Here is a 144,179-nt window from a genome sequence, read left to right as displayed (position 1 = left end):
GTTTTAAGACCTAATGTTATCAAATTCTGTGTAGTATCTGTGCGTTTAAAATGCTCACTATACCCCTGGATAAAATCCTTGAGGGGTGTAGTTTCCAAAATGGGGTCACTTGTCAGGGTTTTCCACTGTTTAGGCACATCAGGCGCTCTCCAAATGCAACATGACACCCGCAGACCATTCCATCAAAGTCTGCGTTCCAAACATCACTCCTTCCTTTTAAAGCCCTGCTGTGTGCCCAAAAAATAGTTTTCCCCTTCATATGGGGTATGTCTGTACTCAGAAGCAATTGCACAACACATTTTGTGGTCCTTTTTCTCCTGTTACCCTTGTGAAAATAAAAAAATTGGGGCTAAAAGTACATTTTTGTGGAAAAAAATTTGCTTTCTTAATTTAACAGCTCTATGTTCTAAACTTCTGTGAAGCACCTGGCGGTTCAAGGTGCTCACCACACATCTAGGTAAGTTCCCTGAGGGGTCTAGTTTCCAAAATTGTGTCACTTGTGGGGGGTTTCCTCTGTTTAGGCACAATTATTAAAGCAAATTTTACATTCAAAAAATCAAATGGCACTCCTTCCCTTCCGAACCCTGCCGTGCGCCCAAACAGTGTTTTTCCCACACATATGGGGTATCGGCGTGCTCAGGAGAAATTGCATAACAAATTTTGTGATCCATTTTCTCTCGTTACACCTGTGAAAATAAAAAAATTGGGTCTGAAGTAAACATTTTGTGACAAAAAGTTAAATGTTCATTTTTTCCTTCCACGTTGTGAAGCACGTGAAGGGTTAATAAACTTCTTGAATGTGGTTTTGATCACCTTGAGGGGTGCAGTTTTTATAATGGTGTCACTTTTTGGGGTATTTTCCGTCATATAGACCCCTCAAAGTCACTTCAAATGTAATGTGGTCCCTAAAAAATTGGCTTTGTAAATTTTGTTGGAAAAATGAGAAATCGCTGGTCAACTTTTAACCCTCATAACTTCCGAACAAAAAAAAATTTTGGTTCCAAAATTGTTCTGATGTAAAGTAGACATGTGGGAAATGTTATTTATTAACTATTTTGTTTGACATTTCTCTGATTTAAGGGCATGAAAATTCAAAGTTTAAAAATTGCAAAATTTTCAAAATTTTCACCAAATTTCCATTTTTTCCACAAGTAAACGCAAGTGATATCGAAGAAATTTTACCATTATCATGAAGTACAATATGTCACGAAAAATCAGTCTCCAAATCAGTGGGATCCGTTGAAGTGTTCCAGAGTTATTACCTCAAAAAGTGACACTGGTCGGAATTTTTAAATTTTGCCTGGTCATTAAGGACATAATTGGCTCCGTCCTTAAGGGGTTAAAGGGAGTCTGTCACCTCCAAAACAGCTATTTCCCTGCAGATATCGAGCTAATCTATTAGTAAACAACGTTTAAACCATGTCTGGCTGTCTCACTATAGCAGCAGTTACATGAAGAAAATTAAGTTATATTTCCACCTGCTCAATTCCAGTCATTGGGGAGCTGGAGTTTGCTGTTACATTCACTGCTGACTACACAGCACATTGATTGACAGCCTGCTCTACACACACACTGTGCACACATGCTGCAGAACAGGCTATCAATCAATGTGCTGAGGAGTGATTACAGCGTGGTCACTGTGTAGTTAGTGGGGACTGTAACCTCACCCTGCACTGTCCCGATGAGTGGAAACAAGCGGCTGCAGGGAGAATTTGACTTCAGTTTCTCCCAGTAGCCACTGCTCCAGTAAGCTATACCTGCAGGTAAATAGCATTTTTGGAAGTGACAGGTTCCCTTTAAGGCAGTTTTTGGACCAGATGTGAACATAGCTATTGGCTTCTATGTGCTTGGACCCTGAACATCGGATACAGATTCTTTCTGCATATTCCGGTAGTAGCAGAGCTACGGGGTATCTTTTTTCCTGCAATGATTAGATGTGAATCAAAACATCTGTTAAAAGCTGGAACCCTATGATTGCACTTGGGTCCAACATAATCTATCTGTACAACATGTATCTGTGATGTGACAGTACGTATGAGGTCTAACCTGGTGCCATGATATAAGTTTCTTGCACGTACATAAGACACATGTGCGGCTGAGCTTTCTTATGAGGCTGTGAAGAATCAGTTTATCACTGTGTGGGAAGCTAGGGGGATATCTATATTTAACCTTACAGTTTGTATTTGCTAAAGTACCGAGAATAGCAGAAGAGATTGCAGTAATTTAACTAGAATTTCCACTGATTATGTGAGACCGCACACAGAATACTAATATATGTGGCAGCGACCTGTTTTATATTATTCATACATAATTGCAGTAATAGAAGAATTGCGGCTGAACGTAAAACCTGATGTGGTAGATAGGTTGGCCATAGGCTACACCGTAATCAGCTTTTATCACAAATCAGCGCGATTTTCAGCCCCATTATGAACTCCATGTGTGACCTTCCTAAAACATTATTAGCCACTAACCACAAGATGATTTCCTATGTTAAAGCAGGTCTGTTACCAGATTTAACAATATAAACTGTATACATTACTCAGTATATATCTTAATCCTGATGAGGCTGGTGTACTTATTTTGACAATCCATGTCAGAATGACTGTATAATCCTTTATCAAAGTTTCACTCATTGTTCACCAACCTAGCCTGATTGACAGCTTCTCAGTGTCCCTCCTCCTTGATGAGACCTCACACAGCTTAGTAAAAGCTGCAGCTGTCACTCAGGCTGGATGGATGGACACTAAATACACTTGAATTCATGAAATGTCTCATTACCGCTGGACTCATAAAATGTTCATCTTAAAATCAGGATTGTAACACCAATCTTATCAGGTCTAAGAGATCTATTTAATAATGTATACTGATTGTATTTGGAAGTCTGGTGATAAATCTGCTTTACTGCCAGTGGTCACTTTCCTATCAATCTGAATATTGTGATTTGCCTAATTGGGACAACCTTCCCTCTAATTAGGAGCAGCTCACAACTTTAATTTAGGGTCATACAGTAATTATGTAACACTGACTTTGTTTGTTGCCTGATATAGTAGCTTTTGAAACTTTACCTTTCTTAAAGAGGACCACTTACTGGTTTGTTTTTAATGTAAACTGAGAGTACTTCCTCAAATTGTTGCTGCTACAATGATTCTGGAAAAGTTTTTCTTTTCTTCTTCTCTATTCCAAAGTTATGTCTCCTAAACATAAACATAACATAAACATGCAAGTTTCCCCTTCAAACAACTGGGCATGTACCACAGAGTTTCTTTGTTGGCGTTTGCTTTTTCTCCTCTGAGGTTGGCTTTTTCTCCTCCTGAGGTTGGCTTTTTCTCTTCTGAGCTTGGCTTTTTCTCTTCTGAGCTTGGCTTTTTCTCTTCTGAGCTTGGCTTTTTCTCCTCCTGAGCTTGGCTTTTTCTCCTCCTGAGCTTGGCTTTATCTCCTCCTGAGCTTGGCTTTTTCTCCTCCTGAGGTTGGCTTTTTCTCCTGAGCTTGGCTTTATCTCCTCCTGAGCTTGGCTTTTTCTCCTCCTGAGGTTGGTTTTTTCTCCTTTGAGCTTGGCTTTTTCTCTTCTGAGGTTGGCTTTTTCTCCTCTGAGGTTGGCTTTTTCTCTTCTGAGCTTGGCTTTTTCTCTTCTGAGCTTGGCTTTTTCTCTTCTGAGCTTGGCTTTTTCTCCTCCTGAGCTTGGCTTTTTCTCCTCCTGAGCTTGGCTTTATCTCCTCCTGAGCTTGGCTTTTTCTCCTCCTGAGGTTGGCTTTTTCTCCTGAGCTTGGCTTTATCTCCTCCTGAGCTTGGCTTTTTCTCCTCCTGAGGTTGGTTTTTTCTCCTTTGAGCTTGGCTTTTTCTCTTCTGAGGTTGGCTTTTTCTCCTCTGAGGTTGGCTTTTTCTCTTCTGAAGTTGGCTTTTTTTCTCTTCTGAGGTTGGCTTTTTCTCTTCCTGAGCTTGGCTTTTTCTCCTCCTGAGGTTGTTTTTTTCTCCTTTGAGCTTGGCTTTTTCTCTTCTGAGGTTGGCTTTTTCTCCTCTGAGGTTGACTTTTTCTCTTCTGAGGTTGGCTTTTTTTCTCTTCTGAGGTTGGCTTTTTCTCCTCTGAGCTTGGCTTTTTCTCCTCTAATGTTGGCTTTTTCTCCTCTGAACTTGGCTTTTTCTCCTCTAATGTTGGCTTTTTCTCCTCTGAACTTAGCTTTTTCTCCTGTGAGATTAGCTTTTTCTCCTCTGAGGTTGGCCAATTCAAACCTGACCGCACCCACAGAGAAGTTCTGTAGTACACACCCAGTTGGTTGAAGGGAAAATTTGCACCATTATTACCGGGAGAGGGCATATCTTTAGAACGGTGGGGCACAGAAGTTGTTTAAAACCTGTTCCAGAATCAGTGGAGCTGTGCGAATTGGAGGAGATACTCAGTTTACTTTTTAAAAAATCCAGTAAAATGAACAAATGTATGAAAAAAAAGACAACTGGGCACCATAACTCTCTCTGTCGATAGGATTTTTTCCTGAGTGGTTTGATATTGTGTGCACTGATTGGACATTAAGCCAGTTTTACTTTTCGAATATTCACTGTCTGAGGACGGACTGCAATGCCCACACCAAATGTGGCACTCCTGCACCAAACCCAACACCTCATAGACATGTGTGAGGCTGCTAAGTTTGGACTAGAGGACCCATGGCCACTGTGAACATTGCGGTCCTTACTTGAACGATGAATGTAGGTTGTTTAAAACCGGCCTTAAGCCCCCATGCACATTAGATGACTGTCAGCAAAACAATGGTTCAGTAGATCATTTGGGCTGCAGCTTTCTCTCCCGACTTAACCATACACAGGAGTGCTCTCTTTACTTAGTCCTCCTGTGTTCTCTATGAGAAAGCCTCTGCCATAATCCTCTGGCAGCGGCTTATCTCACAGAGGACAAAGGGATCAACAGTCTGAAATTGGACATGTCTGATCCTCATCTCTCCCTAAATTAGTCAGGGGCCCTCATACACATTGAAGGGATATGGTGGGACCCAGCTATCAATTAAAGTTAAACATACTAGAAGGGATAATGGGGAAATTACATAATGCAGAATTCTAAGAAAAATGTTCCAAAATTGTTACAGAAATGTATTATAATAGACAGCAGAGACTGATAAAACATCTCTGCTAAGTCTGACATGTGATATTTAAAAATATTTAAAGTGAACCTGTCATCTGATTCGCCTGCCCAAATCGTGGGCAGCACAAATTCAAGCCTGGCTGCACAATTGCAGCCAAGTAAATTTTTGTCTGAAGTGCTCTGGGGTTTCAGAGAAAATATAATTATATTTTCATATATCACTGCAGGTGATTGACAGGTTTCTCCCATAGTGAGAGATCTGTCAATCACCGAGAGTGGCACTGGGAAAAGGATCCTTTTATTAGAATTAGAAGGACATGTCTGCTTTCTTCCAAAAACAGTGCCACTTGTGTCCACAGGTCCGTGCCTGATATCTGGACTGTCAGAAAATGTCTGCAGTGAGCGGAGTCCTAGCACTTCCCATTGATTTCCTTGCGGTGGGCTTTGGGAAAATGGCCGCTGGAGGCGGCTCATGCACAGATATAGATCTCGGGAGCCAAGATCTTGGGAAATGAGATCTCGGGAGCCAAGATCTCAATGTGCGCATGCGCCATCAATCTGCGTATGCGCCAAATCAATGAGAAGTGCTCACCGCCGACATTTTCAGAAAGCCAAGGGCCTGCAGTTTCCTCCCAGCCCGGGGCCCGCAGCATCACCCCACTCCTGACACCGCTGGCTCCTGCAGCAGCGACTCTGACTCCTGAGACCCCGCTCCACTGCAGTTACACCCCCGGTAAGCTGCATTCAGATTATAAGACGCACTCCCATTTTCCTCCCAAATTTGGGAGAAAAAAGTGCATCTTATAATCCGAAAAATACAGTAATTGTAAGGCATTTTTTGTTAGTGATGCTCCTCTGTTATTCCTCCTGGAAATGTATGCATGAAATGATAATCTTTGCCATTCCCATTGTCAGTATGGTCTTTCCTACACAGTTTGACACAGCAGCATTGGTTGGACACTGTAATACTGTAGGGGACTATAATGACAAGGGGAAAGAACAGAAAAAACTGTCAGCATAGACTTTAAAAGAATGCTCCAGAATTATTTTATGGGGAATACTAGCATTTAAAAAAATGGACACTTAAGCCCAGGGGTCATGTCTATTTTACATAGAATCAACAACATAATGTCTCTTAATGGGAATGCGTCATCAGAAAATTACCTATTGTTGGCAATGGATTTTTTTTAATATATATAAAAACGATCTTTATTAACAATACAAAATTAGTGATTTTTCAATTACTGTATCTAACTGTCCACTAGGGTTTTTTTTAACTGTAACTTCCTGTCGTTTCAGTAGCGTCATTATCATCAGAGACAGGATTACAATGAAAGGTCACACCACTGACATAGAATCCTCCAATCACAATAGGCAATGTCACAGGAGACCTGCTCCCCTTCCCTTCACAGTGACCTTTGCACACGCTTATTAGATGCTTGAATACAAAATATAGGGTCAATGTCTTACCATTGTGGCTAATTTACATGTGTCATTTCCTGAAATAAAAGGGAGTTCTGGTATAAAAAAAAGCCCTGTTGATCAGTGTGAAAATTACATGATTTCTACTTTTTATTTCTAAGAAAGATTGTGTTCTTAGAAAAAATTTACCCGTACATTAGCAGCAATGAACACACTTTGACCCTATATTTTGAATTGAAGTGTTTAATGAGCGTGTACACATGTCATTGTGAAAAGGGAGGGGAAGGTGAGCTGTGAAATTGCCTATTGTGATTGGTAGGTCCTGTGTTATCAGCTGTGTATGGAGGTGTTACCTTACCTGTCATTGCAATCCTGCCTGTGACAATAATGAACCTGCTGAAAACTCCTCCTGAAAGGACAAGAAGTATGTAGCATGAAGTATTACTAATTTTGTTTTTTAATAAAAATCATGATATGTATTAAAAAAAACATTTGGCAAGGTTTTTTAAAAAAAAAAAATATATATATATATATATATATATATATATATATATATATATATATATATATACTGTATATGTAACACAAAAATCTGATTTAAAAACAAAAGTCATTTTCGGATGACACGTTCCTGAGAAAATGACTAAATTTCTCACGAGTAGTGTTGAGCATTCCGATACTGAAATATCGGGTATCGGCCGATATTCACGGTATCGGAATTCCGATAATTAATTCCCATACTTTTACAATATCGAATACTGGAATCGAAAGTTCCCATAATGCCTGCGCTCTGCAGTGTCTCTGAAGGATGACAAGCTGGATGGCAGCGCTCAGCTGAGATCCAGCCTGTCATCAGAATGCCATCGCAGCGTGAGAGAATTCTCCTGATTGTTTAAAAGCCGGCGGGCGGTAAAAAGCCGCCGGCTTTTAAACAATCACACGGCCCCATACTGCTTCCCCGCAGCCTCCCACCCCGATCCTCCGCTCCCCTCGCCACCTCCCATCCCGATCGTAAGTTAGGACTGGGCGAGGAGCGCAGCACCAAGGAGCGGGGAGCGAAGGACCCGGGCGGGGAAGCCGGCAGTGAAAAGACTTCACCGCCGGCTTTCCCGTTCTGTGCTGCGCTTTCCCGCCGGTTATTTCAAATGAACAGCTGAGGTATCAGGTGATGCCGATCAGCTGTTCATTTGAAGTCGCCGCGGTGCCCTCAGAGGGTTCATGTGAGTTCATGCTTGACTGCATTGCATGAACTCACATGAACTTTCCCACGGCCGCACAGGTCAGCCTCACCTCCCAGACCATCAGACCGGTCATGATTGGTGTGTGTGGGTGCCTGTGCGATGTGTGCGGGTGTGCGCGGTGTCTGTGCGATGTCTGCGGGTGTGCGCGGTGTGTGTGTGGTGTCTGTGCGATGTCTGCGGGTGTGTGCGTGCAGGCAAACATAGGCCGATGTGACACTACTACTCCCATCGGCCTATGTCTGTCCCCCGTCCACTCATGCCAGCAGGATCAGCTTGATGGGAGCAGTAGTTCCCATCAGCCTGATCCTGCTATTTAAACTGCCCCATATGTTATTTTGGCCCCCATAGGTTTATATTTTTGCCCCTATACGTGTTTTTTTAGGCCCCCATATTTTTTTTTTTTGTTTTTGGTCCCCAATAAATTTTAAATACATGTCATTGGTGGCCAGTGGTTACCAAAAATAAATTAGTTTATACATTACCTGTCCCTGCCGATCGCCACCTAAAATAAAGTAAAAAATAAAAAACTACACCTATACTCACCTAGACACCTAATTCCCCGAAGCCATCGATCTCCTGTAATAAAATGTAAAATAATAAACCGAAAATAAAAGAGGTGGAGGAGTAAAAGGAGGGGGAGACACAGATATAGGCATGTCATGCCCTTCTAAAATCCAAAAAGTGAGAAGCCGACACGGCCAGTCCGCTCCTGCCCGTGCCACCTCCGTGTCGCCGGGTTTGTGCCAGAGCCGCGGTGAACCCTGACGGCCAGCCCCCCTCTCCCAATACTGGTGCCTGTCCGCTGGTGGGTCGAGCGAGCCCCCTTGTGGTGGAGGCAGCTCTAAGCTTTTTAATTTAAATTGTCTCTCTAATTTGAATGAATACACTTTAAATCCATTTACAAGGATCTATTGGAGGGCAAGTCTCATGCCAGCAGCCGCGGTAATTCCAGCTCCAGTAGCGTCCACTAAAGCTGCTGCAGTTAAAAAGCTTTTATAAGGATCGAGCTCGGCTGTCCACCGCAAGGCATCCTACTGCCAGTCCCAGCCCCTATGCCTTGGGGTGCCTCCTGATGCTCTTCACTAAGTATCCCATGGTCCCGAAGCATTTCCTTTGAAATAATTAAGTGTCTAAACTACAGGTGGTGCAGCTTGCTTAACAGCCGGGATAATCCGCTTACTAGCAGACACTGCTACTAGGCACAAAGTATTTCCTGGGCTAGATGCAGTTAAAAATTTGTAATTAGATACTCTCGTTGGATGCTGAGAAAGCATTCCATAGAGTCTCCTGGCACGCCATATATGATTCTCTTAAAAAGCTTGGGGTAGGGGTCTAGGGGACCCTTTTATAGCCAAAATCACGGCCCTGTATCGCAATACGTCACCTAGGCTGAAGATAAATGGAACTGTAGCACCCTGAGGGCTCGGTTGCTAAAGACGTATTGCACCTCACCCAGAGGTGTGATATCTCACTCTCAGGTAAGGATGGAGTGTGGATCAGGACCCGACACCTGCATGCATTACACCACATTGCCGTGGGGCAGGGCGACCAATATGCCCCTGAGATGGGCACGACAGTCCCTGTCCCTGGCTGGAGTGGGGGGAGGGAACACTGAGGAAGGGGAACCCTGTAGTGCAGGAGCAGGGAGGAAGCAGTTCCTGGGTGCATTGAGAAGGGAGTATAAAAGGTGGGCACCATCTTAGTTCAGTGCAGAGAAGTCTGAGCAGAAGTGGCAGGGAGCAGGGGCTCTGCATGAGCTCTGCTCCGGAGGCGGGCCTAGTAACAGAGGCCCAGGCCTGGAAGAGGGAGAAGGAAGGAAGAGGAGCGGAGAAGGCTCCAGGAACGAGGAATGAAGGGATCCCAGGGGTGCGGACGGGCGAGTCGCCACCGCACGCCCGAATCCACCTGCGTGGAGGGGTCAGGCCAAAGGGGGAGACCGGTCCCCGAACTAGTGGAGGCAGGAAACGACCCTCAGCTAGAAACCGGAGGCTCTGACATTTTATGTGGCGCAGCCCCTCGCTACACCCGCTAGGAAGGCACCACATAGGGTCAGGGAAACTGGCGCCAAGTTTACCAAGAGGAGGCCCGAGGCAGCCGGACAGAAGTGTTGGTAAGAAAGGCCAGACAAAGGACACACAAAGGGGGTCCTGTGAAGTGCTCCAAAGTTATCTGGGAGTTGTCTGAGCCCCTCACCTGGTGAGCACAGTACGACGTGGGCAGCCGTTACCTGCAGACGTGGTCTGGATAATAAGAACTGTGAGTAAAGGCCCTGAACTGCATCACTGACTCCGTGTCGTTACTGCTGCTGCCCTGCACCATCACCCCCATCCTCCGCATACACTGCCCTGAGGCTATACTCCTCCCGTGGGGAGTTATGCTACGCTCTGCTGCACCCACAACACCAGCCTCAGTGGTCTGCCCTGTAGCGGCGGTTCACTCTGACCGCAATCCACGGGTGGCGTAGTCGGACATTTAAACATCAAAACCACATAAATAGTTCCGCCACTGGTTTGACCGCCCTGAGCCACGGAACTGGGTCGCCGCCACGAAGACTACAACCACCAGCATCCACCAAAAAGGGTCCGGCTCCGGGTGTCCCAAGGCCCAGGGGGTGCGTCAGAACATTTTCATCACCTTTCACAATCACCAATGGGACAAGGCAGTGATGTCCTCTGTCCCCTCTCTTATACATCCTAGTGACGGAGCACCTGCTCTCATCAATTCGCCATAACCCCAATATTAGGTGGATTGAGGTGGGAGGCACCGAGTACAAGTGCTCTCTATTTGCTGCTGATGTCCTAGTATATATCACTCAATCACATATATCCATCCATGCTGTTATGGCTGAAATAGATCACTTTGTTACATGGTAAAATTTTAAAATCAATGCAGCGAAGTCTGAGGCCCTCGATGTCTCCCTCCCCAAATCCATATAGGATTCCATCCAGTCCAACTTTCCCTTTGCCTGGCCCTCACAGGGTATCAAATACTTAGGAATTCCTATTCATAGAGACCTCTCCCATCTATGTTATCTTAATTTTGGGCCCTTTATTGAACAACTCCATACAGACCACGGTTGGCAAGTTAGAACTGTAAGATTCACTACGTGAACCACTGGTGTTTTGTGGAAAAGCACATGTACACTGCGTTCCAAATTATTATACAAAAAGTGTTTAGGAGTGATAAGGGAAGAATTTGTTTGTTTGTCAGTTAAACTCATTGATGGTGATGTGTGTCAGGGCTCTTTATATCACTGTAAGCAATTGCAGACACCTGTGCTAATTAGTTTGGCAGGTGTGTCCAATGAAAGGCAAGACTACTTAAGAAGGCTCTCTCACATTATTAAGCAGCCTACATTTTCTGCCAAAATGGGAAAGAAAAAGGATGTGTCGGCTGCTGAGAAGCAACAAATTGTGGAGTGTTTAGGTCAAGGCATGACTACAATCAACATTGTGCGATGATCAGGATGAAGTGTCTTGGCAATCAAGAAGTATGTAGCTGATTCACAGTACACACGTGTGCGTGCTGATAAGGGCAAATTGAGGACTCTTTCCTACAGGCAATTACGTCAGGTTGAAAGAGCAGCGGCAAAAAAGCCTTGTCATAGCAGCAGACAAGTTTTTGAAGCTGCTTGTGCCTCCAACGTCCCCCGAACAACAAGATGCAGGGTCCTTCAGAGGTTTGCAGCTGTGCATGCGCCATCCTGTCGACCTCCTCTATCCACTTCACACAAGCAGAAACGGCTCCAGTGGGCCAAACATTACATGAAAACTGATTTCAAAACTGTTTTGTTCACGGATGAGTGCCGTGCAGCGCTCGATGGTCCAGATGGATGGAGTGGAGGATGGCTGGTTGATGGACACCCCACGCAAACACGGCTACAGCGCCAACAAGGAGGAGGTGGAGTAATGTTTTGGGCTGGAATCATGGGGAGAGAGATTGTCGGCCCCTTTAGGATCCCTGAAGGCGCTAAAGATGAACTCCATAATGTATGTGGATTTTCTCAAACAGCACTTCCTGCCATGGTTCAAGAAGAAGAACCGTGTATTTCACAGCAAGATCATTTTTCTGCATGATAATGCACCATCTCATGCTGCACATAAAACATCTGCATCTCTGGCTGATATGGGCATAAAAGGGGACAAACTTATGGTGTGACCCCCATGCTCCCCTGACCTCTACCCCATTCAGAACCTTTGGAGCATCATTAAAAGGAGTGTCTATGATGGCGGGAGGCAGTTCACATCTAAGCAACAGCTCTGGGAGGGTATTCTGTCCTCATGCAAAACAATTGAAGCAGAAACCATCCAAAACCTGACAAATTCAATGGACGAGAGAGTTCAGAAGCTCCTTTCGAACAAGGGGTCCTATGTGAAAATGTAACATCACCTAGAATAAAGTTTTGAGTTGAAAACTGTTTGATTTCAGTTTCTAACAACCTGCTAATGCTTATAATTTCAAAAATGACCATTTTTTTGGTCTTTATTAAAATGAAAAGGTTGATCGAAAAGTTTGGGGGATCTAAGAGTGTGGCAACCCAGTAGTCATGATTACTTCGAATTCTGACAATATGAGGGTCATGCTGCAGGTAGTGCAGCAAGAAGGCACTTATGTGCCTTGCGCATCTCGGAGCCCCAAAATTATTTTCCGGGCTAGATGCAGCTAAAAATTATTTTTAATTTTAAATCTGGTGAAGCTTTAGTATAGATGGCCTAATAGGATCAGTGCTGCACACTGCTACAAAGCCCAAATTATTTTCCAGTCAAGATACAGATAAACATGATTAGTAATTTGAAAGCTTAAAACGGTTGGTAGGGTGATTTTAACCAATCATCAAGCTTTTACTCTCCCCAGGATGACACAGGGGTAGAAAAGTCGTTTCGGATCCATGATTTGTTCATCTTTATGAACGTGAGTCTGTCTACATTATCAGTGGAGAGCCGCGTGCGCTTATCTGTCAGCACACCACCAGCAGCGCTGAACACACGTTCAGACAGAACGCTGGCTGCGGGGCATGACAAGATCTCCAAGGCGTAAGTGGCTAGCTCCGGCCATTTATCCAGATTGGAAGCCCAAAAAGAGCAAGGGTCCAGTGACACAGTCGTGGCTTCAATGTTTACTTGGAGATACTCCTGTACCATCGTCTCTAGGCGTTGACTATGTGTCAGACTTCTTGTCTCCTGTGGCCTTGCAAAGGATGGGCTAAAAAAGTGGTGAAATGATTCCGCAAAATTGATGTTACCAGCAGATACTGTGGTTCTGTCACGGTTTGAGTGCTGAACACTTGACGGTCCCACGGTTGGCAAGTTGGAACTGTGAGATTCACTACGTGCACCACTGGTATTTTGTGGAAAAGCACATGTAAGATTCTGCAACAGTCTCTGCTGATACTCCTGCATGCGTGCATCCCTTTCTATGGCAGGAATAATTTCTGCAAATTTACTTTTGTACCGGGGATCTAACAGTGTGGCAACCCAGTAGTCAGGATTATTTCTAATTCTCACAATTCGAGGGTCATGTTGCAGGTAGTGCAGCAAGAAGGCACTCATGTGTGTTGCGCATCCAGGAGCACCAAGTCCCTGTTGTGTTGGTGGCGAGGTAACAATCATGCTTCCTTCCTCTGTCCTCTCCCCCCAACCTCGCACAACAGAAATGTGATCAAGGTCTCCCTCATCTGATGAGTCTTCCATCAGTTCGTCCTCCACTTCTTCCTGGGCTCCTGCACCTTCCTCACTAGTTTGGCTGCTACCATGCGCCCTGGTAAAACCATCTCCCCCACCCTCACATGCCTGCCGCCTTGGTGCTGCCGACCGTCTGGACCTTGCAGATGTTAGCCCTTCCGCATACAACTCCTCCTCCTCTACTTCCTCCACCTCCTCTTGTGCCACCACCTGACTCCGAATTCTGTTTAACATGTGCTCCAGCATGTAAATCACCGGAATAGTCATGCTGATAATGGCATCGTCAGCACTAAACATCTTCGTCGCCATTTCAAAACTGTGCAGAAGGGTGCATAGGTCCCTGATCTGAGACCACTCCTCCAGCGTGATTTGCCCCACCTCTGAATCTCGTTGGCCCAGGCTATACGTCAGAACGTATTGCACCAGGGCTTGTCGGTGCTGCCACAGTCGCTGCAACATGTGCAGAGTTGAATTCCACCGGGTAGGCACATCGCATTTTAGCCGGTGAAGTGGCAGGCCCAACGACTTCTGTAGAGATGTAAGTCGCTGAGCTGCGGGATGCGAACGGCGGAAGTGAGCACACAGCGACCGTGCCCTCTGCAGAAGGCCATCTAGTCTGGGATAGTGGGCTAAAAATTGCTGGACAACCAGGTTCAACACGTGAGCCATACAAGGCACGTGTGTGACATTGCCCCGGCGAAGGGCCGCACCCAGGTTTGCAGCATTGTCGCACACGGCCTTCCCTGGTTTCAGGTCCAGTGGAGACAACCATTCATGAAATTGGTTCTCCAGAGCTGACCACAACTCCTCAGCTGTGTGACTCACATTTCCCAGACATTTCAATGTAAAAACCGCCTGATGACGTTGAGCCCTACTGCCAGCATAGTAAGGAGGTGTGCAGGATCCCTTCTGCGCAGTTAGAAAGCTTGTGGCATGACCAGACAGGCTTTGGGTGCAGGTGGAAGACCGAGAGGAGGTTGAGGAGGCAGAAGCAGTGGTGGAAAAATGACATAAAGAGGATTGACGCACAACTCGTGGGGACGGCAAGACTTGGACAGCAGCCCCTTGGCCTGCTGTCACCATAGTTACCCAGTGCCCAGTCAGCGACATGTAACGCCCCTGTCCATGCCTACTCGTCCAAGTGTCTGTGGTGAAATGCACCCTGTCACACACAGAGTTTCTCAAAGAAGCGGTGATGTTGTGTGCGACATGCTGGTGGAGCGCAGGCACACCTTTCTTTGAGAAGTAGTGCCGACTGGGCATCTGGTACTGGGGCACTGCGACGGACATAAGGTCTCGAAAATCCTCTGTGTCCACCAGGCGGAAAGGCAGCATTTCTGTAGCCAAGAGCTTGCAGATGGTGAAATTCAACCTCTTAGCTTTCTCATGGCTAGGAGGAAATGGTCTTTTACTTGTCCACATCTGAGGGACCGAGGGCTGGCTATTGTGCTTAGACGGGGTTGATAAGGGTGTCCCCGGCAAACTGCCGGTCTGTGAGGAAGATGCAGGCGGACATGTTAGGTTGCCTTGATCCAAAGGTGGTGCTATCGATGTCGGACAGCGCTCAAGACCAGCTGGTGTTACCACCTCCAAAGAAAATGATGACCTGCCAATCATGCTGGCTGTTGCGGGTAAAGAGGTGGCAGGTCTGCGCCCCAAAACAGGTGTGACTGCTGTCCCCCCAGTCACAGAGGATGAAGAGGCCGCGGATGCACAAGATATGGCAGACGGTGGTTGGCCCGGCCGGCTAGACCGCATTGTAGCACACTGAGCTTCCCACTGCAACTTATGCTTCATGTCCATGTGCCGGTTCATGCATGAAGTACTCAAACTATGTATTTTTTGGCCTCTACTTAGCTTTTGCTGACAAATGTTACAGATAACACGAGTTGGGTCATCTTTATCGATCTGAAAAAATGCCCAGGCTATGCAAGGCTTAGCACCCATGCGACCTGAAGAGCCACCACGACTTGTGGTGAGAGGCAGAGTTGTGTTTGAGGATGCAGTTGTTGACGTGCTTCCAGTACTACATCTCTGTCCAGGAAGGCGCAACCTGACCTCGTCGTCACTAGCATCTTCCTCCACCTCCTCTGCTGACCTCATCTCTTGGCTGACTGTGGGTTGACAGTAAGTGGGATCTCCGACCTCATCATCATCACCCTGTGCGTTATCACACCCGTCGTCCTCAGAGCCAACCTGTTCCTGCCCTGACAAAAAACTAAAGTTGTCGCTCCAATCAGGTATTTGAGTCTTATCATCGTCTTCCTCATTGTCTCCACCAACAGGAGTTACAGTTTGGGAATGAGGGTCTACATTATGGTCAGAACCTTCTGCGTCTGGTCCTGGATCCGACTCATAAAGATTCTGGGCATCAGTGGAGATCATTTCCTCGTCTGGATTCACAGAAGCGCTGGAGTCGACCTCTGATTCCCAGGCTATAGTATGAGTAAACAGCTCTGCAGACTCAACCATCTGTTCTACCTCATACTCAGACGGGCAGCTGGAGATTTGGGAGCTGTGAGGAAGCAAGTGCGATTTGGGTGACACCTTTGAGGACTGGAGTATTTGTGATGTTGAAGTTGATGTGGAGGAGAGCCCACTTAAAGGAGCACTTGATATCCGTTGAAGCACCTGCTGTTTTTGTGCCTCATCTGGAATTTGTAGCGATTGGCGTGGCCGTAAGAAAGGGATCTTATCACATTGTCCGCTAAAAGAAGTAGACATTTTAGTTTGGCTGGAAGATGGTCTTTCTTCTGCACCTACCCCACGGACACAACCTTTTTTCCCCTTCCCAACACGCCTATTCCCCTTTCCACCAGCAGCAGGCCTTTTTCCACTCATTTTGGTGGTTAACTAATTCACAACTCTGGAGTTGTTTGCACAAAAAAACAATGGATGGTAACCGAGCAGAGCTGAGTGGCCAAACTGTGGTATTAGGCCAAAACTATTGGCTGGGTTAGATGCAGAAAAAAATTATTTTTAATTTGCAACCTGATGGAGGTCAGTATAGATGGACTAATAGACCAAGTCCCACACACCGCTAGAAGCCCAAATATTTTTTCAGAGCTAGATGCAGAAAAAAATTATTTTTAATTTGCAACCTGATGGAGGTCAGTATAGATGGACTAATAGACCAAGTCCCACACACCGCTAGAAGCCCAAATATTTTTTCAGAGCTAGATGCAGAAAAAAATTATATTCAATTTGCAACCTGCTGGAGGTCAGTATAGAAGGACTAATAGACCAAGTCCCACACACTGCTAGAAGCCCAAATATTTTTTCAGAGCTAAATGAAGAAAAAAATTATTTTTAATTTGCAACCTGATGGAGGTCAGTATAGATGGACTAATAGACCAAGTCCCACACACCGCTAGAAGCCCAAATATTTTTTCAGAGCTAGATGCAGAAAATTTTTTTATTCAATTTGCAACCTGATGGAGGTCAGTATAGATGGACTAATAGACCAAGTCCCACACACTGCTAGAAGCCCAAATATTTTTTCAGAGCTAGATGCAGAAAAAAAATATTTTTAATTTGCAACCTGATGGAGGTCAGTATAGATGGACTAATAGACCAAGTCCCACACACTGCTAGAAGCCCAAATATTTTTTCAGAGCTAGATGCAGAAAAAAATTATTTTTAATTTGCAACCTGATGGAGGTCAGTATAGATGGACTAATAGAACAAGTCCCACACGCTGCTAGAAGCCCAAATATTTTTTCAGAGATAAATGAAGAAAAAAATTATTTTTAATTTGCAACCTGATGGAGGTCAGTATAGATGGACTAATAGACCAAGTCCCACACACCGCTAGAAGCCCAAATATTTTTTCAGAGCTAGATGCAGAAAAAAATTATTTTTAATTTGCAACCTGATGGAGGTCAGTATAGATGGACTAATAGACCAAGTCCCACACACTGCTAGAAGCCCAAATATTTTTTCAGAGCTAGATGCAGAAAAAATTTTTTTTTAATTTGCAACCTGATGGAGGTCAGTATAGATGGACTAATAGACCAAGTCCCACACACCGCTAGAAGCCCAAATATTTTTTCAGAGCTAGATGCAGAAAAAAATTATTTTTAATTTGCAACCTGATGTAGGTCAGTATAGATGGACTAATAGACCAAGTCCCACACACTGCTAGAAGCCCAAATATTTTTTCAGAGCTAGATGCAGAAAAAAAATATTTTTAATTTGCAACCTGATGGAGGTCAGTATAGATGGACTAATAGACCAAGTCCCACACACCGCTAGAAGCCCAAATATTTTTTCAGAGCTAGATGCAGAAAAAAATTATTTTTAATTTGCAACCTGATGGAGGTCAGTATAGATGGACTAATAGACCAAGTCCCACACACCGCTAGAAGCCCAAATATTTTTTCAGAGCTAGATGCAGAAAAAAATTATATTCAGTTTGCAACCTGATGGAGGTCAGTATAGATGGACTAATAGAATGATGCTATGCCCAAAAGATTTTACTTCACTAGGTGTAGTAAAAAAATTGGTATTCTATACACAGGTGTTATATCTTGCAACACAGATAGGCTACTCCACTGACTAACACACTCTGCAATAGGCCAAAAAGGATTAGCTTTGCTAGATTCAGCCAAATGCTGTGAAAAAAACTTGCACAGCACTGGCACAGACCTGCCTGGCAAAAACTGATAGGAACTCATGTAACCTAGTCCTGAAAAGGACTCCAATTACAATTAGTCTTTACTCCCACAACCTATCTATTTAAGAGCACAGACCTCCCTGATAAAAGTCGTAGGAAATGCTGTAACCTAGTCCTTAAAAGGACTGCAATCACAACTATTCCCTACTCCCAAGCTATCTGTAGATTTCAGAGAAAATTGGCTTGAAATTAACAAGGTATAGCACACACAGCAACAGCGGTGCCGTCTAACATGCAGCTGCAGCAGTGAGAAAATGGTGGCGACGGGGAAAATGGCTTGGTCTTATAGGGCAAGGACATGTGACATACACTGCCAATCACACATGCCCTTGCTTGTGTGAAAAAAAGCACTTCGCTCCGTGTGTGCGCTGCTGATAGGCTGACAGATTGCACCTCCCCACTGTAAATGCGGGAAAGAGAAAAAAAAATGGAGATCTTCATTGTTCCTGCAGAGATCCATCCCCTGCCCCTCCCCCCGCCCCGCTGTACACTCAAACTGCGTATTAACATTAATTTTCATCATTACTGAGAAAAAATCCAGTTATGATTTTGGTGCACGAACAGTTATCGAACATAACCTCGAACAGCCGAATTTTTCTCAAATTGTTCGTGTTCGCCGACCGGCTCGAACACCGCCCAAAACAGCTCGAATTTGAGATTGGCGAACAGTTCGAGTAGAACAACGCTCATCTCTAATCCTTACCCCTCCGTAGTAGTCCACGAGTGTCCCACGAAGATCTCCAGTTTAGAGCAGCCACATAGAATGTGGCCGTAAAGCAGCCCCATCATTGCATAAGCGGGTTCGCCGGAGTTCAGGCAGCGCTGCTCCAGTTAGCTGCTTTACGGCCCCGCTGTACCGTGAGAAATTCCCACGGTACAGCAGTGCCGTAAAGGAGGTCTCCGGAGCTTCGCTGACTGAATGCACTCCGGTGACCTCAGTCAGTGGCTCCCGCTGCCGGGAGCGGACGTGTTCCTGGCAGTGTGATCTTACAGCAGCCATGCACAGCTGTCACCATCTCCAGATGTGACAGCTGTGCATGGGAGATCAGCGCAGGAACGTGGACAGGTAACTATTTTTTTTTTAGTAAACTAAGAATTAAATAAAATGGTGTGTTTTATTTCAAATAAATTATTTTTTTTCTGGGTGTAGTGTGTGTTTTTTATTTTTAACACTTTGTAGGTTAGTAATGGGGGTGTCTTATAGACGCCCATCATTACTAACCTGGGCTTCATGGCAGCTGGCACTGACATCAACCCCAGCCCTATTACCCCCTGCCACCGCACCAGGGCAGCGTGGAAGAGCGAGGCTAAGTGCCAGAATTGGCGCATCCTATGGATGCGTCATTTCTGGGGCGGCTGACGGCTGGTGTTTCTAGCCTGGGAGGGGGCCAATATTCATGGTACCCTTCCTGGGCTATTAATATCAGCCCCTAGCTATCTGCCTAGCCTTTGCTAGCTATTAAAATAGGGGGGACCCCACGTCATTTTTTTTGGGGGGTCTCCCATTTTAATAGCTAGTAAAGGCTAGGTATTCAGCTGGGGGCTGATATTAGTAGCCTGGGAAGCTCCGTGGGTATTACCCCCCTCCCAGGCTTCAAACATCTGCCCCAGCCGTCTGCTTAACCTCCGCTAGAGACTAAAATTAAGGGGGATCCCACGCCAATTTTATTTTTAATAAATCCTTTATTTTAACACTAAATGACACTTGAGGGGTTAATAAAGATGCAGTCCCTAAATTATTATTTATTTTTTAATTAATTTTTCCCAAAAATTTTGACGTGGGCTTTGCCATATTTTTGTATGCCAGCCAGGTACAGCATCCAGGAACGGGCTGCCCCCAACTCCCAGCTGCCTAATTGTACCTGGCCGGACACAACAATATAGGGAAGCCCTTTTTTTAATTATTTCATGACATAATTAAAAAAAAATTGACGTGGGCTTCACTGTGTTTTTGTGTCCAGCCAGGTACAACTAGGCAGCTGGGGGCTGGAATCCGCAGCGCAGGGAGGCCCAAGCTTTCTGGGCCCCCCCCCACTGCAAATTGCAGTCCGCAGCCACCCCGGAAAATGGCGCGTTCATAGAAGCGCCATCTTCTGGCGCTGTACCCAACTCATCCAGGGCCCTGGTGCGGTGGCTCACTGGGTAATAAAGGGGTTAGGGCCAGCTTGGCATTATCAGCTGGCCCTAAGCCCGAAATTCATGGGGTCACGCCAATATTAGACATGATCACCATGAATTTCTAGTAAAGTATTTAAAAAAAACACAACACCCAGAAAAAAATCCTTTAATTGAAATAAACACACAATTCTTTATTGTTCTAAATTAAACCATACTTACCATCACGCCCTTTCCAGCTGAAGCCAACGATCTCCTGCAATAAAAGAAAAATAATAAAGCAACCTCATCCTTACCTTTCCATGGTTCCCACGACAGCTTCAGCTCTGCTACATCGAGATGACAGGCTGGACCGCAACAGAACGCTGCCATCCAGCCTGTCATCCCGCAGACACTGAGAAGCGCAGGCTTGCTTGCGCTCCTCAGTGTCTCGCTGTGACGGCATAAAGATGAGCCGAGGTCATGTCCAATGAACCCGGCTCACCTCATGCACGTCACTGACAGCGTGGGAAAATTCTCCTGCACTCAGCACTTCAGCGTGAGAATTCTCCCACGCTGTCAGTGACATGAATGAGGTGAGGTCATGTCCAATGAACTCAGCTCACCTCATGCACGTCACTGACAGCGTGAGAAAATGCTCCTGCACTCAGCGCTTCAGCGTGAGAATTTTCCCACGCTGTCACTGACGTGCATGAGGTGAGCTCATGTCCAATGAACTCAGCTGACCTCGTGCAAGTCACTGACAGCGTGGGAAAATTCTCCTGCACTCAGCGCTTCAGCGTGAGAATTCTCCCACGCTGTCAGTGACGTGCATGAGGTGAGCCGAGTTCATTAGACATGAACTCGGCTCATCTGGATGCCGTCACAGAGAGACACTGAGGAGCGCAAGCAAGCCTGCGCTTCTCAGTGCGTGCAGCATGGCAAGCTGGATGGCAGCTTTCTACTGCGGTCCAGCCTATCATGTGAATGTAGCAGAGCTGAAGCTGTCGTAGGAACCATGGAAAGGTAAGGATGATGTTGCTTTATTATTTTTCTTTTATTGCAGGAGATCTTTGGCTTCAGCTGGAATGGGCGTGATGGTAAGTATGGTTTAATTTAGAACAATAAAGAATTGTGTCTTTATTTCAATTAAAGGACTTTATTCTGGGTGTTTGTGTTTTTTTTTAACTTTGACTATGGGGTTAGTAATGGGGGTGTCTTATAGACGCCTCTCCATTACTAACCTGGGCTTGATGTCAGCTGGCATTATAAGCTGACATCAACCCCAGCTCTATTACCCCACTGCCACCGCTACAGGGCAGTGGGAAGAGCGAGGCTAAGTGCCAGAATTGGCGCATCCTATGGACATGACCTCACCTCATGCACGGAGACGGTGCATGAAAACACTAATATTTTTTTTAATAAATCCTTTACACTAAATGACAAGTACAGTAAGCAACACTGTCACTGTACTTCATATATATGTGACTGACATGTTTCTATCTATCTAATCTATGTGTGATTCTTTATTCTTTCTGTTCTAAATTGTCGGGTACCGGTGTATGCCGCTGATGAATTGCCGGCTTTTCGCGTAATACATTCTACATTATTCTTAGTTGTTTTACTTCATGTAGAATTAACCTACAAGGAAAGAAAGGGTTTATTTTCATTCCGATATTTGTGTCCCATTGACTTGCATTGGTTTCCGGTATCGGAATCGGCGATATCCGATACTTTTTGGGTATCGGTCCGATCCAATCCGATACGATATTTCCTGATATCGGAAGGTATCGCTCAACACTACTCACGAGAGATTTATTGCATATTTATGGACTATGGCATGAATGTCTATCTCTAGGACTCACGCCTATCTCTAGAATGGATATATACTGTGATGTATTCAGACCTCCCTTAGCAAGAGATGGTGAGAGCTGCGTGGCCGCCTCTCCATTCACTGCAGTCGGGAATAGGGGGATGGAAAACACCCAGCTAAGAATGTAACACTTATGGGAAAGCACAAGACAATTTCCTAATCATTATTGAAATGATGTTCCCTGTAAGGAAAATTTCCTAAAAAAAAACCCTTTAGTCGCCCTATTATGTAATGTTTGCCTTGAACTGTGTTTCGCCATTTCACAGTTATAGCCGCTTCTGGGAAAGCTAAAAAGGCAATAAAATAAACTACAGCAGATATTCCAAAGTAAAATTTAAAGGATTGCTCTAAGGATTTTATTTAAAAGGGTCACCAAGATTTAGAAAAGTGTCTTCGAATTACAAATCCTTCTAAAAAGAGCATCTCTCACCTGCACATTATACTCACATCCCATTGATGTAATGCTACATTTCTCCTGTGGAGGAGCTGCAGGGAAACTAAGCACATATTGCTGTGCTTCCCCCACAAATTTCTGCTAATTGCTAGAGGTCCCAATGGCAGGACACCTTTTCATGAGTTTAATTTTAGGAAGTGCCTTTCACATGAAATGCAAGCTTAATTGGTACCATGAGCAGTAATTGCAGCGAAAGGTGGTCCTACAAAGTACTGACTCAGAGGGGGGTTGAATACAAACGCACGTCACAATTTTCCAATTTATATTTTTTTAAATATTTAGAAAACCATGTGTCATTTCTAGTGATGAGGGAGCATGTTCGCTACTGCTCTATGCTCACCCGAGCATCCCACTGCTTGAGATGCTCGGCGGGAGCTCGGGTCCCCTCCATGCATGTTTGGCGCTCTTTAGCAAGCCAATCAACATGCAGGGATTGCCTGCAACTCACTGTAATGCCGAAGCCATGTTGGTTGTGGCATTACAGTGATTGGCTGGCCGCACAGCGTCCTCAGGTTTATATCAGACCTGGCGCCGCCATGCTCATCACAGTCACTCCGGAATCAGACAGTGTAGGGAGAGCTGCTGCTGAGCTAGGGAGAGATTTGCTTGATTCTAGTTAGTGTATGTGTACAGACTATATTAGAGACACATATCCATCTCACCAAACAGTCCTTGTGTGGACTAATCCATCTGCAGAGATATCAGGCAGGCAGTGTATATAGGCAGGCAGGCAGTGTATATGACAGACTGCATTGCACATAGCACAAGAAGCTTCATGCCCGTTCTGCCTTCTTCTGCTGCTGCTAGATATTTCTAGACAAAGGCCCAGGTCTCATGGGCCAGGAATAATTTTTTTTGGATCTTAATCCTTATTATTTTCTTAAAAAGCAATCCAGAGAACACCGTTTTTCTGCGCCATTTGCTTGTTGGCACTGCCGAATACAGCCAGGTCCTTTCCATATTACAGCGCTAAAAATCTAGCTATTTAAAACTGTGCTTTCTCCGTCACACGGATCACATATATGTTTTCAGCAAATACTGCCATTTCTGGTTCCAGTAAAAATTTGTTTCAGTGTGTCAGTGAAGCAATTGACACTGGTTTGCTGTTCAAAATAGTTACCTACAGGCCAGGTATTTAAAACTGTGTTTTCTCTGTCACACAGATCACATATACGTTTTCAGAAAATACTGCCATTTCTGGCCTCCATTAAAAAAATTTTCAGTGTGTCAGCAAAGTTTTTGACACCGGTTTGCTGTTCAAAACAGTTAACTACAGGCCAGGTATTTAAAGCCGTGTTTTCTCCGTCACATGGATCACATATACGTTTTCAGAAAATATTGCCATTTCTAGCCTCCATTAAAATTTTGTTTCAGTGTGTCAGTGAAGCCAATGACACCAGATTGCTGATCAAAATAGTTACCTACAGGTCAGGTATTTAAAACTGTGGTTTGTCCGTCACACGGATCACATATAAGTTCGCTCCAAAGTCAGTCATTTGTTGTGAGCGTGGAAGATATTGTCCTCCATTTAAAATGGGCAAGGGTCGTGGCAAGGGACGGGCAACTGAACGTGATGGTGATGATGGTGCATGCAGAGGCCGAGGCCATGGGCAAGCTGAAATTGTGCCACAACAAACACCCACATCTTCTCACTCGACCTTCCTGTCCCAATTAATAGAGGACCGCAGAACAACACTATTGAACACAGAGCAGTGTCAAAAGGTTACTGGTTGGATAGCGGAAAATGCTTCCGGTCACTTAGCCACCACCACCCCCACCTTGTCTTCCACACGGTCAAGTCTCAGTAGCTGTAAGTCTGGACCGCATATTCCTCACCCTGAACCTCCTTCCTCCCACCATGCCAAGTGCCCAGAGACAACTGATCCCACACTTGGACACTCCGAAGAGCTGTTCACTTTCCTATTTATAGATTCGGGCCTCTCGCCCTGTCCACTTGAAGCGGGGCAAGAGGAGATCGCATGTAGCGATGCCCAAATATTTGAGCAGCCACAGTCACACAAAGGCGAAGGTGGGAAAGTGTCCCAAGAGGTGGACGATGATGAGACTCAATTGCCAGAAAGTCAGGAGGAGGACCAGAGTGCGGAAGTGGAAGACGAGGTGGTGGATGATATAGTAACTGACCCAACCTAGCAGGAGGACATGCAGAGTGAGGACAGCTTCACACAGAGGGAGGGAGGCAGAGCACCCTAACAGGCAGGAAGAAGCAGTGTGGTGGCCGCAGAAAGAAGGCAGGCAAACGTTCCACGTAACATCAACATGAAGGAAGTTGCCAGTACAACTGTTAGGTCTTCCCAAGTCTGGTTGTTTTTTAAAGACTCTGCCGATAACCCCAAAAAGGCCATTTGCACCACCTGCCAGGCCAGCATCAGCAGGGGTGGTAAAACGACCAGCCTGACCACCACCAACATGATCAGGCACATGGCAGCAAAGCACCTGACTTTGTGGGCTGAACCCCAGGGTCGAGGAACAGTGTCTGAGGGTGGCACCATTGCTTCTTCCGCTGCTGTGTATGCCAATCCCCTGTCCATGGTGCATGCGAAGATGCCTCCTGCCCTGCACCTGTCATTGCACACTCTCAAGTAGCAGCATCAGGAAGCACGTCTACGTCCTTGTCCCAGCGCAGAGTTCAGTTGTCCATACCCCAGTCCTTGGAACGCAAGAGCAAATACGCAGCCAACGCCCCACAGGCCATACTACTAAATTCCCACATTTCACAACTGCTTGTGCTCGAAATGTTGCCTTTTAAGCTCGTGGAGACGGAAGCATTCCGCAACCTGATGGCGGTGGCCGTCCCTCGGTACTCGGTCCCCAGCCACCAATATTTCTCCCGGTGTGTCGTCCCCGCATTACACAAGCACGTGTCCCAAAACGTTAGCCGTGCCCTCAACAACGCAGTTACTGGGAAAGTCCACCTAACCACGGACACGTGGACAAGTGCTTGTGGGCAGGGACGGTACATCTCGTTGATGGCACACTGGGTTAACATAGTGGAAGCCGGGACCCAGTTGGACCTTGGGACGGAACACGTCCTCCCGACGCCGAGGATTGCGGGCCCTAGGTCAATCAGGGTTGCCCCCACGGTCTACAGCTCCTGCACCTCATCCTCTTCAGTCTCCTCCTCCTCTAAAGCCTCCATCTCCGAAATGACCACATCAGTCACAAGTTGGAAGCACTGCAGCACTTCCTCGGCCAAGCGGCAACAGGCTGTGCTGAAACTAATATGCTTAGGTGACAAACCGCACAATGCTAAAGAGTTGTGGACAGCTCTGAAAGAGCAGGCAGATCTGTGGCTCACACCGCTGAACCTACAGCCAGGCATGGTCGTGTGTGACAATGGCCGGAACCTGGTGGCGGCCCTGAGGCGAGCTCACACACGTACAATGCGTGGCCCATGTGCTTAACCTCGTGGTTTAGTGGTTTCTCAAATCCTACCCAGAGCTGCCGGATCTGCTTGTTAAAGTACGCCGCCTGTGTGCCCATTTTAGAAAGTCACCTACAGCTTCCGCCGTCCTTGCTGTGTTTCAGCAGCGTTTGCAGCTTCCGGCTCACAGACTGGTGTGTGATGTCCCCATGCGTTGGAACTCTACACTGCAGATGTTGGGAAGGATTTGTGAGCAGAAGAGGGCAGTTGTTGAGTATCAGCATCAACAAGGCCGTCAGTATTCAGTTCAGACTCCACACATAAGATCTCAGGAGTGGACAGGGATGTCAGACATACGTACCATCCTCCAAAACTTTGAGGACTCCGCCAAGATGGTGAGCGGCGATGACGCCATAATTAGCATCACCATCCCACTTCTCTCTCTTCTAAAACGCTCTCTGCTCACAATCAAAGGAGATGCATTGCAGATGGAGCATGATGAGATGGAGCAAGGAACCATACAGGGTGATTACACGCAGCCCAGCCTCATCTCATCCCAACGTGGATTGGGTGACAATGAGGAAGAGGAGGAGGAGGAAGAACAGGAGCTAGTTTAATGTTCTATAGTCGGTACTACCTGCACAACTGTCATACCTTCTGTTCAGCATCGATGGCCAGAGGACAGAGAGGAGGAGGAGGAGAGCATGGTCAGTCATCCTCTTGGTGAGGACACGGAAGTCTTGCCCATTAGCAGTCTGGCACGTATGCTGAGTTTATGTTACGCTGCCTTTCCCATGACCCTCGCGTTCTCAAAATTTTGGGTGACTGTCATTACTGGTTGGTGACACTTCTAGATTCATGCAACAAGGAGAACTTTATATCTCTTATTCCTGAGGCGGACAGGTCTACAAAAATGGGGCAGTACCAGAAGGTCCTTGTTGAGGAACTATTAAAAAAATTCCCATCTGAAAACGCTGGCGGCAGAGGTCACAGTTCGTTGGACAACCAAGGAGTACAGGCGAGAGAGACACAAATGCAATCCAGCAGAGGCAGGGGAACACTGTTAAAGTTCTGGGACAGTTTTCTCAGACCCTGCATTTACTGCATAGGCCAACACTATGGGAAACCCTCTACTTTCTAATGAGAATTTTTCGTTACTGTGGCCCTGCTCTATGTGTCTTTAAATTCTTAGTGGGGTTTTTCCTAAAATTGGTCAGCCGTTGGATTCACTGCATACCCTATAACTGTATATCAGACTCTCCTTTCTAATGGGAATTTGTCATTACTGTGGCCCTGCTCTATGTGTCTTTAAATTTTTAGTGGGGTTTTTCCTAAAATTGGTCAGCCGTTGGATTCACTGCATACCCTATAACTGAATAGCAGTCTCTCTCCTTTCTAATGGGAATTTGTCGTTACTGTGGCCCTGCTCTACGTGTCTTTAAATTCTTCGTGGGGTTTTTCCTAAAATTGGTCAGCCGTTGGACTCACTGCATACCGTATAACTGTATAGCAGACCCTCTCCTTTCTAATGGGAACATGTCGTACTTGTTACTGTGGCCCTGCTCTATGTGCCTTTAAATTCTTAGTGGGGTTTTTCCTAAAATTGGTCAGCCGTTGGACTCACTGCATACCTTATAACTGTATAGCAGACTCTCTCCTTTCTAATGTGAATTTGTCGTTACTGTTGGCCTGCTCTATGTGTCTTTAAATTCTTAGTGGGGTTTTTCCCAAATTTTGGCAGCCCTTGCAGCCACAGCATGGGCATTACCACTCTAGGAGACCCGCTCCTTTATAATGGGAACATTTTTTTTACTGAGACCCTCCTCTAAGTCTCTTCAAAGGGGTATTGGGTTGCATACAAATTTTTGGCAGCCCTTGCAGTCACTGGATACGCAATAACAGTATAGGAGACGCACTTGTTAATAATGGGAACAACAAAGCATAGCCGGCTGATGGCTCTCTAACAATAGAGAGGGCCGACTGCTGGTCTTTTCAGAATAGTAAGGGCTGTCTGATGACCCTATAAAAATAGGCTTTATGACTTTCAGAATCCCTCCATCATAAATAAAACATGATGTGTCTGATGATGTGTCACAGACCACATTGCCAGATAAGGTTGTAAAATGTTAAAATGACATTTTCCAGTGAATGGATTTGTCTTAAAAATAACGTAAGACAAAACAAAACAATAGGATCTTTCTTTAGTATAAAAAACAGCATCATCAATTTAATCTCAATGTAATCACATTGTTCAGCTCGTGCACCTCCTCCTCCATCTCCAAAATGACCACATCAGTTACAAGCTGACAGCACTGCAGCACCACCTTGGCCAAGCGGCAACAGGCTGTGCTGAAGATAACATGCTTAATGCTTAGGTAACAAACAGCCCAGCGCTGCAGAGTTGTTGAAAGCTGTAACACAGCAGCCTGATCTGTGGTTCTCACTGCTGAACATATAGCCAGGCATGGTCGTGTGTGACAATGGGCGGAACCTGGTGACTGAGAAATGACAGCCGGAGTAGATACAGTTTCCCTCTATGCCAGTCCTTTCACCGAGCTAAAGAATATGGCTGTGGTGAAATACAACGTCTACTGAGAAGCTGTTTCAGATTGAAAAACATTGTGCCCACCAGAGGATTTGATTCTGAGGGCTCACCTTTCTCCGCCGCTCAAGAGCCCCATAGCAGCTGCAAAGTTAGCGCTCTCATGAACTCTCCTGAGGTAGAAGCCAAGGCACATCCAACCCTGCCGAGAAGCAGTCCTGGCTAAGAAAAGTGTGGGGGAAGGTTCCCGGACACTCTATGGCTGCTTTTTTAATGTGGATTGGACGTGCTTATGCACGTTATTTCTGAAACCGCATTGCAAATCAGGCCATTGCCCAAATCTGAAGTCATGAAATTAAATGCGCAAAGAAAGATGTGTGTGTGTCAAAGCACCACCGACAAGTGCGAGTTGATGTTGGACCAGCTGCCATTGCTTCTGCAACAAGCTACATTAGAGGACTTCCTGGGAGAAATTACACCCAGAGTAGATACGGTTTCCCTCTATGCCAGTCCTTTCTCCGAGCTAAATACAACTCAGCAAAAAAAGCTGTGGACTGGCTCTGTACCGTCCCTGGTCACATTCATCTGTCCACGTGTTTGTGGTTAGGCGGTCCTTCCCAGTAAGTGCACTGGGAAGGGCACGGGTAATGTTGTGGGACCCGACGATACCGGGAGAAATAGTGGCGACTGGGGACCAAGTATGGACACCCGGCCGCCGCCGGCATGAGGTTATGAAAAGCTTCCGCCTCCACGAGCCTAAAAGGCCGCATTTCAAGTGAAAGCAGCTTTAGAGGACTTCCTGGGAGAAATGACAGCTGGGTAAATATGGTTTCCCAAGTCCTTTCACCAAGCTAAAGAATATGGCTGTGGTGAAATACAACTCAGCAAAAAGAGCTGTGGACTGGCTCCGTACCGTCCCTGGCCACATTCACCTGTCCACGTGTTTGTGGTTAGGCGGTCCTTGCCTGTAAGTGCACTGGGGAGGGCATGGGTAATGTTGTGGGACCCGTGCTTGGGGAAGGCGGAGACGAAAAATAGTGGCGGCTGGGGACCGAGTATGGATACCCGGTCGCCACCGCTATAACATTGTGGACAGCTTGTGTGGCGCCCCGAGGGTTCGGTTGCCACAGGAGTATTGCACCTTAACCAGAGGTGTGATATTCCACTCCCAGGTAAGGATGGAGTGTGGACCAGGGCTCAGTTAGCTGCATACATACACTTACACACTTCCCATTTCCGGGGGACAGCTCGACGGTGCTCCCATATAATTGCAGGCACAACTGACCATGTCCCTGGCTGGAGTGGGGAGGGGGGAGAGAACCCAGTGATGTAGGAGCAGAAGGGGACGGTTTCTGGAGCATAGGAAGGAGCTCATTGGGTGCAGGTCACCTGAGCTCAGCACAGAGAAGCAGATAAAAGGTGGGGGCCATCTTAGGAGGGAGTTCAGTTCAGAGAGGGAGAACAGAAAGGGAGAGAGAGCTGACAGGCTCGGCCTGAGCTCAGCTCCACGAGACAGGCCTAGAGAGAAGGCCGGGGCCAGAGAGGAGAAGAGAAGAAGGAGAAGGAAGGAAAGAGGAGAGACAGAGGAGTAGAAAGGCTCCAGAAACAAGAAGGCAGAAGGGACCCTAAGAGAGCAGAACGGACAGCAACCATTGCAAGCCAGCGTTATATCGGGTGAAGGGTCAGGCCGTGGAAGAGTACCGGATTCCCAAGTTGGTGGAGGTAAATCATCCCTCAGCCAAGAACCGGAGGTCGTGATCATTTATTGGTGCGACCCCTTGCTACACCCGCTAGGAAGGCACCACATAGCATCAGGGAAACTGGCGCCAAGTTTTATCAGAGAAGGCCCGAGGCAGCTGGACAGAAGCGTGGTCACTGGTGGGGCACGAGAGGCCAGAGAAAGGATAGAAGGGGGTCCTGTGCCATACTCCTGAATTGCCTGGGGGTTGACCGAGCCCCTCACCTGGTGGACGCAGCATGGCTCAGGCAGTCCTTGCCGACGGAAGTGACTTGGATAACAACTGTGAGTAAAAGGCCTGAACTGCACCATTGGACTCTGTGTGATTTATGCTGCGCCTGCACCATCACCCCCAGCATCCTCCTACATTGCCCTGAGGCTACACTCTTCACGTGGGGAGTTATCCTATACCTGTGCTGCACACCAACACCGGCCTCAGCGGTCTGCTTTGTAGCGGCGGTCATCCCTGACCGCAATCCACGGGTGGCGTAGTCGGACATTCATAACTCTACAAATAGACTGCCACAGCATTTGGTCTGACCACCCAGAGCCACGGGATCGGGTTGCCACTACTACACCCATCATCGCCTTGAAGCCCGGTTCCGGGTACCCCACGGCCCAGGGGGCGAGTCACTTGCGTCTCCACGAGCCTAAAATACCACATTTCAAGTGCAAGCAGTTGTCAAAAATTTGGCAGTATAGTATTGCAGCCTGTTGATTGGTGGGTGTCTGGCTGCATACTTGCGCTTGCATTCCAAGGAATGGGGTAGGGACAACTGAATGCTGCACTGTGACAAGGACGTGAACGGTGATTGTTGCAAGTCTGCAACGACAGGTGCATGGCGGGAGGCATCGTCGCATGCGCCAAGGATCACTTATGATGGGCACACTTTTAGGCAGTGACCTGGGAGTCAGAAATGCTTCCAGAGGTCTTCCCCATGCTGTTCCCATGTCTTTTCAGCACTGTTTGCATGTGTCTGATAATGTGTCACACACCACATGGCCAAATAAGGTTGTAAAATGTTAAAATGACATTTCCCAGTGAATGCATTTGTCTTGGTTGAAAGCAATGCAAAAGTGCAAAAACGCATCAAAAACGCTACGTGTGAACATAGCCCAAGGTGTGGAGGAGTATTTTTGTTTTTGGTTATTTATTTTGCCTTATACACAAGTCTTTACCCTGGAAAGGAAGTTCCTTAACATATTTCCCAGGATAATGCATTTTGGTTTCGTTTTTGTATGTTTTATTGTGAGTCAGTAAAAGTGGCGTAATACCTCTGACAATGTTGTTGACAGCAGTGACCTGGGAGTCAGAAATGCTTCCAGGGGTCTTCCTCATGCTGTTCCCATGTCATTTGAGCACTGTTCACATCGATTTGGGCAATTTTTCCCATAGACTTACATTGGGCTCGTTGCTCGGGTCGAGCACCCGAGTATTCCAATTTGCTCGACCCGAGCAACGAGTACCCGAGCATTTTAGTGCTCGCTCATCACTAGTCATTTCCTTTACACTTCAAAAATACTTAGTGTTGGTATATCACATACAATCCTGTTAAATTTGTTGGTGTAATGTGAAAAAATGAGGAAAAGTTCATGGGATATGAATACTTTTTCACGACACTGTAAATTCCCCTAAACATGGTTTTACTAGACCCGTAAAATATAAAAAAAAATAGATAGATCCATTCTCTCCTCATGATTGATTTGATTCTACTAAGGTGTTGACCACTTACTTTATTGTATGGTTTCATCTCCAACACAAAATTCTTGAGATTTCAATCCCTCTTTATTTTCACTCCCTCCTCCTTTAGTTTGCTCTTTGATTACTCTTTATACGTATTAATGGAAATCTGTCAAAAGGGTTTTTACTATTCCATCTGAACGCAGCATGAAGAAGGGAAAGAGACCCTGATTCCAGTGATGTATCACTTACTGGGCTGCTTGCCACAGTTTTATTAAAATCACAGTTTTCTCTGCTGCAGATCTACCAGAGCTCTGAATGCTGAGCTCTGTATAACCCCGCCCACACCACTGATTGGCTGCTTTCTGTATACACTGTGCCTAGGCGGAAAGCTGGTAATCAGTGGTGGGGGAGGGGTTATACAAAGCTCATGATTATGGAGGACTACATGACAGCAAGTTTACTAGTCCTCTAGTGATAATCTCCTGCTGATAAAACACTGATTTTATTAAAACTACAGCAAACAGCCCATTAAGTGGCACATCGCTGGACTCAGGGTCCAGAAACCTGATGACAGATTCTATTTAAAGGCCCCCATGGCATATTAGAATTACAATGGCTTTCGCTTTTGTTTTCCCTAAAGATAAGCCACCACCAGAGGAGTGTGGCAGCGGCTCTCTCATAGAGAACATCGGAGCACTTGGCCGAGATGAGTGTTCCTGTGTATGTTGGAAATGAGAGAGACAATAACTGCTATCTAATATGTATGGGGTTTCAGAGGTCGATTCAACATTGATTTTCAGCTTTTTTTGGGGAGTCCTTCTGTTTTTTTGCTGCTTTTTTTTCTGTCCAATTCATTATCTTTTTTGCATTTTTTACGCTCTTTGCCACCTTTCTCTTTTTTTTCATCAATGTGGGCCTGATTAGTCAATTTCAGATGTTTTTGCCTAAGTCATCATTTGCAACTTTTTAAGAAGTCACTTTTTTTTTTTGCTTAAATATATTCTACAAACCCCTTGCGTATTTTTTTAAAGTTAGTTTTCTTTTTTCTCTCTGTTGAAGACTAACATGGGAAATTTTCAAAGATCGTGGGACTTAAAAAGTCCAAAAAGGCACAAAACAACCAACAGAGCCAAAATAAGCAATCTTTTAATTTGTACAAAATATATCAAACATTGTGAGCCTTTTTGATAAATTTTGCAAAAAATTCTCCAACGCAAAAACCCCCCCCAAAACTTAAAAAAAAAATAAAATAATGAATTGCGGCAGAATACTTTCCATTGCCCCTTCCTATTTTTCTTATGGGTCATGTACATTTTCTATACAGTACCTTGATAAAGTATTCATACCCGTGTATATTTCCACATTTTTTCACTTTATACTCGCAAACTTAAATTTATTTTATTGGGACTGTATGTGATATACCAACACAAAGTAGCAAGTATTTGTAGCGTAGAGGAAATGCTACATGGTTTTCTAAATATTTTAAAAATATAAATCTGAAAATTGAGACGTGCATTTGTATTCAGCTCCTTATAGTTTGACACCCCTAAATAAAATCCTGAGTGACAAATTACCTATCGAAGTCACATAATTAGTAAATTGAGTCCACCTGAGTGTAATTTATTCTCGGTATAACTACAGCTGTTCTGTGAAGGCTTCGGAGGTTTGAGAACATTAAGCATCAAACAGCATCATGAAAACCAAGGAACACACCAGACAAGTTAGGGATAAAGTTGTGGAGAAGCATAAAGCAGGGTTAAGTTATTAAAAAATAGTCCAATGTCTGAACATCTCACAGAGCACTGTCCAATCCAACATCCAAAAATGCTACTTTGTGTTGGTATATCACATAAAATCTCAATAAAATACATTTAAGCTTGAGGGTGTAACATGAAAAAATGTGGAAAAGTTCACAGGGTATGAATACGTTTTCAAGGCACTGTACATAACATCTAAGATTTGGAGCTCCTTGGGCAATTCTTTTGAGCTCATGATTCCCATTTGGTCTGACATGCACTGTGAGCTGTGAGGTCTTATATAGACAGGTGTGTGCCTTTCCAAATCAAGTACTATCAGTTTAATTAAACACAGCTGGACTCCAATGAAGGAGTAGAACCATCTCAAGGAGGATCACAAGGAAATGGACAGCATGTGACTTAAATATGAGTGTCTGAGCAAAGGGTCTGAATACTTATGACCATGTGATATTTTGATTTTTCTTTTTAATAAATTTGCAAAAATTTCTACATTTCTGTTTTTTTTCAGTCAAGATGGGGTGCAGAGTGTACTTTAATGAGAAAAAAAGTGAACTTTTTGAAATTTACCAAATGGCTGCAATGAAACAAAGAGTAAAAAATTTGGTGATAGGAAGTTTCGCGCCCAGAAATTTGCCCCCAGCAGTTCGCCCCCGTCTGTTCACCCCCAGGTACATTTCGCCCCCGCACATTTCGCCCCTTTCATTTTGCCCCCAGGAAGATCCGTCCCGCACATTTCGCCCCCGCACGTTTTGCCCCCAGACGGGGCGAACTGGGGGCGATATGTGCGGGGGTGAGATATGCGGGGGCAAAACATTCTGGGGGCCAAATCCTGGGGACGAAATGTGCGGGGGCGAAATGTACCCGGGGCCAAATTGCTGGGGGTGAACTAGTGGGGGCGAAACATCCAATTCCCAAAAATTTAAAGGGGTCTGAATACTTTCAGTACCCACTGTACATTGTTTATATAACAAATAGAAAATTTTCCAGCCAATTCTTGATTAAAATTTTTCAAAAACCTTTATTCCATATTGCAAAAATTGGCGCTCACAATAAATCCAAGCATGACGTAGTTCATCCAGGATTGAAGACATTTTTCTTAGTCTGAAACTCGTAGGAAGCTACATCATGCTTGCATTTATTGTGAGTGCCAATTTGTACGATATGTAATAAAAAAATTTAAAATATTTTAATCAAGAATTGGCTGGAAAATCTTTTATTTGTTATGTAGTCTTGGTCACAATAAGAAGGAGTGGCATTTCCATCCAGCACCACTACAGCTGCCAGTGGCTGATAGGTGTAGATGTCGGGTGTTGCACCCCCTTTGAACAAATATTACTTACCAATCGAATAATAGATCATCAATATCTAAGTAATAGACAGCTTCTTTTAAACTATTTTTTATAAGTACAGTACAGACTAAAAGTTTGGACACACCTTCTCATTTAAAGATTGTTCTGTATTTTCCTGACTATGAAAATTGTACATTCACACTGAAGGCATCAAAACTATGAATTAACACATGTGGAATTATATACTTAACAAAAAAGTGTGAAACAACTGAAAATATGTCTTATATTCTAGGTTCTTCAAAGTAGCCACCTTTTGCTTTGATGACTGCTTTGCACACTCTTGGCATTCTCTTGATGAGCTTCAAGAGGTAGTCACCGGAAATGGTTTTCACTTCACAGGTGTGCCCTGTCAGGTTTAATAAGTGGGATTTCTTGCCTTATAAATGGGGTTGGGACCATCAGTTGTGTTGTGCAGAAGTCTGGTGGATACACAGCTGATAGTCCTACTGAATAGACTGTTAGAATTTGTATTATGGCAAGAAAAAAGCAGCTAATTAAAGAAAAACGAGTGGCCATCATTACTTTAAGAAATGAAGGTCAGTCAGTGTGAAAAATTGGGAAAACTTTGAAAGTGTCCCTAAGTGCAGTTGCAAAAACCATCAAGCGCTACAAAGAAAGTGGCTCACATGAGGACCGCCCCAAGAAAGGAAGACCAAGAGTCACCTCTGCTTCTGAGGATAAATTTATCCGAGTCACCAGCCTCAGAAATCGCAGGTTAACAGCAGCTCAGATTAGACACCAGGTCAATGCTACACAGAGTTCTAGCAGCAGACACATCTCTTCAACAACTGTTAAGAGGAGACTTTGTGCAGCAGGCCTTCATGGTAAAATAGCTGCTAGGAAACCACTGCTAAGGACAGGCAACAAGCAGAAGAGACTTGTTTGGGCTAAAGAACACAAGGAATGGACATTAGACCAGTGGAAATCTGTGCTTTGGTCTGATGAGTCAAAATTTGAGATCTTTGGTTCCAACCACCGTGTCTTTGTGCGACGCAGAAAAGGTGAACGGATGGACATGCCTGGTTCCCACCGTGAAGCATGGAGGAGGAGGTGTGATGGTGTGGGGGTGCTTTGCTGGTGACACTGATGGGGATTTATTCAAAATTGAAGGCATACTGAACCAGCATGGCTACCACAGCATCTTGCAGCGGCATGCTATTTCATCCGGTTTGCGTTTAGTTGGACCATGATTTATTTTTCAACAGGACAATAACCCCAAACACACCTCCAGGCTGTGTAAGGGCTATTTGACCAAGAAGGAGAGTGATGGGGTGCTACGCCAGATGACCTGGCCTCCAGAGTCACCAGACCTGAACTCAATTGAGATGGTTTGGGGTGAGCTGGACCGCAGAGTGAAGGCAAAAGGGCCAACAATTGCTAAGCATTTCTGGGAACTCCTTCAAGATTGTTGAAAGACCATTTTCGGTGACTACCTCTTGAAGCTCATCAAGAGAATGCCAAGAGTGTGCAAAGCAGTCATCAAAGCAAAAGGTGGCTACTTTGAAGAACCTAGAATATAAGACATATTTTCAGTTGTTTCACACTTTTTTGTTAAGTATATAATTCCACATGTGTTAACTCATAGTTTTGATGCCTTCAGTGTGAATGTACAATTTTCATAGTCATGAAAATACAGAAAAATCTTTAAATGAGAAGGTTTGTCCAAACTTTTGGTCTGTACTGTATGTTTGGGTTTGGTATAATCTCTTTAAATAAAAAAGAAAATCTAAAAAAGGAAAAATAAAAATGTTGCAGGTCGCTCACTTTTAAGTCCTGCCCGGAATTGGCCAGATAAGTAGACAATATGGTTTAGGGTGCATGGTATAATGAATAGGAGAGAGGTGATGAGTAATTAGCATCTGGTCAAGGCATAAATAGAGCCAAAATAAAAAATAAAAAATATACACATAGCTTTTCATGGAGTCAGATGGGAGTACAATGACTCCAATATCAGACAGTGGAGCGTATTGTAGGAATATGGATCATGTGTTTTCTCCGCAGAGAAGCCTTTAACTCTCCAGCTGCAGATTCTAACATGGGAGCCAATGAATGTGAAGCTTTCCGCTTGAATGTGTACAGTTAGACAATAGTTTGAGGACCACTCCCTTCATCTTTAGAATTATCAAGGGATATTCAACAACCAACAATAACAGTTGAACAGGAACTCACTTTAATGTGTTTTCTGGCCTGTTGTGAAAAGTCACAGCCCACTACTTTCTGGATCAGATGCAAATTTAATCCAATAAAATGAAGCATCTGGCTTCTATCAAGAGCTATAAAGAAAAAAAGATTTCAGCGCAGTAGACGTATCGTGCACGTCAAAGTCTAATGAGGCTTCTTTTGCAGTGGCCCTATCTCTAATAAATAGCTTAATAAAAGGAAGAGAAATCTATTGAAAATGAAGTCCAGCGATGGAGTTATTTGGATCTCTTCTTGGAGATATTTTATTGCAAGAGACTAACACTAGAATGATCTATTATCAGGGTTTGCTTGAAACAAAAGTGTTCATGGCAAAATACAGCTAGAAAAGTTCCCAAAAAATAAAAACACAAATTAATATCCCAGAGATAAATCATTAGTGGACAAGCTGATCCTAGTCTTCAGTCCAACCTTGACTCTCCTGATGGCTAAGACCACATCGGTTTTCAGCTAGCCACAAGTTTCAGGTGGACAATCCTCAGTCGTTACTGTCTCAGAGGTCAAAGCCAAAATTCAGCACACACAGCACTCCGACTGTTCACGCTCCTCCTTTTGGTGCTCCATTTCTCCTTCTGACTTCTCAATCCAACAGTGTGGTGTCACCACCTTCCCTGAGTTCCTCCTGAGTCTAGGCAGATGTCCACAACTTCCTCTTGAACTACAGGCCTTAATAAGTATTAATTAATGCCCGTTTATGCCCCTTTAGCAGCAATCACCTCCTACAATTGTTTCCTGTAGCTGCAAATCAGATTTACACGACGTTGAGAAGGAAGTTTTGATCTTTGCTCCCTGTAGATGTGTTTCAAAGAGTCCTTCCATGCACAACTCTCTTCAGATCCTGCCACAGCTTCTTGGTAAGGTCTGGACTCAGATTTGGCCATTGTAAAACACAAATCATTTTTGTTTTTTTAACCATTCTTTAGTTGAATTACTGGTGTGCTTTGTGTCATTGTCTTGTTGTGTCACCCATCATCTCTAGTCTTCTCTATTATCACCTTGAGGTCATGGATATACCTTTGAATCCATTGTACCCTCAATAATTGCGATGTTCTGGGGGCAGCAAAACTAGTCCCAAACGATGACATACCCTTCACATATGTCTTTTCCAGCACCATGCATTCCTGTAACACGACGTATACACGATATTAGCGATGACAGTCTCTTGCCTTAGAGCACCGCACTTCTACTCGCCTCTCTCTTACAGCAATCCAAACAATTCTGATGAAGATCCGGATGTTTGACCGAAACGTCAATATTGCATTGCATATTTTTGGATTGCACTAATAAACTTTTCTTTGATTTTATCTGCATATCTTTGAGTGTCAAGTTTTTTTTTTATAACATTATACATCCATATTGTGAGGTCTTCTGAAGAATTGTTGGCTCAAGGAATGGTTTAGACTATCCAGTCTTTCTTGAGAAGTTGATTGTTGGTTTTTCTCTGCCTTATTTATGTGATGTTTATCGTTGTGTTGCTTTTAATGTTAGAGTAGGGAATTGCAAGACAATGAGGACCTTTAACATGGGTTGCGAGCTTGAGTATTTTGGCCAAAATAATGAGCAATATGTTGTGCATTTTTTTACATCTTCTTTTTTTTTGCGCTTATTTTTTCCTTTTTGTTCACGATACTATCAGGCTTTTTAGTGTTGGCTGGGGGAACTTGGGGTATCTTTCCTTGTGTTGTGCATTTACACAATGCTGTGCAGCCCACCTGGTCTAATACTATGTGCATGACTAATTGACTGTAAGCTGTCATTGTGCACTAGTTGTATCAGTATGACTGGCGCCCTATACAAACCTTATCCATGTGCATTTATAATACTAGGTATTATTATGAATGGTAGGTGTACGGGTGGTTGTTTCATCAGTATTTTGTACTTGTGTTTCCCCCATCTTCATCATTGAAGCTGCTGCATCCTGTTCTGCATTAGTTTTGTGCCTGGTGTTTGTAAATACGGCTGCATTTTTTCTGTGAAGGTTTTTGAATATTATGTCACTGCTTTTCTTGCCTTGACCAGATTTATCATTAACCAGGCTTTGAGTACCTTTATTTAATGGGCGACACCCATGAGGAACCCAAACTTTCAATCTCATCTGTTTACTTGAAACATCTTTTGCCAATTATCTCATGGAGAAGATATAGTATTAACACAGAGGTTCCCTTGCTTATTCTCCATGTACTGTGGATTTGTGCTTAATAAAGGACACAAGGAGTGCAGCTGTTTGTATTCTTAGTTTAGCTAGATTGTGTTTTCCTATTAATAGATAAAAAACAGAAAACATTTTATTAGTAAACAATGCAGAAATATGGCTAATTCCAAAGGGTTCACTTACTTTTTCTTGCAACTGTATAAAAGAAGGAGCAAGGAATTAATATTGCTGTCTCGATATGGAAGTCTTTAGGTTAGGCTACAATTTGTTTTCAATGTTTGTGCAGGTCTTTGTCCTGTTAAAAACCAATATTATACTAGTAGATCAACTGGCTTCCTATGAACTTGTGACTGTAGGCTATCTAATGAGTATTTTCTGTAACAGTCACCAGTACGGAAGAGACAATAGAATGAATGGTTAACAGGGATTTAGGTAAGGCCTCACATCCACACAGCGCACAAACAGCTGGCCGGTTGGCTAACAAACTAATCATCTATGGAAACTGTTAACAGATAACTGGACAGATCTCTCCTTATTCATAAAAGTTCAGTCTGCAACTCATAAACTGTTCCATTGACTGGGCTGGAATGCAGACGTCAGCAGAGCCATGATCTCCTGGCACCTGTATTGTGAACGTTTCATAGAGGAGAGCTTCTTTTTTTCCACTGTCTCGTCAGCACAATGTGTGTATTGAAAACAACTGTACAGTTCCTGAATTTCTCTGCTCAGAATACCTGGGGAAAGCAAACAATAAGGGCATTTCTTACGAAACATCAGAAACTTTTGCATTGCAATTTTCAAGCTTTTTTATCACCTGTTCACTTTTTTAGGGATAAGATTTGTATTCCAAATGTAGACCTATAGAATTACATGAGTGGAAATAATAACTGTTCACTTCTTTCTGCTTCTGTAGTAAACATGGTGCCCTAATTCTCACAAGCAACAGTCATTCCCTCTAGTGGGGACCTTGGGCCTCCGAGAGCACCGGCTTCCATATGCAAATTCTTCTTCTCCACACCTTGTCTCGGTCTTATCCTGCGCCTTAATTAACATTTTGAATAAGTCTTTTTGAGATAACCATTAACGACTACAAAAATATCTAGTTTTACCATGTGATCTACCTTTCTAGATGCAATTGAGTGCTATAGTACAAAATAATCCCAAATAATCTATGACCTCTCCATCCCATTTCAAAATTTAACAAAAGTGCAAAATTTAGGTACCCCAGAGGAAATAATTCCAAGGGTTCACTGCCCTGCTATATAAAACATTGGCATGTTTATCAATTGCATTACATCACGTCCACTTTCCAAGTAAGATTGTCACCTGCTGGACTGTAAGGCCCTGCGGTGGTTGAGAATATCCTGGGCTGCTCTGCTGATAGGGTTAACATGTAATACCAAGTTAAAAGGGTCCAAAAATACACATCCCAGGCATTGACACAGTTTGCCTGTGACGCAGATTCACTTCTCGCTGACAAGCCGTGAGTCAGGGTAGTAGTCAAGGAGTCCGAGGTCAAAAGCCTGGAGGTTACGTCATAAACTGAGGGAAGAGACAAAGGCGTAGTCAGGTAATGGTCCGAGGTTAGAATACCAGGAGGAAAGTGGATCAGAGCAAAGGAAGCAGGCAAAACGGATGGTCAGAATAAGGTCCAAGGTGAGCAAAAAGATCCACAAGCAAAACACAAGGCACAGAGAGACGAACCACACAGAGCTGAATGTATATAAAACCAAACAGAAACTAGGAGTATAAATGGCTTACAAAAGAAGATTGTTTATTAATAGATAAATAAACAGTACAGAAATACATTTTAAATATCATAAATGTAGGAGAAGGGGAAAAAAAGTGCAAAGTGCCTAAACCAAGGTCCCCAAAAGTTCACTGCATCCCATCCCAAATGCTGAGGAAGTTGCGGCCATCAAAATTTCAAGGCACACTCACCACTGCAGTAGTGGCCCAAATTGATGTGGGAAAACCCCACTTGCCAGGTAGGAAACAGTATATATGACGCGCCCCCTGGGCCAGTGCTGTAGTGCGGCGCGCGTGCGCGCGGGGAATACCCGGAGCCGGATCCGATGGGGGTAGTAGTCTTCGTGTGGCGGTGACCCGGTCCGTGCCCAGGGTGGTCAAACTAAGTGGCAGTTATTGGAATGATGGTATTAATGTCCGACTACGCCACCCGTTGAATGAGGCTATGAAGCCGCCGCTGCAGGGCAGTCCGCTGAGGCCGGTGGTACGGATGTGCAGCGTGGATGGTGTAACCCCCAACGGGAGGGGTATGGCCTCAGGGCAGAGGATGAGGTTGATGTTGGGAGTGATGGTGTGGATGTCCCAGCACTAATGGTGCGACAAGGAAGCACGGAGACGCGAGGGTACAGTTCAGGGTCTTTACTGATGGTACAAGGCAAATTCCCCCGGGAGTACTGGCTAGTAGTTGGGGCCTGGTTAGTCTGCGAGTAAGCCGGAGTTCCCCTGGCCAGGTGGAGTTGTAGGCCTTCCCGTTAGTCTGTACCCTTCCTGGCTACCCTGCTTTCAGCGGTTACAAGTAGCCCACGTCCCTGGGTATACCGTGTGGTGCTCACCCGTATGGCTGGTGACCTGGGGCCTCCTGTTAGCCTCCACTCTGGGATGGCGGTGCTGGTCCCTTCGTTGTGACTGAGCCTCCGGGCTTTTATGGCCAGAGGACCTGGAATCCCCTGCCGGATGGATTCTGCTGCTGGGTATATCTTAGTCCCCACAGCCTCGGACTCCTGTGTCCGGTTTTAGTACCTTCTCCCAGGGCGAGCTCTGCACAGCTCCAGCCCCTGGCGCTTCTCCTTGGCTCCTACAGAGCTCCTGATGTCTATCTGTCCCTGTTTCTGCGTGTCCAGACCAGACTCTGTCTCTGTCTGGAACTCCTCTCTCTAACCCTGCTTCAGCCCCAGTTTTTATATAGGGGAAGTTCTTCCCCTCCCAGGACTGGGCAGGAGGTGTGGCATGCTTAGGATTCCTGCCCAGGAGACCTCCCACCTGCTCACAGACGTAATACTGCTATTACTGTGGAAACCAGACCCCTGGGGTGCCACATTCCCCCCTAGTGAAATTTAGTAATCCCGGACTAAACATAACAGGGTATAAACAATAACAATTAAATACATGAGATGGTCACGGCGTGTCCGTAACCGGGAAGCAATAAGGGTGTCCATTTCACCAAAGAACAGGGAGCCGTAACCAGGTAGGGGTCTGTCCTGCCCCGAATCTTTAACAGTCTGTAGTCCATTCCTGGGTTACGCTCCAAACATATTTACAACAGAGTTCCGGTTGCTCACTGTCCATAACCTGTCAGTCCATATAAAGAAATCTGCAACTGAAAAACATAATTAGCAACGGCTACAACAAAACAGGTAACCATAAAATAGTTAAAGCAACTAGCCAACTTAGATTCTCCAACGTACGGGCATCTGGCCTCTGGTAACCCTAGTGGACCTACGGAGCTCACTAACTGGTCCTGCACTACAGGGTGTAGGAGGTGTTATGGGCAGGCTGGGCAGCTTTCTGCGCACTCTTTGGCTCACTAGGGGCACGGCAGGCTCACTACTAGCAGAGGGTTGATCCTCCTGTACTGCTGGTGTGGACTCTTCTGCCTCTTGGGCCGGCTGCTCTTCCAGCTCTACTGGTTCTTCTGTAGGCACTTGCGGGGCTGGCTGGAGAAAGGTGAGGACGGGTACCATGACAGCACCGTTTACTTGTGTCCAAGACCGGGGGAAGTCTCCGAGTACAGTCCTGATCATTTCTTCCCTTTCCTCTGCGGGTCGAGGGTTTTCTTGATCTTCTTCTTCAGGGCTTTGCAGCTGCTCGGGACACTTCTTCAGGTGGTCTCTGGAGACAATGGCTGTGGTTTCTCCTCCATCCTTACTGATCACGCAAATCTTTGGGCTCTCATGGCTTGATGGCAGTACGGTGTACGGGTCCTTCTCCCACTGGTCGTCCAACTTGTGGAGCCGTCTTTTCCTCTTCAAGACCTGCTCTCCAGGTACCAGGGGAACAGCGGGAGCATACTGATTATAAGCCCTCTCTTGCCTTTCTCTAGCTTGAGACAGACTTCGCTCCACGCTCTCCTGCACTTTCCGATACTGCTGCTGCCGCCCTGTATCCCAGTCTGCCTCTGGCGAGGTGTCCTCGGGCGTCAGGACTCCCATATCCAGGTCGATAGGCAGCTTACCAGGTCTCGCTCTCATTAGGTAAGCCGGGGTACAGTTGGTAGAACCTACAGGGATGTGGTTATATAGGTCCACCAGATCAGGCAGCTTCTCAGGCCACATACTTCGTTCTTCCAGGGGCAATGTTTTCAGGAGGTCTATCACCACCTGGTTCATCTTCTCGCAGAGTCCATTAGTTTGTGGGTGATAGGGCGTTGTTCTTATCTTTGTGCAGCCATACAGGTTGCAGAACTCCTGGAAGACTTCCGCTTCGAAGGCTGGCCCTTGGTCTGTCAGCACTTGGTCCGGGTACCCGTGTGGACGGCAGAAGTGCTGCTGGAAGGCTCTAGCTGCTGTTTGAGCCGTTAAGTCCTTGACCGGGACCACCACCAGGAACCGGGAGTAATGATCTACGATTGTGAGGGCGTAGACATACCCAGATCTGCTTGGAGCCAGTTTCACATGGTCCAGGGCTACCAGTTCCAGTGGCTGTCGGGTGATGATGGGCTGCAAGGGAGTCTTCTGGCTGGCACGGTCCTTCCTTCTTAGGTGGCACGGTCCACAGTCTCTGCACCACCTCTCGATGGCTCCTCTCATGCCTACCCAGTAGAACCGTTCACGCAATAAGAACTCCAGCTTCTTCCACCCGAAATGTCCTGCTCCGTTGTGGTACGCCTCCAGAATCATAGCCGCGTCTCGTCTGGGGACCACTACCTGCCAGGTCAACTCATGCGTTCGAGAGTTAACCATTCTCCGGCACAACTTCTCCCTGTAGAGGAACAGCCTACTTTTCTCCTTCCACAGTTGCTTAGTCTCCTCTGGGGCGTCTGGGTCCAGACTGGCATCGGCTTGGGTCAGCATTTCCTTCACCAGGCGGACTGCAGGATCACTGTCTTGCGTCTCCGCCCAGTTGTAGTGGGGCAAGGGATTGAACGTCGCGGAGCGCCTGTCCTTCACACGGTTGGAATACAGGGTAATCCCATGACGGTGGAACGCAGGGAGCTCAACTTCTTCCAGATCTTCTGGATCTTCCCCTACATCCGGTAAGTTCGGCATTCTAGACAGGGCATCCGCGTTGGCATTTGAGCGTCCTGCCCGGTATTTGATGGTGAATTCAAAGTTGGACAGGCGGGCCATCCATCTCTGTTCCAGGGCACCGAGCCTTGCAGTGTCCAGGTGTGTCAACGGGTTGTTATCCGTGTACACAGTGAATTTGGAGGAGGCAAGGTAATGCTTGAAACGTTCGGTCACTGCCCACACTACTGCCAGGAACTCCAGCTTAAATGAGCTATAATTCTCAGGGTTCCTCTCCGTGGGCCGTAGCTTTCGGCTGGCGTAAGCGATTACCCGTTCTTTCCCCTGCTGGATCTGGGACAGTACGGCTCCTAGCCCGATGTTGCTTGCGTCCGTGTGGAGGATAAAGGGCTGGCTGTAGTCTGGATATGCCAGGATTTCATCCCCCGTGAGGGCTATCTTCAGCTGGCAGAAGGACTCCTCTTCCAGCTTTTCCCACCTGAAGGGCGGCTTCTGGTTTTTGGCTTTCCGAGATTGACCTATCAGGAGGTCCTGCATAGGGGCTGCCATTTTGGTGAAACCGGGAATGAATCTTCGGTAGTAGCCTACCAACTCGAGGAACTGCCGCACTTCCTTTATGCTGGAGGGTCTTGGCCAGTCCTTAATCACGGTGATCTTATCAGGGTCAGGAGCCACTCCGTCAGCACTCACCACGTGTCCCAGGTATTGCACCTTTGGTTTCAGGAGGTGACACTTGGAGGGTTTCACCTTTAGGCCGTAGTTTGCCAGAGCTTCGAACACTTCTGCCAGGTGTTTCAGGTGGTCCTCGTAGGTCTTGGAATAGACGATGACATCGTCCAGGTATAACAGGACCGTCTCGAAGTTCCGGTGTCCCAGACAGCATTCCATCAACCGTTGGAAGGTTCCTGGTGCGTTGCAGAGCCCGAACGGCATGCAGTTAAATTCACTGAGACCCATCGGGGTGGTGAATGCGGTCTTCTCCCGGTCCGCCTCTGCTACAGGAACCTGCCAGTACCCGCTAGTGAGATCCAAAGTAGAGAGGAAGTTAGCAGATTTTAATGCAGCTAAGGACTCTTCTATCCTTGGTAACGGGTACGCATCTTTGTGTGTGATACGGTTGACCTTCCTGTAGTCTACACACATTCTCATGGTGTTGTCTTTCTTTTTCACTAAGACTAGTGGAGCTGCCCAGGGGCTACAGCTGTCCCTGATTACCCCAGCCTCCTTCATGTCTCTAAGCATCCCCTTGGCGTGTTGGTAGTGTGCGGGGGGTACGGGTCGGTATCTCTCCTTTATGGGAGGATGGTCTCCCGTTGGGATGTGATGTTCTACCCCCTTTACTCGCCCGAAGTCTAGCGGGTGTTTACTAAACACTCTCTCGTACTCTCGAACCACCCGATAGACTCCCTGTTTTTGGTGTGAGGGAGTGGAGTCAGTACCCAAATGCAGTTGCTGACACCAGTCCTCCATTGGTTTCTTAGAGCCGTTACCTTCCTCTGGTTGAGATGGAGGCAAGGGTTCCACGGCCTGTACAGAATTCTGGTTTATGGTGAACAATTTGGCTAGCGTGGCATACCGGGGCAGGTGTACTTCTCTCTCCCCGATATTTATGATGCGAACGGGCACCCTCCCATGGCGTACATCGACCACCCCCCGTGCTGTCAAAATGGTGGGCCTACTGTCTGAGTAGACGGGTTCTACCATTGCTTGGTAGTCTCTACCTCTTAGACCAATAGCTGCCCGACACCAAATCATCATCTCACTTTTTGGGCGCATGGCAATAGGGAACGGGTCACACATTCTCACGCTACCTATCTCACCACCAGATAGTTCCACCTGTTGCCGTCGCATCAGTGCCCGGATCTCTTTTTGGAGCACTTGCTGCTGGCCGGAGCTGGCGTTCTTGGCAACCTGCTCTAAAATAAGAATCACCTCTGCAAGACAATATTCAATCACATTAGTTCCTAGAGTTATCTTTGGGTGACTCTCGCGCTTGTCAATGTCTACAATGATCAGTCCCTGTGCTGCCAGTTCGACTTTACCGATTTTAATGGTCATCTCTTTAAATCCGATCTGTGGCACGGGCTGACCATTGCTGGCGATGATACTCAAGTCGTCGTCTGGGTAGCGGGTTATATCCGAGTCATTCCAGTACTGCTTGAAGAGCGCGTACGGGATGGTGGTGACCTGTGACCCGGTGTCAAGTAGGGCACTCATAGGAATGCCATCCAGTACTACAGGCAAGACTGGACGTCCTCCCACGTATTTGTCACGCCAGTTCGATGGGCCTGGTGATCTTATTCCTAGGGGTTGGCCCTCTACCCCAGGTTGTGCCAGTTTTAAAGGACAGTACCTTGCCATATGTCCGGGTTGATTGCAGCGGCGGCAGATGGGTTGTCCGTCCTCGTTGTATCGGTCGCTGGGTCTTCCTCTGGCCGGTGGGGTCCTCCTTGGTCGGCGCCATGGGATATCCTCCGGTCCGGATGCCAGCTGGATCTTCTCTGGAGTAGAAACCTGTAAAGACTGCACAGTTCGGGTTAGCGCGGCAACGCTCTTAGTCAGCTCTTGGACCTGATGGTGCAGGTCTGTAGCCGGGTCACTGTTTAAAGCCTGCGCATCAGCTCCCACAGGCCCTGCAGACAAGGGCGCCGTCTCCTGGTGGTAAGTGATAGCAGGGCGCCTGTGGGTCACAGCGCCACCTGGTGCCGGTTCTCGGAGTACCCGGATGGCTCTGTCCTTGAACTGTGCAAAGTCCAGGTCAGGGTCCTGTAAGGCCATTGCCCGCAACTGGGTTCGGTGGGCATTGCACAGTAGACCCTCAATAAATTGTTCAGTCAACAGCTTATCTTCATTTCCCACGCTGTCAGGGTCTGCCTGCTTAATGGCTCTCAGGGCCTCTTGTAGGTTTAGAGCATAGTCTCTTATACTCTCATGTGCCCGTTGTTTGCACCCATAAAATCTTAGTTTTATTTCGGCTGAGGTGCGGGTGTCAAATGTGTCTTTCAGCCGGGTTAGTATGTCTCTGACAGTCCTCTTCCTCCCAGGTGGCCAGGACTTTACCTCCCTTTGGGCTGCCCCGATTAATTGGGCCACCAGGATGCTCACTTTTTGCGCCTCCGTGAGGGGATACACCTGGAAGAGGCTATCCAGCCTTTCTCTGAAGTCATTTAGGGTATGTGACTCCCCTGAGTACTGGGGTAGCCAGGCTGCCCCCGGGATATAGGGCATGGTGAATGGCATGACTGCTGCAGCGGTTGCGCTGGCGGTGGCTGTGGCAGTGGAGCTCCCCTCGGTGTCCGGCATCCTCCTCCCCCCTAGTGGACCGTGGCCTACCTTGCGATGCTCTTCTTCCGTAGGCCGCGGCTCCGCAGTCGATCGTCGGGGTTGAGGACCTGGCGTCTCGCTCCGATGACGTCAGCGTTGCTCTTCCTCCCTTCCAGGACCTTGCGCGGCGTCAGAGCGTGGGGCGGAGCGTGGGGCGGAGCTTCGGATCTCGCGCGCTTTCGGCGTCCACGCCCCTCTTCTTCCTGTGCGGCGTCCCGAAGATGGCGTCCGAAGGCGGGAAGCAGCTGCGGATGGCGGGAAGAAGGCAGAAGATGGCGGGAAACTTCACCACAGGTAAGTATAAAAGTCTCTTTTTTCAGGCACGCAGTACCCGGTGGTTGCGGGCACGTAATCCTGCCGACTACGCCAAAGTTGACTCGCCCCCTGGGCCAGTGCTGTAGTGCGGCGCGCGTGCGCGCGGGGAATACCCGGAGCCGGATCCGATGGGGGTAGTAGTCTTCGTGTGGCGGTGACCCGGTCCGTGCCCAGGGTGGTCAAACTAAGTGGCAGTTATTGGTATGATGGTATTAATGTCCGACTACGCCACCCGTTGAATGCGGCTATGAAGCCGCCGCTGCAGGGCAGTCCGCTGAGGCCGGTGGTACGGATGTGCAGCGTGGATGGTATAACCCCCAACGGGAGGGGTATGGCCTCAGGGCAGAGGATGAGGTTGATGTTGGGAGTGATGGTGTGGATGTCCCAGCACTAATGGTGCGACAAGGAAGCACGGAGACGCGAGGGTACAGTTCAGGGTCTTTACTGATGGTACAAGGCAAATTCCCCCGGGAGTACTGGCTAGTAGTTGGGGCCTGGTTAGTCTGCGAGTAAGCCGGAGTTCCCCTGGCCAGGTGGAGTTGTAGGCCTTCCCGTTAGTCTGTACCCTTCCTGGCTACCCTGCTTTCGGCGGTTACAAGTAGCCCACGTCCCTGGGTATACCGTGTGGTGCTCACCCGTATGGCTGGTGACCTGGGGCCTCCTGTTAGCCTCCGCTCCGGGATGGCGGTGCTGGTCCCTTCGTTGTGACTGAGCCTCCGGGCTTTTATGGCCAGAGGACCTGGAATCCCCTGCCGGATGGATTCTGCTGCTGGGTATATCTTAGTCCCCACAGCCTCGGACTCCTGTGTCCGGTTTTAGTACCTTCTCCCAGGGCGAGCTCTGCACAACTCCAGCCCCTGGCGCTTCTCCTTGGCTCCTACAGAGCTCCTGATGTCTATCTGTCCCTGTTTCTGCGTGTCCAGACCAGACTCCGTCTCTGTCTGGAACTCCTCTCTCTAACCCTGCTTCAGCCCCAGTTTTTATACAGGGGAAGTTCTTCCCCTCCCAGGACTGGGCAGGAGGTGTGGCATGCTTAGGATTCCTGCCCAGGAGACCTCCCACCTGCTCACAGACGTAATACTGCTATTACTGTGGAAACCAGACCCCTGGGGTGCCACATATACTTACCACAAAGTGGATGGGAATGCAGGGAAGGGGGAAGCCTCAGGGTAGCAGGCGCACCTCAAGGCACGTTTCGCTGTCACAGGACAGCTTTCTCAAGAGGAAGAGTGTCTGGCTGAATGTATGTCTGGCAGAGATCTGTGACTGACAGCCCAGCTAAGTACAGTAGCCGGGCAATCACCTGGGACAGGAAACACTTGAAGAAACCCAGAACCTCCCAGTCTCAGATTGGGCGGCAGAGCCATCAATCAAAGAGCCAACAGCTTCAGCACCCCCCTATACCAGACTGGACGACTGAGCTGTCAATCAAAGAACTGACAGCTTCAGCACGCCCCTGTACCAGATTGAATAATTGAGCTGTCAGTAACTGAATCCCAGAAACATTGACAGGAGGAATCGTGACATTGCCACTGTGGATTTATTGCATGAATTGTGTAGCAGATATGTCCCAAGTGCTCATACCTTAAAATGGAAGGTATTTTCATATTGTAATTTCCCCAAAAGGAGTCAATTTTGCATTTAACAAAAGTTAACTCATTTGGTGCCAAATACTTTGCTTGATAATATCTCCACAATGGTGAGGCGAAATTCAAAATTGTGTGTTAAGTTCAACAGGAAAAATTTGGTGAGAGGTCATATTTAACAATAGCGTTGGAAGACAAAAAAAATCATATCTTTTTGACTTAGTGAACAACTTTATACCCAAGTGCCCCTCTGTAAATCCGCCACCGAAATTTTTATCTATAAACAATATATATTTGTAAAGAAATATTCAACTATTTATACTACAAATATATTACAATACTGTGGTGAATAACAGTGCAATAGCAAGACTAAATGATAATAATACAAATCTTTATTTATAAAGTGGTAACATATTTTGCAGCACTTTACATTTCAGAGGGGACAAACAATATTAGACATTACACATAATAACACATAATTTACAATAACCATAACCGGGGGGGGGGGGGATTAAGAGTAGCAAGGGCTCTGGGCAGTTTAGAAGGCGTGCCCCCCCGCCCCCCTCCCACACACACACACACCTGATGTATCACGTGACATGTCACATGATCCCTGTTACGGGTCCGGGAGGTGGAACCTCTGTGCTACGGTGCAAGGAGGGACCCAGAGGGGCGTAACTAAGTATCAACTCGGACCGACCCAGGTCTTACGGCGGCTAACGACTCCGTGACCAGGGAGGGACTGAGCAGAGGGACCAGGTGCTACTCTGGGGATGACCTTGTAAGGGAGCAGGTGACTCCCACGGTACAGATGGCAGGGACTGACCGGAATAGCAGGTAGGCACAGCAGGCAGGCTGGCGAGCATAAGCCTCCAGGTAGGCTATCAGGTAGACACGGCATGTGACGGCAGGAGTCTCTAGGTGGGCTGGCAGGTGGTCACGGCAAGTGACGGCAGGAGTCTCTAGATGGGCAGGCAGGTGGTCACGGCAAGTGACGGCAGGAGCCTCCGGGTAGGCACGGCAGGTAACAAGCGGGTAACAGGCAGGTCACAGGCAAGTGCTCCCAGGTGAGCGGGCTGGCAGGCACGGCAGGTAACAGGCAGGCAACAGGTAAGTGCTCCCAGGTGAGCGGGCTGGCAGGCCCGGCAGGTAACAGGCGGGCAACAGGCAAGTGCTCCCAGGTGAGCGGGCTGGCAGGCACGGCAGGTAACAGGCAGGTAACAGGCAGGTAACGGGCAGGTAATGGGCAGGACTGATAGTCAGGCTAGCAGCAGGACCTGAGGGCTCTAAGCAGAGGTAAGAAACACTGTGCAACAACTTTTGCTCAGGCACCTCCATTTTGGACGAGGTGCCTTATATATGGGAGGTCCTCCGGCAATTGGCCGGGGACTCCTTAGGACGGCGCGCGCGACCCCTTAAAGAGAGAGGGAGCGCGCGCGCGCCCTAAGCACAGTGCCCGGGAAGCTGCGCGCGCCCCAGCAGCAGGAAGAGGAGCGCTGGAGGACGCCGAGCGAGGAGCACGGGGAGCGAGGAGGTGAGAGGGACGGCGTCTCTGCCTGGCAGGGGGCAGAGACGCCGATGCTACAGTACCCCCCCCCCCCCTTTACGCACCCTCTTTTTTAGGCCAGAAAAATTTTTTTCAAGGAGAAGCGGGGCATGAATGTTCTCCCTGGGTTCCCAAGTTCTCTCCTCTGGGCCAAACCCCTTCCAATGCACCAGAAAAAAGGTTTTTACTCTTACCCTCTTGGTGGCCAGAATGTTCTCTACCTCAAAAACGTCCTCAGCGGAAACCAGAGCAGGGGGAGTACCTGGATTGTTGGAAAAATAATTAAACACAACTGGTTGAGGAGAGATACATGGAAGGAGTTGGGAATCCGTAAGGTGGCCGGGAGTTTTAACTTGTAGGCCACTGGGTTGATTTGTTTGAGAACTTCAAATGGACCGATGAACCGAGGACCCAACTTGTAGGAGGGTATTTTGAGTCGGACATGTTTGGAAGAGAGCCAGACTTTATCTCCCGGGCGGAATTGAGGCGGATCCAGGCGTCTCTTGTCAGCATGTTTCTTCATCCGCTCGGAGGACTGAAGAAGTGCGGACCTAGTATTTTCCCAAATGGCGGAGAATTCGCTGACAAGAGCCTCCGCGGCAGGGTTGTACACAGAAGCGGAGATGGGAAACAGAATCCGGGGAAGTTTACCGTAGACCACGAAGAACGGGGATTTAGAAGTAGATTCGCTCTCATGGTTGTTGTAGGAGAACTCGGCCCATGGTAGGAGCTCCACCCAGTCGGTATGGTGAGCGTTAACAAAGTGCCGGAGGTAGCTGGTAAGGATTTGGTTGATACGCTCCACTTGGCCATTGGACTGTGGATGGTAGGCGGAGGAAAAATCCAGGGTGACATCCAGTAGCTTACAGGTAGCTCTCTAGAAACGTGAGGTGAACTGAACCCCTCGATCCGACACAATGTGGAGGGGTAGGCCATGGAGACGGAAGATATGACGGAAGAAATCCTTGGCCAGCTCCGATGCAGACGGGAGACCAGGCAGAGGGATGAAGTGGGCCATCTTAGAGAAGCGGTCGGCGACCACCCAAATGACTGTACAACCGGCAGAAACAGGGAGATCAGTAATAAAGTCCATGGCAATGTGCTGCCACGGGGTAGCAGGTACGGGAAGAGGCAGGAGGCGACCGGCTGGAAGATGTCTGGGAACTTTGTTGCGGGCACAGGACGAACAGGCCGAGACGAAGTCTACCACATCCTTGCGCAGGCTAGGCCACCAGTAATGCCGGGTAATGAGTAGGAAGGTTTTTTTTGTCCAGCATGGCCGGCTAGTTTAGATGAATAACCCCAGTGAAGAACCTTCTCACGATCTGGTACCGCTACAAATGTCTTACTGGGTGGAAGACGAGTCAGATCCAAGGGGGCCACATTCATCACTTTGGAGGGGTCGATGATTGCATAGGCTCCTCCTCTTGATCGGAGGACAGGAAGGATCGGGACAAGGCGTCGGCTTTGACATTCTTGTCCGCTGGGCGGAAGTGTAGGACGAAGTCGAAGCGGACGAAGAACAAAGACCACCGGGCCTGACGCGGATTGAGTCTTTGGGCATTCTGGAGATATGCCAGGTTTTTGTGATCCGTATAGATGATCACCGGGTATAGAGCCCCTTCATGCAGGTAACGCCACTCCTCCAGCGCCAATTTAATGGCTAACAGTTCTCGGTCTCCTTTAGAGTAGTTGCGCTCTGACGAGGAGAAGAGTTTGGAGAAGAAGCCGCAGTTTACCATTCTCCTGGAAGAGGACTTTTGGGTGAGCACTGCTCCTGCTCCGGAGGAGGAAGCATCAACCTCCAGGTAGAACTGTTTGTTGCAGTCCAGACGGTGCAGCACTGGGGCAGAGGAGAAGGCTTGCTTTAAGGAAAGGAAGGCCTCCTCAGCTTCGGGCGACCATTCCTTGGGATTTCCTCCCTTACGGGTGAGCGCAGATATGGGAGCAGTCCGGGAAGAGAAGTGCGAGATGAAGAGACGATAGTAGTTGGCGAAGCCCAGAAATCGCTGAATCGCCTTCAACCCCTCCGGACGGGGCCACTTTAGGACAGCAGAGAGCTTCTCAGGATCCATTCGTAGGCCTGTCTGGGAGATAACATAGCTCAGGAAAGGAAGAGAGGTCTGCTCGAAGAGGCACTTCTCGAATTTTGCATAGAGGTGATTCTGCCTGAGCCTAAGCAGGACCTGATGAACATCCCTCCGGTGTATGGGAAGATCCGGAGAGAAGACCAAGATATCGTCCAGGTACACCACCACACAAGAGTAAAGAAGATCACGGAAGATATCGTTGACCAATTCTTGGAAGACGGCAGGAGCATTGCAGAGACCGAAGGGCATCACACGGTATTCACAGTGACCGTCCCGGGTATTGAATGCCGTCTTCCACTCGTCTCCTTGACGGATTCGGACCAGGTTATACGCCCCACGTAGATCTAGCTTGGTAAAGATCCTAGCTCCCTTAAGACGGTCAAACAACTCGGAGATGAGCGGCAGGGGGTATTTGTTCTTTACCGTGATTGGTTGAGTCCTCTATAGTCAATACAGGGGCGTAATGAACCATCTTTCTTCTTGACGAAGAAGAATCCGGCTCCAGCCGGGGAGGTAGATTTCCGGATGAATCCCCTGGCCAGATTCTCCTCGATGTACTCCGACATGGCCCGGGTTTCGGCCGACGACACCGGGTAAATACGCCCACGGGGTGGAGTGGCGCCGGGTGCCAGGTCGATTGGGCAATCATATGGCCTATGGGGTGGCAGTGTCTCTGCTTCCTTTTTACCGAAGACATCTGCATAGAACCAGTAAGGTGCCGGTAGATCGGGTAAATTAGCCGGGGTAGGTGGAGGATGAGCCGGGCGAACCGGAACCAGGCAGGTCCTATGGCAATCCTGACCCCACCGGAGTACTTCACCGGATTGCCAGTTCAGCACGGGTTCATGTGTCTGGAGCCAGGGTAGACCTAGCAATAGGGAGTGAGAGAGTCCGGACAGCACATGGAAGGAGATCTTCTCAGAGAGCAGCATTCCCACCTGCAGGGTTATGGGTTCAGTGACGAGCAGGATGGTCACCGGAAGGAGTCTTCCATCCACGGAGGCGACTGACAAAGGTTCAGCCAGAGGTTTGGTGGGAATCTGGTATCTCTCTACCAGGGACTGGGAAATGAGGTTTCCAGCAGCTCCAGAATCCAGGTGAGCAATTTCAAAGTGACGGTTCTCTCCCCAGGAGATAGAGACAGACAAAGTCAGGGACGGAGAGGACTTACTTTTGCCTAGGACGACCTCTCCGAGCGGTCCTAGACACTGGAGTTTCCCGGCTTTTCCGGGCAGGAACGGAAGAAGTGCTCCTTACTGCCACAATAGAAACAGCTCCCCTCGGCTCGGCATGACTCTTGGCGAGATTTGACCATCTTGGTCTGGTCGATCTGCATAGGTTCGGGCGAGTGCGCCTGGGGAGTGACTGGTTGAGAGGCAGGTCTCTGGAAAGTAGGAGCAAGGCGAGGAAACTTTCTCTCCCGGGTAGTCTCTTTGGTACGTTCTTGGAACCGGATGTCAATCCTGGTAGCTAGTGACACCAGGTCATCCAGGGTGGTAGGAATGTCCCGACCGGCTAACTCGTCCTTAATCCGACCGGAAAGACCCTCCCAGAAGATGGACACCAGAGCCTCGTTATCCCAGGCAAGCTCAGAAGCGAGGGTATGGAACCATATGGCATATTAGCCCACGGTGAGACTCCCTTGGCGGAGATGTAGCAGAGAGGAGGCTGAAGAGAATTTTCGTCCTGGCTCATCGAAGACTTTCCGGAAAGCAGCGAGGAAAGACGATAGGTCGGACACCAGGGGGTCCCCTCTCTCCCACAGGGGATTTAGCCATGCCAGTGCTTCCCCAGTGAGATGGGACATGATGAATGCCACCTTGGCCTGGTCGGAGATGCACTGGTTTATGAAACCCCGCGCTAGAGCGGGGTCGCCTCCAAAACGAGGAGGTGCAGAAAGCCGGGGCCCTGGGTTGGATGCCGTGGTATTGGTGGGCAGCGGCGGGGACTGACCGGAATAGCAGGTAGGCACAGCAGGCAGGCTGGCGAGCAGAAGCCTCCAGGTAGGCTATCAGGTAGACACGGCAAGTGACGGCAAGAGTCTCTAGGTGGGCTGGCAGGTGGTCACGGCAAGTGACGGCAGGAGCCTGCGGGTAGGCACGGCAGGTAACAAGCGGGTAACAGGCAGGTCACAGGCAAGTGCTCCCAGGTGAGCGGGCTAGCAGGCACGGCAGGTAACAGGCAGGCAACAGGTAAGTGTTCCCAGGTGAGCAGGCTGGCAGGCCATTTTGGACGAGGTGCCTTATATATGGGAGGTCCTCCGGCAATTGGCCGGGGACTCCTTAGGACGGCGCGTGCGGCCCCTTTAAGAGAGAGGGAGCGCGCGCGCACCCTAAGCCCAGTGCCCAGGAAGCTGCGCGCGCCGGCAGCAGCAATAAGAGGAGCGCTGGAGGACGCCGAGCGAGGAGCGCGGGGAGCGAGGAGGTGAGAGGGACGGCGTCTCTGCCTGGCAGGGGGCAGAGACGCCGATGCCACAATCCCCTGTGATAGATCATGTGATAGTTCGCGTGAAATTAATTTGCCACAATATTAATATATTAATTATAATATTTTTTTTACATTAATTGTATGACTTAATATGGAGCACAATTAAGTATGCTGACATCCCCTATATACAGTATGAGACCCTACACACAATATGAGCTGCTACAATCCTCCTATACACAGCAGGAGGCCACATGTAGCCATCTATACACAGCAGGAGGCCGCACATAGCTGTAGCGTCGGCGTCTCTGCCTCCTGCTAGGCAGGGATGCTGTTCCCCTCACCTCTCTGCTCCGTGCCCGGCGGCTTCCTCCCGCTCTGCTTGCAGCGCCCGCTCTCCCCCGGTCACTGTGCTTAGGGCGCGCGCGCGCTCCCCCTCTCTTAAAGGGGCCGCGCGCGTCGCCCTAAGGAGTCCCCGGCCAATGGCCGGAGGATCCCTCCATATATAAGGCACCTCCTCCAAAATGGAGGTGCCCGAGCAATGTTGTTGCACTGTTCACTACTCTGCTTCAGCCCTCAGGTCCCGTTGCCAGTTACCTGCCAGTTACCTGCCAGTTACCTGCCAGTCTCCTGCCAGTTTGCTGCCTGATTCCTGCCTGCCATCCGCTTTCCTGCTTGCTAGCCTGAGGTCCGACGGTCTGCCTTCCGACACCTGTCAGTCTGTCTATGGACCAGCTTGCCCGCTCACCTGGGACCGCTCACCTGCTACCTGCCTGATAGCCTACCTGGAGGCTCCGCCGTCACGTGCTGTGACCACCTGCCAGTCCAGAGACTTTTGCCCGCTCACCTGGGAGCGCTCATCTGCTACCTGCCTGTTAGCCTACCTAGAGGCTCCGCCGTCACGTGCTGTGACCACCTGCCAGTCCAGAGACTCTTGCCCGCTCACCTGGGAGCGCTCATCTGCTACCTGCCTGTTAGCCTACCTGGAGGCTCCGCCGTCACATGCTGTGACCACCTGCTTATCCTGAGACTCTCGCCTGCTCACCTGGGAGCACTCATCTGCCATCTGCCTGCTAGCCTACCTGGAGGCTCAGCCGTCACAGGTCGTACCTGTCCGTTTACCCAGAGACTGTCCCGGTCACTTGCTGTGACCTCCTGCCCGTTTACCCAGAGACTGTCCCGGTCACTTGCCGTGACCTCCTGCCTGTTTACCCAGAGACTGTCCCGGTCACTTGCTGTGACCTCCTGCCCGTTTACCCAGAGACTGTCCCGGTCACTTGCCGTGACCTCCTGCCCGTTTACCCAGAGACTGTCCCGGTCACCTGCTGTGACTGCCTGCCTGTCTTCCCTGGTCGCCACCCGCTTCCTTACAAGGACCGCCCCCTTGTATAAGTTGCTCAGAGGTTCCGCCTCCCAGACCCGTTACAATAGCCATCTATACACAGCAGTGGGCCGCACGTAGCCATCTATACACAGCGGGAGGCCACACGGTGCCATCTATACACAGCGGGCGGCGCACATAGCCATCTATACACAGCAGGAGGCCACGTGCAGCCATCTATACACAGCAGGAGGCCGCATGTAGCCATCTATACACAGCAGGGGGCCGAACGTAGCCATCTATGCACAGCGGGAGGCCGCACGTAGCCATCTATATACAGCGGGAGGCCGTACGTAGCCATCTATACACAGCGGGAGGCTGCACGTAGCCATCTATGCATAGTGGGAGGCCGCACGGTGCCATCTATACACAGCGGGAGGCGGCACGGTGCAATCTATACACTGCGGGAGGCCCAAGTATCATCTATCCACAGCAGGAGGCCGCACGGAGCCATCTATACACAACAGGAGGCTGCACGTAGCCATCTATACATATATACACAGCAGGGGGCCGCACGTAGCCATCTATACACAGCAGGGGGCTGCACGTAGCCATCTATACACAGTGAGAGGCAGCACGGCGCCATCTTTACACAGCGGAAGGCCACACGGTACCATATATACACAGCAGGAGGCCGCATGTAGCAATCTATACCCAGCGGGAGGCCGCACGTAGCCATCTATACACAGCGGGAAGCCGCACGGCGCCCCCCAGATACAGCGGGAGGCCGCACATATCCATCTATACACAGCATGAGGTCGCACGTAGCCATCTATATACAGAGGGAGGCCGCACTTAGCCATCTATACACAGCAGGAGGCCACACTTACTCATCTATGCACAGCAGGGGGCCGCACTTAGCCATCTATACAAAGCAGGGGACCGCACGTAGCCATCTATACAAATCAGGGGGCCGCACGTAGCCATCTATACAAAGCAAGGGGTCGCACATAGCCATCTGTACACAGCAGGGGGCCGCACGTAGCTATTTATACACAGCAGGGGGCCGCAGATAGCCATCTATACACAGCAGGAGGCCGTACGGCGCCCCCCAGATACAGCGGGACGCCGCACAGCGCCCCCAAGAGACAGCGGGAGGCCGCACGCAGTCACGCACACACACAAACATATACAGACATATACATACACGCATAAACACATTTGAAACACAAAAATACATATAAACAGACATCACACAATGATATCTGCCTGCACACACACACACACACTGAATAACACACTCAATCACAAACTCACACACACACTCACTCACACACTCACACACACACTCACCATCCCCGTGTCTCCTAGCTGTGATGCGGCCGGGCCAGCGCACAGGGAAGTTAACAGGTGCAGTGCTGGCCCGGCCGAAGAAGAAGCAGCTGCGGGAGCGGTCCGGCCCCCCCGCCTCTGCTTGCTGGTATGTGACGCATTGGCGCCGCACATATTATAATGAGGGCAATCTGGCCATGGGCCCCCCAGAGCCCCGGGCCCCGGGCGGTGTCCCAGATTGCCCTCATTATAATCCGCCTATGACCATAACACATGATTTAACAATTAAAAAAAGGAGCTTGCAATCTATAAAGAAGTCCTTAGAGGGAGTTTAGATTGTGAGCCCCAATGGGGGACAGTGTTTATTATTTCTATAAAGCGACCAAAATAAATTAAAAAAAAAAAATAAGTAGGGGGGAAAAACAAGGTAAAAAATCCTTTGTCATGTATAGTCTAACCATGTTTGTAATAAATACCTGTATTCATATGAAGCTAATTTAACTGGTCACCATCCAGTATCTGTGTATGTCCAGATATGAAGTGCTACTGAGTACAAGGAGTGTGGATAAACAGATGAAAGAAGGAGCAGATTTTTAAGAAAGGGAGATATGAGAAAAGGTGGATTAGTGAGGTGACAGTCTTGGCTTAAACTATTTATTATTAGGGTACATTTAAAACTGTAGACATTGGTAATTAACGTGATTGAGGTAGCGCAAGTCATTCCAGAGAACTGCTGCAGCACAGAGGATGTTGGCAGAACAGAGAGCACAGGTAGCATGGTAGACAGGAATGAGGGAGGACATGCAGATGGTATAGCAATGTGGAGAGCTTTTTGGGTGAGAGAGATAGGTTTATGTTGTAATTTGTAGCGGATGGGTAACCTGTGCAATGACTGGCAGAAATATGATCCTGGCTGCTGCATGCAGGATAGATTGGAAAGGGGAGAGTTTAGTGAGAGGAAGACCAATTAGTAGAGAGTTTCAGTGTCAACATGACAATAAATCATTGGGATAGTAAGAGGTTTTGTGGCACAGTGGTAAGAAAAAGGCGGATTCTGCAGATGTTTTTGAGGTGCAGGTGATTTGAACATGTGAGAGATTGGATATAGGGGTAAAGGAAGATCTGAGTCAAATGTACCCCTAAGTTAATTGATTGCTAGTGATGAGTTAGTACCGTAATATTCGTAATCAATATACTCGTAACGAGTACTTTGTAATTATTGCGTATTTGTTCTGAATAGCGAGTACAATGTAAGTCAATGGGCATGGCGGAAATGGGCGCTAATACGGCGCACCTTCTCAAGTAAGTACGGCAAGTCACGGTAAGTTTTCAGAAATTTCTGAACAACTAGGTTCAGCACGTGAGCCATGCATGGCACGTGTACCAGCTTGCCGACCTTTAAAGCTGCCACCAGGTTACGCCCATTATCGCAGACGACCAGACCGGGTTAGAGGTGCAGCGGGGAGAGCCACTGATCGGTCTGTTGTTTTAAAGCTTGCCACAGCTCTGCTGCAGTGTGTGCTTTCTGACCTAAACAGATCAGCTTCAGCAGAGCGTGTTGCCGCTTTGCAGATGCGCTGCTGTACAAATCCCAGCTTGGCAGTGATGGGGAGGGTAATTCAGCAGAGGATGAAGAGCAGGAGGAGGGGAGAGAGGAAGTGGAATATGAAGAGGCGGAAACCCTGACAGAAGTTGGGCCCGCTATTCTTGGCGTGGGTAGGATGTGTGATGTTCCCGTTTGCGCCTTTGTCCCACCCTCCACCAGGTTCACCCAGTGTGCCGTGACAGAAATGTATCGTCCCTGTCCACAACAACTTGTCCAGGTGTCTGTTGTTAGGTGGACCTTCCCGGTAACGGCGTTGGTGGGAGCACGGTTCAGATTGTTTAACACGTGCTTGTGTAATGCAGGGACGGCACACCGGTCGGCTGGAAACACTGTATCGTGGGGCAGCCACAGCCAAGAGATCACGGAAAGACTGTGTTCCCACAAGCCTAAATGGCAACATCTCCACAGCTAGCAATTTGGCAATCTGCGAGTTTAGTATTTGAGCCTGTGGGTGCGTGGCTGGGTATTTACGCATTCTTTCCAAGCTCTCAGGCACGGACAATTGGACGCTTTGCTGGGACAAGGAAGTGGATTTGGTTGATGCTTGTTGTGTGTGAGCAACCGCAGCTTGTGTGCAGAAGGCATAAGTGCCTGCTTCCTGAACAGCAGATTCTGAAGGACATAGCCCAGGCGACATGGCATTGGTTTGACCCACAGACGCAGATTTGGTACCCAGGTGTTCCGCCCACCTACTGGGGTGCTTGGCTGCCATGTGGTTTCGCATACGGATGGTGCTTAGGTTGCCTTTGCCCTGGCCTCTGCAGATGCTACATGTATGGCAGATGCTACAGATGAATATATGTTTTTCTCTGAAGGACTTTCAGAAAAAAAATCCACACAGCAGCTGAGCACCCCCTTTCCCTGACTTGACGCACAGCGGGGGTGCTCTTGGGAACAGCTGACCCAGTTCTCACTCTGGGCAAACCACCCCTTGTTGCCTGTGTTGGTGCTACATATCCATCTTCCTCTGTGCTGCTATCATGGCTATGTGTGCCAACAGTCCAGGTCAGGCCAGTGGACTCATCATCGACCACCTTGTCTTCCATCTCATCCTCCTTCCCAGTTGACATTGTAGGCTGACCTGATGGCAACTGTGTCTCATCATCATCAGCCTCCACCTCTGGAGACAGTAAATGACGTTTTGCCAAGTGGCTTTCTTCTGGCCGTAGGTCCTCAAATATTTGAGCATCAACACACGCCACCTCCTCTTGTCCATCTTCAATGCTGCACGGTGATATGCCAAAGCCAACCAAAGGAGACGTACCAAACAGATCCTCGGAGTGGCCAAGCTTGGGGTCATATGTCTCCTGTGACTGATAATGGCAGTAGGAAGGAGAACCTGCTTCAGGATTGGATGTGCCAGCCTTCTGTGTATCCACAGTAGACTGTGTGGTCGTGGAAGATTTGTTGCTGCTTGATAAATGCGTAGAGGCCTTGTCTGCTATCCAAGACAGAATCTGCTCTCGCTTTTCTGGCTTCCACACACGTTTACGTTCCAGACCAGGAAATTTTTCCAGGAACATAGTGGATGCATCAAGCTTCTCCTGACCTGACACAGACTGAGTGCCCTCTTGCGCACCACTGACAACACCACGTCCACGTCCCTTAACAACAGGATTTTTGGCATTTTGGGTTTTGTTGACAGATTTTCAGATGTTGATGGCACAAGCCAAGCAAGCTGTCACAGTCAAAAAAATGGGCTGGTGTGTGTTTTGTAGCAGGCAGTAGGAAATGTTTGGACTACTGCTTTGTGCAGGGCACTCAATGATTTTTTAAGTGGACTAATGTGGACAGCAGAAGCCAGTCTCTGACCCCTAAAGCAGCAGGGAAAATAAACCGCTGCTAAAAAAAAGACAGCACAAAATACTACTCTGTGTGCTGGAAAAATATTGCTTTGCCTCTGACAAGAGCTGTTTTAAGATGGACACTGGAAGAACACTACCTAATACACTCCCTACCTAATACACAATCTCTCCCTCCCTGTACTCTGGCTTTGTTGTGTGTCTCCAGCTCTGAAAAGAGCTATTTTTTGGTGAGATTATGTTGCTAGTGAGCGGCTCCTTTAACCCCATAACGCTCAATGACGGACACTGCACGGCATGAGCGGGTGTACGTTAATGCTCATTGCCGTGCAGTGTCCGTCATAGCTTTGAACTGGCACAGCGTGTAAACACGATGTGCCAGTTCAGTGCCGACAGCTGTGTGTGACAGCTGAGCGGCACGAGAAGGGGTGCAGGGACCCATGCCGTCGGTCCCTGCACCCAGATCGTTGCGATCGGTCAGTCAATCTGACTGACCGATCACAGCATGATGGAGCAGGAGACGCTGAAATTTCAGCATCTGCTGTTCTATCAGTGCCGGAGCTCAGCACTGCCAGTGGCTGAGCTGCGGCACTAAACAGCCAGGAGCGGTGTCAGCGCCGCCCCTGGCTGTTAACCCTCTGAATACTGTGATCGAGCGCGATCGCAGTGTTCAGGAGGCAGGCAGAGGGCTGGGAGTTCCCTCTGCCTTCAGGTCGGCGCCCCCGTGATATCATTGTGGGGGCCGACCGTTGCCATGGTGACCAGGGGTCGTCATGACGACCCCCAGGTCACCAAGCTACGGAAAGCTCCTGAGACCAATGCACAGCATGGTCTCAGGAGCTTTCAATATAGGTATAATGTATTCATTATATCTATGAAAAAAGTGAAAAAAGTGAAAGTCCCATAGTGGGACTAAGTAAAAAAGTTTACAAAAAAAAAAAAAATTGTAAAAATGTAAAAAAAATAAAAATAAACAAAAGAGTACACATATTGCCGCGTCCGGAACGACCCAATATATAAACGTGTCACACTAATTAACCCTTTCAGTGAACAGCGTAAAAAAAACAACATTAGAAACTATAACTTTTCATCATACCGCTGGAAAAAAGTGGAATAAAACGCGATCAAAAAGACGGATGAAAATAAAAATGGTACCACTGAAAACGTCATCTTGTCCCGCGAAAATCATGCTGCCATACAGCTCCATCATCCGAAAACTTAAAAAGTTACAGCGCTCAGAATAAAGCGATGCAAAGATAATTATTTTTTCTAAAAAAGTTTTATTTTTATGTAAAAGTGCAAAAACATTAAAAAAAAACATAAATGTGGTACCGCTGTAAACGTACTGACCCGAAGAATAAAGCTGCCTTATCAATTTTACCACACAAATAACAGCAACAAAAAAAATCCTGAATTGTTGTTTTTTGTTTATTCTGCCTCCCAAAAATCTGAATAGAAAGCTATCAAAAAATGTAATTTGCCCAAAAGTGGTACCAATAAAAACGTCAACTCATCCCGCAAAAAAAAAGCCACCATATGACTCTGTCGGCCGAAATATGGAAAAATTAGGGCTCTCTAAATATGGAGATGCAAACATTAGTTTTTGCAAAAAAAAAACCTTTTAGTGAGTGACAGCTGTCAATCATAAAAACCGGATATAAATCTGGTATCGCTGTAATCGCACCGACCCGAAGAATAAAGTCATCTAATCACTTTTATACTGCACGAGGAACGACGTAAAAAATATATAAAACCAATTCTTCACCTGCTGCTGATTTGTGTGTTCTGCCTCCCAAAGATCACAGTAAGGCTTGGCGCACATTTATCCTGCGCTCTGCGCTGAGCGCTTACACCGGGGTTTCCGTGTAAATCTTTGAAATACGTGATTCAGACGGAAACTCCTGACGGAAGATTCCCTGTAATGAGGCAGATGGAGGCACTGTGGAAGGCGTCTGACCTATGATCCGCGGTGTCCATCTTTTTAGGCGTAAATAAAAGCGCGGTCAGCCACAGTTTTGTGCACCTCTGAAAAGAAGGATAACGCTGAACAGAGGCCAGACGGAGTCCAGAGTAACTCTGCTGCCTCATCTCATTATAGTGAATGGATCCCTCCAGGGTTTCATCTGAATCACGTCATTTGGAGATTTAGATGGAAACCCCAAAGTAAGTGCTCAGCGTAGAGCGCCGTAATGCACCCAAACAGTGGTTTTCTGCCACATATAGGGTATCGGCGTGCTCAGGAGAAATTTCACAACAACTTTTGGGGTCCATTTTCTTCTGTTACACTTGTGAAAATAAAAACATTTGGTCTAAAATTAAGATTTTGTGAAAAAAAGTTAAATGTTAATTTTTTTCTTCCTCATTGCTTCAGTTCCTGTGAAGCACCTGAAGGGTTAATAAACTTCTTGAATGTGGTTTTGAGTTCCTTGAGGGGTGCAGTTTTTAGAATGGTGTCACTTTTGGGTATTTTCTGTCATATAGACACCTCAAAGTGACTTCAAATGTGACGTGGTCCCTAAAAAAAAATGGTTTTGTAAATTTTGTTGGAAAAATTAGAAATCGCTGGTCAACTTTTAATCCTTATAGGTCCCTAAGAAAAAAAAATTTTGGTTACGAAATTGTGCTGATGTAAAGTAGACATGTGGGAAATGTCATTTATTAACTATTTTGTGTGACATATCTCTCTGATTTAAGGGCATAACAATTCAAAGTTTGAAAATTGCAAAATTTCAAAAATTTTCGACAAATTTCTGTTTATTTTACAAATAAACGCAAGTGATATCGAAGAAATTTTACCACAATCATGAAGTACAATATGTCACGAAAAAACATTCTCAGAATCAGGGGGATCCGTTGAAGCGTTCCCGAGGTATTACCGCACAAAGTGACAGTGGTCAGAATTGAAAAAATTGGCCTGGTCATTACGTGCAAATTAGCTCGGTCCTTAAGGGGTTAAACACTTACCTAGTATACACTACAGGTAGCCCTTAAAAGGGCTTTTGTTTTATCAAGAGGCCTAAACACTCCCTAGCAGCTCAGAGATCTCTCCCTAGGCTATTACAACTCAGGCTCCGGACGCAATGTGCACAAAATGGCGCCGGCAGGGTTTAAACCTATGACCCTGGGCCGCCAGCCATTCACAGTAATGCCACAACCAAGATGTCTGCGGCATTACTGTGATTGGTTAAGAATCCCAGCATGTTTAGTGGCTGCAAAGAAGGCGCCAAAACTGCAGGGCGAGACATCCGAATATAGCGAGGCGAGTACGCAAATACTTGCAGAATAATGGATAACCCGAATACCGTACTATCCGTGCGAATAGCGAATAGTAACGAATACACTCGCTCATCACTATTGATTTCTCATCCATTTGGCATCAGTTCTTATAAATCAGTAATGAATAAAATTTACAAGACCAAAAATAGTTTACTATGTTAATGTATCCAAAAAAATCAGATGCTATACTGTTGATTCGATTTATTTTTACGACCATAGTCCCCTCCTAAATAGAGAATAGAATAGTGCATGCTGCGTTTTTTTTTCATGTGGACATGTGGCCCATGTAAAAAAAATGGTGATCTGAACAGCCCAATAACATTGGTCTGACTGCTGTCATTCTTTTCCCACTGACAGCACTCAGACCGAAAAAATGTAGCCTGACTGGAAGAGAAGATGAAGAGGAGCCAGCCAATTATACCACCATGCCATGACTAATAATACCAGTATACAGTAACTGGATAAAAATACAATACAATGATCAAATGATACTATATATTGACTGAATACTACCACCGGACGGTGATTGCATACCACCAAAGCGTGAACAATGGATACCAACGGTAGTCCCTCAATAGTTACACCACTTCCACACTTAATATCCTATTTATTCCTATTTTTTGTTATTATTTCAAACAAGGCAATAAAATATTTTGTTTTATAAATGTAACCATCTCTAAAGTATGAAGCAAACTATTATTCAGAAATCTTTCAATGCAACATAAAGATCTTTGTTCTGAGCTGGCAAAGCTTCCCCTTATAGTATCTGCTAACAAAACTAATTAATCTACTGGTACTTCATTACCTTATACAGTAATATGAATATATTCATGTATGTGTTATAAAATATCTAGCTGCAAGCACTTTAGGGCTATAATTAAAAAGTAGCTACATTTTTGACAATTATTTTTTATATTTTTTGGGGCCTGAGGGGGTCCTCATCCTGAGATAGCCATCAATCACTCAAAAGACCGCTGAGAAGTGTGCAGTTCAGGAGTGCACGCACAGAGCCGTGTACGGATTCAGTAGAAAGCCATAGACTATTCTATAAAATTCTTAAATGCACTCTCTGTTTAATTCTGTCCTCTTTGGAGCAAGCAATGTTATTAAATGATGTGTATGGTAAAGTACTTTGCTTCCAGTAGTTGATTCGGGGGTCCGTAGTCAGACTTTAAAATCAAAATCAAATCAATACTTGGTGTGATCGCCCATTGCCTTCAAAACAGCATCAATTCTTCTAGGTACACTTGCACAAAGTTTTGGAAAGGAGATTGTTCCAAAAATAAAGGCAGATGTCGATCCATCATGCAATAACATCAGGGAGGCGTCTGATTGGCTTCAAATTTATTCTTCAGAAGGAAAATGATCTAAAGAATACAACCAATGTCATTAAGAACTATCTTCAGTGTAAAGAAGAATGAAGACTCTCGGAAGTGAATTATATGGCCCCCACCGAGCCCTGAGCTCAACAAGATCTGTGTTTAGTTCTCCAAGATGTTTGGAACAACCTTCCTGCCGAGTTCCTTCAAAAACTATATGCAAGTATGACTAGAAGAATTGATGTTAGCCAGGCTAACCATCTAGAACTAAATGTTAAGAAAACCAGGGAGTTGGTGATGAGCTATGGAAGGTGCAAGAAGGTATGCCTACCTGTTACCATTGACGGTCAGGATGTGGAGATGGTGGACAGTTTCAAATATTTGGGGGTTTACCTGGATTTCAAGCTAGACTGGAAGTGCCACATGGAGAAGGTCTACAAGAAGGGGATGAGTAGATTGTACTTCCTAAGGAAGTTAAGGTCTTTTAATGTGTGTGGCAAAATGCTTGAGGTGTTCTACCAATCCATTGTGGCTAGTGCCACCTTTGCGGCAATAATTTGCTGGGGTAACAGTGTGCGTGTTGCTGACGCCAACAAGCTCAACAAACTTATAAAGAAGGCTAGCGCGACGGTGGGTCTACAGCTTGGGACTTTTGAAGAGGTGGTAGAGGATAGGATTAAGAAGAAGTGCAGAGCTATAATGGGCAACAACACACACCCGCTTTATGAACTGTTTGCGAAACAGAAGAGCACATTCAGCAATCGCCTAATACAACTAAGGTGTAAAAAGGAAAAATACAGGAGATCGTTTGTTCCAACAGCTATGGGGGTGTTTAACAAATGTCTGAAAAGCAATGTCTAAAGCATTCCAAATGTTATGTTATTATATGTGTCATGTTCGAGATCTGTGTTCTGCTGCTGTGATACCGCAATTTCCTCCGGGATAAAAATAAAGTATATCTTATCTTATCTTATCTTATCTTATCTTATGTTGATTTGAAGAAAAAGAGTGGTCACCAAATATTGATGTCTTTTAGATTTCTCTTTTGTTCATTCAGTTTGCTAATTGATAATTAATAGTGATGATTGAGTATGTTTCATTAACCCTTTCCAGCGAGCATGCTCGGGTGCTCGCCGAGTATTTCGACGTGCTTGGGATTTCTTTTATTGTCGCCACAGCTGCAAGTGTCACGGCTGTTAGCTCATCAGTCGATCTCTGCATGCGTCACAGCTGTCTAACAGAAGTGACACTTGCAGCTGCGGCGACAATAAAAGAAATCCCAAGCATGCTGAAATACTCGGCCAGCACCCGAGCGTGCTCGCTGGAAAGGGTTAATGAAACATACTCGATCATCACTAATAATGAGCTATCAACACTTATATTTTTGAAAACATTCCTACTTTACAGCATTTCTTTCACACCTGCTTAAAGGTTTTGCACAGTTCTATACCTTTCTTGTGCTTCACATATGATAATTATAATTTTGCCCATCATGGAAAATTATGAAACTTTGTAAATCACTTAATTAGGGGATTTCACTTCCTTCCTGTAAAAAAATTGGATGTTAATGGATTCCTATCTAATACAGTGAGTCATATTACATGAGAAGGGGCATAACTATAGGGGTGCAGATGTTACGGTTGCATCTCCAGTTTCCTTTGTGAGGCCCAGTGGTAACAGAACCTAATGTGAGTGTTTGCCATATCAGATTAGTACTATGTTGGAGCTATTTAAGAAAAGTTCAAATAAGCCTGTACAGTCATGGCCAAAAGTATTGAGAATGAGACAAATAGTAATTTTTCCAAAGTTTACTGTTTCATGTTTTGTAATGGCAATTTGCATATACTCCTGAATGTCAAAGAGTGATCAGCTTAACAGCAATTACTGTACTTGCAAAGTGAATATTTGCCCAGAAAATGAACTTTAACCCCCAAAACACATTTCAACATCATTGCAGTCCTGCCTTAAAAGGAGCAGCTAACATCGTTTTAGTGATTGATCCATTAACACAGGTGTGGGTGTTGATGAGGACAGGGCTGGCGATCAATCAGTCATGATTAAGTAAGAATGACATCACTGGACACTTTAAAAGGAGGCTGGTTCTTGGTATCATTGTTTCTCTTCAGTTAACCATGGTTATCTCTAAAGAAACACGTGCAGCCATCATGGCACTGCACAAAAATGGCCTAACAGGGAAGAGTATCGCAGCTACAAAGATTGCACCTCAGTCAACAATCTATCGCATCATCAAGAACTTCAAGGAGAGAGCTTCCATTGTTGTCAAAAAGGCTCCAGGGCGCCCAAGAAAGACCAGCAAGCGCCAGGACCATATCTTAAAACTGTTTCAGCTGCGGGATCGGACTACCAGCAGTGCCGAGCTTGCTCAGGAATGGCAGCAGGCTGGTGTGAGTGATTCTGCACGCACTGTGAGGCGGAGACTCTTTGAGCAAGGGCTGGTTTCAAGGAGGGCAGCAAAGAAGCCACTTCTCTCCAGAAAAAACATCAGGGACCGACTGATATTCTGCAAAAGGTACAGGGAGTGGACTGCTGAGGACTGGGGCAAAGTCATTTTCTCTGATGAATCCCCTTTTCGATTGTTTGGGACATCTGGAAAACAGCTTATTTGGAGAAGAAGAGGTGAGCGCTACCACCAGTCTTGTCTCATGCCAACTGTAAAGCATCCTGAAACCATTCATGTGTGGGGTTGCTTCTCAGCCAAGGGAATCGGCTCACTCACAGTCTTGCCTAAAAACACAGCCATGAATAAAGAATGGTACCAGAATGTCCTCCAAGAGCAACTTCTCCCAACCGTTCAAGAGCAGTTTGGCGCCCAACAATGCCTTTTCCAGCATGATGGAGCACCTTGCCATAAAGCAAAGGTGATAACTAAATGGCTCATGGAACAAAACATAGAGATTTTGGGTCCATGGCCTGGAAACTCCCCAGATCTTAATCCCATTGAGAACTTGTGGTCAATCATCAAGAGATGGGTGGACAAACAAAAACCAACTAATTCTGGCAAAATGCAAGCATTGATTATGCAAGAATGGACTGCTATCAGTCAGGATTTGGTCCAAAAGTTGATTGAGAGCATGCCAGGGAGAATTACAGAGGTCTTGAAGAAGAAGGGGCAACACTGCAAATATTGACTTGCTGCATTAACTCATTCTAACTGTCAATATAACCTATTGGTACTCATAATATGATTGCAATTATATTTCTGTATGTGATATAAACATCAGACAAGCACTAATAAAAACCAGAGGCCAGCAGATCATGTGAAAATATAATTTTGGTGTCATTCTCAAAACTTTTGGCCATGACTGTACTGAGGCACATTGACTCCGATTTATCAAGACCGGCATTTTTCACACTGGTCTTGATGAGGGGCCTGATTCAGTTAGAGTAACATGCCTCTTAAAGAATCAGGCGCGTATGAAAAGTGGCGTATGCCTTCCGTGCACCACACCAGAAATCTTACTCTAGTCAAAGACTGGAGTAATATTTCTTGCTTAAGAAAGCACCACCACTTGTCATGAATTAGATGTGCTGTGACGTCACACCATCCCTTCTGACCCTGTCCCGCCCCATATCCACCCATTTTGGCAGAGTTGGGCAAAACCGGCGTGAAAACTTTAAAATTCGCAAAAATGTTGCAACTTTTCAAGTTGTTTTACACCAGTTTTCTGGTGTAAACACTTTGATGATTCGAGGCCTATGAGTCCAAGCTGCTCCATGTGACCTATCTTTACACTCTCTGTAAGAGCTGTAAAATTCTCAATTTTTTTTTTTTTTTACAAAACTTTTGCCCCCTTTCCACTCCAGTTCTGCCGTTTTGACAGAACTGGTCAGAACTGGAGTAAAAACTAAAAGTTACAAGCATTTTGTGACTTTTCAAACTATTCTACACCAGTCTTCTGGTGTAAATACTTTGATGAATCGGAGCTTATGAATCATACAACCTACATGTACACACTCTGTAAAAGCTACGGGTACAATGTAATGATTGTGTACAATGTGGAGCATTTTTTCAGCTCTTGATTTTGCAGTGCAAAAATTGTAGCGTTTTAAATTACCATCAAATTGAATGAGATTTCTAAAATCTCATGCACACACTGCTTATTTTTTTCTTGCAGATTTGAATCTTCAAAGGATGTTAATTCTTTGTGTTTTTGCAGCGTTTTTCTACCATTGAAATGAATAATAAAAGAAAACTCAAATAAATCTGCATTTAAACACACACACACACACACAACACTGCAAAATTGCACTTCCATTTTTACTATTCTGGATTCCTGATTTCTACATATTTTAATTCCCTCAGTCTTATAATGGAAAGTTCGGAACTTCAAGCCTCCCTTATTACTGTAGGGACATTCTTCTTTACCACGTTTTGTGCTATTTGGCAGTCACAGTCATTATTTCCAATGCAGCCGAGAATGCCGGGGTCTTCCTAGGAAAATCGCACCATCACTCAATTATTGCGACAACGCCAATTCTCCGGACAACAGCTTTTATTAATATGAGTATAACGAATTACACGACTCACATGTCTGAAATTATATATCCAAAAGTGAGCCCAAGGGAAGCAAAGAAGAGCTGCCAAATAGGAAGGAGACCTGGTACTTGACTGGCGTGAACAATTGTAGTGAAATTATATCATCAAATCGTCTTCTGAATCAGGGACTAGACTAATAATAAGAAAAAACTAAGAATTTCCACATCTTGTGAGTAATAGTCTCTGACTTGTCTTATTGAATTTCTTCATATAAGAGTAACCAGCAAAAAATTACATTGAAAATAAGTATTCTAGCTTAACCCCTAAAGGACATGATTTTTTTTTATCATTGTCACATTCCAAGAGGAATAAAAAAAATGTCATCGATCATAAACATCAGAGGTTTTTTTTTTGTTTATTTTTGGATCTAGTTTTATTGTTTAACCCCTTCCCAATCAGTGACATATATCCATCATGGAGTATATTCTGACTCCATAATTAGGCTTCAACTATGGGGCTCTTGAGACACTGTTTTCTTGGCAGTCTTTATGTACCAGTACTCACATGAAGACGTTTCATCAGATAGCTTGACTCGACTGCAGAAGCATGCATGAAGATTCCAGAACAAAGGTTTATTTCCAAGCTGAATTCTTGTATTTATGCACAACTATAGTAGGTAAAAAAAGACTATTCTGAACAAAAGATGCAAGACATGAGCTTCTTAACATGGCTGATATACACTATCTGGTGAAGGAAAAGGGAGGGATTACTGACATCAGAGCAGAGGAGACAGACAGGGAGAGAGGGAGAAAAAACCTTATTACATAGCAGTGTAACAGAAACAATACAATCAGGGGTGGATTAAGAGTAGCCAGTGTCCTGGGCAGTTTAGAAGGCGTGGGTCTTCCATCCCCCAACGTGACATGTCACTTGACCCACCTTGATAGATCATGTGATTAACACACAGGTGCTGTGGTGCACATCTGTAGATGCAGAACAAGAGAGATAGCGGTGCGCTATATGCGCGTTGCAATTTTTTTCCCTTATGTACAGCACTATACAGAACATAGCTCTCTATATAATAGAGCAGGCAGGGGCGTAACAATCACGGTCACAAAGGTCGAAACCAGGCCCATGCGGGTGGAGGGTCCATCAATGCCAGCGCATATTTCAGCTGGATGTGTGTCCTAAGCAGCACATTCAGCTGAAGTGTATTGCGCACAGGCCGGCCAGGTCCCTGCACTGCAATATACACGGCCGGCCAATCAGAACCCGGCAGCTGACGTCAGGGTCCCCATGACTGGGAGTACAAGGCAGTGACTTCATGCACTGCCCGTTGCTTGCATGCTGAAGTTAGCTGCCAGCTTCAGAAGTGGACACCATGGGGAGAGAGTGGAAGGACTGTGAGTAGAATCGTTTATTTTTTTTCTATGCGTTAAAGAACAGCAGCAGAGCGGCAGACATATACACCAGGATGATAGGAGACATATACTGCATATAAATATATGTGAACATATACTATATACCTGGATGGGTCCAGATGGGGGACATATATACAAGGATAGGCCCAGATGGGGTACATATATACCGGGATGGGCCCAAATGGGAGACATATATACCAGGATGGGCCCAGATGGGAGACATATATACCAGGATGGGCCCAGATGGGAGACATATATATACCAGGATGGGCCCAAATGGGGGACATATATACAAGGATGGGCCCAAATGGGGGACAAATATACAAGGATGGGCCCAGATGGGGTTCAAGTATACCAGGATGGGCCCAAATGGGAGACGTATATACCAGGATGGGCCCAAATGGGAGACGTATATACCAGGATGGGCCCAGATGGGAGACGTATATACCTCAACCATGAATCTGCAAAAACACTAGTGCACGCCCTCATCATCTCCCGCCTTGACTACTGCAACCTCCTGCTCTGTGGCCTTCCCTCTAACACTCTCGCACCCCTCCAATCTATCCTAAACTCTGCTGCTCGACTAATCAACCTGTCCCCCCGCTATTCCCCGGCCTCTCCTCTCTGTCAATCTCTTCACTGGCTCCCCATTGCTCAGAGACTCCAGTTCAAAACCCTAACCATGACATACAAAGCCATTCACAACCTGTCTCCTCCATATATCTCTGACCTAGTCTCCCGTTACATACCCGCATGCAACCTCCGATACTCACAAGATCTCCTTCTCTACTCCCCTCTTATCTCCTCCTCCCACAATCGCATGCAAGATTTCTCCCGTGCTTCCCCCTACTCTGGAACTCTCTACCCCAACGTATCAGACTCTCGCCTACCATGGAAACCTTCAAAAGGAACCTGAAGACTCACCTCTTCCGACAAGCCTACAACCTGCAGTAACCACCGCTCCACCATACCGCGCCACGACCAGCCCTACCCTCACCTACTGTATCCTCACCCATCCCTTGTAGATTGTGAGCCCTCGCGGGCAGGGTCCTCACTCCTCCTGTACCAGTCGCTGTCACATTGGGTTCAAGATTATTGTAATTGTTCTTGTATTATAGCCCTTTTTTCACATGTAAAGCGCCATGGAATATATGGCGCTATAATAATAAATAATAATAATAATAATACCAAGATGGGCCCAGATGGGGGACGTATATACCAGGATGGGCCCAGATGGGAGACATATATATACCAGGATGGGCCCAAATGGGGAACATATATACAAGGATGGGCCTAGATGGGGTACATATATACCAGAATGGGCCCAAATGGGAGACGTATATACCAGGATGGGCCCAGATGGGAGACATATATATACCGGGATGGGCCCAAATGGGGGACATATATACAAGGATGGGCCTAGATGGGGTGCATATATATCAGGATGGGCCCAAATGGGAGACATATATACCAGGATGGGCCCAAATGGGAGACTTATATACCAGGATGAGCCCAGATGGGGGACGTATATACTAGGATAAGCCCAGATGGGGGATATATACCAAAATGAGTCCAGATGAGAGATACAGTATATACCAGGATGGGCCCAGATGACAGATATATATTCCAGGATGGGCCCAGATGGGGGACATATATATACCAGAATGGGAGACATGTTTACCAGGATGGGCATATACCAAAACCCCCATATAGCTCCCTATATACAGTGTGAGCCCTCACATAGCCCCCTATATACAGTATGAAGACTCACATAGCCTCCAATATACAGTATGAGCCCTCACGTAGCTCTTTATATATAGTGTGAGCCCCATATAGCTTCCTATATACAGTATAAGCCCCCAATTAGCCTCCTATGTACAGTATGAGCCCCCACACAGCCCCCTATATACAGTATGAGCCCCCAAATAGCCTCCTATATACAGTATGAGCCTCACATAACTCCCTATATACAGTATGAACCTCACATAGCCCCCAAAATACAGTATGAGCCTTTACATAGCCCACTATACACATGCACACATCCCATATACATATTTAAAAGAAGACAACACATACTCACCTTGTTCCCGTTCCCCTGGGGCGCTGCTTCGGTCTCTTGTGGCCAGCGCATACATGGTGGCGCAATTATGTCATTGCGCTTGCATGTCACAGAAGCGGCGACAGGAGCTCCCATGGAGCTGCACTGCCATTCTGTACTCCAGCAAAGCTCCCTGCCTGAGGATGGTGGTGCACAAAACATTATAATGGTGGTAGAAAACCTATAAATGGGCTATGTGTAAAGGCGCTCCTGACAAACATAAGATCCTACATCAAACATGGAGCATCATAGGCAGAATCAAAAACAAAATCAGTTTATTAAATGGCATTACAATGCACAAACCGTACCTTAAAATTATCTATGATTAAACAAAAATTACACCGACACACTTGACTTGCTTGGAAAATTAATTGGCCACGGCCTTTATTAAAATCATTTAATACAGGTACCAACTTTAATCAATAACGTAATAATTATAAACAACCGCAGCTTAGCCAAAGCTCAAGCCCGTTTATATTACCTATAACTTATTGTCCATTCGGTTCCCCGAATGACTAACCCCACCCGGCCATCTTGCCTGGATCAAGCAGGCAAGCATGGCCCCACCTCACCCAGGGCCAACTCCACCATCGCCTGTAGATCTAAATTAAAAATGTTGTTACCCACTTCAGACAAATGGGTCCAATCACTTCTGAAAAGGCCTGGCAAACCTCCCTCCAAGTCAGTGTGCCGAAAAGAAAAACCTCCAATAGATGGCATAAATTTATTCATGCATCTTTTCACTGGCAACCTCTGTCGCAGCTCCAATCCTAAAAGAGTGAGTAGAGAAATATTTATTTCCTAAATTCAATTTTGACAAACATTTACTCAAAATGCTTCTAAATTGGAACAGGCTTGCCAGACTGGTGAAGTAAAAACTTCTCACCTCCCAGGGGACGTAACCTTAAATAACGTTGCACCAAGAAAACCGGACAAATACCTTTACCCGCTAAATATTGTAATTTTAACGACGTACCCTTACCGGTTTGATCAGTTTTGGATTTAGCAATGAGAATTATTACTATCCCCCTCTTAAATGTAATGTGTTGAAAAGCCAAACCTTCAATACCGTCTCTGCCCCTCGGCAATAGCTCACCTATACGCAAAGCTCCAAAAACCAATAGTGCAGCTGCTGTGGAGAATAAAAGGGCTTCATAGTTATCGTAACAGCAAGAGAATGACACTGTACCAAATTTACCAACATTTCTGGAGAAATAGGGCATCTGCCATCCTGAACTACCTTCTCTTTCTTGTAACCCTTTAGTACCTGCTTTATTAAAAAATAATCGTTGCATGCCTTCTGACCCATAACCTTCATAAAAAATGACACACCAGATAATGTTTTTATTACTGTAGAATAAGCGAGCCCTCGGTCAAAAAGCGATAATACAAGATGCAAAACGGACTGCTCTGAACACCTATTAGCATCCATTTTCATTCTCTTACAGAATTTAACCCATGAAATCCAAGCTGACGAATAACGTTTCCATGTAGAACTGGCCATAGATCGCTATAACAGCTCCATTAACATGACCAAATCAATCCCCAGAGATACTCCGGACACTCCACTCCCCTCTCCTGGGTGCATGGGGCGATACAGAAGAAACTCTTGAACTGAAAATGAGAAAGCGAAACAGCCACTGAAGGATCACTATTATCAACCTGTACTGCCTTCAACCAAATATTCCATTTCAAACACAGCAGTACTAGATACCTAAGAATTCTAATAACCAAACCACATTTGCATGACAAATGGTTCACTGCAAGGACTACCCCTTTTTTACTGGATTTAATGATGATATTTCTATTAGCTAGCTGACTGCCCCAAACCACTATAACCACTAAAATAGTAAATAGTTCTAACAACACTTCATTCTTTAACACCCCATTCTTGCGCCAAGCCCAATGCCATTGGCCCGCACACCAATTACCATCCCAAAAAACACCAAAACCTGATTCAGGAGCCGCATTCCTGTACAAACTCAACTCCTCTTCTGCGATAAAGGGCTGATGCCACAAAGCCTGGCCATTAAATGACTCTAAAAACTCCAACCAAACTTGTAGGTCCTCCTTTACTTCCTTTATAACTCTAACATGAAATACAGGATTTCTGATTCTTGCAATATGTGCTGACAGGCATCTACAAAATACTCTGCCCATAGGCATTATTCTAGACGCAAAGGATAAAAGTCCCAGCAACGACTCAACCTCCTTCACTGTCACTTTCCTCCTCTTTATCACTGCTAACAACGCTTCCCTACATTTAACAATTTTAGCTAGTGGCAACCTAAACTCACCTTTACCTGTATCAATCACTATACCTAAATACTCTAAACAATTGGTTGGGTGAACTGTTTTTCCCTCCACTAGAGGAATACCAAACTGCTTGCAAATTAATTGAAAAGTAGACAAAAGCTCAACACACACCAATGAATCGCCAGGACCTATAAACAAAAAATCATCTAAGTAGTGCGCTATACCGCCTTTCATGCACTGCCGTGCTGTCACCCATTCTACAAAAGATGAAAAGGCCTCAAAATAAAAACAGGATACTGAGCACCCCATGGGCAAACATTTATCAACATAAAAGAAACCGTTGAACTGAAAACCTAGCGAATTAAAACCGCTAGGATGTAAAGGCAACAACCTAAAGGCTGATTCTATATCGGCCTTGGCCATTAATGCCCCGACACCAAAACTTCTATCTCAGCAGCCTTATCGAAAGACGTATATGTAACAGTACTTACACTGCTGTCAATGCTATCGTTTAAAGAGGTACCATATGGATAAGACAAATGATGAATCAATCTGAAAGCATTCATCTCTTTCTTTGGAACTACACCCAGAGGAGATAGCCGAAAATTACTAAATGGCTGCTCCTTAAAGGGGCCCGCAACTCTTCCTTCTGCTAATTCCTTTAACAATTTTGCTTCTACCACCTCTGGGTGCAGCTCCACGGATTTCAAATTCTTTACCTATATGCACCCTTTGCCTGAAAAATGTGGAATCATAAACCCATGTGTAAACCCATCAATTATTAACTTGGCCATCTTGCGGTTTGGGTACTGCTCTAACCATGGCCGCATTTTCTCCAGATTTACTGGTGTCACTGCTTTTACCAAAGTATTCTTTTGTGGAAGGTTGCCCACTTGCTTTTTTAAAGCATCTGGACATAGCGTGCGACCCTCCACAAAAGGAGCACTTGTGTCTGTATTTACACGTATTCGGCCACTTACATTGTGCCTCATTAAATGCAAAACATGTACTTTTCCTAAAGGTACTCGTCTGAGCTGGTACATTGCGTTGAACATTATTGGGTTTATTTGGCAGCATTAAATTAAGCTATAAACCTACATCTTTTACTCCCCATTTCAGGGATGGATATACTGCCATCTTCTGGCGAAAGTTTTCGTCATAAAAATACCAGCTTAAGCTACCAAAATGTTTGTAAGCTTCTAACACTATCTCGACATGTTGGAAAAGGGCAGAACACTTGCTGGGAAACTTTTCGCCCATCACACTGGCGTAAATGCAAAAAGCCTGCAATCAGTTATTAAAGGACCAAGGTACCGGCCTACGCCTATCCTCGTCTTTGTCCAGTCTTGCCAAAAATTCCTTGGAGGCTGGTAGCAAAGGCAGGATATCAATGAATTCATTACGCCATATTTTTTCTTTAACTGTCATGGACAAATGATATCCCAGCGACGAGACTGGACATACCAGAATCTCCTTGTAACATTCGTCACCCACCCCTTTGACACCTGATGCCAATGGGATTGCTATGGAATCTTGCTCCCCCCTGCCAGCCCCTGGGCCACTGTCTAGGTGCCTCCAAACCCCGGCTACACCTGAGGCCCCAGAGCACTGGCTAGCTGACATAGAAGCGACAGCAGGGGGTTGCAATATATCACTAAGGGATGACAATACTTGTGATAGCTGTTCTAATGTGTGATGTGCGACAGGTGGGCTATACTCACCACCCTCAGATGCAGGGTCCTGGGTCTGGTCATGTTGGATGAAAACCCCTGCCGTGGACATTCCATTCTCCATACCGGCAGCCTCAGGACCAGCAACGGCTCCCTCCAGCCAGTGGTCAACTGAGGCCAGCCTGGTCCTGCCATCTGGTGATAAATCAGCTGTTCCCCTGCGACTTCTTCTTCCCCCTTGGGACCTCTGCGGGCGCACTGGCGATGGGGAATGCAGCACTCTCCTCCTTTTGCTTCTACCACTACATGCCCGCGCCGCTGGATGACGTCATCTGGGGTTCCGGCGCTTCCACTGTGGCTGGCTCCTCCTGCACTTCCGGACCTCTGCTCAGTCTCACCGCCGCGCTTGGCCCCAGAACATCGCCACTCGCTGTCTCCAGACAGCGGTGAAGGCAGGCAAGGACTCCCTCTTCTCTTAACCGGCTGCGCAGCTGCTCCAAGCCGGCCTCCATGTCATACAGGTACGGCAGCAATTTCTTATGGCAGCGCCGAGGATTGACAAACTCCTCGGTGCTGCCAGTCACTATATACCCCCACCGCTTCTCTTTATTTACAAATAAGTCCCCTATCAGCAGGTGCCGCCAGGGGAAGAAACGCAATCTTCCCCTGCGACACCTCACTACTGGCTGGGATCCGCAGCCAATCAAGTTCATGCTGCTGTGGCGGCAAAACCCAGCTGGAAGAACCTATTCTCGCCAAAAAACCCTATTTAATTTAACCCTTTAGAAGAAGAGCATGTGCATGATAATGCCAAATGCTCCCCTCCTAAAGGTCCGGGTCTGTCATAACATACAGTACATCACATGCATTTAAAATGGTTAAAAAGGAGATAAAAAACAGAAATGGATGTCACACTGCATACTCCAAAGTGCACATATACAGTAACATACATAGCATCTGCCCCAATTGGTCAAATCATATGTTAAATATAGAAGCTGAAATAAATCAATATCCCAAAGATATATGCGTGGGCTCACAGAAAAAAGTACAGGTGTAATATCCCTATCACAGATAAATGAGTCATAAACCCCTAAATATACATGATATTGGAATACAATCAATCAAGTAAATAGGGCTCAAGCGAGAGGAAATCTCTCATATACAGTGCAGCTGGTAATAACACTGTGCGATATGATACATCCAGCATGCAAAATCAAAACTAGTGTTGCATAATTAGTCTCTACAGTAGACAGTATGCAGGTATGTATCAGATCCCACACAGCACATGAAGACAAGCAAAGTCACCCATGCTGGGAAGAATATGTAGAAATGGCAGCATAACAATAACAAAAAATATAATAAAGGGGCAAACCAGTGTGAATGTCTAAGAGGAAACACCCCTGATGTGCGTTTCGCCGTCAGCTTCTTCTGAGGGGTGATCATATGGCCAATATGCAGACCTTATATAGTAGGAGAGGCAGCGGTATGTCAGCGCTTCAGGCATCTGCTCTGCGACCGGAAATCACACGGCCCGGTGTTTTGATTGATTGCATTCCAATATCATGTATATGTAGGGGTTTATGACTCATTTGTCTATGACAGGAATATTATACCTGTACTTTTTTCTGTGAGCCCATGCATATATCTTTGGGATATTGATTTATTTCAACTTCTATATTTAACATATTATTTGACTGATTGGAGCAGATGCTATATATGTATATGTGCACTTTGGGGTATCCAGTGTGACATCCATTTCTGTTTTTACCTCCTCTTTAACCTTTTCAAATGCATGTGAAGTACTGAATGTTATTTAATAAACTGATTTTGGTTTTGATTCTGGCTGTAATGCTCCATATTTGATGTAGGATCTTATATTATTATTATTATTATTATAATTGTGGTAATCTGGCCATGGGCCTCTCAGTAGCCTCGGGCCACAGGCGGTAGCCCAGATTGCCCTCATTATAATCCGCCTACGAATACAGTACAATACCGGGTGTATGGAGCTGGCTCAGGAGCTGAGCCTGCTTCACACAGAGCTGTATTATGCAGCCAGCACCTAATTTTGACAGTGCGTACATTAGAGCTAGCTCTGATCATTGCTGTTCAATCACTTAGATGCCGTTGTCAATCTTAGCACCCTCCTATAGTGGATTGTGAAAGTATTTATACCCCATTAGCTTTTTACCTATTTTTTTATTTTACAACCTGTATTTAATTTAAAAGAAATCCGATTAGTGTGTGATGCATCAGCACAAAATAGTCTAAGTTGATGAAGGGAGAAAAATATAGGCAAAAGTAACATTTATGGGATCAAATAAAAATTGGCATGTGCATATGTATACACCCCTTTTGTTATGAAGCCCCTACATATTTCTGGTGCAAGCAATTACCTTCATAAGTCACATGCTTAGTGACAGGACGTCCACCTGTGTGCAATCTAAGTGTCACATGGTCTATCAGTATATACACTTTACCTTTTCTGAAAGGCCACAACACCATTAAACAAGATGCACCACTAACCAAACAACACCATGAAGACCAAGGATATCTCCAAACAAGTCAGACAAAGTTGATGAGAAGTACAAGTTAGGGTTGGATTATAAAAAAAATATGAAAAAATATCCCAATCTTTGATGATCCCCTGGAGCACCATCAAATCCATTAGCATCAAATGGAAAGAACATGGTACCACAACATGGCACCACTGGGCACTTCTGATGAAGCCCAGTGCTGTGAAACGCACGTCGAGGTGACTGTGTGCCCCTTCATGTGCTCACCCAGCCTTGCTTGCTTGCCTAAACTTGTCATATTGTATGGTTCATATATGAAGTTTATCCTCTTTGTCCATATGTTGGGCTATTCATTTCAGTGGCTAAGGTGTTTGGTGTACACTTTCATAATTTTGCCTACGGTGATCAGTCCATTCATGGGCCCATGCAGATTTTGCTGTTTTGATTTCATTATTTTGTTTCATTTATAATTCTATTTATCTTGCAGCAATCTATTCATAAGCTTAGTAGTTCTAATCTATACCTTTCAGGTGTCAATCCATTTATTCCTCTGGAGCACATCTATTTTTAGCCTCTCTTCTGACTTACCCTTTGTTGTGCAATATTGTATATTATGAATTATTATGTAAAAAACTATTGTATTTTTTTTATTAAATTAGTTCCTCTTTTGCATTTTTTTTATTAACCTCTGTAATTGGCCTCCTTATTCTGGCCATTTAAATATTCCTGAGGTTGTCTTGAAGAAACTCTTGTGGGTTTTATGGTACTGCAGCAAACCTGCCAAGAGAAGGCCACCCATCAAAACTGTCAGCCCGGGCAAGAAGGGCATTAATCAGAGAGTCAACACAGAGACCAATGAACTGCAGTTTTCCCTACCAGAGACTGGAGTACCTGTCCATACAACTGTAGTAGTCAGGAAGAATGTAGCTTCCCTATGGCACTGAAAGAGTTAAAAGAGAATGTTCCTGGTAGTTAAATCTCTCTGGGCTGCAGTTAGGTCCAGTTAAGGGGTTAACTGTGATAATCCAGCCAGTAGAGTAGAGGGGGAACCTAGTGCCATGATCGAACATGGAATGTGAATAAAGCTTTGTTTCTGATATATTTCCTTATGGGCTGTAGTATTGGTAACTAGCCACAAGATACCACTATCCCGGGTGCAGATGTCAGGTTAAGTCTGCCAGTAGTATTGCAGACAATGAAGGGGTTAATTGTGTGTGAGGACAGCCCATAGAGGGTGGGCACGTTAGAAAAATCTCTGCTTAGTTTCCAGAAGCAGGAAGTGATGAGACAGTGTTGTGTAGTGCCTGGGACAGGCTAGACGGGCTTTGTATAACTGGCTGCTAGGGCAGATGTGGGCCCCATACCCCATACAGTAGGATCATCAGAGTGAAGATTCCCTTCACAAGAGTCCACTTAGCCGGCCGGAGAAACTCAACAGAGGTATTGAGGACCCAGGGGCACATTCTGTCTGCAGGCTGCAGAAGAAGCTAGGACTCAAGGCTAGGACATGGGGAGAACTAGGATCCAGATATACTGTCACTGGTGAGGAAGATTCTCTAGGGCTAGAGAATAGAGCAACAGAGATGCTTCACTTAAAGAGGGAACCAGGGCTAAAGTTATTTCCAGTACCTGTGGGAAAGATGACAACCCGTTGGGCCTTATCCATTATATCTGCCTGTAAATATTGTACATATTCCTCTTCCCCAAGTAAAGTCCCAGTTATGGTTAAGAACCTTGTGTCCTCTGAATTTATTGCTGCCCTGGTTCCAGAAGAGAAATGCCTGGAGACAGATGCGACCAGATGGTCTGAAGTAAGTAGAGCACACCACATACGCCGCAGCACATCAGACAGAGGACACACATTGTCTGCAGGGTGTCAGAGCGAGCAGGGGTCACAGCTCACCCACGACTACCTCACTGGGGCACCTTACATTTGGCATAGTTGGCAGGATGTGAGCTCCTCACATGAAAAAAACGGGGAGGTGCCGACTCAGAACACTGAAGAGAGAGTGTTGGGGAACATGCGGCCCAAGATGGCGGCGCGAAGCATGGATTCCAAGATGGCGACAGTGGCGGTAAAGTACAGGAGAAGAACCACCTATCGTGGAAGTGGACAGCGCTGGAGAGCGCGAAAAGGTGTCCAGCCCCTATGAGTTCAGGCCCAAAGAAGAATGGGCCCAGCAGCCAAGATTCGTCCCAGGATGGGAGGTACAGTGAAGAAGAGGGCGCGGCGTAGAGTGAAGTCCAGCCCAGTGAATATCAGCGTGTCAAGAAAAGGGGCATGGCTGAAAGTGGAGCTGCCGAGAGTGAGGCAGGTCTTGTGTCACCAGTAAGCGACAAGCCCCATTTTCTTCTCAACGCATGAGAGGTGAGAAGCTGAGTGGAAAGCCCCGAATGACGATGGCACATGGCGGTCGAGACTCAAGTGTACCCCATGACTGCTGGCCTATGGACATTAACAAGGAAGAAATGGATGCAGAGGAAGAGATGGCCTCTGTTCGGGGAGAGAAATCCCCCGTCGTCGCAGCGGTGACGAAGTCCCGAAAAGCGGTGGACCGAGGCCGTGGAGAGGCCATGCAGACGGCTCCGGTGGTCCGTGAGTACCATATTGACTGCTTGGATGATCAGAGTGTGCCAAAGAAGGCACGAATGGGAATTGACAAGACTGACAAACCGAGCTATTGTGAGTAGGGGTGGACCCCACCCAGTGAAAAGCGGGGCCATGGCAGGCCTCAGGAGCCGGAAGAAATGGCTCCATTTGAGCATTGTAAGCCTCTGAGGGAACAGCGGTGTGATGGGCCAGGTGGTCCAGAAGTTTAGAGTGACCAGCTATGGTCCCACTCAAGTGGGTTGCGGGAGCGCCACTTCAGTGGAAGGACACCCGGGGCCCAGTATGCTCCCCAACCAACCCTGGGGATGGAGAGAACCACCGATCCCCAATGCCTGGGCTGCCTTCATGAAGGAGCAGAGAGAGGCCCGGAAGAAAGAGTGAAGGGGAGATGGCCTAGGGCTAACCAGCCCCATTGCAAAAGTTTTGCAGGGACCCGACTCACACTGTTCAGGTGAGATGACTGTGAAAATGTCTGCTAGGGGCAAACTGCCCTGTTTTTTATTCAAGTTGGGAACTGTTTTGCATAAATAATCAGAGGGACTGTTGTTTCACCTTTGTGGCCAGAAGGTCTGTTTGTTTCTCCTAAAAGGAATCGAAGGGACTGTTCAAGATACTCTTGAGGCCAGGTGCGCCTGTAGTATCCACAGATGGCTGAAGGTTGATTTGCAAAAAAATTTTTTCTACTAGAATTTGCAACACACTGAGGCCAGGGGATGAGTCCTGAGGAGACAATTTGCATATTCTCACTACATTTTGGGATAAGTGAAGAGTCTCCGCGAGCTCAAAGAACACTGGATTTTGGCCGTTGGAGCTGAAAGGAGGACATCGGTGAATTTTGGAGCGTTTTTCACTGCTTTCATAACATATCAACAATAAGAACATGGAAGAGTCCAGGAGCCATTTGGTGAGCTGCATATCCTGCTACATGTTCACAGACTTGCCAGTGGAAAAGCCAAACTTCACATGCCAGAAATGCAAGCTTGTGTCCCTGTTGGAGGAAAAGTTGCGAAATCTAGAAGAGAGGTTAACTACCTTGAAAATCATTAAGGAAGGTGAAGAGTTCTTAGACAGAGCAGAATTATCTCTTCATGATACAGAAAGAGAAGAAATTCGAACTGCACCTGACAAAACAGAGGAATGGAAGCATGTGACCCAGAGAAGCAGGAAGATCGAGAGGCAGTCAGCACCTATACTGCTCAGGAACCAGTACCAGGCTCTCACGCAGGAGAACCATGAAGAAATACAGCAAGATAAGACTTTGCCCACAATGAATAACCTTGTAAGCCCTCAGAATCCTCCTGGATGGAGAAAGAAAAATGTTGTGAAGAAAAAACAGAGAGTGGTGGTCATGGGGGATTCCCTCTTGAAAGGAACAGAGGCCGCTATCTGCAGACCAGACATAACCTCAAGAGAAATGTGCTGTCTTCCTGGAGCAAAAATTAAAGATGTGTCTGACAGGATATCAAGACTCTTCAGACCTACAGATCACTACCCATTCCTGCTAATACATGTGGGGACAAATGACACCGCAAGAAAGGACCTGGAAACCATCTGCAGTGACTTTGAAGACTTAGGCAAGAAAGTGAAAGAATTGGGAGCGCAGGTGGTCTTCTCATCCATCCTCCCAGTGGATGGCCATGGAACAATGAGGTGGAATAAGATTCTACAGGTGAACAACTGGCTACGTCGATGGTGCCGTCAACAAGGATTTGGATTTCTGGATCACGGAATGAATTACCTATACGATGGACTACTTGCTAGAGATGGGGTGCACCTTACGAAGACTGGAAAACATGTATTTGGAAGTCGCCTTGCTACACTCATTAGGAGAGCTTTAAACTAGAACAATGTGGGAAGGGAAGCAAAAGGCCAGAAAAAGCCATACAGCTGACAAATACTATTGAGATCTCTGCTACTGGAAGTGGAAAGGAAGAACAAAGACAAAAAAATTTAAATAATAAAAATATGGGAGGAAGAGAAACCAATCACAAACTAAAATGTTTTTATACAAATGCACAAAGCATGGGCAAAAAACAAGGAGAATTGGAACTACTAACGCAGGAAAAGAAATATGATGTCATTGGAATCACTGAAACTTGGTGGGACGATACACATGATTGGAATACAAGGCTAAAGGGATACAACTTATTTGCAAGAAACAGACTTGATAAATGAGGAGGAGGTGTCGCATTGTATGTTAGAAAAGCATGTATCTGCACAGAGATTGAAGCAGAGACTGGGAGTTCTGTGGAAACTGTTTGGGTAAGAATACAAGGAGTGAACAACGGAAGGACACCATTGTAGGCATTTACTACAGGCCACCTGGGCAAACTGAAGATATGGATGAACTCTTTATGTATCAAATGACCAAGTTCTCCAAAAAATATGACGTAGTGTTCATGGGAGATTTCAACTATCCAGACATTTGTTGGGAATCTCTCTCAAGTAAAGCTAACAGGTCAAGCAAATTCTTATCCTCTCTTGCTGACAACTTTATCTTCCAAAAGGTAGGGGAGAAAACAAGGGGATCTGCTACTTTGGATCTAATCCTTATAAACAGGGAGGAAATGGTTGAGGAGGTAAAAGTGACTGGGACCCTCGGAGGCAGCGATTATGCTATTGTAGAATTTTGTATAACTAGAGGAGCAAGACATGTGAAGACTCAAACTTCAAGGTTAGATTTCAGACAGGCAGATTTTAAGCGACTCAGAAAGAGAATAGGAGGGATCCAATGGCTGGATGTCCTTAAGGACAAAAATGTCCAGGAAGGATGGGAAATTTTTTAAAATGAGATTCTCAAAGCGCAATCGTTAACAATCCCGAAAAGTAGGAAGAATGGGAAGCATTTAAGGAAACCAGGATGGATGAACACAGAACTTAAACACATGCTAAAAAGAAAGAATGAAATGTTTATCAAATGGAAAGAGGGAGGCATATCTAAAGAAGATTATAATGCAGTCTGCAGATCCTGCAGGGCATGTATCAGGTTAGCTAAAGCTGACAATGAATTAAGGATTGCAAGAGATGTCAAAAGCAATAAAAAAGGATTTTGGGGGTATGTCAAAAGTAAAAGAAAAGTCAAAGATGCTATAGGATTTTTACAGGATGAAAATGGTGAAATGGTAAGAAAGGATGTTGAGAAGGCCGAACTTTTTAATTTCTATTTTGCACCTGTTTTCTCTCAGAAAGAAAATGTAACATCAACTGATCTTCACTGTCCTATTAAAGGAATAGAAGAATCCAAGTTATCTGTATACAGAGAGATTGTGAGGGAATATTTAGCTAACATAAATGAGTTCAAGTCTTCAGGTCCAGATGAATTACACACCAGAGTACTGAAGGAGATCGTAGAAGAAATTTTAGAACCACTCTCCATAATCTTTGAAAATTCTTGGAGAGCCGGAGAAGTCCCAGAAGACTGGAGAAGAGCAAATGTTGTTCCTATCTTCAAAAAGGGGAGGAAGGCAGACCCAGGGAACTATAGGCCGGTGAGTCTGACTTCTATACCAGGAAAGATCTTTGAACAAATTATTAAACAACATGTATGTAAGTACCTGGATAAGAATGAAGTGATTAACCAGAGTCAGCATGGGTTTGTAACTAACAAGTCATGTCAGACTAACTTAATTTCCTTCTATGACAGAATCACTGACTGGGTGGATCAGGGAAATGCTGTAGATATAGTATATCTTGACTTCAGGAAAGCATTTGACAAAGTATCTCACACAATCCTTAACGAAAAAATTACCAAGTATGGAATGAACAAGGCAACTGTTAGGTGGATTCATAACTGGCTTAGTGATCGGACTCAAAGAGTGGTTGTAAATGGCTTCACATCCAGTTGGATGAATGTCTCAAGTGGGGTACCACAGGGCTCTGTCCTGGGACCTGTATTGTTCAACATCTTCATCAATGATTTAGATGAAGGAATTGAGGGTAAACTGATTAAATTTGCTGATGACACAAAGCTAGGAGGGATAGCTAATACTAGAGAAGAGAGAGAGAGGATTCAAAAAGACCTAAATAAACTGGTGCAGTGGGCAGTAACTAACAGTATGGTTTTTAACAGGGAAAAATGCAAAGTACTACATCTGGGCAATAAAAATGAAAAAAGCATATACAAAATGGGAGGAATAGAGCTAAGCAACAGTACATGTGAAAAAGACTTAGGTATACTAATAGATCATAGACTGAACATGAGTCAACAGTGTGATGCAGCAGCAAAAAAGGCAAATACAATCTGGGATGTATTAACAGAAGAATACAGTCTAGATCACGTGAAGTCATTATCGGACTTTACTCCTCTTTGGTCAGACCTCATCTGGAATACTGCGTCCAGTTTTGGGCACCACATTTTAAAAAAGACATCGACAAACTGGAGCAAGTTCAGAGAAGAGCGACTAGAAAGGTGACAGGTCTGCAAACCATGTCCTATGAGGAACTGTTGCAGGATTTGGGAATGTTTAGCTTGCAAAAAAGAAGACTGAGAGGAGACTTAATAGCTGTCTACAAATATCTCAAGGGCTGTCACATTGTAGAAGGATCATCTTTATTCTCATTTACACAAAGAAAGACTAGAAGCAATGGGATGAAACTGAATGGGAGGAGACACAGATTAGATATTAGAAAAAACTTTTTGACAGTTAGGGTGATCAATGAGTGGAACAGGCTGCCACGAGAGGTGGTGAGTTCTTCTTCAATGGACGTCTTTAAACAGAGGCTGGACAGACATCTGTCTGAGATGATTTAGTGAATCCTGCTTTGAGCAGGGGATTGGACCAGATGACCCAGGAGGTCCCTTCCAACTCTACCATTCTATGATTCTATGATTCTATGAGGCACACCTTGAGGATTGATGTCCTCTGCCACTAAGAGACTTGCGGCCTAGCAGGAAGAACCGGTGACCCCCACTAGGGCCAGGAAGAAAAGGACTCATGGGGTGCTCCCCATGACTGCGTGTCTCAGAATGCAGCCTTTAAGGAGATGAAGGGTTATTGATGAGTTAACCTGTTTTAATAAAATGGACATGAACACTGTGTTTCCTGGGTCCTTACCAAGAAGGACCGGTATTCTTGAAAAGTTTTGAACCTTGTGACAATGAACTGTCCTGATTGCTATTCCGGGGCCCTTAACCGAGAAGCACCGGCCCCCACACAGGAAGAAATCTTCAGGACCAGTCTTGTACTAAAATGGTTTAGTAATGTGATATGATGTTATAAGTGTTAATATGTGATTGGTTGCCTAGTATGGTCGAGGACTTTAAGAACTTTTAATAGCTCTACTTATCCCCATCCAAAAATATGCAAATGTGTACAAATTCAATCTACCAAAATATAAAATTGTTTAACCCATGAAGTAGATATTGAAAATTAAAAGAAACAATAAAAATGGCAATTTTTCAGTCTCCACACCGTCTACAAAATATACCCCCAAAACGCAAAATGACAATAATGTACTGTATGTGCCCAAAAATTATACCAAAATTACACAGCACTGCATGCAAAAAATAAGCCCTCAAACAGCACCTTCAATAGAAAAATAAAAAAGTTATGGGTCTCGGAAAGTAGAGACACAAACCAATTTGTTTTATTTACAAAGGTCAATTTTTTACAAGCCTTCATAAAGCTATGTCAAAGTAATAATACAAAAGTTGTGTCTCTTGGAAGAAAAAGAGGAAAAAATAAAATTGCAACAATGAAAATGGGTTGTCCTTAGGGGGTTAGTATTACCATTTTGGGTTACATGTAATGTACAGTGGATATAAAAAGTCTACACACCACTGTTAAAATTCCTGGTTTTTGTAATGTAAAAAAAAATCATAAAAAAAGAATAATTTTACCACCTTTAATTTTACTCATAACCTGTACAAATCCACTGAGAAACAAAATTAAATCATTGTGAGGGGAAAAATAACAACACTAAAATGTGGTTGCATAAGTGTGAACACCCTCTTATAATTGGGGATGTGGTTGTGTTCAGAATTAGCTAATCACTTTTACACTCATGGTAAATAGTAGTCACTACACAGCTACCATCATTAACAGTGATTCTAATTAACCCCTTATACATTTTAGCTGTTCTAATAGGATTTTTCTGACATTTTCTTAGCTGCATTTTACAGCAAATGTCATAATCCATAAACAGCTTACAACATAGCAAAGGGAATTCATTGTTGAAAGTTATTAGTCAAAAGAAGAGTACAAAAACAAAATTCCAAAGCATTAGCTTAGCTGTATCATGGCACATTGTGAAGATGTCATCAAGAAGGGTCTTAAATTTGCCATAACATTGACATTACCTAGAATTGGACATCCCTCAAAAATTGATGAAAAGACGAGAAGAAAATTGGTCCGGGAAGCTGCCAAGAGGCCTACAGCAACATTAAAGGAGCTTCAGGAATTTCTGGCAAGTACTGGTTGTATACTGCATGTAATATATCTGGCTGTGGGGTAGGCTGGGAAAACAGAAGCCTTTTCTTACAAAGAAAAAAATCCAAGCTCAGCTATGTTTTGCTAAAACCTACATAAAGTCTGCTAAAAGCATATGGGAAAACATGTTATGGTCTGATGAAACCAAAGTTACATTTTTTGGCCATAATTACAATAGGTATGACTGGCGCAAAGCTAACACAGTGTTTATCATAGAATCATAGAATCATAGAATGGTAGAGTTGGAAGGGACCTCCTGGGTCATCTGGTCCAACCCCCTGCTCAAAGCAGGATTCACTAAATCATCTCAGACTGATGTCTGTCCAGCCTCTGTTTGAAGACGTCCATTGAAGGTGTAGCGTCGGCGTCCCTGCCCTCTGCTAGGCAGGGACGCTGTTCCCCTCACCTCTCCGCTTCGAGCCCGGCGTCCTCCTCCCGCTCTGCTGGCAGCGCGCGCTTCTTCCCGGCCACGGTGCTTAGGGCGCGCGCGCTCCCCCCCTCTTAAAGGGGCCGCGTGCGCCGTCCTAAGGAGTCCCCGGCCAATGGCCGGAGGACTTCACCATATATAAGGCACCACCTCCAAAATGGAGGTGCCCGAGCAATGTTGTTGCACTGTTCACTACTCTGCTTCAGCCCTCAGGTCCCGTTTCCAGTTACCTGCCAGTTTCCTGCCAGTTTGCTGTCTGATTCCTGCCTGTTATCCGTTTACCTGCTTGCTAGCCTGAGGTCCGACGGTCTGCCTTCCGACATCTGTCAGTCTGTCTATGGACCAGCTTGCCCGCTCACCTGGGAGCGCTCACCTGCTACCTGTCTGCTAGCCTACCTGGAGGCTCCGCCGTCACGTGCTGTGACCACCTGCCAGTCCAGAGACTCTTACCCACTCACCTGGGAGCGCTCATCTGCTACCTGCCTGTTAGCCTACCTGGAGGCTCCACCGTCACGTTCTGTGACCACCTGCCAGTCCAGAGACTCTTGCCCGCTCACCTGGGAGCGCTCATCTGCTACCTGCCTGTTAGCCTACCTGGAGGCTCCGCCGTCACGTGCTGTGACCACCTGCCAGTCCAGAGACTCTTGCCTGCTCACCTGGGAGCGCTCATCTGCTATCTGCCTGTTAGCCTACCTGGAGGCTCCGCCGTCACATGCTGTGACCACCTGCTTATCCAGAGACTGTCGCCTGCTCACCTGGGAGCACACATCTGAAATCTGCCTGCTAGCCTACCTGGAGGCTCAGCCGTCACAGGTCGTACCTACCCTTTACCCAGAGACTGCCCCGGTCACTTGCTGTGACCTCCTGCCCGTTTACCCAGAGACTGTCCCGGTCACTTGCCGTGACCTCCTGCCCGTTTACCCAGAGACTGTCCCGGTCACCTGCTGTGACTACCTGCCTGTCTTCCCTGGTCGCCACCCGCTTCCTTACAAGGACCGCCCCCTTGTTAAGTTGCTCAGAGGTTCCGCCTCCCAGACCCGTTACAGTTTGCTCGAGCCGGGCCAAAGTAGCCTTCATCATGTCCCATCTCATGGGGGAGGCACTGGCTTGGCCAAATCCTCTATGGGAGAGAGGAGACCCCCTGGTGTCCGACTTGCCTGCCTTTCTCACGGCTTTCCGGAAAGTCTTCGACGAACCCGGACGGAAGACTTCATCCGCATCGTCTCTGCTACGCCTCCGTCTCACCGTGGGCCAATATGCCATACGGTTCCGTACCCTTGCCTCGGAGCTGGCCTGGGATAACAACGCTCTGGTGTCTGTCTTCTGGGAGGGTCTGTCCGGCCGTATTAAAGATGAACTCGCCGGTCGGGACATTCCTACCACTCTCGATGACTTAATAACTCTTGCCACCCGGATTGACCTACGGTTCCAGGAGCGTGCCAAAGAGGTCACCCGTGAGAGGAGGTTTCCACGTCTAGCTCCTACCTTCCAGAAACCCGTCACTCCCTCCATTTCTCCCCAGGTACACTCTCCTGAGCCTATGCAGGTCGACCAGACCAAGATGGTCAAAACCCGTCAGGACTTACGCCGTGCCGAGGGGAGCTGCTTCTACTGTGGCAGCAAGGAGCACCGGATCCGTACCTGCCCGGAGAGGTCGGGAAACGCCTGTGTCTAGGTTCGCTCAGAGAGGTCGACCTAGACAAGAATAAATCCTCTCCATCTCTGCTGCTGTCAGTCTCAATTATCTGCGGGGAGAAGCGTTTTTTCGAACTAGCCCAACTTGACTCTGGAGCAGCCGGGAATCTTATTTCACAGTCCCTGGTAGAAAAACACCGCATTCCCACCAAACCTCTGGCTGTACCCCTATCTGTCGCTGCCGTGGATGGGGGCCTCTTACCACGTCCCATCCAACTCATCACCGAATCCATTACTCTGCAGGTGAAAATGCTGCATTCTGAGAGCATCTCTTTTCATGTTCTGCCTGGACTCTCTCACGCCCTCTTACTAGGCCTACCTTGGCTCCAGAAACATGCACCCGTGCTTGACTGGAAGACCGGAGAAGTCCTTCGTTGGGGACAGGACTGCCATAAGACTTGTTTGGTTCCCGTTCATCCCGTCCGTCCTTCTCCTACCCCAACTAATCTACCTGGACTTCCGATTCCTTATTGGTCATTTGCTGATGTCTTTAATAAAAAGGAGGCAGAGACATTACCCCCTCATAGACCATACGACTGTCCTATCGACCTGTTACCCGGTACTACGCCTCCCCGTGGGCGTATTTACCCATTGTCCGCTGCTGAGACGCGGTCGATGTCCGAATATATTGAGGAGAATCTGGCCCGGGGATTCATCCGGAAATCTACCTCCCCGGCGGGAGCAGGCTTCTTTTTCGTTAAAAAGGACGGCTCTCTCCGTTCCTGTATAGACTATAGAGGCCTTAACCAGATCACGGTAAAGAATAAGTACCCCCTTCCGCTCATTCCGGAGTTATTTGATCGTCTGAGGGGGGCTAGAATCTTCACCAAACTGGACCTCCGTGGGGCGTACAACCTGGTCCGTATCCATCAGGGGGATGAATGGAAGACTGCATTCAACACCCGGGACGGCCACTATGAATATCTGGTAATGCCCTTTGGTCTCTGTAATGCTCCTGCCGTCTTTCAAGAGTTGGTCAATGACATCTTCCGGGACCTTCTCTACTCCTGTGTAGTGGTGTACCTGGACGACATCTTGGTCTTCTCTCCGGATCTTCAGACTCACCGGAGGGATGTTCGTCAGGTCCTGCTCAGGCTCAGGCAGAATCACCTCTTCGCTAAATATGAGAAGTGCCTCTTTGAGCAGACCTCGCTTCCGTTTTTGGGCTACATTATTTCTCAGACCGGCCTCCGAATGGATCCAGAGAAACTGTCTGCCATTGAGAAATGGCCTCGACCGGAGGGGTTGAAGGCTATTCAGCGGTTCCTGGGCTTCGCCAACTACTACCGCCTCTTCATACCGCACTTCTCTTCCCGGACTGCCCCAATTTCCGCGCTCACCCGTAAGGGCACTAATCCCAGAGAGTGGCCGCCCGAAGCAGAGGAGGCCTTTCTTTCCTTAAAACAGGCCTTCTCTTCCGCCCCGGTGCTGCATCGCCCGGACGGCAACAAGCAGTTCTTCCTGGAAGTTGACGCCTCCTCCTCTGGAGCCGGAGCGGTACTTACCCAAAAATCGTCTTCCGGGAGAATGGTAACTTGTGGCTTCTTCTCCAAACTCTTCTCCTCTTCTGAGCGCAACTATTCCATAGGAGACCGAGAGTTATTGGCCATCAAGCTGGCATTGGAGGAGTGGCGTTACTTACTCGAGGGGGCTCTTCACCCGGTAATAATTTACACTGACCACAAGAACTTGGTTTAACTCCAGCATGCCCAGAGACTTAACCCGCGCCAAGCCCGGTGGTCCTCGTTTGTTGCTCGCTTTGATTTTGTTCTTCATTTTCGCCCGGCTGACAAAAACATCAAAGCAGACGCCTTGTCCCGATCCTTTCTGGTGTCCGATCTCGAGGAAGAACCTAAACATATCATCGATCCCGCCAGAGTAATGCAGGTGGCTCCCGTGAGTCTAAATCGTCTCCCTCCCGGTAAGACGTTCGTTTCTGTACCTGATCGGGAGAAGATCCTACACTGGGGCCATTCGTCTAAACTAGCTGGCCACGCCGGTCAGAAAAAGACCCTCCAGCTTATTACCCGGCACTACTGGTGGCCTACCCTGCACAAGGACGTAATAGACTTTGTTTCTGCCTGTGTGTCCTGCGCCCGCAACAAAGTCCCGAGACACCTGCCAGCCGGTCGCCTCCTTCCGCTTCCTGTGCCTGCTGCCCCCTGGCAGCATATTGCTATGGACTTCATAACTGATCTCCCCATCTCTGCCGGTTGTACGGTCATTTGGGTGGTCGCTGACCGCTTTTCCAAGATGGCTCACTTTATTCCCCTGCCAGGCCTCCCGTCTGCACCCGATCTGGCTAAAGACTTTATCCGCCACATCTTCCATCTTCATGGCCTGCCCCTCCACATCGTGTCGGATCGTGGGGTACAGTTCACCTCACGTTTCTGGAGAGCCACTTGTAAATTGCTAGACGTCACCCTGGACTTCTCCTCCGCTTATCACCCACAGTCTAATGGTCAAGTGGAGCGGATCAATCAGATCCTGACCAGTTACCTCCGGCACTTCGTTAATTCCCACCATTCTGACTGGGTGGATCTCCTGCCATGGGCCAAATTCTCTTACAACAATCACGAGAGCGAATCTTCCTCCAAATCCCCGTTTTTTGTAGTCTTCGGTCAGCATCCTCGGATCCCATTTCCCGTCTCCACCTCGGTGGATAATCCGGCTGCGGAATCTCTTGTTAACAAATTTTCCTCCATGTGGGAGAGTACCCGGTCCGCACTTCTTCAGTCGTCCGAGCGTATGAAAAGACATGCTGACAAAAAACGTCTGGATCCTCCTCAATTCCGTCCAGGGGATAAGGTCTGGCTCTCGTCCAAGTATGTCCGGCTCAAGATTCCTTCCTATAAGTTAGGGCCTCGGTTCATCGGTCCTCTGGAGGTCATCAGTCAGATCAACCCGGTGGCCTATAAATTGAAACTCCCGGCCAACTTGCGGATCCCTAACTCCTTCCATGTATCTCTCCTCAAACCCGTGGCACTTAACTCTTTTTCCAAGTCTACAGGTACGCCTCCTGCTCCGGTTTCCGCTGAAAACGAGTTTGAGGTAGAGAACATTCTGGCCACAAAAAGGGTAAGAGGAAAGACCTTTTTTCTAGTAGATTGGAAGGGGTTTGGTCCTGAAGAGAGAACGTGGGAGCCCCGGGAGAACATCCATGCCCCTCTCATCCTTGCTAAATTTCTGTCTGGCCTAAAAAAGGGGGGGCCTAAAGGAGGGGTACTGTAGCGTCGGCGTCCCTGCCCTCTGCTAGGCAGGGACGCTGTTCCCCTCACCTCTCCGCTCCGAGCCCGGCGTCCTCCTCCCGCTCTGCTGGCAGCGCGCGCTCTTTCCCGGCCATGGTGCTTAGGGCGCGCGCGCGCTCCCCCCCCTCTTAAAGGGGCCGTGCGCGCCGTCCTAAGGAGTCCCCAGCCAATGGCCGGAGGACTTCACCATATATAAGGCACCTCCTCCAAAATGGAGGTGCCCGAGCAATGTTGTTGCACTGTTCACTACTCTGCTTCAGCCCTCAGGTCCCGTTTCCAGTTACCTGCCAGTTTCCTGCCAGTTTGCTGTCTGATTCCTGCCTGTTATCCGCTTACCTGCTTGCTAGCCTGAGGTCCGACGGTCTGCCTTCCGACATCTGTCAGTCTGTCTATGGACCAGCTTGCCCGCTCACCTGGGAGCGCTCACCTGCTACCTGTCTGCTAGCCTACCTGGAGGCTCCGCCGTCACGTGCTGTGACCACCTGCCAGTCCAGAGACTCTTGCCCGCTCACCTGGGAGCGCTCATCTGCTACCTGCCTGTTAGCCTACCTGGAGGCTCCGCCTTCACGTGCTGTGACCACCTGCCAGTCCAGAGACTCTTGCCTGCTCACCTGGGAGTGCTCATCTGCTATCTGCCTGTTAGCCTACCTGGAGGCTCAGCCGTCACATGCTGTGACCACCTGCTTATCCAGAGACTCTCGCCTGCTCACCTGGGAGCACACATCTGCCATCTGCCTGCTAGCCTACCTGGAGGCTCAGCCGTCACAGGTCGTACCTACCCTTTACCCAGAGACTGCCCCGGTCACTTGCTGTGACCTCCTGCCCGTTTACCCAGAGACTGTCCCGGTCACTTGCCGTGACCTCCTGCCCGTTTACCCAGAGACTGTCCCGGTCACCTGCTGTGACTACCTGCCTGTCTTCCCTGGTCGCCACCCGCTTCCTTACAAGGACCGCCCCCTTGTATAAGTTGCTCAGAGGTTCCGCCTCCCAGACCCGTTACAGAAGGGGAACTCATCACCTCTCGTGGCAGCCTGTTCCACTCATTAATCACCCTAACTGTCAAAAAGTTTTTTCTAATATCTAATCTGTATCTCCTCCCATTTACTTTCATCCCATTGCTTCTAGTTTTTCCTTGCGAAAATGAGAATAAAGATGATCCTTCTACAATGTGACAGCCCTTGACATATTTGTAGACAGCTATTAAGTCTCCTCTCAGTCTTCTTTTTTGCAAGCTAAACATTCCCAAATCCTGCAACCGTTCCTCATAGGACATGGTTTGCAGACCATTCACCATTCTGGTCGCTCTTCTCTGAACTTGCTCCAGTTTGTCGATGTCTTTTTTAAAATGTGGTGCCCAAAACTGTACACAGTATTCCAGATGAGGTCTGACCAAAGAGGAGTAAAGACCGATAATGACTTCACGTGATCTAGACTGTATGCTTCTGTTAATACATCCCAGAATTGTATTTGCCTTTTTTGCTGCTGCATCACACTGTTGACTCATGTTCAGTCTATGATCTATTAGTATACCTAAGTCTTTTTCACATGTACTGTTGCTTAGCTCTATTCCTCCCATTCTGTATATGCTTTTTTCATTTTTATTGCCCAGATGTAGTACTTTGCATTTTTCCCTGTTGAAAAACATTCTGTTGGTTGCTGCCCACTGCTCCAGTTTATTTAGGTCTTTTTGAATCCTCTCTCTCTCTTCTCTAGTATTAGCTATCCCTCCTAGCTTTGTGTCACCAGCAAATTTAATCAGTTTACCCTCAATTCCTTCATCTAAATCATTGATGAAGATGTTGAACAATACAGGTCCCAGGACAGAGTCCTGTGGTACCCCACTTGAGACATTCATCCAGCTGGATGTGAAGCCATTTACAACCACCCTTTGAGTCCGATCACTAAGCCAGTTATGAATCCACCTAACAGTTGCCTGGTCCATTGCATACTTGGTGATTTTTTCAATAAGAATGGTGTGAGATACTTTGTCAAATGCTTTGCTGAAGTCAAGATATACTATATCTACAGCATTTCCCTGATCCACCCAGTCAGTGATTCTGTCATAGAAGGAAATTAAGTTAGTCTGACATGACTTGTTAGTTACAAACCCATGCTGACTCTGGTTAATCACTTCATTCTTATCCAGGTACTTACATACATGTTGTTTAATAATTTGTTCAAAGATCTTTCCTGGTATAGAAGTCAGACTCACCGGCCTATAGTTCCCTGGGTCCACCTTCTTCCCCTTTTTGAAGATAGGAACAACATTTGCTCTTCTCCAGTCTTCTGGGACTTCTCCTGTTCTCCAAGAATTTTCAAAGATTATGGAGCGTGGTTCTAAAATTTCTTCTACGATCTCCTTCAGTACTCTGGGGTGTAATTCATCTGGACCTGGAGACTTGAACTCATTTATGTTAGCTAAATATTCCCTCACAATCTTTCTGTTTACAGATAACTTGGATTCTTCTATTCCTTTAAAAGGACAGTGAAGATCAGTTGATGTTACATTTTCTTTCTGAGAGAAAACAGATGCAAAATAGGAATTAAAAAGTTCGGCCTTCTCAACATCCTCTCTTACCATTTCTCCATTTTCATCCTGTAAAAATCCTATAGCATCTTTGACTTTTCTTTTACTTTTGACATACCCCCAAAATCCTTTTTTATTGCTTTTGACATCTCTTGCAAGCCTTAATTCATTGTCAGCTTTAGCTAACCTGATACGTGCCCTACAGGATCTGCAGACTGCATTATAATCTTCTTTAGATATGCCTCCCTCTTTCCATTTAATAAACATTTATTTATTTCTTTTTAGCATGTGTTTAAGTTCTGTGTTCATCCATCCTGGTTTCCTTAAATGCTTCCCATTCTTCCTACTTTTCGGGATTGTTAACGATTGTGCTTTGAGAATCTCATTTTTAAAAATTTCCCATCCTTCCTGGACATTTTTGTCCTTAAGGATATCCAGCCATTGGATCCCTCCTATTCTCTTTCTGAGTCTCTTAAAATCTGCCTTTCTAAAATCTAACCTTGAAGTTTGAGTCTTCACATGTCTTCCTCCTCTAGTTATCCAAAATTCTATAATAGCATGATCGCTGCCTCCTAGGGTCCCAGCCACCTTTACCTCCTCAACCATTTCCTCCCTGTTTATAAGGATTAGATCCAAAGTAGCAGATCCCCTTGTTTTCTCCCCTACCTTTTGGAAGATAAAGTTGTCAGCAAGAGAGGATAAGAATTTGCTTGACCTGTTAGTTTTACTTGAGAGAGATTCCCAACAAATGTCTGGATAGTTGAAATCTCCCATGACCACTACGTCATATTTTTTGGAGAACTTGGTCATTTGATACATAAAGAGTTCATCCATATCTTCAGCTTGCCCAGGTGGCCTGTAGTAAATGCCTACAATGGTGTCCTTTCCGTTGTTCTCTCCTTGTATTCTTACCCAAACAGTTTCCACAGAACTCCCAGTCTCTGAAGCTTCAATCTCTTTGCAGATATATGCTTTTCTAACATACAATGTGACACCTCCTCCTCGTTTATCAATTCTGTTTCTTGCAAATAAGTTGTATCCTTTTAGCCTTTTATTCCAATCATGTGTATCGTCCCACCAAGTTTCAGTGATTCCAATGACATCATATTTCTTTTCCTGCGTTAGTATTTCCAATTCTCCTTGTTTGTTGCCCATGCTTTGTGCATTTGTATAAAAACATTTTAGTTTGTGATTGGTTTCTCTTCCTCCCATATTTTTATTATTTAAATTGTTTTGTCTTTGTTCTTCCTTTCCACTTCCAGTAGCAGAGATCTCAATAGTATTTGTCAGCTGTATGGCTTTTTCTGGCCTTTTGCTTCCCTTCCCACATTGTTCTAGTTTAAAGCTCTTCTGATGAGTGTAGCAAGGCGACTTCCAAATACATGTTTTCCAGTCTTCGTAAGGTGCACCCCATCTCTAGCAAGTAGTCCATCGTATAGGTAATTCATTCCGTGATCCAGAAATCCAAATCCTTGTTGACGGCACCATCGACGTAGCCAGTTGTTCACCTGTAGAATCTTATTCCACCTCATTGTTCCATGGCCATCCACTGGGAGGATGGATGAGAAGACCACCTGCGCTCCCAATACTTTCACTTTCTTGCCTAAGTCTTCAAAGTCACTGCAGATGGTTTCCAGGTCCTTTCTTGCGGTGTCATTTGTCCCCACATGTATTAGCAGGAATGGGTAGTGATCTGTAGGTCTGAAGAGTCTTGATATCCTGTCAGACACATCTTTAATTTTTGCTCCAGGAAGACAGCACATTTCTCTTGAGGTTATGTCTGGTCTGCAGATAGCGGCCTCTGTTCCTCTTAACAGGGAATCCCCCATGACCACCACTCTCCGTTTTTTCTTCACAACATTCTTCTTTCTCCATCCAGGAGGATTCTGAGGGCTTACAAGGTTATTCATTGCTGGCAAAGTCTTATTTTGCTGTATTTCTTCATGGTTCTCCTGTGTGAGAGCCTGGTACTGGTTCCTGAGCAGTATGGGTGCTGACTGCCTCTCGATCCTCCTGCTTCTCTGGGTCACATGCTTCCATTCCTCTGTTTCGTCAGGTGCAGTTCGAATTTCTTCTCTTTCTGAATCATGAAGAGATATTTCTGCTCTGTCTAAGAACTCTTCACCTTCCTTAATGATTTTCAAGGTAGTTAACCTCTCTTCTAGATTTCGCAACTTTTCCTCCAACAGGGACACAAGCTTGCATTTCTGGCATGTGAAGTTTGGCTTTTCCACTGGCAAGTCTGTGAACATGTAGCAGGATATGCAGCTCACCAAATGGCTCCTGGACTCTTCCATGTTCTTACTGTTAATGTTCTGAAAACAGTGAAAAAAGCTTCAATATGCGTGCGCCGGTAGGCGCGCGGTTTACCGATGTCCTCTTTCCAGCTCCAACAGCCAAAATTCAGTGTTCTTTGAGCTCGCGGAGACTCTTCACTTTCCCCAAAATGCAGTGGGAATATGCAAATTATCTCCTCAGGACTCCTCCCCTGGTTTACCGATGTCCTCTTTTCAGCTCCAACAGCCAAAATCCAGTGTTCTTTGAGCTCGCAGAGACTCTTCACTTACCCCAAAATGCAGTGGGAATATGCAAATTATCTCCTCAGGACTCCTCCCCTGGTTTACCGATGTCCTCTTTTCAGCTCCAACAGCCAAAATCCAGTGTTCTTTGAGCTCGCGGAGACTCTTCACTTACCCCAAAATGCACTGGGAATATGCAAATTATCTCCTCAGGACTCCTCCCCTGGTTTAACCTAAAAAAAACACACAAAACCCCTAGTGAAGCATGATGGAAGCAGCTTTGTACTTTGAGACTGTTTTTCAGCAGCTGGACCTGGGACTTTGGTCAAGGTGGAGGGAATTTTAAATAGTTCAAAATATCCATCAATTTTACCACAAAATCTTGAAGCCTCAGCTAAAAAGATGAAGACAGAGATAAATTTCACCTTTCAGCTCGAAAACGACCCTGAGCATACTACCAAATCAACCAAATAATGGCTTTGCCATAAGAAGATCAGAGTTTGGAAATGTCAGAGCCCATACCTGAATCCAATTGAAAATCTGTGCGTGACCTGATGTGGGCGCTGTACACAGGAGATGTCCTCGCAATCTGGCAGATTTGGAGCTACTGCAGGAAGAGTGGGCAAAGATTACGAATTCTAGATGTGCCATACTGACACACTCCTACCAAAAAAACACTGCATGTTGTCATAGACTCATAAATTTAAAGGGCGCTTCAACAAAGTATTAGTTTACTGGTGTGCATATTTATGCAACCACATTATTTTAATTCTTTTATTTTTCTTTCGCCGCCAAAAATGATTTAATTTTGTTTCTCAATCTCAATGGATTGATACAGAAATAATAGGTGACATTAAAGGTGGAAAAAGTTCTGAAATGATTCCTCTTGGCATGATTTTGTAGACTTTTTATAAGCATTGCATAAAAATAACATTGCATACTTAGTAAATATTGTTATTGATTAAAAAAAAAAGCATAAAAGCCATCCCACCAACGTCAAAGTGTACCCAAATTTGGGATGGTCCTCACCTCTAATATTAAATCCTTACCCTGCGTCATAGTGGCGCCCTGTGGGAATAAGGGCTGAGCAGGACAGGGTCCCAACTCAAAGGAAGGGTGGCCACACCCTTTTACCATCAGTATGGTATCCAGTTTTATTATATGCAGACCTATTATTTGAATGGGTGAGTTTGATCCATGACTCAGATCAAGAATGCACGTCTTCCTTTTTTTCTTTTTGCAGACACTCTATCCACAAAAAATTGGTCATGTGAACATCCCCATAGACAATAATGGGTCTGTGAAAAATGGACATCTAGATGAGGATTATGTGAATAATACAGAATTGTGTGGGTCTCGGCAGTCAGACCTTATAGATCAGGTATGATGTCAAAATTGTAGCATCATCTAAGCCTTTTGGTGGAAAAAGAACAGTTTACTGCATTTTTTGGACTATAAGATGCACCTTTTTTCCCCAAAAAATTGGGAGGAAAATGGGGGTGCATCTTATAGTCTGAATGTAGCTTACCAGGGAAGCTGCGGCAGTGGAGCCGGGTCATAAGAGGCAGGGTTGCTGCTGCAGGAAGCCGGTGGCAGCAGGAGTGGGAAGCCAGCGGCGGCAGGAGTGGGGTGATGCTGCGGGCCCTGCGCTGGGAGGAGGGGGTGTAGGAAAATGTCAGCGGTGCGAGGCAGGGTGGAGTCCTCTCTCTGCACATTGATCTCCTGGCGGTGGGCTTCAGAAAAATGGCCGCCGGTGTCGGCGCATGCGCAAATTTAGATCTCGGCTCAATGACGAGCGCCGATGTGTCTTGTAGCTCAAAAAATACAGCATGTTTAAAATTGAACAGTAATGCAATATGGTAGGCATAAGGTGGCAGGATATTGGGTGCTCAATGGGGAGTATCAATCATAAAGTTCAGAAGAAAAACCAAGGCACTCCAGACTCTAATGGAAAGACAATTATTGATATGGTTCATCAGCATATTGGTTTATATGGAGATGTGCTAACTTTTCGGTCCCATTTGGACCTTGGAGGCCAAAAATAAATCGTTGAGGGCGTATGACAATTTTTTCTTAACGTTCTTGATAGTAGTTGTCTTTGTTGTCTGTGCCGGTATTACTACATTCACCATGAGCTGTAATCAAACTTTCTTCAGATCTTGAGTGTCATCAACATATGCTTTGCTATATTTACATGATCCCTCTCTTTTTAATGGATATGTCATCTTACTCCAGGACCAAAAAGTCAAGTAGGAATAATCCTATCAATCTCATAGATAGTAGAGTGTGTAAAAGAGTGCATGGGATTGCAAGCGATTGTAGGGATCTGAATCTGCTTTTGCAAATCAATCTGTAAGCATTGTCAAAGAATGTCGCTCTTAAATGGGCACTCCAGGTATAAACAAGTGGTACAATGCAACCTCTGATAGACACATCTTTCAACTAAGGAGACAACAATGTCTCTGTTATCCAGGGGTTAATAAGCAACAGAAATGAAAATACAAGTGGAAGATGTGATTAAGCAAATGATGCTGTTAAAAGGTTTCTAGGAGTGTCATGATATTTGTTTCAAGAAGGGAGTTCCACCTTTGGAAAACAAATTCCATCCTCGCCTTGTAATCATTAATGATATGTAGAATTTCAATAATCAAATTAATCTCCAGATTACCCATCAAATAGTGTCCGCACTCTGCTCCATGCAGCATGCCACACACTACGGAGCAGTAGGGACTCCATGTATCATGGTGCTGACTTTTACTAGATCTGAAAATGTATATCAGTTAGTGGCTAGTCCAGGACAGGGTGTCATTCTTCAGTATTTTTCAGGCATTTACAGTTTCAATCCAAATTAAACAACCCCCATTACAAGCTGGGGTTTATTAGTGACGCGCCCCTGGGCCTTCTGTGTCGTGCGGCATCGCGTGCACGGGGGCTTACCCGGAGCCGGATCAGATGGGGGTAGTAATCTCGTGGCGGTGACCCGGTCCGTGCCCAGGGAGTCAAACTAAGTGGCGAGTCTATTAGCAGTAGATGTTGGATGACTACGCCACCCGTTGAATGCAGCTTTGGAGCTGCCGCTGCAGGGCAGACCGCTGAGGCCGGTGGAAGGATGGTGCAGCGGGGATGGTATAACCCCCAACGGGAGGGGTATGGCCTCAGGGCAGCCGACGTGGATGATGGGGGTAGTAGGAACCACTCAGAGACGATGCGTGTAGTTCAGGGTCTTTACTGGTGACAAAGATAGACCCTCCCGGAGTACTTGCTAGCGATCGGGGCCTGGTCAGTCCTTGAGCAGATGGGATCTCCCCTGGCCAGGCGGAGTTGTAGGCCTTCCCAGCTAACTGTACTCTTCTGGCTACCTTGCTAGAGGCAGGTAAAAGTAGCCCACGTCCCTGAGTGTACCGTGTGGTGCTCACCCGTATGGCCGGTGACTCGGGGCCTTCTAATGGCTTCCGCTCCACGATGGCGGTGCTGGTCCCACACGTGTGACCGTGCCTTCGGGTTTCTGGGCCAGAGGACCTGCAATCCCCTGCCGGTCGGTTTCTGCTGCTGGGTAAGGATTAGTCCCCACAGCCTCGGACTCCGGGTCCGGTGATAACTTCTTAGTCAGGGCGAGCTCTGCAGCTGCCAGCCCCTGACTCCTTGTAGCACTGCTCCCACAGAGCTCCTGTTGCTTCTTCCTATGCTGCTTCTCTTCTCTACTCTTGTTCTCTCTCTCTCTCTCCCCTAACCCTGCCTCAGCCCCAGGTTTATATAGGGGAAGTTCTTCCCCTCCCAGGACTGGGCAGGAGGTGTGGCATGCATAAGATCCCTGACCAAGAGACCTCCCACCTGCTCTCAGACATAATATTGCTATTATTGTGGAGACCAGACCCCTGGGGTGCCACATTAGCAAATGTTATAAACGTTCTGCTTTTTGCAATACACCATGAAACAAGATGTAATTATCTCAACACAACTAATATAACAAGAGGTTTCTCCAAATTCAGCACAAAATGCCACTTTTACTGACTACTGCAGATTCAGAATTATTATTATTCAATTTTTTTTATTACTTAATAGAGCCCCTCTGGCTGTTATGACCTGCTGCAAACGTTATGAATTGTCCGACACCAGATTCTGGCTGCATTCCTGAGGAATCTTAGCACATTCCTCATGTGCAATAGGCCAATTCTCCAGTTCACTAATATTAGAGTTTCTATGGAGTTCAAGTCAGTGACCCAGAATCTTCCAGGACATCTGAAACAAAGCCTTGGGGGACTTTGAGGTATGCTTAGGATCACTGTCCTGTTAGAAGGTCCAATGATGCCCAAACCTCAGCATCCTTATACACGGTGTGGCATCGGCATTTCTGCCCCCTGCCAGGCAGAGACGCCGTCCCCCCTACCGCCGCGGTCCTGCTCCAGCGTCTTCCGGCCTCCCTGCTGCTGCTGGTTCACGCAGCTTCCCTGGCACTGTGCTTAGGGCGTGCGCACGTGCGCTCCCTCCTTCTTAAAGGGGCCGTGCACGCCGTCCTAAAAAGTCCACGACCAATGGCCGGAGGACTTTCTCTATAAAAGGCACCTCCTCCAATATGGACGTGCCCGTGCAAGGTTGTTGCTCTGTTATACTTACTTTGCTTCAGCCCTCAAGTCCTGTGCAAGTTCCAGCCCGACAGTCTGTCTTCAGTTCAGTTCGCCAGTCTGTCTATGGGCTCTGCCCGCCTGCTTACCTGGAAACACCTGTCTGTTACCTGCCGTGCCCGCCAGCCTGCTTACCTGGAAGCACCTGCCTGTCACATGCCGTGCCCGCCTGCTTACCTGGAAGCACCTGCCTGTTACCTGCCGTGCCCCCTTGCCTGCTTACCTGGAAACACCTGCCTTTACCTGCCGTGCTCGCTTGCCTGCTTACCTGGAAGCACCTGCCTGTTACCTGTTGTGCCCGCCAGCTTGCCTACCCGGAACACCTGTCAGCCTGCCTGCTGTGCTCTTTCTCTGTACTGGTCAGTTCCTGCCTTCAGACCGATGGGAGTCACCTGCTCTCATACAAGGTCGGTCCCAGAGTGGCACCTGGTCCCTCTGCTCGGTCCCTCCCTGGTTCACGGAGTCGACTGAGCCACCGTGCGACCTTGGTCAGGCCGAGTAGATACTTATTCAAGCACCGCAGCACAGAGGTTCCACCACCCGGATCCGTAACAGTTTGCACTGGTCCTGGAACCCGGGGGCTCCCAGGCTCCTTCGCTTTCTGACCTGTACCAGGAGGTTTCTCGTCAGAGATCCCAACAGGAAACTATCCTGACCTACTTGCAGTCTGTCAGCTCCCGCCTGGACATGCTGTCTATCCCACCTGTGTCCGTCTCGGGCCGAGCGGCACCCGCTCCGACGGCGCCTCAGGCTACTAGTGTCATGGCATTCGGCCTTGGTCCCGGCTCTCTGTGCCTCCACGTTTTGGTAGTGACCCCGTCTTATGTCGGGGTTTTCTAAACCAGTGCACGCTGCACTTTGAACTCCTGGCACATCAGTTTCCCTCCGACCGGGCAAAGGTGGCGTTCATCATGTCTCACTTCACCGGGGAAGCATTGGCATGGCTAAATCCTCTATGGGAGAGAAGGGATCCCCTGGTGTCCGATCTTCCGGCTTTCCTCACTGCCTTCTGGAAGGTCTTCGATGAGCCCGGACGAAAGACTTCTACTGCCTCCTCTCTTCTCCGTCTCCACCAAGGGAATCTCACTGTGGGCCAGTATGCAATACAGTTCCATACCCTCGCATCTGAGCTTGCCTGGAACAACAAGGCCCTGGTGTCCACCTTCTGGGAAGGTCTTTCCGGACGGATCAAGGATGAGCTAGCCGGTCGTGACATCCCTTCCACCCTGGACCTTGTGTCACTAGCCACCCGGATTGACATCCGTTTCTTGGAACGAGTTTAGGAGACTACCAGGGAGAGAAGATTTCCTCGTCTCACTCCTGTATTCCAGAAACCTGCCTCCCTACCAGCAATTCCCCGGGCATCCTCGCCTGAACCCATGCAAATTGACCAGACCAAGATGGTCAAGTCTCGCCAAGAGACGCGCCGAGCCGAGGGGAGCTGCTTCTACTGTGGCAGTAAGGAGCATCTGATCCGTTCCTGTCCGGTGAAGCCGGGAAACTCCAGTGTCTAGGACCGCTCTGAGAGGTCGTCCTAGGCAAGAGTAAATCCTCTCTGTCCTTGACTCTATCCGTTTCTATTTCCAGTGGTGAGACCCGCTTCTTTGAGATCGCCCACCTGGATTCTGGAGCCGCTGGGAATCTCATTTCTCAGGCCCTTGTGGAGCGGTATCAGATTCCTACCAAACGTCTGGCCGATCCATTGGCAGTCGCTTCCGTGGATGGGAGACTCCTTCTGGCAACCATCTTGCTCATCACAGAGCCAGTAACCCTTCAGGTAGGAATGCTGCACTCGGAGAGGATCTCCTTTCATGTGCTATCCGGACTCTCTCACTCCCTATTGCTAGGTCTACCCTGGCTACAGAGACATGAACCCGTCCTGAATTGGCGATCTGGTGGGGGCAGGATTGTTGTGAGACCTGCCTGGTTTCGGTTCATCCGGCTAGACCTCCGTCTTCTCCAGCTAATCTACCTGGTCTGCCAGCATCCTACTGGTTTTATGCGGACGTCTTCAACAAGAAGGAAGCTGAGACTCTACCACCTCATAGGCCGTATGATTGCCCAATCGACCTGGTACCCGGTGCTTCTCCTCCCCGCGGGCGTATCTACCCCTTGTCGCTGGCTGAGACCCGGGCCATGTCTGAGTACATTGAGGAGAATCTTGATAGGGGATTCATTCAGATATCTACTTCCCCGGCTGGAGCAGGATTCTTCTTTGTTAAAAAGAAAGACGGCTCACTACGGCCGTGTATTGACTACAGGGGCCTTAACCAGATTACCATCAAGAATAAGTACCCCCTGCCTCTTATCTCGGAGCTGTTCGACCACCTTAAAGGTGTGAGGATCTTCACCAAGCTCGATCTTCGTGGGGAGTACAATTTGGTCTGGATCCGCCAGGGAGACAAGTGGAAGACGGCATTAAAAACCCGGGACGGTCACTATGAATACCGCGTGATGCCCTTTGGTCTCTGTAATGCTCTAGCCGTCTTCCAGGAGCTGGTTAACGACATCTTCCGAGATCTCTTGTATTCTTGCGTAGTGGTGTACCTGGACGATATCTTGGTCTTATCTCCGGATCTGCCCACACACCAGAGGAATGTTCATCAGGTTCTGCTAAGTCTCCGGCAGAATCGTTTCTACGCAAAACTTGAAAATGTCTCTTCGAGCAGACTTCCCTTCCGTTCCTGGGATATATTATCTCCAATACTGGTCTTCGGATGGACCCCGAGAAGGTTTCTGCCGTCTTAAAATGGCCCCGACTGGAGGGGTTGAAGGCGATTCAGCGATTCCTGGGCTTCGCAAATTATTACCGCCTCTTCATCCCTTATTTCTCCTCCCGGACCGCTCCCATCTCCGTGCTCACCCGTAAGGGAGCAAATCCCAAGGAATGGACTTCCGAAGCGGAGGAGGCCTTTGTCTCCCTAAAACAAGCCTTCTCCTCCGCCCCTGTGCTGCCCCGTCCGGATTGCAACAAGCAGTTCTTCCTGGAGGTTGATGTTTCCTCCTCCGGAGCCGGAGCAGTGCTCACCCAGAAATCCCCTTCCGGAAAAATGGTAACCTGCGGCTTCTTCTCCGAGCTCTTCTCCTTATCCGAGTGCAACTACTCCATAGGATATCGTGAGATGCTTGCCATCAAATTGGCGCTGGAGGAGTGGCGCTACCTGCCGGAAGGGACTCTGCACCCGGTAATCGTCTACACAGACCACAAAAACCTGACCTATTTACAAAACGCCCAGAGACTCAATCCACGTCAGGCCCAGTGGTCTCTGTTCTTTGCCCAATTCTGCTTTACTCTACATTACCACCCTGCGGACAAAAACATTAAAGCCGACGCTCTATCCCGCTCATTCCTGCCCTCCGACCAAGAGGAGGAGCCTCTGCATATCATCAACCCCTCCAGACTAAAGACTGTGGCCCCGTTTGACCTGTCTCGTCTTCCACCCGGTACGACTTTTGTAGCTGTTCCGGATCGTAAGAAGGTTCTTCTCTGGGGTCATTCGTCCAAACTAGCCGGCCATGTAGGCCCGAGGAAGACCTTCCTGCTCATTGCCCGGCATTACTGGTGGCCCTCTCTATGCAATGATGTTGCGGATTTCGTCACAGCTTGTTCCTCCTGTGCCCATAAAAAAGTTCCCAGGCATCTTCCTGCCAGCCGTCTCCTGCCTCTACCCATACCTTCCACCCCGTGGCAACACATAGCTATGGACTTTATTACGGATCTCCCTGTTTCTGCCGCTTGTACAGTCATTTGGGTGGTCGCTGACCGTTTTTCTAAAATGGCCCACTTCATCCCTCTGCCTAGTCTCCCGTCCGCATCTGTACTGGCTAAGGACTTCATCCATCACATCTTTTGTCTCCACGGCCTTCCCCTCCACATTGTGTCTGATCGTGGGGTTCAGTTCACTTCGCGCTTAAGGAGAGCTACGTGTAAGCTGCTGGGTGTCACCCTGGATTTCTCCTCTGCTATTCATCCTCAGTCCAATGGTCAAGTGGAACGTATCAACCAGGTCCTTACCAGCTTTCTCTCGCATTTCGTCAATGCTCACCATAACGATTGGGTTGAGCTCCTGCCCTGGGTCGAGTTCTCCTATAACAACCATAAGAATAAGTCTTCTTCCAAATCCCCGTTCTTTGTGGTCTACGGTCAACACCCCCGGATTCCATTTCCCGTCTCCGCTTCTGTGGACAATCCGGCCTCGGAGTCTCTGGTCAGCGAATTTTCTACTATTTGTGAAAACACTAGATCCACACTTCTTCTGTCCTCTGAGCGGATGAAGAAACATGCCGATAAGAGACGTCTGGATCTGCCTCAATTCTGTCCGGGAGACAGGGTCTGGCTCTCCTCCAAACATGTTCGGCTCAAAATACCATCGTATAAGTTGGGTTCGCGGTTTATCGGCCCGTTTGAGGTTCTCAAGCAAATCAATCCCGTGGCTTACAAGCTAAAACTCCCGGCCACCTTACGGATTCCCAACTCCTTCCACGTATCTCTCCTCAAACCAGTTGTTCTTAATTCTTTTTCTGATGATCCAGGTACCACTTCAGCTCCAGTCTCCGCTGAGGACGTCTATGAGGTAGAGAACATTTTGGCCACCAAAAGGGTAAGAGGAAAAGCCTTTTTTCTGGTGGATGGGAAGGGGTTTGGCCCGGAGGAGAGGTCTTGGGAACCCAGGGAGAACATCCATGCCCCTCTTCTTCTTAAAGAATTTCTTGCTCGCCTAAAAAAGAGGGGGCGTAAAGGGGGGGGTACTGTAGCATCGGCGTCTCTGCCCCCTGCCATGCAGAGACGCCGTCCCCCCTACCGCCGTGGTCCTGCTCCGACATCTTCCGGCCTTCCTGCTGCTGCTGCTGGTGCACGCAGCTTCCCTGGCACTGTGCTTAGGTCACGCGCATGCACGCACGCTCCCTTACTCTTAAAGGGGCCGCGCGCCATCCTAAAAAGTCCCCGACCAATGGCCGGAGGACTTTCTCTATAAAAGGCACCTCCTCCAATATGGAGGTGCCCGTGCAAGGTTGTTGCTCTGTTATACTTACTTTGCTTCAGCCCTCAGGTCCTCTGCAAGTCAGTCCTGTCCGCCAGTCTGTTCTTCAGTCCAGTCCGCCAGTCTGACTACTTTCCAGCCCGACAGTCTGCCTTCAGTCCAGTCCGCCAGTCTGTCTATGGGCTCTGCCCGCCTGCTTACCTGGAAGCACCTGCCTGTTACCTGCCGTGCCTACTTGCCTGCTTACCTGGAAGCACCTGCCTGTTACCTGTTGTGCCCGCCAGCTTGCCTACCCGAAGCACCTGTCTGGCTATCAGCCAAATCAGCCTGCCTGTCTACCCGGACCACCCGTCAGCCTGCCTGCTGTGCTCTTCCGCTGTACCGGTCAGTTCCTGCCTTCTGACCCGTGGGAGTCACCTGCTCTCATACAAGGTCGGTCCCAGAGTGGCACCTGGTCCCTCTGCTCGGTCCCTCCCTGGTTCACGGAGTCGACTGAGCCGCCATGCGACCTTGGTCAGGCCGAGTAGATACTTGGTCATGCCCCTCTGGTCCCTCCTTGCACCGCAGCACAGAGGTTCCACCACCCGGATCCGTAACACACGGCATGACGTTTCTCCTAGGATTTCTTGATACACATTGCCACCGAGTCATCGCCATGCTTCACTGTTCACTGTAGGCAGGGTCCTTTATTGTTCATCCTTCAGAGATCCTGCTAGATCCTGTGATAAGCCCAGGTTCTGATTCAAAAATGGGGCCCTGTCCTAGCGCCAAACATACCATTTCAACCAAGTGCAGCTGCCCAGGAGCCAGAAGCTTAGAAGTACTCTAAAACAAGATCAGCTTCCTAATCTCCATTACATTGAATGTAAGGGACTGAGTCAAAGAATTTCATACCTCACAATTATTAGTGTCACATCTCTACCTGGACCTGCTCCAGCGACATCTGCTTCAGTCACCAGGCACCATTATATACACTCTTCAGGCAGTGCTGGTGAAGGAAGAGACATCATGGTAAGTTTCTTTGGTGGCACAGATTCTGTCCAGCCAGGTATTAGTGTGGCTGAGGGGTGTGTGATGTCCAGTAACTCAGTAGGAGTAATCAGCTCCCTGCTTTGGACTATGGGACAGTACCACACCCTACTTAAACTCCTATCAAACTGCTGGGAGTTGCCAGATATTGTGTGTGGATCACCCCCCTGGACTCTAGTTCTGTTACTTGTTGTGTTAACTCTGATCCAGACCCGGCTTGTGAGCCTTATTACGTCAGCCTCTGTGATCCCCTGATCCTGACCTGATGTTGTCTGACCGCATTTTGAATAACTTTATGGCATTCAACTTGGCTATTTTCTTGACTACATTTCGACCTTCTGATTCATCTTCTGGTTCTGTTCCTTCTGTTACTGATCAGACCAGTATGAATAATGCTGCCTTAGGCACGCTCCTCTGGCAAGTAGCCACTCCATGGATGCAACCCAGGGGACCCCATTATAAGTCCTCTGGGACCTGCTAGATGAAGTGTCTAGCGCCAAGTCTGTCAGTACCCTTTTTGAGCTGACAGGCTCTGACAGGCTTAACAACTGGTGGATTGATACAGAGACGTAAAGAGGCGCTCTATGCTGAGCTTTTGGATAAGCAAGGGGCCAATATATTATTTTAGCATGAATTCCTCTTCTATCTGTGTCCAGTGTCCAGATCTGGCCCAGTCACAATATAACCCATAAGGGTCAACATTAACAAACCCATGAAGGCTTCTATCACTTTTCTAGGGGTATTTCACAAGTAATATTAGTTTTGCCAGTAATATAATCTGTGCAAAGCAAGTTTGCAAAACAAAAAAATAGTGGATTTGAGTTTGTTCTGCATAGCTAATGTGCAACGGAGTTTTCCCTGCAGTTCACCTTGAAATGTAACCAAAAGGACATGAACAGAACTTCCGCATTCCAGCTTCCTAACAAACAACATTCAGATGATTTTATTATCCATCCTGCACAAATTGTACAATTACAAAACAAAGTTACATAACCAATGAAAAACACGTACACGGTGGAAATAATATCACTCTGGGATGGATCCACCAGATGTTGCGTTATGTCTATGGAACTGTTCAATGAAAACGTCACGTTATATCAACATGTTATAAATACGGACTCCCTGTGATAATTATGAGAAAATCAAAGAATGAGGTTTGTCACGAAAATAATTTTTTGAGTGAAAAAAATTAATTGGTTTTAGAAAAATATTGAATTTGATTTACTAATGTTGCACTTGCTGTAGTTTAGCAGCCCAAACTTTTTAGTTTCTTAGGCTGCCAAAATAATATTTGTGAAGCCAACCTTGAGAAAGTCCCAATGCGGAGCTAAAATGTCAGACGTGGTGGTCCAGGTGACATTACTTTGCTTGCTTTTGGAACTCTTTAGTAGTGTTGAGCCACCCCCGTAGTGTTCGGGTTCGGTTCGGTTCGTTGAACACCGGGATGTTCGAGGAACTGTTCGTCGAACTGTTCGTCGAACACCTTAGAACACCGTCGAACACCGTTAAAACCAATGGCAGGCAAACAAAAACACATAGAAACACATAGAAAACACCTGCAAAGGTGTCCAAAAGCTGACAAACTGCTCAGAAGACACTCTCTTTAAAAAAGCCAGCCGGCAAATTCAGCAGCGGCATACACCGGTACCCGACAATTTAGACAAGAAGGAATAGAGCATCACACATAGATTAGATAGATAGAAACATGTCAGTCACACATATAAAAAGCACAGTGACAGTGTTGGTTACTGCACTTGTCATTTAGTGTAAAGGATTTATTAAAAAAAATATTAGTGTTTTCATGCACCGTCTCTTTAAAAAAGCCGGCCGGCAATTCAGCATCTGTACCCGACAATTTAGAACAGAAAGAATAGAGCTTCACACATAGATTAGATAGATAGAAACATGTCAGTCACATATATAATAAGTACAGTGATAGTGTTGCTTACTGTACTTGTCATTTAGTGTAAAGGATTTATTTAAAAAAATAATAGTGTTTTCATGCACTGTCTCTTTAAAAAAGCCGGCCGGCAATTCAGCAGCGGTACCCGACAATTTAGAACAGAAAGATAGAGCATCACACATAGATTAGATAGATAGAAACATGTCAGTCACATATATATGAAGTACAGTGATAGTGTTGGTTACTGTACTTGTCATTTAGTATTAAAATAAAGGATTTATTATTAAAAAAATTGGCGTGGGGTTCCCCTTAATTTTAGGCTCTAGCGGAGGTTAAGCAGACAGCTGGGGCAGATGTTTGAAGCCTGGGAAGGGGGTAATACCCACGGAGCTTCCCAGGCTACTAATATCAGCCCCCAGCTGAATACATAGCCTTTACTAGCTATTAAAATGGGGGACCCCCCAAAAAAAATGACGTGGGGTCCCCCCTAATTTAATAGCTAGCAAAGGCTAGGCAGACAGCTGGGGGCTGATATTAATAGCCCAGGAAGGGAGCCATGAATATTGGCCCCCTCCCAGGCTAGAAACACCAGCCGTCAGCCGCCCCAGAAATGGCGCATTCATAGGATGCGCCAATTCTGGCACTTAGCCTCGCTCTTCCACGCTGCCCTGGTGCGGTGGCAGGGGGTAATAGGGTTGGGGTTGATGTCAGCTTATAATGCCAGCTGACATCAAGCCCAGGTTAGTAATGGAGAGGCGTCTATAAGACACCCCCATTACTAACCCCATAGTCAAAGTTAAAAAAAACACAAACACCCAGAATAAAGTCCTTTAATTGAAATAAAGACACAATCCTTTATTGTTCTAAATTAAACCATACTTACCATCACGCCCATTCCAGCTGAAGCCAACGATCTCCTGCAATAAAAGAAAAATAATAAAGCAACCTCATCCTTACCTTTCCATGGTTCCCACGACAGCTTCAGCTCTGCTACATCGAGATGACAGGCTGGACCGCAGCAGAACGCTGCCATCCAGCCTGTCATCCCGCAGACACTGAGAAGCGCAGGCTTGCTTGCGCTGCTCAGCGTCTCTCTGTGACGACATCCAGATGAGCCGAGTTCATGTCCAATGAACTCGGCTCACCTCATGCACGTCACTGACAGCGTGGGAAAATTCTCACGCTGAAGCGCTGATTGCAGGAGAATTTTCCCACGCTGTCAGTGACGTGCAGGAGGTGAGCTGAGTTCATTGGACATGAGCTCACCTCATGCACATCACTGACAGCGTGGGAGTATTCTCCTGCACTCAGCACTTCAGCGTGAGAATTTTCCCACGCTGTCAGTGACGTGCATGAGGTGAGCCGAGTTCATTGGACATGACCTCGGCTCATCTGGATGCCGTCACAGCGAGACAGTGAGGAGCGCAAGCATGCCTGCGCTTCTCAGTGTCTGCGGGATGACAGACTGGATGGCAGCGTTCTGCTGCGGTCCAGCCAGTCATCTCGATGTAGCAGAGCTGAAGCTGTCGTGGGAACCATGGAAAGGTAAGGATGAGGTTGGTTTATTATTTTTCTTTTATTGCAGGAGATCGTTGGCTTCAGCTGGAATGGGTGTGATGGTAAGTATGGTTTAATTTAGAACAATAAAGAATTGTGTCTTTATTTCAATTAAAGGACTTTATTCTGGGTGTTGTGTTTTTTTTAAATACTTTACTAGAAATTCATGGCGGTCATGTCTAATACTGGCGTGACCCCATGAATTTTGGGCTTGGGGCCAGCTGATAATACCAAGCTGGCCCTAACCCCTTTATTACCCAGTGAGCCACCGCACCAGGGCCCTGGATGAGTTGGGTACAGCGCCAGAAGATGGCGCTTCTATGAACGCGCCATTTTCCGGGGTGGCTGCGGACTGCAATTTGTAGCGGGGGGGGGGGCCCAGAAAGCTTGGGCCTCCCTGCGCTGCAGATTCCAGCCCCCAGCTGCCTAGTTGTACCTGGCTGGACACAAAAATAGGGCGAAGCCCCACGTACTTTTTTTTTAATTATTTCATGAAATTCATGAAATAATTAAGAAAAAAAGGCCTTCCCTATATTGTTGTGTCCGGCCAGGTACAAATAGGCAGCTGGTGGTTGGGGGCAGCCCGTTCCTGCCTGCTGTACCTGGCTGGACACAAATATAGTGCGAAGCCCCACTTAATTTTTTTTAAATTATTTCAGGAAATTCATGAAATAATTAAAAAAAAATTGACGTGGGGCTTCGCACTATATTTGTGTCCAGCCAGGTACAGCAGGCAGGAACGGGCTGCCCCCAACCACCAGCTGCCTATTTGTACCTGGCCGGACACAACAATATAGGGAAGCCCTTTTTTTCTTAATTATTTCATGAAATAATTTAAAGAAAATTGACGTGGGGCTTCGCCCTGTTTTTGTGTCCAGCCAGGTACAACTAGGCAGCTGGGGGCTGGAATCCGCAGCGCAGGGAGGCCCAAGCTTTCTGGGCCACCCCCGCTGCAAATTGCAGTCCGCAGCCACCCCGGAAAATGGCGCGTTCATAGAAGCGCCATCTTCTGGCGCTGTACCCAACTCATCCAGGGCCCTGATGCGGTGGCTCACTGGGTAATAAAGGGGTTAGGGCCAGCTTGGCATTATCAGCTGGCCCTAAGCCCGAAATTCATGGGGTCACGCCAATATTAGACATGACCACCATGAATTTCTAGTAAAGTATTTAAAAAAAACACAACACCCAGAAAAAAGTCCTTTAATTGAAATAAACACACAATTCTTTATTGTTCTAAATTAAACCATACTTACCATCACGCCCATTCCAGCTGAAGCCAACGATCTCCTGAAATAAAAGAAAAATAATAAAGCAACATCATCCTTACCTTTCCATGGTTCCCATGACAGCTTCAGCTCTGCTACATCGAGATGACAGGCTGGACCGCAGCAGAACGCTGCCATCCTGCCTGTCATCCCGCAGACACTGAGAAGCGCAGGCTTGCTTGCGCTCCACAGTGTCTCTCTGTGAGGGCATCCAGATGAGCCGAGTTAATGTCCAATGAACTCGGCTCACCTCATGCACGTCACTGACAGCGTGGGAAAATTCTCCTACACTCAGCGCTTCAGCGTGGGAGAATTCTCACACTGAAGCGCTGAGTGCAGGAGAATTCTCCCATGCTGTCAGTGACGTGCAGGAGGTGAGCTGAGTTCATTGGACATGAGCTCACCTTATGCACGTCACTGACAGCGTGGGAAAATTCTCCTGCACTCAGCGCTTCAGCGGGAGAATTCTCACGCTGAAGCGCTGAGTGCAGGAGAATTCTCCCACGCTGTCAGTGACGTGCAGGAGGTGAGCTGAGTTCATTGGACATGAGCTCACCTTATGCACGTCACTGACAGCGTGGGAGAATTCTCCTGCACTCACCGCTTCAGCGTGAGAATTTTCCCACGCTGTCAGTGACGTGCATGAGGTGAGCCGAGTTCATTGGACATGAACTCGGCTCATCTGGATGTCGTCACAGAGAGACGCTGAGCAGCGCAAGTAAGCCTGCGCTTCTCAGTGTCTGCGGGATGAGAGGCTGGATGGCAGCGTTCTGCTGCGGTCCAGCCTGTCATCTCGATGTAGCAGAGCTGAAGCTGTCGTGGGAACCATGGAAAGGTAAGGATGAGGTTGCTTTATTATTTTTCTTTTATTGCAGGAGATCGTTGGCTTCAGCTGGAATGGGCGTGACGGTAAGTATGGTTTAATTTAGAACAATAAAGGATTGTGTCTTTATTTCAATTAAAGGACTTTATTCTGGGTGTTTGTGTTTTTTTTAACTTTGACTATGGGGTTAGTAATGGGGGTGTCTTATAGGCTCCTCTCCATTACTAACCTGGGCTTGATGTCAGCTGGCATTATAAGCTGACATCAACCCCAACCCTATTACCCCCTGCCACCGCACCAGGGCAGCGTGGAAGAGCGAGGCTAAGTGCCAGAATTGGCGCATCCTATGAATGCGCCATTTCTGGGGCGGCTGACGGCTGGTGTTTCTAGCCTGGGAGGGGGCCAATATTCATGGCTCCCTTCCTGGGCTATTAATATCAGCCCCCAGCTGTCTGCCTAGCCTTTGCTAGCTATTAAATTAGGGGGGACCCCACGTCATTTTTTTGGGGGGGTCCCCCATTTTAATAGCTAGTAAAGGCTATGTATTCAGCTGGGGGCTGATATTAGTAGCCTGGGAAGCTCCGTGGGTATTACCCCCTTCCCAGGCTTCAAACATCTGCCCCAGCCGTCTGCTTAACCTCCGCTAGAGCCTAAAATTAAGGGGAACCCCACGCCAATTTTTTTAATAATAAATCCTTTATTTTAATACTAAATGACAAGTACAGTAACCAACACTATCACTGTACTTCATATATATGTGACTGACATGTTTCTATCTATCTAATCTATGTGTGAAGCTCTATTCTGTCTGTTATAAATTGTCGGGTACCGCTGCTGAATTGCCGGCCGGCTTTTTTAAAGAGACGGTGCATGAAAACACTATTATTTTTTTTGATAAATCCTTTACGCTAAATGACAAGTACAGTAAGCAACACTGTCACTGTACTTCGTATATATGTGGCTGACATGTTTCTATCTATCTAATCTATGTATGATGCTCTATTCTGTCTGTTATAAATTGTCGGGTACCGCTGCTGAATTGCCGGCCGGCTTTTTTAAAGAGACGGTGCACGAAAACACTATTATTTTTTTTGATAAATCCTTTACGCTAAATGACAAGTACAGTAAGCAGCACTTTCACTGTACTTCATATATATGTGGCTGACATGTTTATATCTATCTAATCTATGTGTGAAGCTCTATTCTTTCGGTTCTAAATTGTCGGGTACAGGTGTATGCCGCTGCTGAATTGCCGGCTTTTCATGTTTCACTGTTGGCACTGTTCCCATCGATTTGGGCAATCACTGTAATGCCACAACCACCATGGCTGTGGCATTACAGTGAGTGGCAGACAATCCCTGCATGATTGATGCTCTAAATAGCGCCAGACATGCAGGACACGCTTTTGGTGCACGAACAGTTATCGAACATAACCTCGAACAGCCGAATTTTTTGCAAATCGTTCGGGTTCGTCGAACAACTCGAACACCGCCCAAAACAGCTCGAATTTGAGATTGGCGAACAGTTCTAGTCGAACACCGCTCATCTCTACTCTTTAGGTTTGTCTGGGCAACGTGTGTTGTTTTTAATCTCTTTTTATAAGTATTCTTGGAAATATATTCATTTTTTTTTTATAAGTCCTCAAAGAGATTATGAAAAACCTCGGGTAAAAGGCACACCTATTTTTGTATATGCGGTCCATGTAATTTAGCAGATTATTATTAGCCTGTGTTTGATGGATGACAGTACTGGCAATTGACTAGAGCAACGTGAGAAAGGAGCTGGCAGAGCAAAACCAGCCCCCTTCTCCAATGTATAGACAGGGAAGGGGGCTGGCTTAGATATTGAAATAACCCTTAGCCAACCCTCTTCACACACGGCTCTGCTGACACAGGAAAAACTGTCCTGTGCGGAGCACGGAACAGGAGGCCAGAATGGAGCAGATACGGGAGACTGAGGCCACCTGGTCTATTCGATGTACATCATTAAGTTCTACAACTTATTATTTTCAGCTCATTTCTAAACAATTTGTTTCCATGGAATACCCCTTGTAATGTATATTGTATATTAGTATGTGGAGAAAGCTAAGAACTAGTAGTCGTAACCTTATGGTGGGAAAAGACAGCAGAAAATGTTATTTCAGAAGATACAATTATCCCTTGAACACTACAAGGTGATGATGTCGAGTCACGTTGTAGCAGCTGGTGGGCCAGTCCACTGCTATTTTCTGGATAAAGTATGTTCTGTTCCATGTGTGGGTATTATGAAGCTGATGACAGGCGTGCTGAGATGTTAATCTCTAACATATTTAGTGCAGCCAGATGTCTACTCTCCCTGTGAAAATATCATTTTAGAAATCATTATTAAGAAAAAAAAAAGAGAGATGACTTCTCTTTACAGAACTTTTTTTGTTTCACTGTAAAAATTTAATTTCGACCAAATCAGTTTGGAAACACAATCTCTTATTGTTCCTCACAGTCTGGTGCCCTGATATCATAATTCTCTCCGGCTTATAAATTGGAAAAACTTTCTACATTTATGAGTTTTAAGGGGTAAGGTTTCTCCTTGTGGAGAGTGACATGCCAGGTCTGGCACGCCAGTATGAGGAGACTTAAACGCCTTGCATGCTCCTCTGGGAAATTAAATATGCAAATTGTCTATTCAGAGAGGAAGAGGACTTGAACTCTAGTGCCAGCTATTGGAAGTAGCAATCCTACAAGTCAATATCGACCCTTTAACGAGCCTGAAATATGACTTAGGATAAAAGCTAAGTCAGAATCTCAATTTTTAGACACGGTGCTATGGGGTATTGCCATTCATCAGTACAAAGTATGAGATCTGATTTGGCTGTGTGAGAGTCTAAGACTGGGATCTAAGAGGTAAGGTTTCTCCTTATGGAGAGTGACATTGCAGGTCAGTATGAGGAAACTTAAATGCCTTCAACACTCCTCCTCATACTGGCGTGCCAGACCTGGCATGTCACTCTCCACAAGAAGAAACCTTACCCCTTAGATCCCAATCTTAGCCTTTCACCCAGCCAAATCAGATCTCATACTTTGTACTGACGAGGGGCAATACCCCAAAACACTCTGTCTACAAATTGAGATTCTGATTTGGCTTTTATCCTAAGTCATATTTCAAGGCTCGTTAAAGGGTCGATAATGACTTGTAGGATCGCTGCTTCCAATAGGTTGCACTACAGTTCTAGTCCTCTTCTTCTCTGAAGAAACAATTTGCATATTACATTTATGGGTAAAAGGAACCCAAAATTCAAAAACTATATTAAAAAATAAAGGATTTAGGAATGACTTTGACATAATTATTAGAGCTATACAAATTCCTTTTCATTCTTGTTGCCAGTTTTCATACAGCTGTTGCAGATTTATTAGCCCTAGTCAGGCACAGTGGTGTAACTTGAAGATTATGGGCCACAAAGCAAAATTTCCAGCAGGGCCCATAGCTATCATTGATCTGTAATAATGTCAATCTTCTAATATGGGCCAAAGGGTTCGTTTAGGCCCCTCTAAATTCTAGGGCCCTGGTGCAACTGCAAACCCTGCACTAATTATAGTTACGGTCCTGGTCAGGGACATAAATATAAAGGTTAGTGGTTGTAACCCAGCTCTTGTGCCTGGGGAAGCCCAAAGCTCCCTCTGCCACAAAAGAACGCACCAGTATTATTAAGAGCAGATGGCACAATTTGTGTTGCTGTCAAGGAAAATCAAGTTATGCCACAGCCTGGATCAGTGCAATATATGCAAAGCATTAGTCTGTTACACAGGCTTGGGGACCGATTCATCAAAGAATTTACACCAGAAAACTGCAATTTTTGCTGTTTCCACATTATTTTAAAGCAGCTCTGCCAAAATCGACAGAGCTGGGGAAGAGCCGTGGCAGGACGGAGCGTGGCTACGCCTGCTCATCAAATTCTTCAAAAGTGCCAGTGTTTCTTATGCCAGAAATGTTACTCCAATAGAGGTGTCCACCAGATCTAATGAGAGGACAATAGGGTGTAGGAGAGCAGGAATTTAACTATATGGTGAAAGAATCTTCCTATAAAATAGCCATTCTTTATAGTGAGGTTCACTCAATTAACTGTAATTATGCCATCATAAGTGCCGACCTTGATAAATCTTTCATTGTAGCAGAATAAAATCCATATCTGTTTAATTATTTATGAATTCTCCATTATAACCATTCTTCATTAATTTTCTTGATAGCAGTTACAGTATTTAATTGGTGGAATAATATTACATTAAATTATTTCTACTATGCTGACTTATGTATAGCATCTCATTCATAGATTAGAGGGGCTCTCTAGTAATAGAAGACAACAGATAAAAGAAATATCCTTAGAAATAAATTCCTAAATATACTTTATTAGCAAATCATACCTGTTATTGCTATAGTATATTAAAATGGTCACTGTTTTTTTACACTGACAATGTTAATAGGAGCATGTGCAGTAGGAAGCTCCACTGATGTGACCTGGAGATAATCTATACAATGTTCTGTTAAATTACTTCCAGGTCACAGCAGCTGTTCACCATTCAGAAAGACAGGGTGGACAGCAGTGCGAACAGCATCTTCTTACATTAACACTCCTGGTATCTCCAGTATTAGATCAGATAGATAGGGTGGGCAGCAGTGTGAGCAACCTCTTTTTACCTCAGCACTCCTAGTATCTCTAGTATTAGATCAGAAAGACAGGGTGGACTGCAGTGTGAGCAGCCTCTTCTTACCTCAACACTCCCGGTATCTCCTGTATTAGATGAGAAAGACAGGGTTGACAGCAGTGTGAGCAGCCTGTTCTTACCTCAGCACACATGGCATCTCCAGTATTAGATCAGATAATGGTGGACAGCAGTGTGAGCAGCCTCTTCTTACTTCAGCACCCCTAATATCTCCAGTATTAAATAAGACATACAGGGTGGACCGCAGTGTGAGCAGCCTCTTCTTACCTCAGCACACATGGTATCTCCAGTATTATATCAGAATATGCACTGGGAGGTGGCAAAGATTCCTACTGCACATTCTCACAGACTCCTGTCCTATTAACATTCTAGAAGAAGTTTTATCAGTGTTATAAGATAGCCATTATAATGTACAACATTGATTACTTCCCTGGGCCAGGACAAAACGAGAGTGGTTTGCTGGTTAAAGGTATTTAGGAACTTATTTTTATTCTAATGACATTTTTTATTTATTATTTTTTTCCTATTCCCAGAGAACCCTTTTAAGCACTATTGTAATACAGTTATAAAGGAAGTATCGTGTATAAGGATTGCACATATTCGTTTATATCACTATATTGATAGGCAGAAAATGTTACCTGGACATTCACTAATGAAGGATCTTGTAGAAATATGCATTGTGTCTCCTTCCCATTATCTTATTTGCATTTGTAGCAGCTGCCTGATACTAGTTGATTTTTTTATCTGCCAACATGTCTAAGACATGTTCTGATTTTTAAGGTTTTACATTTACCACCCATTGTACAGTAGAATTGTGGTGGTCCATAGTGATTGTCACCAATAAAGTAAGATAACCTACATATCGTATTTTTAGGACTATAAGACGCACTGGACCATGAGAAGCACCCCAAATTTTGAGGTGGAAAATAGGGAAAAACATTTTTTATAAGATGGGGTTCATCTTATAGTTCGAATAGGTATCAAAATAATTAAAAGCTGAAACATGGCATGGTTTCTGTTGCACGGTAGTACCAGAAAAAAATAGATTTTCTAATGTGGAGCCCTGGATAGAGCAGAATCTCAGCGTAAAATAATTACAAGCTCAGATGTAGCCTGGTTTATGTAGCACAATAGTAGCAGCAAAAATTTAGATTTTATAATGTCAACCCCTGGAAGGAGCAGAAAATCAGCACCAAAGAATTAAAAACTCAAATGTGGACTCGTTTCTGTAGCACGGTAGTAACAGAACAAATTTAGATTTTATAATGTCAACCCCTTGATGGAGCAGAATATCAGCACCAAAGAATTAAAAACTCAAATGTGGACTCGTTTCTGTAGCACGGTAGTAACAGAACAAATTTAAATTTTATAATGTCAACCCCTGGCTGGAGCTGAATATCAGCACCAAAGAATTAAAAGATCAAATGTTCCATGGTTTCTGTAGCACAGTAGTAACACAAAAAAATTAGATTTTAAAATGTCAACCCCCATATGAAGCAGAATATCAGCACCAAAGAATTAAAAGCTGAAATGTGGCCTAGTTTGTGTAGCACGGTAGTAGCAGCAAATATTGAGATTTAGTAATGTGAGCTCCTGGATGGAGCAAAATATCAGCAACAAAGAATTAAAACCTGAAACGTGGCCTGCTTTATGTAGCATGGCAGTAAGACAACAGAGTTAAATTTTATCATGTTAACCCCTGTATGGAGAACAATATCAGCACCAAAAAAATTACAAGTGGAGATGTGGCCTGCTGTATCACATTAGTAGCAGAAAAAAATTGATGTTTTTAATGTGGACAAGCTCTGGATACAACTGAATTTCTTTGCAAAAAAATACAAGCTGAGATGTGGCCTGCTGTATCATGTTAGTAACAGAAAAAAAACAATTTTTTTAACTGTGGACGAGCTCTGGACACAGCTGAATTTCACTGCCAGAAAAGAAGAAGTTAGATTTTTTTTACTGTGGACAAGCTCTAGATACGACTGAATTTCACCGCCAGTAAATTACAAGCTGAGATGTGCCCTGCTGTATCACGTTAGTAACAGAAGAAATTAGATTTTTTTTTTACTGTGGATGAACTCTGGATACAGCTGAATTTCACTGCCAGAAAATCAAAAGCTGAGATGTGGCCTGCTGTATGTATCACATTAGTAACAGAAGAAATTCAATTTTTACTGTGGATGAGGCCTGTATACAGCATGTAGGGGTTTTACTCACTTAGGTGCGACAGGAGGAAAACAGGGAGCATGTTCCTTTAAGAGTCCATGTCGGTTTATTGTTTCATAAACCAACAAGCAAGAAAAGAAAACAAACAGCCTTTAGTTTAGGTAAACAAAGTAAAGTGTCCTTAGCAAGTCTCTGCTTAATCAGCCCTGTGGGGACACAGGCTGCGTCATGTCCAGTGCCCTTGCTCGGTCTGGAGCCAACCACACACAGGAGGCCTTCTCCCTCCAAACACACAGACCATGTGGCAAACAGCAGCCTCCATTTTATAGGCTGTTAACCACACCCAGAGGTAAGGTATGTGGGTTGCTGGACCCGCCCATTTTCTCCTAGCAACCCGTACCCTGGCTCCCAGGTGCAATAATTAGTCCTCTTAGTGCATACATGCACTAGATAAAATACACCGGGCTACATCACAGAGAGCAGCCATCTCAGTGATGCATACCTCCCATCGACTATACGACCATTAGCCACCTTACAAGCAGAATATATGCGCCAAAAAAATACAAGCTGAGACGTGGTCTGCTGTATCACGTTAGTAACAGAAGAAATTAGATTTTTTTTTACTGTGGACAAGCTCTTTATACAGCTGAATTTCACCACCAGAAAATTACAAGCTGAGATGTGGCCTACTGTATCACGTTAGTAGCAGAAAAAAATTAGATTTTTTTTTTTACTGTGGACGAGCTGTGGATATATCTGAATTTCACCACCAGAAAATTACAAGTGGAGATGTGGCCTGCTGTATGTATCACATTAGTAACAGAAGAAATTAGATTTTTTTTTACTGTGGATGAGGCCTGTATACAGCAGAATATATGTGCCAAAAAATTACAAGCTGAGATGTGGCCCGCTGTATGTAGCACGGTAGTAACTGAAGAAATTAGAATGTTTTTTACTGTGGACGAGCTCTGGATACAGCTGAATTTCATTGCCAGAAAATTACAAGCGTAGATGTGGCCTAATGTTAGTAACATGATTCTGTTAGTAACCTGATTCTGTTAGTAACATAAAAAATGTAATTTTTTTTTACTGTTGACAAGCTCTGGATAGAGCTGAATTTCACTGCAAAAAAATACAAGCTGAGATGTGACCTGCTGTATCACGTAAGTGACAGAAAAAATTAGATTTTTTTTTACTGTGGACGAGCTCTGGATACAGCTGAATTTCATCGCCGGAAAATTACAAGCTGAGAAGTGGCCTGCTGTATGTATAACATTAGTAACAGAAGAAATTAGATTTTTTACTGTGTATGAGACCTGTATACAGCAGAATATATGTGCCACAAAAATTACAAGTGGAGATGTGGCCTGAGGTATGTATCACATTAGTAACAGAAGAAATTAGATTTTTTACTGTGGATGAGGCCTGTATACTGCAGAATATATGTGCCAAAAAATTACAAGCTGAGATTTGGACTGCTGTAGCACGTTAGTAACAGAAAACAAAACATTTTTTACTTTGGACGAGCTCTGTATACAGCTGAATTTCACCGCAAAAAAAAAATACAAGCTGAGATGTGGCCTGCTGTAGCTTGTTAGTAACAGAAAAAAAAATTTTTTTTTCACTCTGGACGAGCTCTGGATACAGCTGAAGTTCGCCGCCGGAAAATTACAAGCTGAGATGTGGCCTACTGTATGTATCACATTAGTAACAGAAGAAATTCTCTTTTTTACTGTGGATGAGGCCTATATACAGCAGAATATATGTGCCAAAAAAGTAGAAGCTGAGATGCGTCCTGCTGTATCAACTTAGTAACACAAGAAATTACATTTTTTTTACTGTGGACGAGCACTGGATAGTGGATACAGATGAATTTCAACACCAGAAAATTACAAACTGAGATGTGGCCTGCTGTATCACATTAGTAACAGAAAAAAATAGATTTAGATTTTTTTTTACTGTGGACGAGGCCTGTATACAGTAGAATATATGAGCCAAAAAATTACAAGCTGAGATGTGGCCTGCTGTATGTAGCACAGTAGTAACAGAAAAAAATAGAGTTTCAAAGGTGTACTCCTTATTGCAGCACAAAATCATCAGTCCACAACAAAGTTCTATGCTGAAATTTGGCCTGCTGGTGACTCGCCCAGGGGGTTATGGGGGACTTGGTACCCGGGACTTTTACCTTGCTTAGGATGTCACAGCAGTCGGCTCCCGGGCCCGTACTCTGGGGTCTCTCTTGAAAAAGGGGGGTTCTTTAGTATAAAGTTTGCTTCGTGACGCCACCTGTGGTTTCCGGTAACGGTTACCGGCGCTGCTGCAGACCTCCGGGGGGGATGGGATGGCAGCTGGGATGTTTCCGCTCCCCACAGGCGGAGCGAGCCCCCGGGGCAGTGTAGATGAAAGGGATGCAGGTGAGAGATGTCAGGGGGAATGATGGACACTCACACAGGGGATTCGCTTCAGTACCTTTACTGGTGTAATGGCAGGTATGGTCCAGGGTACTTGCTAGGAAGGGTGCACTTCAGGACTTCTCCCCAGTGAGCGGGTATAAGGCCTCCTGATCCGTGTCTCCCTCTCTCTAAGCTTCTAGCCAGCCTGAAACTTGGCCTAGCTTCTGTGTTGCTCTCTCACCTGACCGCTTGGTAGTAGGACCTTTCTTTGGTAACCACTATCCCTGGACGCCGGGGCCTTCGTGGTTCCTAGTCCGGTTATTGCTGGTAGCTTCAGGATGACCAGGGGTCTGGAAGCCTCCTGGTAAGCCGGTTGTCCTTACTGGGTATAGAGGACCCTGTACGCGCGGACCCGGTGTCCGGTTTGTGTCTTGGGGTGAGCCTATGATGCTCCTCTGCCCCCTCAACTCCTCTCTCCTCTCCTTACTGCCTCCGGCCACACTCGGGGCCCTCAATACAGCAGCAGACGTGCTGCGTCTTCACTGCTCTCAGTGGCAGCACACTCTCTGAACTACTAACTGAACTGCCTGGCTCCACCCTCCATATATATATCCCTATCAGGGCTCCCTCTGGTGGTATGAGGTGGAAGGGTGGAGGTGTCTGCATGTAATGAGGGCCTCTTGTGGGGAAGTCCATCCATGCACCCTTTTGGGTCCTGTGGTAACTGTGAACAGCAGGGTGCCACACTGTCTCTGTCTGGACCACACTAATAGCAAAAAAGATTGATCTGCTGGTCGAATTCCCAGCCACACAGGACCCTATCTATCTAAACTATCTGACTTAGAAGTAACTGCCTAACTATCTCAAATCTCTCAGTATCCAAGGGAAAGCATCAGGAGCAACCTCTCTGCACTGCTACAGTGACAAAATGGCGCTAAAACAACATGTCCGCTTTTTATATGGAGATGGACATGTGACTTCAGCAGCCAATGACAGAAGCCCTTGTGTCTGGACATTGTGGATGATTCCTGAGACTTGATTGGCTTGCCAGAATTTGCACACATTAAGTTAAGAAAAAAAAATAAGATTAATAGCCCACTGATACTCTGAACTTTCCCACCCCCTCACCTCATCAAACACGCCTCCCCCGCTCATCATACAGCACCACTACCCTAGCCAAAGACTTAATAAATACAGTAGTGGAAAGGCGATCATTTCCCTCAATTTTGCAGAATTGGGCCAATTTTCAGTAAAAACGCTGTTGTCCGATCATGAATCCAAATGTGCAATGTTCGTGCCGAATTTGAAAAACTGAAAGTTTTCCAAACATATTCGCTGATCTCTAGGTATAGCATCACAATGCAGAACACGACCGCGGATGGTAGTGCGATACAGGCTGCAGGGTCCGCGGGAACACCTGTCCCAGTCGTTCGTCCTCCGACTCTAAACGCTCTGAGCCTGAGCTTGTCAGTAGGGTCCATACTGAGACAACTTGCAAAATGTGGTGGCGATAACATGTCAATCGAAGAATGGGACGATTGTATGTGACGCGCCCCCTGGGCCGTGGGGTAGATGTCACAGCGGCGGTGACCCGGTTCGTGACCCAGGGCGGTCAATAAAAAGGGGATATACAGTACAGACCAAAAGTTTGGACACACCTTCTCATTTAAAGATCTTTCTGTATTTTCATGACTATGAAAATTGTACATTCACACTGAAGGCATCAAAACTATGAATTAACACATGTGGAATTATATAGTTAACAAAAAAGTGTGAAACAACTGAAAATATGTCTTATATTCTAGGTTCTTCAAAGTAGCCACCTTTTGCTTTGAGGACTGCTTTGCACACTCTTGGCTTTCTCTTGATGAGGTTCAAGAGGTAGTTACTGGAAATGGTTTTCACTTCACAGGTGTGCCCTGTCAGGTTTAATAAGTGGGATTTCTTGCCTTATAAATGGGGTTGGGACCATCAGTTGTGTTGTGCAGAAGTCTGGTGGATACACAGCTGATAGTCCTACTGAATAGACTGTTAGAATTTGCATTATGGCAAGAAAAAAGCAGCTAAGTAAAGAAAAACGAGTGGCCATCATTATTTTAAGAAATGAAGGTCAGTCAGTGCGAAAAATTGGGAAAACTTTGAAAGTGTCCCCAAGTGCAGTTGCAAAAATCATCAAGCGCTACAAAGAAACTGGCTCACATGAGGACCGCCCCAGGAAAGGAAGACCAAGAGTCACCTCTGCTTCTGAGGATAAGTTTATCCGAGTCACCAGCCTCAGAAATCGCAGGTTAACAGCAGCTCAGATTAGAAACCAGGTCAATGCCACACAGAGTTCTAGCAGCAGACACATCTCTTAACAACTGTTAAGAGGAGACTTTGTGCAGTAGGCCTTCATGGTAAAATAGCTGCTAGGAAACCACTGCTAAGGACAGGCAACAAGCAGAAGAGACTTGTTTGGGCTAAAGAACACAAGGAATGGACATTAGACCAGTGGAAATCTGTGCTTTGGTCTTCTGAGTCCAAATTTGAGATCTTTGGTTCCAACCACCGTGTCTTTGTGTGACGCAGAAAAGGTGAACGGATGGACTCTACATGCCTGGTTCCCACCGTGAAGCATGGAGGAGGAGGTGTGATGGTGTGGGGGTGCTTTGCTGGTGACACTGTTGGGGATTTATTCAAAATTGAAGGCATACTGAACCAGCATGGCTACCACAGCATCTTGCAGCGGCATGCTATTCCATCCGGTTTGCGTTTAGTTGGACCATCATTTATTTTTCAACAGGACAATGACCCCAAACACACCTCCAGGCTGTGTAAGGGCTATTTGACCAGGAAGGAGAGTGATGGGGTGCTACGCCAGATGACCTGGCCTCCACAGTCACCAGACCTGAACCCAATCGAGATGGTTTGGGGTGAGCTGGACCGCAGAGTGAAGGCAAAAAGGCCAACAAGTGCTAAGCATCTCTGGGAACTCCTTCAAGATTGTTAGAAGACCATTTCCGGTGACTACCTCTTGAAGCTCATGCCAAGAGTGTGCAAAGCAGTCATCAAAGTGACTCGCCCAGGGGGATATGGGGACTCGGTACCCGGGCCTTTGCCTCTTTGGGGTGTCACGGCAGTCGGCTCCCAGGCCCGTACTGTGGGGTCAATCTTTAAAAGGGGGTTTTGTTAACAGTTTGTCTCGTGACGCCACCTGTGGTTTCTGGTAATAGGTACCAGCGCTGCTGCAGACCTCCGAGGGGTGATGGGATGGCAGCTGGGATGTTTCTGCTCCCCACAGGCGGAGTGGGCCCCCGGGGCAGGGTTGATGGAAAGGATACAGGGCGTTGTAGTGTAGGAGGGATGATGGCGCAGCGGCAATAACCGACAGAGACAGTGGAGTGAAGTCATCCGAGTTTACTCACAGTTCTTTTTAGGTTCCTCGGGTACACTGTACAGGTTACCGCTTCCCGCGTCGCGCTGCGTTCACCAAGCAGGGGTTCAGAAGTCCCTCCGGCAATTCGAGAGTACTTATCGGGACCCCCTTTCTATATGTTCCTTTCCTCAGCCGACTTTCCGCGCTGGGTCTCTCCCTCCTGCCCTGCGCCTCACAAACTGAGCCCCAAGATGGCGTCCTCGGATCCTTCAGGGTCACCTGGAATTCCCTGATCCTACACGGCTACCTTTCTTGGCTACTCGGATGCGAGTATGGCAACTGCACCATAAAAGTCAGAAGCCTCCGGTTTCCTAGCCGAGACTTGAAGTGACATGACTAGCCCAGGGACCGGTTCCCTTCTTGCGGCCTGGTCCCTCTGACACTTGACAGATTAGAGCGTACGGGTGGCTTCCTGCTCCTTCCGTACTCCTGGGACCCCTTCAGTTACCGGAGCCTTCCTCCTCTGCTCCCCTCTTCTTCTCTCCTCTGCTGGGCCTCATTGACTAGGCCCACACTGGAGCAGAGCTCCCGCAGAGCACCTGCTCCTCTCACTAGACTCAGATCTCTGTGTTCCCACTACTCTAAGATGGCTCCCCTTTTTATACTCCTAACAAATGCTCCCCTAAACTCCTTCCTCCACCCACACCCACTACTTGGTTCCCCCTCACTCTGGTTCCCCCCCTACTCCAGCCAGGGACAGGGCTCAGCAGAACACAGTGCATCTTGCCTTTCCAGCCGGCCTGGAGCAGTGTAGTGTTGGATACAGGTGTTGGGGTCCTGGGCTGTACCCTTTCCTTACCAGAGAGTGGGGCACCACGGATGCAGTACCTCTGTGGCGACTGAACCCACAGGGGTGCCACAAAAGCAAAAGGTGGCTACTTTGAAGAACCTAGAATATAAGACATATTTTCAGTTGTTTCACACTTTTTTGCTAAGTATATAATTCCACATGTGTTAATTCATAGTTTTGATGCCTTCAGTGTGAATGTACAATTTTCATAGTCATGAAAATACAGAAAAATCTTTAAATGAGGTGTGTCCAAACTTTTGGTCTGTACTGTATTTACACGGGATTTATAGTTTTTATATACAGTTCGTGATGCCACCTGTGGTATGCGGCTATATGGAGCCGCCGCTGCGGTGCAGAACCTCTGGAGCTGGTGTGAATGCAGCAGAGTTGGTTTAGCTCTCCACAGGTAGAGCTTAGCTCCAGGGCAGTGTAAGTGTTGCAGATGTTGTGGATGATGTTGGGCAGTATGGCGCAGGTGATGGCATATGGTGCAACATATGGTGCAGTCCTCAGGGTTTACTCACGGTTTCTTAGACTTCCAGTTACCAGTACTAGAGTAACCTCCCACGGCACTCTGTGCTCACTCAGGGAGGGGTTCAGCAAACTCCCAGGTCTCTCCGGAGTACATAACGGGAGCCCCTTCTGTGTGTTCCTTCAGGCCGTCTCCCTGCACCTCACACCCAGTGTCTTAGGCCAGTGACCGCGGACCTTGCCGGGCGACGTCTTTTCTGTCCCATGGGTCCTCTATGGCCACCTTTCTGGTAATTAGATGTGGCTTGTGGCTGCAGTGCCTTAAATACTGCAGCCTCTGGTTTCCTAGCTGAGGCTTAAAGAACTCTGCTAGTTTAGGGACCGGTCCCCTTTGTGCGACCTGACCGCTCCACCTCCTGGCGGATTCGGGCGTATGGGTGGCCTCCAGCACTACCTGTACCCCTGGGGTCCCTTCCACGTTCCTGGAGCCCTTCCTGCTCCTCTCTCTCTCTCTCTCTCTCCAGTCTTGGGCCTCACTGGCTAGGCCCTCCTCCTGAGCAGAGCTCCTGCTCCCTCTGCTTCTCCTCTCAGACTGATTTGTCCTTTCAAGATGGCTCCTCTCTTTATACTATCCCTAACAAGTGCTCCCCTGATTTACTTCCTCCACCCACACCCACTACATGGTTCCCCCTACTTTGGTTCCCCCCACTCCAGCCAGGACAGGGCTCAGCAGGGAAGCAACGCATCTTGCCCCTCCTGCTGGTCTGGAGTAGTGTAGTGTTGGATGCAGGTGTTAGGGTCCCGGGCAGTTCTCCTTCCTTAACTGAGAGTGAGATACCACACCTCTGGGTGAGATGCAGTACCTCTGTGGCGACTGAACCCGCAGGGGCGCCACATATGCGAAGTACATACAGACTGTACAATCTAGCTGAGGAGCTGCACTCTGACGTCACGGTGCACGCCCTAGAGGGAGAAGTCCGGAAAATGGTGACATGGCATCCCGCATCAACACGAAAAAACTCTAGAAGACATTGTGGCCATATTAGAGGGGGCTTACGGAGAGAGAGGCTTCTTTAATCGCGTGTCGGCAAGAAGACAAAAGCACCTCCCAGTATATAAATGCTTTACCAAGAATCTTACAGACCTGCCAAAAAAATTGCAAGGCTGGAGCCTCTATTTTCGCAGATCCTGACACAATCCTGAAAGAACAGTTTGTTCAGGGACTGATGGATAAAATCGCTGAGGCGGACATTGCGGGATCAGATGCAGGCAAATGAGACACTTCAGTTTGCTCAGTTTGCCGCAGAAGCTTTGGCTTGTGAAGGCAAGGATGATATGGTCCCCAGCACTGTGAGCATGTGTGACCCCAGAGAACAGGCAGCCTAGGCTGAAAATCAACAGTCTGACTCCTTGGCTGAGATGAGGGCTGCAATCCAGGAACTGACCCTCAAGTGGATCAGCTAAGAAGGTCTCTGTTAGAACCCTCCTGTTAGTTTTTTCTATCTTGTGTTTTGTGGTCACGTGACCAGCTGCCTATATATTCCAGCTCCGCCCTTCTGGCTTTGCTGGACTTCAGTGTTGTTTGACTGTCTTGCTAGCCTGGTGCTTCGGTGCCTATCTCTGTCTAGTTCGCTTGGTCCTCTGGGACCTCTAGTACTTTTTGTCAGTTTGTCTTTTGTGTTCTGCAGCAACTTCTGTTAGGAGGTGTCCCATTTTTGTCCCAGTCCTTAGTACTTTTAGGGACCCCTCCCTTATTTCTATAGGTCTTCGTTCAGACTAGCCGAGGACAAAGGCGGGTCTGTTCACAAGGAACAGGCAGCCCACTACATCGTAGGGATTCAGCTTAGTCTTACTGTAGGGACAGCTTTCCCCTATCTTTACTTAGTTTATGTTGTAGATCATAACAGTAAGTCCAGCCCAAAAAAAAAAAACTTAAAGGAAAGAAATTCGGGGATCAGTATGGTTTCCGTCCAGGAGTTGGCTCAACGCTTGCAGGGATTGTCTCTGGAGGTGGCCGAGCTCCAGCAACACGTGAGTAGCTGTTCTGGAGCGCATTTTGTCGAACCCAAGGTAGGACTAACTGATGTTTTTTATGGTAAACAACAAGATTTTTTTCCTTTAAAAATGCTTGATTGCTATATTTTCATTTGAGACCAAGATCCTCTGGGAATGAATCACAGCGCATTGGTTTTATTATGTCACTTTTGCGCAAGGAACCACAGGGGTGGGCCTTTTCTCTCCAACCTAATGATCCGTGTTTGGGGTCTGTTGAGGAATTTTTTTCTGCTATGGGGCTATTATAATCTCTTCTGCTGAATCAGAACTTAGACGTTTGAATCATGGGTCAGATGATGTTGAAAATTATTGCACACACTTCAGGAGATGGGCCTCAGAAGTTAAATGTAATGATTCTGCGCTGAAATGTTTATTTCTTGCTGGTCTGAGTGAAAGGGTTAAGGATTTGCTAATTGCATTCCCTGCACCTGAGACACTGCAGGAGGCTATGCAGTTAGCTGTTGATGTGGACAGGAGACTGAGGTCAAGGGTGATTGATGTAAAGACTCCTGTAACGTCAGGTCCTAGTTCCCAGAAAATCTGCTCTGACAGTGGAGAACCAATGGAGGTGGGGACAATGTCACTCCGCTCTCAGGAAAGAGCCCGGAGATTCGCCGAAGGTTTGTGTCTTTATTGAGGTAAAGCGGACCATTTGATTATGTATTGTGAGCGTCGTTTAAGTAAAGAAAAAAAAAAGGTCAGTTACGCCCGTATAGCTTGTTTACGCTCTGCAGGAGTATTTCTTTCTGGGAGTACCACTCTGCAGGGGGATTTGATTGAATTTCGGGTATTTGTGGATTGTGGTTCTACACTTAATGTGATTGATAAAGGGTTTTTGGAAAACCTTAAATTGAAATCCAAACCTTTGTCATCACCTATTTCTGTGGTTGCAATTGATAACACTCCTTTGAAGTGTATTACTCACAAGACTGCTGCATTTTCCCTCACTATCAATGGAGTTCACCAAGAAATTTTGGACTTGGTTGTTTTGGATAATTTGCCCTCTCCAGTTGTTCTAGGATTGCCTTGGTTAAAACTGCACAATACTTTACTGGACTGGTCTGCTAATGTGATTAAGTCTTGGAGTCCTAAGTGCTATGTTAAGTGTTGTAATGGTCGCATTGTGGCTGTGGTAAAAGGGGAATTACCTGTACCTATTCAAGATTTTTGGAAGTTTTTTTCGGAGGAGGAGTCGCAAGTTTTACCTCCTGATAGGGATTATGATTGCGCCATTAAGTTTGTTCCAGGTGCTACTCTTCCCAAAAGTCGCTTGTTTAATCTGACTATCCCTGAAAGAAAGGCTTTGGAGGAGTACATACAGACTAGTCTGGCTGCTGGTCACATTAGACCTTCTAAGTCGCCTGTGGCAGTTGGATTCTTCTTTGTTAAAAAAAAGGACGGCGGTTTACTCCCATGTCTGGATTTTCGTGAACTTAATAAGATTACCGTATGCAATTCCTACCCATTGCAGTTAATTCCTGACTTGTTTAACCAGTTAGCGGGAGCCAAGTGGTTCTCCAAAATTGATCTCCGGGGGGCATACAATTTGTTACGAGTGAAGGAGGGTGATGAATGGAAAACTGCTTTTAACACTCCGGTAGGTCATTTTGAGAATCTGGTGATGCCTTTTGGTCTTACCAATGCACCTGCATTTTTTCAGGACCTTATTAACGACGTCCTGAGACCTTTGATTGGTAAGAATGTGGTTGTGTATTTGGATGACATTTTGATTTATTCACCAGATCTAGAGTCCCATTGGCAGAGTGTACGTGAAGTTTTGCAGTTATTGAGTGATAATTCACTCTTTGCTAAGCTGGAGAAATGTGAGTTCGCTGTGCAGAAAATTTGTTTTTGGGCTACATTGTCTCCAGCGAGGGCTTTGAGATGGACCCTGTGAAGGTTCAGGCTGTGCAGGAATGGCTTAGGCCTATTGGTTTGAAATCTATACAGAGATTTTTTGGTTTTGCCAATTATTACAGGAAATTCATTAAGAATTTTTCTGTAATTGTTAAACCTCTAACCGATCTCACCAAGAAAGGTGCGAATACGGCCCAGTGGACTACTGAGGCCATTGAAGCGTTTGAGTATCTCAAGGAGAGGTTCAGTTCTGCCCCTATCCTTATGCAGCCTGATGAGACCAAGCCTTTTTTGGTCGAGGTCGATGCTTCATCGGTGGGGGTCGGAGCAGTTTTGTCTCAGGAGAACAAGGGTGGAGTACATCCTTGTGCCTTCTTTTCAAGGAAATTTTCAGAAACCGAACTGAATTATGATGTTGGAAATCGGGAGTTGCAGGTTTTCACAGATCATAAGAATTTGATCTGTCTGGATGCTGCCAAGTGCTTGAAAGCCCGTCAAGCTAGGTGGGCACTTTTTTTTTCTCGGTTTAATTTTTCTGTTACCTATTTCCCTGGTACTAAGAATGTTAAAGCCGATGCTTTATCTCGCAGTTTCTCTCCTACGGTCGGTGCCGAGGAGGAGGAGAGCATTTTACAGAAAGGAGTTGGGGTAGCGGCTTTGGACTCCATTTTGGAGAATGGGATTCTGAAAGCTCAAGATGATGCTCCATCTAACACTCCCCATGGGAGGTTGTTCGTGCCTAGAGCCTTTAGGAGAGATTTGTTTGTGGAGTGTCATGAGTCTCGGTTGGCAGGTCATCCAGGAATTTCAGAAACTAAGAGACTTATCAGTCGCAGTTTTTGGTGGCCTGAATGGCAGAAGGAAGTCATCAAGTGGGTGCGTCAATGTACTGTGTGTGCTAGGTCAAAGGCTTCACATACTCCTGCTGCGGGGTTGCTTTGCCCTCTGGAAGTTCCTAGCGCGCCTTGGATGCATCTCACAATTGATTTTATTACAGATCTTCCTGTGTCCGAGGGTTTTACTGTCATCTGGGTGGTCGTGGACCGTTTTAGTAAGATGTGTCACTTGGTTCCATTCATTAAGTTGCCCTGTGCCAAGACACTCGCTAAGGCGTTTGTTAAGGAGATTGTCAAACTCCATGGCGTTCCCACGGATATTGTTTCTGATAGAGGACCTCAGTTTGTGGCTCGCTTTTGGCGTGCTTTTTGTGACAGGTTGGGAGTCCATTTGTCATTTTCGTCTGGTTATCATCCTGAGTCTAATGGACAGACTGAAAGAAAGAACCAGGATGTTGAACAGTTTTTGCGTTGTTTTGTGGCAGACAATCAAGAGGTGTGGTCTAAGTTTCTGCCTTTCGCAGAATTTGCTCTTAACAATCATACATCCTCCTCTGCTGGGTGTTCTCCTTTTTTTTGTTGTACTGGGAGACATCCGTCTTTTGGTTCGTTCTCCAAATTAGGGTCGGCGGTGCCGGAGGGAGAGAATTTTTCCTGTGATTTGGAGAGAGTTTGGACTAATGTACGTTGCAACCTTCAAGAGGCTAACAAGAAATCCAAGAAGTATTTTGACAGGAAACGTAAAGAGGTTTTGTTTACTGTGGGTGACATGGTTTGGTTGTCCTCGAAGAACCTGCGGTTGAGGATTCCCTCTAAAAAACTGGGTCCTAAGTTTGTGGGTCCATTTAAAGTGCTTCAGGTTGTTAACCCGTCTGCTGTTAGCTTGGATGTCCCTACTTCCTGTGTTTCATGTTTCCTTGTTGAAAAAGGCTGACGTTTATGATAGGGATGCCACTGTCACAGTTCCTCCTGTGGTGGAAGACGGCGAATTTCAGATTTCGCGTATCTTGAATTCTAGATGGCATAGAGGGAGATTACAGTATCTTGTCTCCTGGAAGAGTTTCGGTCCCGAAGACAACTCCTGGGTAAGGATGGATGATGTCTCTGCTCCTAGGCTTGTTAAAGCTTTCCACAGGAGGTTTCCGGATAGGCCTGGGCCTGGAGGATCCGGAGGATCCTCATAAAAGAGGGGGTACTGTTAGAACCCTCCTGTTAGTTTTTTCTGTCTTGTGTTTTGCGGTCACATGACCATCTGCCTATATATTGCAGCTCCGCCCTTCTGGCTTTGCTGGACTTCAGTGTTGTTTGACTGTCTTGCTAGCCTGGTGCTTCGGTGCCTATCTCTGTCTAGTTCGCTTTGTCCTCTGGGACATCTAGTACTTTTTGTCAGTTTGTCTTTTGTGCTCTGCAGCAACTTCTGTTAGGAGGTGACCCATTTTTGTCCCAGTCCTTAGTACTTTTAGGGACCCCTCCTTTATTTCTATAGGTCTTCGTTCAGAATAGCCGAGTACAAAGGCGGGTCTGTTGACAAGGAACAGGCAGCCCGCTACATCGTAGGGATTCAGCTTAGTCTTACTGTAGGGACAGCTTTCCCCTATCTTTCCTTAGTTGATGTTGCAGATCATAACAGTCTCACGCCCCGCCTCCCTGTCAAATGGGGTGGGGATAGCCGGTCTATTCGATGTATGACCCGTCGCCATAACAGATGGGGTTGGAAGAACTGAGACATCCTACAAACATCCCTTTGTATAGGTCACCATGTGGCGCCCTGCTACGCACTGGTGCCACAGAACCCAGAAGGGTGCATGGATGGACTTCTCCACAAGAGGCCCTCACACATTCAGACACCTCCACCCTACCACCTCAGACCAGCAGAGGGAGCCCTGATAGGGATATATATAGGGAGGGTGGAGTTAGGCAGCTAGTTAGTTCAGTTCCTGCTCAGACACAGAGACAGACAAAGCTCAGACTTGAGCTGAGAGCGTGCTGACGCTCAGAGAGAAGCGAAGAGGCAGCACGCTGGCTGCTGTGCTTAGGCGAGCCAAGGCCTACAGCACGTGTGAAGGCCCAGTGAGGGCCTTGAGTGGGCCAAAGGCGAGAGGAGAAGGAAGAAGTAGCAAGGGGGGCAGAGGAGCATACCAGACTCACCCCGAGATATATACCAGACACCGGGTCTGCGCCTACAGGGACTCTTTACACCCAGTAGGGACTACCGGAACCCCTGGAGGACTACAGGTCCCAGGTTTGCCTAACGCTGACTACAGTAACAGGGCTAGGAGTCACGGAGGCCCCAGCATCCAGGGAGAGTGATCTCCAAAGAGAAGGCCCTACCACCAGGTCAGCAGGTGCAAGGGAGAGAGAGACAGTAACCAAGCTAGGCCTAGTTCCAGGCAGGCCAGAAGCTTAGCGAGAAAAGCCACGGACCAGGAGACCCTTTACCCGCTCACTGGGGAGAGTACAAAAGTGCGCCCTTCGCCCAGAGTACCCTGGACCGTGCCTGCACCATCACCAGTAAAGGTACTGAAGCTTACCCCCGTGTGAGTGTCCGTCTTTCTCTCCCCAGCATCCTCCATTACACCCCACGCTGCCCTGGAGCTAGCTCTACCTGTGGAGAGCCACACCATCCCTGCTGCCATAACACCCGCTCCAGAGGACTGCTCCGCAGCGGCGGCACCCCTTTTGCCGCATTCCACAGGTGGTGTCACGAACTTTCCAAATCCCCTATAAATCCACCTTTTTACTGACCGCCCTGGGTCACGGACCGGGCCAGCCACCGTGATATCCCCCACCGGCATACGCAGAGGCCCGGCTGCCGAGTACTCCCACGGCCCAGGGGGGCGCATGAACCAGAAGAGACCCGGGACCAGACGGCCCCAGCACGAACTAACCCACCGGGAGGACAATCTCGTCTAAACCAGGACCAAACCTGAGAACTCTTGAACACTCTCTACCCTGATATCCAATATGCTGGAGGTGCCGAGAGAGAGGGCATGTCTCCAGGAACTGCCCCCAGCTCAGATAACGGATGGTAGAGTGTGAGCCAGGACATTTAAACGAGGATCACCTCCAGTGGAAGGGCACACTCGGGATGACCCATGAAGGCAAGGCCTGAAATGTCCTAAGAACCTGGTGTCCATAAGTCCAGTGATGGACGTACTGATTGAAGACAAGACCGTGTGCAGCCTAGTGGATACAATGCCACTGGAGTACTTCGACACCCATTTCAGTCACTTTATCAATGCCGAGGAAGGAAAACTGATTAAGCTGACGGCCGTTAACCAGATGCAGATTCCAGTTCACGGGAAAGCAATGATGCACGTGAAGATTATAGACCTAGATGCGGGTCAAAAAGGGATCATGCTGGTTTATGGGGATTCACGATCAGGAACCTCAATTATATTAGGAATGAATATCCTGCGTGATCTGGACCTATTTATGTTCCACAAAGATGGCCCGGGATATTGGCAGAGAGTCACCAAACATCGGCCTACACAGAAGGGATTCCAGAGACTGAGTCGGGTATATGGGATTCGCTACAGTGTTCCCGAAGATGAAGTAGTGGGGATTGCAACGTCTCACCAGGGCGTCAAAATATTATCTCGCCTCGTCAGGAGTAGTGTTGAGCGAATTTGTTCGGCATTTTAAATTTGGGCTCGTGTTCGGGGTTCCGGCTTGTTCGCGCCAAAAAATCGGTTCCGCCCATGAACATCCCTGATTTGCCACGCTGTCATGCAGATGTTATCTGTGCGACAGCGTAGCAAATCAGGGATGTTCATGGGCAGAGCCGATTTTTTGGCGCGAACAAGCCGGAACCCCGAACACGAGCCCGAATTTGAAATGCCAAACAAATTCGCTGAACACTAGTCAGGTTCAGAACATTTAGATGAATGTGGGTAGCTACCGAAGACTCAAGGGAATAGAGTTAAATTATTGAGCCCCAGAAGCCAACATTACCCAGACAAGGCCTGATGATCGCACATATTATGGCGACAGTGGTGGATGGACAAGTGGCTGTCCAGTGTGCCAATATACATGATTATCCTGGTGTGCTTCGTGCAGGCAAAAAAGTTGCAGATTTGTACGTGTATGGAGGAGAGACAGTCCCTGAAGTCCAATTGGCCCTGATTGCTGAAGAACAGGAACCATGGACTGTGTCTGTGTCCGAAGCTTTGAGGACAGAGCCGACTCTGGAGTGGAATGGCTGGAAGATTCACAAAATAATACAACTGGACACCAGTTAGTTCTCCTCCAAACAAATTCAACTAATATAATTTTGAATGTACAACCTGCATTGAACACGAGATTCCGACGGGAGACACACCTCCAATCCGTCAGCGATATTGACAAATTCCCCCTAACCTGTACCAGGAAGTAAAAGCCATGCTATCACAGATGCTGAGTAGTGGAGTAGTGCGAGAGAGTCAGAGTCCATGGGCTGCACCAATAGTGCTCTTCCAAAAGAAGAACGGAATCCTGAGATTCTGTGACAGCTATGAGAAGTTGAATAGTGTCACGGTATGAGACGCTTACCCTTTGCCTAGAGTGGAAGTGTGGCGCCCTGCTACGCACTGGTGCCACACAACCCAGAAGGGTGCATGGATGGACTTCTCCACAAGAGGCCCTCACACACTAACACACCTCCACCCTACCACCTCAGACCAGCAGAGGGAGCACGTTAGGGATATATATAGGGAGGGTGGAGCCAGCAGCTCAGTTTTTAGTTTAGTAGTCAGTCTCTCAGTCAGAGAGAGAGTGTGCTGGCACTGAGACCAGTGAAGAGGCAGCACGCTGGCTGCTGTGCTTAGACGAGTCAAGGCCTACAGTACGAGTGAAAGCCTAGTGAGGGCCCTGAGTGTGGCCGAAGGCGAGAGGAGAAGGAAGAAGTAGCAAAGGGGGCAGAGGAGCATACCAGGCTCACCCTGAGATATATACCGGACACCGGGTCAGCGCCTACGGGGTCCCCTTATACCCAGTAGGGACCACCAAAACCCCTGGAGGACTATAGGTCCCAGGTTTACCAAACGCTGACTACAGTACCAGGGCTAGGAGTCACGGAGGCCCTAGCGTCCAGGGAGAGTGCTCTCCAAGAGAAGGCCCTACCACCAGGTCAACAGGTGCAAGAGAGAGACAGTAATCAAGCTAGGCCTAGCTCCAGGCAGGTCAGAAGCTTAGTGAGTAAAGCCACGGATCAGGAGGCCCTATACCCGCTCACTGGGGAGAGTCCAAAAGTGAACCCTTCGTCCAGAGTACCCTGGACCGTGCCTGCATCATCACCAGTAAAGGTACTGAAGCTTACCCCCGTGTGAGTGTCCGTCTTTCCTCCGGGACCGTCCTGCCGTCTTTCACCAGCATCCACCATCTACCCCTACAGTGCCCTGAGGCCCTCTCCAACTGTGGGGAGCCGTCCTAACAAAGCTGCCCAAACACCTGCCTCAGAGGACTGTCGCAGTGCTGGTAATCCTTACCAGACACCACAAGTAACCCCCACGGCCCAGGGGGCGCGTTTAAACCTTGGCGTCACGAACAGGATTGCGTGCCCACTGCCACCGGGTACTGTGCGCCTTTATTGAACTGAACTGTGTGTTAAACGGCGGTGAAGATCGCCTCCATTATCGCGCTGCAGCGCGGGAAGAAGAAGGGCGTAACCGCGGGAACCTGGGAGGCGTAACTGCTAAAGCGCGCGAAGCCCAGGACATGCCCCACGCCTCGACGTCGAACCAGGAAGCGTCAGGTCCTGGAAGGAGTCCAGTGAGCGCTCTGACGTCAGACGCGAGCGACGCAAAGTCCTGGAAGAAGACCGTCGCCCGCGGAGCTGCGGCCTACCTGATAAGAAGTGAAGAAGGTAGGCTACGGTTTACTAGGGGTGCGCATCCATGGCCGACGACCAGCAAGCCGCCGGAGCACCGGTTAACGCTCCTGATGCCCAACCTGGCGGCCGCTGCACCAGCAGGGGTCGTGACCCCGTTGATACCCATGGCCCTGCCGTATATCCCTGGAGCGAAATGGCTTCCCCAGTATAATGGCAAACCAGACACCCTGTATGGATTCAAGAGAAAAATATGCGGTGTACTGGACATGTATTCTATGACTGGTAAGCAGAGAGCTGCTGTTGTGCTGGGACAATTGACTGGTGCCGCAGAACGGGAAGTTGAAACCTGGCCAGCCGCAGACCAGGAATCAGTATCCATCATCTTTAAGAGACTGCAAACTGTGTTTGAAAACCGCACTGAGACAGATCTCCGGATGAGGTTCTACCACTGTGTCCAGAAACCTGAGGACAGTGTCCCGGACTACGCCTGGCGCTTACAGGAAGCCCAGCGGGCCCTGAAACAGGTTAGTCCAGCCAGCATACAAAATAAAAATAAAATGCTGACGGAACAGTTCATCCGGGGGTTGAGGTCCCAGGAGGAGAGCAGAACTGTACGGTGGTGCGCCTTAGATCATCCAGATGACACCTTTGACACCCTGAAGGACATGGCTATTAAGGGTCTTCAGCCCCTGGAACCATCAGATACTGCTATCCAGCGTTACCAGGGTGGGGCCACCCCAGTGCCCGCAGCACCCACTGCTCCTTCATTAATAGCTGACACAAAAATGCAAACAGTGCCTCCTAGCGAGCTGGACAGCCTGCACTCTGAAGTGCGCTAGTTAAGTAAAACCCTGGCCACTGTCCTGAGCACCCTGCAGCTACAGACGGAGCCCGAGCTGGAGGGAAGGATCCTACTGGCCAACAGCCCTGAGGATGTCCCCTGGATGAGGAGAAGAAGGAGGACAACGCCACCCCGTAGGAGGACAACGCCACCCCGGAGGAGGACAACGCCACCCCATGGGAGGACCAACGACCAACGTCGCCCTCCAGGAGAATTCATCTGCTACCGCTGCCACAAGGCAGGCCACACAGCGCGGAACTGTCCTTTAAACGAGCAAACCCTGGGGCCGAGGGCCGACACCCAGGAGTAAATCAACCAGGCCCATCAAGCTGGTATCACCGGTTCGTTGGAGGAAGGCCTTTCCTGTCCATCGTGCTGGACGGGATAGCAACACCTGCACTACTGGACACCGGCTCACAGGTAACCATCATACCTGATGTCCTCTACAAAAGGTACTGGTCCGTAGAAGAGCTCCAGCCACCAGCCCCGAACCTCTCCGTGTATGCCTCTAACGCCCTTCCTCTTAACCTAGTAGGGGTTAAGGATGTGTCAGTAAAGGTGGGAAGAGTGGAACTGAAGGACCAGGGACTAATTGTAGTAGAGACTAATCCTGGTGATACAGACTTGTATATGGTACTTGGCACAAATATTGTTGGTAACTGTTTGGGAGAAGTGTTGTTCTTGCTCCAATAGATGGCCGACACTGCCAAACCAGGGCAGAAGAGGGTGCTCCAGAAAGAGATACGAGCCCTTATGTACCAGCAACAGGTAAAGCTAACAGGTGGTGAAATTGGTAATGTACGGGTGACAGACCCGATACCCATTGTGATTCCCCCGATGAGTGAAATGCTGATTTGGTGTAGAGCAGCAATAAGTCTCAGAGGACAGTGCTACCAGGCGGTAGTAGAGCCCCTTAGCTCGGAACATAGACCTACACTCTTAACTGCCAGAGGGGTAGTGGATGTACGCAATGGGAGGGTGCCCGTATACCTCCTAAACTATGGAGAGGATGAAGTCAAATTACCACGATATGCCACTGTTGCCAGATTGTACACTGTAAATAACAATGCTATCCACACAGTGGAGTCCTTAACCTCACCAGACAGAGTGGAGGATAACGACTCGGAAACCCAGGTGGGGGATTGGTGTCAACAGCTCCATGTTGGGACTGACGCCACTCCTGTCCATCAGAAACAGGGTGTACACAGGGTGGTTCAGGAATATAAGGGAGTATTCAGCAAATGCCCACTTGATTTCGGGAGGATTAAATTGGTACAACACCATATACCCACAGGTGACCATCCACCCATCAAAGAATGTTACAGGCCCATACCACCAGCACACTACCAGAAAGCGAAGGAAATGTTGCATGACATGAAGAAGGCAGGGGTAATAAGAGATAGCTGTAGCCCCTGGGCAGCTCCCCTGGTCCTAGTCAGGAAAAAGGATGGAAGCATGAGGATGTGTGTAGATTAGAGACAGATTAATCGCATAACACATAAAGATGCATACCCTTTGCCCCGTGTAGAGGAATCCCTGGCTGCACTAAAGTCTGCAAATTACTTCTCTACCCTTGACCTCACTAGTGGGTACTGGCAAGTAGCAGTTGCTGAGGAGGACCGGGAGAAGACGGCCTTCACTACCCCGATGGGACTCTGCGAGTTCAACAGTATGCCGTTCGGACTCTGCAACGCCCCTGGAACATTCCAGAGATTGATGGAGTGCTGTTTGGGACACCGTAACTTCGAGACAGTGCTGCTATACCTGGACGACGTGATCGTGTATTCCAGGACGTATGAGGACCATTTGAAGCACCTGGCGGAGGTATTTGAAGCATTGTCCCGGTATGGGATGAAATTGAAGCCTTGAAAGTGCCATCTGCTCAAACGGAAGGTTCAGTACCTGGGGCACATCGTCAGTCCAGAAGGAGTAGCACCAGACCCGGAGAAGGTCACTGCCATCCAGAAGTGGCCTGAGCCCAAGAACATCAAGGAGGTACGTCAATGCCTAGGACTGGTCGGGTACTACCGGAGATTTATAAAGGACTACACCAAGAAGGCAGCACCTTTACAAGATCTCCTGGTAGGACAGTCCAAGAGAGGTAAAAGTCCCCCATTCCAGTGGGGCAAAGAACAAGCTGAATCCTTTGCAGTGATGAAGGAGATCCTAACTGGTGAAGAGATTCTGGCTTACCCTGACTACAGCCAACGTTTCCTGCTCTACACCGATGCCAGCAACGAGGGACTGGGAGCTGTGTTGTGCCAGAGGCAG

This window comes from Phyllobates terribilis, unplaced genomic scaffold (assembly GCF_046119375.1).
Source record: "Phyllobates terribilis strain yellow unplaced genomic scaffold, ASM4611937v1 Scaffold_4__5_contigs__length_816908805, whole genome shotgun sequence".
Taxonomy (NCBI): Eukaryota; Metazoa; Chordata; class Amphibia; order Anura; family Dendrobatidae; genus Phyllobates; species Phyllobates terribilis.
The sequence above is the reverse complement of the archived record's forward strand: the minus strand, read 5'-3'. Positions refer to the sequence as shown.